This window comes from Anabrus simplex, chromosome 2 (assembly GCF_040414725.1).
Source record: "Anabrus simplex isolate iqAnaSimp1 chromosome 2, ASM4041472v1, whole genome shotgun sequence".
NCBI classification, from domain to species: Eukaryota; Metazoa; Arthropoda; class Insecta; order Orthoptera; family Tettigoniidae; genus Anabrus; species Anabrus simplex.
In genome coordinates, this window is record NC_090266.1 from 830,410,365 (window position 1) to 830,554,543 (window position 144,179).

The window sequence follows — 144,179 nt, forward strand, 5'->3', positions numbered from 1 at the left end:
ATGGATTTCAATTAAAGTCAGGAAAGACTAGATTCATTAGATAATGAGATTTCAAAGTGTGCGAGAACATCCAGTCACGGTTTTCCGATTTATTGCATGAAGTGTGAATGAGAATGTGCGTGTTTGTGGAGCATGGATCCACGGTTTTCGTTAAAGTCATCTTCATGGTTATTTGAATGTAAATATGAGTGTACTTTGTTGCGCCAATAGCTCGTTTTCATTATGGATGTGAATTTGTGATTGGTTCACGATTTCATCGATCGCAGTTTCGTATTAAATTTGGAATATTAGAATGAGATTTCTTTAAGTCTTGTGATTATTAATATTATTTTGTGATTTTTCTCGAGTCGAACGTCTAAGATATTTCAGTAACATTCAGATTTTCAAACACGAATAATGTGTATTTCTAGTTATTGTATTATAGCAGAGTAGGTCATTTTATTTAAAATTTAACTTAAAAAGCGCGAGTGCCCTTGTATGTGACCAGCGTGGTATTGCTTTCTTGGAGAGTGAAAGTAAGACGACGTCAATTTTATTTGTATCAGATTTGGCAACATGTGATATATTGTATGATGATGAGTAAGGGGACGCGTTCCTCATTCTTAAATGCCTGCATTTTCATGTTTGAGTAACTTGCCTCAGATAGACATATGAGCAGCGTGTGTTAAGGATTGGACCCCGGATAGTTTTGGTATTTTGTTGATTTAATTGGTATGTCACTACGGTTGATGTTGTTGACGAGACTTTATAGCGCGACGCCTAGATTTTGACTAGTACTTTATGATATGACCACTCTACGGATTTTTGTGTCTTGGAATCTTTTTCTCTGAGGCCAACGTTGTGTTATATGATGAAGGTCAAAACCCACTCTGTTTACTTTCTTGAGTTTTGTGCCATGTTTTTATTTCAGGAACCCACGTTGATTTATGCTTGACGTTTTAAGGTCCGCATGGTGATTGGCTTGTGTCATATGATCTATTTCAGGAACCTACGTTGAATGGAAGTGGTTGCTTAAGGTGTGGAATTTATTTCATTAATATCTTCTATCGAGTCTATGTGATTGAGAGCGGCCTGAATTCGGAATTATTTTCTTGGTGATGCCAGGGAAAATAAGACAATATGTTTTTGTTTTTTGATATATGTATATTTTGCCATTTATGTGAATTTTATTGTGTGTGGATCCGATCCACAGCTGTTTTTGTGCTCATGTGGATACTCGTTATCGAGATGTGTAGGCCTATATTGGTAGGATGTTTTACCACTCAGCGTGTATTTTATATGTACAGTTAGATTAGTTATTTTCACCTCGAAGCGCATTAAAACACGTTCTTCTTTTAAGGTTAGGGACTCCCACTGCAATGTAAAGTGTGCAGGAAAGGGAAAATTCTAATCTAAAGTGGAAAGAAATAACAAACCAGAAAGAAGCGTGGTGCGTGCACGCAGGTCACAGTGTTAAAGTGCAAAAGTTCAGAAATTTTCTTGCTAAATATTAAGAATGTGTGTCGGCATACTCTTGATTAATTGTAATATTATATTTTCATACTCAAGATGAACTCCATAACCATTGAGAATGATCTGAGTCGTGTATTTCTTTTCACATTTGATCCTTTTTGCTATATCTTTCGTATTTTTTGTTTATTCTTAATAAACATGTTTTCCTCAAACCTGACGTCATGCCTTGACTTGTATTATTTGTAGCTATTAGTTGACCTCGCCTCGTCCATATATGTTCCATATATGTTCCATATATGTTGGATATATGTTCCCCATAGAATCCAGGATGTGATTTTTAGTTATCTTCGTAGTTTGATTGTGCGAACTGAGCGCGCCTGGGAGCGACCGACTAGTCCGGGGCAGATTACCTTGATGGTAGAGAAAGGGGAAAGTGTGTACTGATTCTATTTGCTCAGTTTTGTTTATTGTACCTGATCATGATAGAGTGGGGAAGGGGTCAATGGACCATCTGTGCTTCGAGTCTGTTAGTAAGTTATAGTGATGGAAGAAATCTGCTCCAATAGTGAAATTCCATGGGATGGTACGGCGTAGTGCGAGGTTAGTTTGAAGAAGTTGCTCGCCATTGTCCCATTTGTAGCATAAAGTTTAAGACTACCGGGAGAGTTGTTCGTGCTGTTAGGAGAGCGCAGCTGTGAGATAGTGGGTTCGGACCCCACTGTCGGCAGCCCTGAAGATGGTTTTCCGTGGTTTCCCATTTTCACACCAGGCAAATGCTGGGGCTGTACCACAATGAAAGCCACGGCCGCTTCCTCCCACTCCTCGGCCTTTCCTGTCGTAAGACCTATCTGTGTTGGTGCGACGTAAAGTTTACGACTAGATGACGTAGGCCTTCGATAGATTTTATTTGTAGGTGGTATTACAGAATTGACTAGCGCCTGAATCGACTAGAATTTGTAACCACTGGTGTTATCATAAACAATAGGTGGGGTGATATAGAGTCCCCATCACTTCTGTCGGGAGCGTGGGATGTTTTCAATTGAAGCAGCATCGTGGTTTTGAGACTTAGGTGGCCGGTATGAGCATGGGCTTGTACACGTCTTTGCCCTGTGACTGTTTTTAAAATGATGCCAGAAAAGAGATCCACAAGGGTTTAGCTTTTAGCTAAGGGCTTTACGTCGCACCGACACAGATAGGTCCACAAGGGTTTGAACGCTGAGCCATACTTGCACGATATTCATATCTTGGTATGATTGAGGTCATCTGTAAAGAGCGAGAAGAAGATCGAGATCTTGATTTCATCTCATTAATTGTTGTGATTATTTCTAATCGTGAAAGGCGATCGATACTCGATCCTGATGGGTTATCTACTTCTCTGGGTGTTGATGGTTGTTGGCTTTGTGTACAAATGCCAAGGCCTAAAGGTGAAAAGTCGGCAATTTTATCAGCCATAGCCCATGACAGCCAATATTTCGAAATCATTCCTGCTACTAGCTAAGATCGAACGTATTGTGACCGGCAGTCGTTGGATGAAAATTGTTTTAATGAAGCCATCGTTAACCTGTGAACCCACCAGTGTGCGAGTTTTCCATAATAACTGTGACGGCTTTTTATCACAAAGTACCAGTTCAGACAGTAATTTTATTACAGTTTGGCCTTCTGATTCTTCGAACTCCTCAGTCAATCGCTCTTTCCTGTAAACGGGTCTGTAAACGGGTAAGTTACGTTACGGTAACTAAATAAATAAATAATGCAGCATACAGTTTTATACATTGGTACCTGAATTCAGTTATGAGTATGACAATGATTGATTACTAGTCTAAGAAATACGAGTATTATGTTCAAGATCTCCTTTCCTACTAACAAATGACCACACTTCTCATGCCAAAAACTACCTTGGCTGAAGCGATGAACCATTTACAATATGGCTGCTGCCTTAAACTGCAAGGTCTCGAAATCGAAAACGGAATCTAGCAATGTGACAACTCAATAGGCTCTACGTTGTGCTTCAAATGGAGTGGAACGCGGAGTTCGAATGCACTGCGCACGAAGACCCGACGCGGCATACCATACTCTGTCTCATTACGCGATAAAAAAAACGAAAGTGTCTAATGTTAATTGAATGATGTGAACACCTTGAGCACTACAAAACGTATAAACAATTTATTGTCATTCTGTCCTTCAGATTGTTTTTCCGTTTATTTCCAGGAATCGAGACGTATGACACAATTGTCTCCAGAGAAAGGAAGAAGGCTTCTGTAAACCATTGCTTCAACTCCCCTTTTCCCCAGTTTTTCTGTTTCTTGTGGCAGTGACAACAATGCTATTAGCTTTAGATAATCTTTAAAACTTGTGGTTCAAACGTTTCTGTCGGTTCCTGAAACACAAATAGTTTGTGAAATATAGATCCGTCCGTGCTGGCTGTGGGCATTATAGCATGTGAATGCGTCAAACTGATTGGGCTACTCCGTAAGTGTTTTTTTCTCCCCAAAAGAGGACAGTCTGTTCTGACCGCAGTTTGCGCTCAAATCCACATTGGTCTGTTATAAAAATGAGGGAGGGTGTCAGGTAGATAAACTACTTCCTGAAATATTCAAGAAACTCCTCTGCAGCCTCTCCTGCACATCGTGAGCATGGAATCAGGATGCACATTGCATTATTTTCCTGCTTTTCATTTTACGTGCTTTCTTGACTCGGCTGTTCCAGGCATATGATGTACGGAAATATATATTTTCGGTATTGAGTTCTCGTGTAATTGCCAAGGTCACCACTCATCATCGTTTTGCTGTTCTTGCTTCCTCAGATCGAGAGTACAGTTTTTCATATATTACTTGTTAGGTCTACATGAATGAGCGGCATAATAGAAACTTGTTTCATCCAAAAATAAAGTTGTCACTCTGATGACACTATACGAAATTTTCTGCAGAAATGTGATAATTAACGTCACTTCTAGCCACCTTCATTCAGACAGAAATCCAACATCCTTCCTCTTGTCAGTCGTCTGTGAGACAGTGAGCTGAGCGGATGTGCTGAGTGGAGCGCGGAGCAATGGGTATCACGTTGACACAATATAGGATAGCGATCGGCAGATGGAACTGTAAAAAGGGAAGCAGAATGGAAACAAGAATGGAGTTAAAGGGTGAAAAAAGGAAGATGGTGGCTACGTTACTGGTGGCGGCGGTGGTGATGGTGTTGCTGATAATAGGAGGAGTAGATATTAATCCCGGCCCAGGTCCAGTAGGTTCCATTGGATGGGAAGAGTACAAGGCGATTAGAGAGATGATAAGAGAGGCTTGTCAGACGGAGCAAATAAAAGAAATGTTCCGAGAGTTATCCAGGGAATTTATGGACCTAAAATTGAGTGTCAAAGAAGATGTAAAGAAGATTTTGGAAGAGGAAGGGTGTAATAAAGATGAATTAGACCTATTGAAGCAGAAGGTAAGAAGCCTGGAGTGGGACCTGAGAGAAACGAAGAGAGCAGTCGAGAAGAGTTTACAAGACAACGTAAGAAAAAATATCTTCATATACGGTGTCCAAGAAGAAGAAAGAGAGTCTAAAGTTGAACTAGTGTACAAAGTGGTAGAAGTTATCCAGAACAGGATGAAGATCAACTTCAGTGAAGTTGATATTGACGATGTACAGCGTGTGGGGAGAGTGAAAGGTAAGAGACCAATTAGAGTGAAATTACTATCGACACTGATGGCGGACATTGTAATAAGAAATTCGAGTAATCTGAAAGGAGAGAAAGTGTGGATAAAACGGGAGATGGACAGGTAAGCCGTAGAGAAGAACAGAATTCTGAATAAACATTTAAGAGAGGCAAGAAAACAAGGTCTTAAGGCATATATTAGAGGGCAGCAGCTGGTGGTTGGAAACGGAAGGTGGAATCGAATGTGGGGGGCGGGAAGGCTGAAAAAACTTGATGAAGAACACCAACAGCAGCAGAACGTGTCCTTGGCAACAGTGGAAGTAGTAAGTTAGGTCAGTGACGTAGAAAGGAGTGATATTACGGAAGTGAGCGAAGTCCACATCACATCAGGTGCGGGAAGTAGGGATGTGCTGAACAGCAGTGCCAGCAACCAGGTGGGCGGAAATGGAGAGTCCTTGAAGAGTCATCACAACACAGAGATGGAGGAAGCAAGTAATGTGCCACAACTGGTGAGGAGTACAGTGAAGATTGTGAATGAAGGTAACAGTAGGCAGGGTAAGAATGCATCCTCTCCGAGTAAAAGGAACACAGAAAATAAAATGGAAAAAAGACAGGCGCTAAATAAGGAAAGATCATTAAGTTTGAAAGATCTGTGGGGAAAGAAAAAAGGCGTAGGTATGGAGAAAGGGAAGGATGACGGGAGAAAAGAGAACGAGGAGAGATCTGGAGAGGACTCACAGGGAAGAGTGACAAGGAGTAGAGGTGGAAATGGAGAAGCACAGGTGCAAAGAGTGGGAGGGAATAAATAACTAGAGATGGCGATAGGGTTGTGGAATATTGAGGGGTTGATGGGGAAGATAGGGAATAAAGAATTGGAGAAAACAGTAAAGGAGTATGAGATTATTGCCCTAGTAGAGACGTGGTTAGGAAAAGGGATAGAAATTGAATGGGATGGGTATAGAGTAGTCAACGTGATAAAAGAAAAAAGGGGGAGAATGGGAAGAAATCCGGTTGGGATAACAGTTTTAATAAAAAATGAGTTAGTAGAGAAAGTAGAGAGAATACAGAATGAGGTAGAAGGGGTGGTATGGCTGAGAATTAAAATGGGAAATGATGCGAAGGAGGCAATTTGCCTGGCTCTATTATACAACCATCCTAAAGACTCAACTTATGCTAATAAAACATTTTTTGAAGAACTGATTGAAGAAATAAACAAAATGAAAGGATTATATGTGGAAGATGGAATGATATTGTTAGGGGATTGGAATGCAAGAGTGAGTAATAGGGTACCCGATTATGGGAGAGAGGATAAGGAAGTGAGTGAGTACAGAAGAAATAGTAAAGACAGAGATATAAATAGCTATGGGGTAAGATTATTAGAGTTATGTGCTATAGAAAAATTATATATTTTAAATGGATGGATGAAGGGAGATAGTAATGGTGAACTGACATTCATCTCATCGAAGGGCGGGAGTGTAGTAGATATAGGAGTTAGCACGGAAATAGCTCTAAAGAAGATAATAAGTTTTGAGGTGACAGAATGTGTGATAACAGAATATATGCCTATCAAGATAAAATTAAGGGGGGAGTATGATGGAGTGAAGAGACGGGTAGGAAAAAGAGATAGGTATAAGGAGGGATGGAAGTACATTTGGAATGATACCACGATCGAGAGATTGAGAACAGAGTTAAAAGAGAGTGAAGAAAGTATAAGGGTTGAAAGTGAAAGGATGTTGGTAGGAGGGGATGTGGATGAAGTTTTAAAACTAACAGAACGCCCAGTATGGAAGGTGGGTAAGAAAGTGAGAATAAGGGAAGAGATAGACAGAAACATAGGTGCGGGGTGGTTTGATGAAGAGTGTAAGAGGAAACGAATGGTTGTAATGACAGCTCTAGCGGACTTCAAGAAAGGAGGGGGACAAGGGAAAAGAGAGGATTATTGTAAATTAAGAAGAGATTACAAGAAGTTACTAAATGAGAAAAAAGTGCTGGAAAGAGGCGGAAGCTGAGAGAGTGAACAGGTATTGCAAAGAGAAAAGATTTGATAGGGTTTGGGAAACTATAAATAAGATAAAGAGAACTAGATCGACAGGGGGAGGAACAATGATAACAGAAAATGAGTGGATAGGATATTTTGCAGAGCTTTTGGGTGGGAGGGGAGAAGGTCAGGGGGGTATGGAAAAGACGTATATTGTAAAGGAAGTACAAACAGGAGTACAGTTACTAGATGAGGAGATAACAAGTCAGGAAATAGTTAGGGTGTTAAGTAAAGTAAAAACCAAAACAGCGGGTGGGGCAAATGGTATTACTAACAGGATATGGAAGGAAGTAGGAGCAAATGAAGTAATGTTGAAAGTGATGGTGAAATTTTTAAATTCCCTAGCGAGTGGAGAAAAGGAGTACTTTGTCCTATATATAAGAACAAAGGAAGTCGAAGTGATCCAAACAACTATAGAGGAATAACACTCCTGGACTCGCTGTCGAAGGTATATACAGGAATTTTAGCTAATAGGATTATAAATTGGGCAGAGAAATATGGAAGGATTTCGGACTATCAAAATGGATTTCGTAAAGAGAAAAATACTGTGGATAATATATGGATTTTGGATACTTTAATTACGAAGTATGTGAAAATAGCAGGGAAGAGATTATATGTAGCAGCAGTAGATTTAGAGAAAGCCTTCGATGCAGTGAATAGAGAGGCGTTATTTACTAGATTAAGAGAGGTTGGGTTATCGGAAAAAATGAGGATGGCAATAGAAGGAATATATGAGAAAGTATTGGTGATGATTAAACTAAAAGGGGGTGGGTTGAGTAAGTGTATGGAATCGAAAAGGGGTGTGAGGCAGGGTTGTAAGCTATCACCCATATTATTTCTACTGTTTATAAATAATATATTGGATAGACATGGAGGCGAGAGATGGCAATGCCCTTGGATTGGGAAGAGGGAGATACCGGGGCTGCTATTTGCAGGCGATTTATTGATCTTGGCATTAACAGCAAAGGGGTTGCAGGAAGGACTAAATGAGGTAGTGGAATATACTAGAAGATGGGCACTCAAGATAAATGTACGGAAGACGCAGATAATGATATGTAGGAAGAGGAAAGCCAAAAAAGAAAATAAATTCTGGACAGTCGAGCAGCAAGAAATCAGACCAGAAAAAAATGGAGTATTTAGGAGTTATAATTAGTAGTAACGGCACGTGGGAAAATCAGATTGGAAGAGCCAGATATAAAGGGAGGGGAGCACTGGCAGTAGTGGGGATATTAGAAAATAAATTTCCGGATATAAAGTACAAAATACAGAGATTGGTGTTCCAATCAATGGTCAAAGGAAAAATGTTATATGGGTAGAAATATGGGGATTAGAGGAAAATAGAAAAGAACTAAACCAGGTGGTGGCGAAATTTAGTAAGATTATTATGGGAGTCCCAAACTGTACTGCAAATGTGGGGGCTAGATTAGTATGTAAAGAATCGATAGACACTACTATAGCCAAGAGGGTGATGAAGTATTGGATGAGATTGGAAGAAGGGAAGGGAGGGGATTTAGTACAAGACACATATAGGTTCCAGAAAAATATGGAGAACGAGAGGTATTGGGTAAATAAGTGCAAAAATAAATTACGAAAACTGGGGTTAGGAGATATAGGATATGAGAGGTGGAGAGAGAAGAAAGAATGGGTATGGAGAAGGGTTATAAGGAGAGTTGCCGATATAGAGAGACAGAGTTTAATAATGGAATGTAGAGAAAGAGCCTCACTATCAGTATTTAATAAATTGTTAGAAATCATGAACCCGAAAATCGAAGCGGAGGACCGGAAGGGCAAGAGAGGTATATACTGGTGGATTTTTGGAACTCCTACAAACAGAGGGTGGATAGGTACAGAAAATGCAGGTAGATGTATTCTGTGTGGAGAAAAATGGTCGGACCTACATATATTCATCGAATGTAGGGAGTTAGAAGAGTTGAAAAAGAAAGCGTTGAGTAAAAAAGAGATAGAAAAAGTAGAAAAAATTGAAAAGATGACGGTTTGGTTGGCCAGAGAATGGGGAAGAGGAACAAATATTTCGAAATATTTAAATATGGTTAGAATGAGATTTATAAAGAAATTAAGAGAATAAGGGGTAAAATAGGGTTACAGAGGAAGGAGAGGAAGGAGGTAGACGAAACTGCTAGGTTATATAAAAATTGAAGACAATAAGAGGAGTTTGAAGTACAATCTGATTGTATGATGAAAAGAAGATTTGTATATATTTGGAGAGGATTGCATGTGTGAGAGAACGGAGGTGGTAGTTAATGTTAGAAAAAAAAAGAATAATAAAGCAACGAGGAATGTGAGTAAGAGGAACTGTTGGACTGTTTAGAAACGGAAATAAGCGGAAGAAAGAGAAGGAATAAGGGAAAGCCAGGTTTGATTGTTGGCAATTCGATGGTTTAAGATGTAAGTACAAAAAAAAGTTAGAGAGTAGTTTTTAGTTTTAGTCTAAGACTCGTAGGAGCTATAGAATTGTCAACAATTACATTTGTAAACTGTGTTAGAATATGAATGATAGGGTTAGTGGACAAGAAAAGGTGTTTGGATAACATAATAGTAGATAATTTTAAACTCTGGCTTAAAAATTTTAATAAGTAATGAGTGGTCGTGAGGAAGAGGAACTGTTGGACTGTTTAGAGATGGAAAGGATTGATAAGTGATGTGAGGAAACAAGGAAAAGACAGATTTGATTTGTGGCAATTCCGTGGTTTAATATGTAAGTTAAATTATTAAAAAAATGCAATTAGGAAGTAGCTTTAGTCTAAGAGACGCAAGAATGAGAAAGAAAAGCGATGAGCAAGGAACTGGAAATTGTCAACAAGTGCGTTTGTATATAGTGTATAAATATTAACTATACGGTATAGTGGAAACTAGATAGTAGTTAGCGAATAAGTATTATAAGAGAGATGGACAGAGGCAAGGAAGAGTAAGAGGGGAAGATTGGGGATGGAAGGGGGGAGGGGTATAAGAGACAGACGGGTGGGATGCTACAGTCCCATCCCTAGGTGAAAGAGGAAACATGTCCGCTCACAGAATAACAAGTGAATCAAGATGGTGGCAGGAAAGTAAGACGACACGATTATAGGCGGAGCAGTAGATAAATGCGTGACGGATCGTATGATGGACCGGAAACCGCCTCTACGATTCGCCACGTAAAATGAGGAGAGAAGTACGAGTTATAGGTGGGGGTAATATCTAACCCGGGAGGAGTGGCTGATAGCGGCCAGGGTGGGATGGCTCTCTCCTCACAGGGAATGCCGCATGCAGCCAAGTTTTTTTTAAATGTTTAGTTAGCTGTAGAAAGTAGATAGGGGATGCCCTTACATGCGGAGGAGTTCCTCGCATACCAGAGGCATCTCAATAGTTTTAGACAAGTTGGTGCAGTGTTAGGCTGGATTCCGCCGACATTGACACCACTAAATAAGTAGAGTAGATAGTAATTGTTTTGTTTGGTTTATATTATTTTGTGCGTTTTTTTTGGGTTCTTAGTTAATAGTTTTAGTGTAGATAGTTAGAGCTTTATATTATATATAATATAATATAATATAATATAATATAATATAATATAATATAATATAATATAATATAATATAATATTATTGTTTTGTTTGGTTTTTTGGGTTCATGTGTATTTTATGCTCTTTATTGTCTGTAACCGATGGTGCAAACTAGGGTGGCAATAAAGAGTTATCTATCTATCTATCTATCCTTCCTCTTGTGTTCATTACTGACTCGCAGCCAGAGGCATGCACTGCGCTCTTGCAGCTCGAGCAAGCTCACTTCCGTAAAGATGACTCTTATCAGGCGACCTGGTGGATTTTCTGATCGTCAGAGCTAATTCAACCTGCCACGTGGAGCGCAGATTGCTGCCCTTGAATAGAGCGGTGAGCTGGCGTGCTAGCTTTGACTAGCCTTAAGTCTGAACCACGTATTTTGGTATGACCAGTATGCTAATACTTCGTGCTACACATTCAATTTCAAACGTAATATAACGGAACCGCTCATTAGATATCGATAAGGAGAAATTATTTCTTTTTGAATATTTGATAATAACGTTCATGTTATGACTGGTCAACATTTCACATAAAGATATGATCTTGCTGTAGCATAACACAACTGGGGTGAGTTGGATGGAGGTTATCGGTCACTTACTGGACCCAGCTTTTCTCTTAATATAATCATTTTTCTCTTAATATAATCAATGTATAACATTTTATAATATAAAAGCACATGAACATGTCAATTATTCAGCACAATTGAGTACAAATGCGAAGTGCAATAGCCGTACAAAACAAACGTTGTGCCCTGGTAAGCTACTCACATTCTAATGGCTAAATGTACTACATTTTTCCATTATGATTGTTCTTGCCTTGTTGATGATTCGTTCGACAGAAGCACTCGTTGCATGGATTGCTAAAATTTGACAATATTGACAACATGTCCGTTGTCTTGCCACTACTGAACTGGACTGACACTGGTAGTACTGCTACCGCACGGTCCAACGAAGACGTGGTGCACTGATATCGTGCATGCGAGTTAGTCCAGCGCGGCGAACTACAACTCAGCTTGCCGCGACATGTGCACCGTACATAATGATGTATCAGCACCAGGCGTACGCTTTTTCCAGGACGCTGGTGGGGCAGCAGATCAAAAAGGAGTGGGCGGAGAAGCGAACACAAAGAATACCGAGCAACAAATTATAGTAAAAGAAATACAGCACATCACCAAACAATGCATGAGATTTACCTTAAATACCACTTCTCCCAAACAGCCACGGTAGCATTACAGAGCAAATAACCACCAAGAAAGAGGTTAGAGCAAGGGATTTCTTTCACAAGAATAATAACAGTATCAATCTACATAAATAAAACCCAAATTAAACCTTGAAAAATACAATTAATTTAAATAAAAACGCAAATGTAAAAGAAATGCCACTCACACTAAATTACAACACTTGACAATCTTGTCAAACCACCAAAAGAGATCTTACCGTACATTAAAAACTATTAAATTCATTTGGAAATAAATATTGAAAATCAAATTTATTTTAAATTACAACCTGGACGAGTTATTTATTCAACCTTGGGATCCTATGTTAAATTTTATAATCAAAGTTGATTACCACAACCTTCTAAATATACTAAAATCAAATCGGGTTTAATCTATTTAGTTCTTTAGCCGCTCTGAAGCAAAAAATCAATACTACACCGATCCATATCCCAACATAATCACAAATCACATAAATAAATTAATAAAACTTCACAGTAGTGCGGTGACGCAAGGCACGTCGTGCCGAAGTCATTTGCTGTAGTGTTGCAGATTGGTATCAAGTGGGGTGCAAAAGTCAATACATACCACGTTTGAAGAACGCCAGCTCGTGATATTCCAAGATGCTCGAGGTAATTCGCTAGCATAAGCAGAACAACAGTCGGAGGTACAATGAGGCGATTCAGATACGAAGACAGAATTCGTTCAGTTCCCCAGACAGGCAGACAAAGAAGGCTGACAGAACGAGAGTAGTGGTTTGTGCTTCGGAATGTGAGTGAAATCCGACGATAAGTGCCCAGAAACAGGCAGGAGCTGTTCAGAGGAGTGTGGAAAGGAAGTGGGTACTGAAACCATGTGAAGAGCACTGCGAAGGAATGAGTTCTTTGGGAGAAGAGCTAGGAGGAAAGCATACATTAGTGCGGTAAATAAAAAGATGCGGCTAGAGTTCGCAAAAACCTACGTAATCAAACCCAGCGCTTGGTGGGAGGATGTGTTATTTGTTGATGAGTCAAAGTTCAACGTCATTGGGTCCAATGGAAAGCAATTGGCGTGGCGGAAAGGTAACGAGAACTGAGAACAAGCAATTTGCAAGCAACGGTAAAACATGGTGGAGGATGTGCGATAGTGTGGGTATGTGTTGCATCGAACGGGTATGGTGCACTGAGTTTCACTGAACATACTTTGACAAAAGAGGACTATTTGGCTACCCTCAAAAACAAATTTGCGACAATTTGAGGAACAATTTGATATACAGCGTACATTCAAGTTCTACCAAGATAACGACCCCAAGCACAAGTCATACTCTGCTAGAAAGTGGCTGCTGCACAACTGCCCGAAGGTTTTGGAGACTCCACCACAATCACCCGACCTGAACCCCATCGAGAATGTGTGAAGTCAAATGAAAGCAGCTCTGCAATTGCGGTCGCTAAGTTCCCTCACCGACTTGAAGAGAAGACTGCTACAAGAATGGGCGGCATTAAGTCCTGATTATATCAAGAACATTATTGCCAGAATGTTGAATCGACTGGAAGGGGTCAAAAACATCAAGGTGACCTAAAAAGTACTGAATGTGTAATAGGGCTGTGAATTATGCGAGTTTATGTTGATTTTTGTATAGTGGCCAAATATTTTTGAGGCGGCACTGGAATTATTGCTTTTATTTAACGTACGACAGGTGGCGTACTAATGACTGTCAGAGGAGTTTGACTTTCATCACAACGTTTGTAGAACGTGTTATTATGTTTTTCTACATGTTTCGTTGTATTACACATTATCATTATAGTGTAAGAATAACTAACCAATAAAAGTGTGTCAAAAATCAGAGTGACCGAATATTTATGGACGTATCTGTAGATAAGAAAGGATAAGATCATAAAGTGACGCAATCATGTTTAAGAAAGCAGGACAATTTTTGCTGCACCATGGACTTTAATACCCGAATCCTACTTATTCTGAATATAATTAAACCTATTTCAAATCACTAACGTTGAAATATATTTTTACTAATAATAATGATACATTTATAAATTAAAACAAATTTAACAAAATGTGGGCGACCAGCTCAATTAACAAAATAAAAAATGGTAAATAAACGAATTAAACATCAGCTATTCCGTTGGAGGATAGAATTACAAACATACGCACTTCAAGTTAAATAACGTAATGTAAATAACACATAACTTAGTTACCGGCGTAGCTTTAGAGTGTAATTTTCCACGAAACAGATTACCGGCTATTACACATATTTCTTTCCAAGATACTTATTTTTTTTAAATGAATGAAATTCGACATTCTTAAGAACACCGTGCCAAAAGAATCACATGGTTTTATGTTTCAACCATTTTTAAGAATTCTCCAGTTTATACGAGGATTCAACTCTCGATGTAGTATAATTCCACATGAAAATGATGTTGGATCGCGATCACGTCAAATCTTTTTGATATTTTAAAAGTCTAGTAGGTAATCAAACACTTACCAAGAGACATAAACTGGTGATACAAACATGTCTTACAGCATGGCCAGACTACACCAAGGCCGTGACACTGAAACTTGGCAACACTGTACTGCTACTCCTTGGAGTCTTACTTGTAACATATGGAAAATTAACCTTCAATTATATTTTCTCAAATAAAACGTTGATGGAAGAGCAGTTTTCATTGGATACATATAAAACAAGGTGAAAATAAAAGTAAATACGTCAATGTAAATATGAGATAAACAAGCATATGGCTACAACTAGGAAAACAATACAATCCTATGTCCATCAAAATACAATTTTAACACTGGGAATCAACTTACAACATAATCACTCCAGGGTCATCAGTTTTCTTCTCTTTCCAGAACTTTTAACTATAGCATCAGCATCATTAATATGTTTTGTGTAGTTGTTGATTAAAATATTTGCAAAATAGGGCAAAGATAGGCTGAGAAGTTCATATAGAGGTTTTTCACAATATTAGCAGCACACTCTTGTATCAATTACACTTTGCCTTGTAAGCTGAATCAGTACTCACTTCTGATTCATAGTCCGAAAGTATGCTACTTCATATTCGTCAGAGATTAAAATCTGTATGATCTTGTACACACTTGTACACACATTTAAGAGCAATTCTGATGGGACCGATAACACACCTCTGTTTAAGCCATTAGCATGTCATTTTCCACAGTTTCATTTGATATGTTTGAGATACAGTATCTGCAATTAAGTTTACTGGCTAGTTCAAAAGATACATCACCTGAAATGTAAATGACAGGAAACATGTTATCGAAGTCTACTGCTATTTCATTTTCTTTAACTAGCACACAGGAAAATTAACTGCATGCCGGTAGGTATATCTGTTTCGTCAGTTATGTTCAATAAATCGTAATCAATTTCAAACATGTCCTTGCTTAAATATATTTCTTTATATTTTTCAGACCTTGATCCTAGCAATCACTGCACTCTTATCTTATTCTCAGGTTCAATAAATTGTAAAACAGCAATGCCTTGCATCTGAAATTAAGCCTAGCTTTAGTTGTGGTTGTCATACTTCTGCAACGTAAAATAAAATAACACAATCATTCTGTACTTTAAAACGAATGCAATTTGAAAAATACCAACACAGAATGGCTTTAAAAACGATGTGAATTGCCACTATTATACATACTGAAACATGAGAAAGCTCACATTTGCCGTAAATTTATGTCGTTCCAGGATACCAAATAGCGTGTAGGATAATTTTTAAAACTATAACACCGACCTGGGTAGCTGCAGTCGCTTAAGTGCGGCCATTATCCAGTATTCTGGAGATAGTTGGTTCGAATCCCACTGTCGGCAGCCATGAAGATGGTTTTCCGTGGTTTTCCATTTTCACACTTGGCAAATGCTAGGGCTGTACCTTAATTAAGGCCTCGGCCGCTTCCTTCCCATTCCTAGCCCTGTCTCATCGTCGCCATAGGACCTATCTGTGTCGGTGCGACGTAAAGCAACTTGCAAAAAAATCCCACATAAAATATCTTCGGTATACTCTGAATTTAAAATAATGCCATCAAGTTAATTCACACACAACACAAAATATAATGATACACCACGTTAGACTTATTTACAAATTACGAACACAGAAGTCACAGGCTTGACTTCAAGCGACGGTGTCGGATCCCCACTGTCACGGCCTTATAGTGTAGTCCGGCCATGCTTACAGTCAACCACTGGCAATCTACACAAAGCGTCACATGATGTTACAGTTAGTGAAATATGATATCTCGTAATAATGTAGCGTCCTCTTTTGTTAGTGAAAATGTGGAATTCGGGACTCATCCCGTGTCAAAAACTATCGCCGTGCATATGGCAGTTAATATCGTAGCCGACATTTTGACGTGCGAGCAAGTGTCGTTCTACTTAGAGCCGGGAGCGGAGCGAGCAATATCGATGAGTAATCCGTTTGTAACGGTAGAGCGCACCAACGATCCCCTCCGCTTACAAGTGCAAGTACTCGCGGAAGACCAGATCACTAGTGATGGGTTGCGACTGGAATCGCGAAGAGTCGATTCCGCGTGCCTGGGGAATCGCGTACCCGATACCGGAATCGATTCCGAGGAAATAGTAGCACCATCTGTGATGCAGATACGTAAACAGGTGCAGCACGAATGTGTTCTGTAAAATGACTTCGTATTGGTTTATAACCAGGTCACTTTACAAGCCATGCCTGCTCTCATTGTACTGTCCTGGAGTTATACACACTACTGCGACTGTAATTTTATCAGAATATAATATGATTCTCTGTTTGAAACTAATCAAATTGTATGGATTGTAAACAAATCAAAACTTGTATGGGGATTATGACATAAAATAACACTACTATTTCAACAAAGTACAATTGTACTAAAGAGACAACCTTACCTAATGTTAAACTGTGATGAAAACAAAAATAGTAATTCTGACAGTTTCTCATAATAATATTTAGCAGTAGCATGAAAGTTCTTCTCAGTCGAGTATGAACAAGCGACAAGCATAGATGTGCTGGGACGAGCGTGCTGGTAGTGTAAGAGAGTAGTGCTGGCGGGGAGTGCAAGAGTGAAGTGAAGAGTGTCGGAAAATGATCGGTATTGAACAATACAGGGCAGCTACAGGAAGAAGGCAGGGGAGAATAAAGAGAGAAGAAGTTAACAGTGGAGGAAGCGTTATGGAAATAGGAACGAAGTTGGAGGCGATGCTGACAGCAGTGGTGATTTTAGTATTGTTATGTATTGGGGGTGTGGAATTGAACCCCGGGCCGAGTTCTAATGGCAGCATGGGATGGGAAGATATGGAAGCAATAAGAAAGATAGTAAAGGAGGTGTCAGAATAATTTTCCCAGGTCGAGCAGATGAAGAATATGACGCGGGAGCAATCGAAGGAACGCGAGGACATGAAGAAATTGTTTCAGGAATTAGTAGACGAAACAAGAGCAAAAGTGAAAAACAACGAGGAAGAAAATGCAGTTCGAAGAGAGAGAATCAGAAGTTTAGAAAAAGAGGTGGATAGCTTGAAATGAGAGACAGTAGCATACGGTCAGGAGAGGAGGAAGACATGTTTATTCTTATACGGGGTGCAGGAGGAAGTGGTAGAAATGAAGATAGAGACTATTTATAAAGTTGTAGAAGTCATATACAATGAGATGAAGATTAATTTTAGTGAGGTAGACATTGACGACGTGGAAAGAGTAGGCAGAGTAAAGGGTAATAGGCCAATAAAAGTGCAACTGTTATCTACCCTAATAGCGGAGATAATATTAAGAAATTCAAGCAACCTTAAAGGAAACAAAATGTGGATTAGGAGAGACGTGGGAAGAAAAAGCAACGAGAACCTGAGGATACTAAGGAAACATCAAAGGAGAGCAAGAGCATAGGGGCTCAAGGTGCATCTAAGCGAGCAGCAGCTGGTGGTTTCCAATGGAAAATGGAAAAGGTTTTGGACTATAGCAGATCTGAGAACTTTGGATAAAGAGCTCAAGAAGGAAGAGGACCTGGGTTCAAAAGAAGATGGGAGGCAGGTTACGGATCAAGAGGTGCAAAGAATGGAGGTAAGCAGGGGAAAAACGAAGAAGCAAAGGAGAGAAGTAGTATGAGGCTAGGCCAAACGGATCAGGAGGGGGAGTTGGTGACCGAGGGCCAAGATAAGCCTGCTGCAGAATCAAGGGCAGAAGAGCATAATAAAGAGGGATGTGAAGCGAGGGAGTTTAAGGAGGGAAAGGGCAGTCTGATGAAAGGGAGAAGCAGAAGATTAAAGGATTTGTGGGGGAAGAAAAACTAGGGTACAGTGGAAAAAGATAGGAATGATCGCCAGAAAATGTCAAACCAGGAAGGGAAGGTGATTGAAAAGGAGAGGGTGGTGCTGACAAGGAGTAAATACAAGGAAGGTAATGGAGAAACTAGAGATAGTAATTTATAACTAGACTTGAAGGTAGGATTTGTGAATATCGAAGGGTTACTAAATAAAATGAGTAACGCTGAGGTGATAAAGTTGATGAAAAGTTTCGGTATCATTGCTCTATTGGAGACTTGGTTACCAAACGGAAGAGAGACATCCTGGGGTGGACGTATTGTCAAATGTAAAGCCATAAAGAAAAAGTAACAAAGGGAGATCGGCAGGGGGAATAATTGTTCTGATATAGGAAGAGATTGAAGAACTATTAGAAGAACTTGGGGATGGTATGGATGAAGTTGTCTGGTTGAGATTGAAATTAGGGTGAGGAAAGGGTAGAGAAAGGACGTATGTATAGCATATGCGTACTGTCAGCCTAGGGGATCTCCATATGCTAACGATAAGTTTTTCGAGGAGCTACTTTTAGAGATCAGTAGTATAATGGTAAAGTACGAAGAGTATGGAGTGATATTACTAGGTGACTAGAATGCTAGAATAGGGGAACGAAGCCTAATGTCTAGCAAAGAGATAATCAGAAGTGTAGAAGGGAAAAGTAAAGACAAGGAAGTAAACAGTTATGGAAGAAGGCTCTTGGAGTTTTGTGAGGCAGGAAAATTCTATATCCTAAATGGTTTATGGGAGGGGGACCGAGAAGTTAAATTGACGTACATTGCGGAACAAGGGGGAAGTACGATTGACTTATTGATGGGTTCAGAAGATATGCTAGAAAACATAGCAAGGATGGAGATTGAAGATTGGATTGAATCACACCACGCGCTGGTAGGGGTGTGGATTGAAAGAAATGGAAAGGAGGTAAGGGAGGGAGTCAAAATGGGGGTACAAGAGAAGGGTAAGAGATAAAACAGATACAGATGGACTGATAACTCACAAAGAGAAATTGAGGACCTCATGAAGGAGGAGAGAGAATTAATTAGATGCGGTTGGGAAGTAGCCCTGATTGAAAATAATATAGAGAGAGCCTTGGACCTAATTGAATGCCCTATAAGGAAGGTGGCAAGAAAAGAGCGAGAAAGTAACAGAAGTAGATGTAGAGAGTGCGTATGGTACGATAAGGAATGCAAGGTATTAAGGTGCGCAGTAATGGTGGCATTGAAAAAAATATAGATTAACTGAAGGTAACGAGCAAAGAGAAACCTTTTGTAGATTAAGAAAGGAGTACAAAAGAAAAATCGCCGAGAAGAAAAAGGCATGGGCAATGGAACAAGTAGAGTTGATTAATAAATAATGTAGCTTAAACCAGGGGGAGAGAGTTTGGGAAAGAATAAATAAAATTAACAAAGGAGGGAATAGGGGGTCCAAGCCAGGATTGATTATGACCAATGGGTGATATACTGTACTTCATTGGTTTATTAGCGGGAAAGGACAGCTGTGAGCTAAAAGAGGGGACAAGGAGACCAGGGAGACACCTAGAGGTTGGTATTTATGAACTCGACAAAGAGATTGACATAGAGGACGTCCAGGATGTACTGAACAAACTGAATAAATCTGCGGGGGGTTTGAACGGTATAAATAACAAGGAACGGAAGGGACTTGGTAAATACAGCCAAATAAGGGAGGGAATTACAAAACTGCTGAATAGGACATTTAATGGTGATAAAATACCCAAAGGGTGCGAAGGTGGATCATCTCCCCGATATATAAGAAAAAAGGAAACAAAAATCTGCTGGGCAACTATCGAGGGATAACGTTACTGGACTCACTGAGCAAGATATATACTGGGGTTTTTACAAAGAGGTTAACGACTTGGACAGAAGAACACGAAATAATATCTATACTACAGGGAGGGTTCCGAAAAGGAAGACGGCCTACAGACAAAATTATGACGGTCAAGACGATTATTGTTAATACTTAAGAAGGGAAAAAGGCTGTGTGTACCTGGCCGCCATAGACTTCGAGGAACCATTCGATACGGTCAGTAGGGAGGCATTGTTTGAGAAATTAGGCAGACTGGAAGTCTCCAGGAAGATGATAGGGTGATTCAGGCGATTTACCACAAGGTATACTGTTGTATTAAGACAGGAAAAAATGTAATCAGTGAGCCGATATATTGTAAAATTGGTCTGAAACAAGGATGCAAACTTTCGCCGTTATTATTTCTGTTATTTATAAATGATGTCTTCAAGGACACGGAGGAACAAAGTGGGCAGTGCCGGTAGTACAGAAGTTAGAGATCCCAGGAATGATTTTCGCGGATTATGTCATTCTTCTGGCCTTAACAGGAGGGGGTCTTCAAAAAAGTCTGAATGAGTTGTCGGAGTTCGCGGAGAAATGTGCCTTAAAATTAACAGCAAAAAGTCGAAAGTGATAACTATACAAAATGAAAGACGGAGAAATAAAGAGAGGTACTGGGTGATCCAGGGGGAAAGAATAGAAGAAGTAGATAAAATACAGTATTTAGGAGTCCTGTTAAATAGAAGAGGAGGGTGGGAAGACCATATCAAGAGGGCAAAATGGAGAGGTGTCGTAGCACTAGCTGCGGTCAAAACATTAGTAGCTAAATTCCCGGGGATAGATTATACAATTCTGAGGATGGTACTAAGATCACTAGTCTTAAGCAGAACATTATATGGGGCCGAATTATGGGGACTCGATCGTAAAAATGACACATTAAACGAAATCATCCATAAGTTTAGCAATATTATTATGGGTTTACCTCTATGCACAGCCAATATGGGGGCGTCGCTATTATGTGGAGAATTCATAGAAGTAGAATGTGTCAGAAGAGTGATGAAATACTGATCCAGATTGAAACGGGGGGAAGGAGGAAGAGTAGTTCAGAAGACATTTAAACAGTAAGAAAAACACATGTAAAAAGAAAGTTGGCTAGCAGAAATAAAAAACTATCTTGAAAATATAGGTATGGGTTATATCTGCTTCGAAACTTGGAAAGGGAAAGGGAGCAGAACCCAGAGAGCGCTGATGACTAGAATAAAAGATATTCAAAGGCAACGATGGATGAAGGAATGTAGGAAAAAACATCTTTGAGTCTATTTTATGAGGTAGTCCAGGTCTCCAATATTAGCATAAGATTCGGAGAGAGAAGGTGGAGAAGAGGTTTAACATGGTGTACCTTGGGGTTACATAAGAACAAGGGATGGACAAGAAGAAATGACAAAACGCTGTGTATTCTATGTGGGAACAAGGCGGATGAATTACACCTAGTTGGTGAATGTTTGGAGACAGAAAAGCTAAGGAATAAGTTCCTAAGTGTTAAACAGCAAGAAATGTGTAGAATTAGTGATAAACCAAAAATTATTGCATGGATCTCCAAAGAATGGAACAGCAAGGGAAATCTCAACTCATTCTTATCTGCCGTGATGAAACTTTGTGAAAGAAAAGTGAAGTCAGCATGTGAGAGTCAGTTAAGAACTGGGCATGTAAACACTCAAGGGGAAATGAATTTAAACTGTATTGATGGCGGACCTGAGACAGCAGAAAAATTAATACACCCAGCAGAAAGTATGAGGTTGTCAAGGTTCGCTGGTAGTGGTATTGAAATGCCAGACTAGCTAACGGAGGCAACGTTACTCTGGGTCAGGGCCAGGTATGGCAGGCAGTGGCAGTTTTCATTAGTGTAGTTAGGTGCCCTGTCATACTCCGGCACTAACCTCTCGTTAATGGCACTTGCATTGAGGCACATAATAAGTGATCCATTTGGCTTAGCCACAATAACTAATGTATTTAAGAATGGTGTTGGAGCTCTGGCAATAATGCCATGATCTTCCATTTCTTTGATGATCGTGCGCACCTTCGCGTGATGTTTCTCCGGAATGGGATATGGGTTTTCTTTGAATGGTTCCCAGCTACTTACTACCATATTGTACTTGATATTTTAGAATATTTCCAGGTTGAGATCCAAAAACGTCCTGATGTGTCTCCAGGATTTCCTTCAATTTGTTCTTGTCTTTTTCATAATATTCGCTTCGCTCAGTTTAGCCTGTACCACATCTTCAAATCTAGGCTCTTCTCCTTCTTCCCCTTTCTCCAGATAACAACCATCATCCCGAATTTCTCTTTAATTTCTTCCATCTTCTGCTCATTCCAATTTGGGAATTCATTAGGGTCATTTTCTTCATCATGAAGTAAGATCCTTTCTTTATCTACGTTTTCTGGCCTGTCATTTAACTGTATATTTTCTTGGCTCATATTGACGTAGAACTTCACATGGTTCTGATCCATGTCAATGACTGCTTTATACTCTCGCAGAAGATCGGCGCCTAAGATAATATTGTACTCCATTTTGTCCATGACCAGGAATAGATGTGCTAGTGTGGCACTACCTATCTGCAGGTCTAGATACACCTGTGTATCACATACTGCTGCACGGTTGGGAATAATTCCTCGCGCCTTCACTTTTGACACCGGTACAGTGGAAATTTTGAATTTGGATTGAATTTCTCGTACGAAAATCCTCGATACTACGCTGACGCTGGTGCCTGTGTCTATTAAACAGCGTACGCGTAATCCTTGGACTCGTATGTAAATTACAGGGAGCTCTGGAATAATTTTCTTGTAACTTGTATTTGGATCTTCTAATATATCTTCTGGTTGTATTACCCGTGTGTCTATTGTAACGATAGTCCATTCTGGTTCATCTTGATGGTTGTTAGAATGGGGAAAACTACCCCTTCGATGCCTGGTTGTTCTTTTTTATAGCTCCACCCACTGCAAAGTATTCAGCTGCATGAGGGTTGAGTCGATTTATTACACATTGAATATAGCAGGCCTTCGCCCAAATACATGTCCACAATACCCATAAAACCAAATGTGCTATTCCTCCTAACCGCCTCCTACCAAATATAATTACTAATTTACATCTAACTCAAGACATACAAAACTAATAAAACAGAGAAACGTTTAGCTCCTATTCGGAGACCTTGACAGTACAACACTGAATAAAGAAAATAAATGCCTTTCGGCGATATAACACAATAAAATAAATAAAGCACAACGGCACTCTGTGGGGATACATGACCTGTCCCCATCCTTTGTGTCAGCAACACTTGCCCATTCGCTTCCTCCTCACACGCACATATCTTAGCAAGCAGCCAGTGTCCTTGAACCTTGTTTTTCCATATGTTTGAACCTGTCTACTTGCTCTAAATCATGACGTCCTCTATTACTCCATTTCGCTGCGCACACATATTGTTCCTTCAGCCTGCTGAGTTATGAGTTATGCATTAACTACTTTAACTCTAAGTATCCTAAACCTCTGACTCGCTATTGAAGAGCAGTAATTAAATCACACTCGCCAAGCCTTCTTTTTACAGTTTATTTTAAGATACCTGGCCATTTCCTTCTTCTATTTTGACCACACATACATTTTTAACCGCACATTAGTATTTATTTAAATTACCGGCCCTGGTCACTTCATTCGCCACCCATTTTATAATTTTCCGTTCATCCCCCTGCATGAGTATGGCTTGTTCCTTTGGATTCAATAACTTACTTCTCACTTTTTCTAATGCTACACATTCTTTCACCAAGTGAAAATCATTGGACACTTTCTCGCACAATAAACACAGTGACTTGCCTGTCCTAGTCCAACCTTTGTTCTTATACAGCCCCATAAACCACCACAACAAACCTCTTCTCTCTACTCTGTTTACATTGAAAAGGCTTATTCTTGCAACTTCAGTGACTTTATTGTACAGGCCAAGAGAACACTTCTCCCTACATTCTTATATCAGGCGCTGCCTTTGGATGTCTTTAACTCTCCCTACTATCTCTCTCAGTCTGCTGTTCTCTTTCCCGTACCAAACTATCTTCCAAATATACCCATACCGATCCTATCCAAATACGCTTTAATTTTTGCAAGCCAACACCCCGTATACATATGCTACAACTGTTGCAGATACGCTGCTTGCAAAACCACACCCCTTTCTCCCATTTTAATTCTCATCCAGTAGTTTAGTACTCTTTAACACAATCTGTTTCGATAAACTCCCCACACATTAGTAATACACCGGCATTTGCCGTGCAATGTGGTAACTGCATTATTGTTTTGCTAAATCTGGATGTAATCTGCTCCAACATGTCTTTTTTGTCCTCTAAACCCCATAGTTACACCCCGTACCGTACTCTACCCAGCACCAAAGTCTTTAAAACCAATCTCTGCAAACTGTAATTTATACCAGGGAATTTTGATTCTAGGATGTTTTTCACCGAGAGAGATGCGGCCCCCTTCCACTTCGCCCTCTTAATTTAGTCCTCTCATCCTGCTCTCCTGTTTATAATTACTCCCAAATATTCCAGTTTGCTTATTTCTTAAATCTTCACTCCCTGTACCACCCATATCCTTTCATTCTTCCTTCTCTTAGTCTTACTACCATCACCTTCGACTTACCTCCATTAATTTTCAGGGACCATTTCCTTGCGAATTCCTCAACCATGTCGAGACATTTCTGGAAGCCTCCCCCTGTCAGGGCTAGAAGGATCACACCATCGGCAAATATTATACCTGGTATCTCCAACCCATTTACCGCTGGCACTGCCCAGTTATTTCCACCGTGTTTCTGGAGGATGACGTTAATGAACAGAAGAAATAATATGAGCGCTAACTTACAACCCTGATTCAGCTCCACGTTACATTCTATTTGGCTGCTCGTCAGATTTTCCTCCAATCTAACACGACAATAGACCTTCCCATATAACGCTTGAACCGCTTTGATCATTTTCCTAGATAATCCCCACCTTCTCTAATTCTTCTATTAATGCACCTCTACTAAACGTGTCAAATGCTTTCTCAAAATCTATTGTCGCTAAGTATACTTTACCCCCTTTCCTATCCAGATATTTTTCTATGTTCATATTGAAGGTCATTATACTATCTATTTTTGTAAGTCCTCTTCTAAACGCCCCTTGATATATTGACAATTTCGACTGTCTCTCGGCCCAGACACTTAACCTGTTCGCCAATACCCCTGTGTAGACTTTACTCAGTGAGTCCAATAATGTTATTCCTCTATAGTTCTTTGGTAGATTTCTGCAACCTTTCTTTTTATAAATAGGGTATTTTATTCTAACTTCGCACTCTTTTTAGTAGTTCTCCCCTTTGAATATCCTGTTAAAATAACTATACCGTCTACTATCTGCTCGTGTTTGCCTATTTCCTTCCAAAAACGTTGCTAATACCATTACATCCTCCCGCTGATTTGCTCTTAAGATTTCTCAGCACCCTTATCACTTCATCCGTTGAAATCTCTTTATCAAGCTCCTGAATTTGAACCTCTAAATTTCTTCCTCCTGTCATTTCCCTTTCTACCTGGTTCCATTTGTCTCCACCCGCTAACAGCTCCCGCAAATAGTCAAACCATTGGTCGTCCGCTATATTCGGTTTGCCAACCCTCTTCTCTCCCTTATTAATTTTATTTATTCTGTCCCATTATTGTTTCAGCTTGCACTCCTTATTTATTAGCTCTACTTGCTCTTTCATCCAAATTCTCTTTCTCTCTGCGATTTTTAATTTGTATTCTTTTCTTAGGTTACATAACGCGATTCTTTCTTTGCACCCTTCCTTCTCCCTAAACTCTATTAGCGCCACCATCACTAACTTTCTCTTTTCTTTACATTCATTGTTGTACCAGCCCTCTTCGTTCTTCTTCCATCTCCTAGGGACTCTATTCGCCACTGCTACCCTTTTTGATTGGGTATTCAACTTTTTTTGCTAGTTGCTTTACGTCGCATCGACACGGATAGGTCTTATGGCGACGATGGGACAGGGAAGAGCTAGGAGTTGGAAGGAAGCGGCCGTGGCCTTAATTAAGGTACAGCCCCAGCATTTGCCTGGTATGAAAATGGGAAACCACGGAAAACCCTTTTCAGGGCTGCCGACCGTGGGGTTCGAACCTACTATCTCCCGAATACTGGATACTGGCCGCACTTAAGCGACTGCAGCTATCGAGCTCGGTGGGTATTCAATTAGCTCTAACGCTCTATCAGTATTACCTTCTCTTAAGGCCTCTTCCCATCCACACCTAATTACATCCAGCTCCTTCTCTAAAAGGGCATTTAGCTCCTGTTTTGTCTTTTCCATCCACCTGTATGTAGTATAGGTAATGCCCTTCCCCATGCATACCTTTAGCTATCCCCTCTATTTTACCTCGCTTCTTTCTATCGTCACCCGTACTGTTGCATGATGGGACTGAGCCCAGTCTCCAACCTGCATCTTTTTGATATACTCTAGCATGTCCTCTAAACACAATACTAAATCAATCACACCCCCTGTCCCGTAATGAATGTCAGCTTGCCCCCCCCTAACTCCTTCCCACCATCCATTCAAAATATAAAAATTTGCCTGTGGCATATAGCTCTAACAGTTTTGATCCATACCCATTCCTTTCTTTATCTGCACATCGCCTTCTTACCCTCATCATCATCTCGTCTTCTTTACTGTTTCTAGTAATAATCCCTCGTAAAACTTTTCGTTCGCGTAAGCAGAGTTCTGTGGGTGGCAGTATGCAAAGGCCAGACATATCTTCTTTTCCCTCCCTTGTCTCTTCCCCCTACTGAGCCTCACCCAAATTACTTCCTCCATCTGATTTTCAATATCTTCTACTAGCTCACTAATCTCTTCTTTTATCAATCACGCTATTCCTCCCGGACATCTCCCCTTTCTGCTCTTTTCCTTCTGGATTTATACTTTATCTCATACCCTTTCCATTTTTTCTCTTTCCCGAATTCAAGACACGTCTCTAGTAGCGCCACAATGTCACAGCTTTCTATCCTCATCTAACTGCCTCATTACCTAGTTTATTTACTAACCCTTCAATATTTATAAACCCTATGACTATGACTTCCCTTCCCATCCCTCACCATTACCTCCCTTATTTTTGCTTCATGTTCATATAGCCCTACCCTCATCTATTCTCATTTCTTCTTTCTTTTGTCCTTTGGAGCGCAGGTTGTCCTCCTTTTCTTCCACACTTTTGCTTTTCTTGCCCTATAAGTCTTTTAGGCTTAAACTTATCCCTCTATTCAAGGCGCCTTGACCTTTTATTTCCTCGCGTACTCCTTGTTCTGTATTGAACACTTGCCTACTTACGTTTGAACTTCCCGGATCGTGTGCGTCAACTTCTGTCAGCACTTGCTGACTCCCCACTTCAGCTTCTGCACTGCTCGCTGGACTGCTCGGTACACTGACCCCTGACGTGCGTTCCTTACTTGCTTAGTTGTCCCGCACTGTTTCCTCTTCTGCCTTCCTATCGACTAGTCTTGATTCCACGTTTTCTTCTCGTTTTAGGTTTTCGTCGATCATCTGCAACTTCTCCACCGGCCAACGTCCTACCCACTTTCCATTTGATACTATCAACTGCTGGCCCCTGATATGCGCTCTGAGTCCTTGACTTCTTGCCCTAAATAGATGACCTTTTAAAGTATTTAAGCACTTACTGCCTCTTCTCACCCATGATTTCTCGCCTTGAAGATTGTTCGCATTACTCACGATAATTTCCGCCATCAGAGTTGATATCAACTTCTCTCTGATAGGCCTGTTACTTCTCACTTTTCCAACCCTTTCAACATCGTCGATATCCACTTTGCTAAATTTGATCTTCATCTTAGCCTGGATTACTTCGACCACCTGGTATATGACTTCAGGTTTAGCTTCTTTTACCTCTTCCTTCACTACGCATATAAAAATAAATTTCTTCACACGTTCCTGATCACAGTTCGCCTCTACTTTCTTCAGTTTCGTCACCTCTTCTTCCAGATTTTTGACTTTCTCTTTCAGTTTCCTGATTTCTTCTTCATTATTTCCCGTCTTTGCTGCTACCTCTTCTGTTTTGTCCTTTATCCATCTCTCCAGTTCTTCAAATTTCTTTGACTGGTTCTGGAACACCTGCTTTAGTTGGTCTGTTGTGCAAACATCCTTCACCTCCTCTCTGACTATTCCTTTTATAGCCTCCATGTCGTTCCAGCTCATATTGGCGTTAGCATTCGGGCCGGGATTAAATTCCACGCCCCCCAATAACTAACAACGTCGTTACCACCACAGCCACCAGCACCATCTCTCCTATCTTCCATAAATCACTCTGGTGCTCTCTATTCTCAGTTTTTTCCATTTCATTCTCCATGACCACCTCCCTATTGCTGCTCGGTACTGCTCCACACCAACCATTGTTCTGCACACTCCATCAGGCACATCCGCTTCCTTTGCTAGCTTGAGTTACACTGATGGGGGTTGAGTCGATTTTCTCGGTCCTGTTCTCGTTGGGCTTGAAGTTGGAGACTTTTTGCCCCTCTAACTTCTTCTGATGAGGCCATCTTTTGTATTGGCCTCTGCCACTTCTCGTTTCCATCGAGTTGATTTCGCAGTTGTTCTATATATCTTCTGGATTCGGCTTGTCGATCCTGTAACTGCCTGTCTGTTCCTCGGTGTCTTCGCCATGACCGTCCACCCTCGCTTCTCCATCTGGTATAAGGTCTACGGAAACGGTCAACGTGATTGTATCCAGTGTCGTTTCTTCTTTCTGGACGTCTTCTATATTCGTAATTTCTGGAATTCCAGTCACCACGATACCTCTCTCCCGGTCTGTTCCACCGTGAAGGGTCCCTGTCGTCTGTCCTTGGTGTCGGGTACATCTCTCTATTCTCTTCCGAACTTGTACCTTGGTTCCCATGTTTCGGAGATCCTCCTTCCGGCTTTACGTGATCAGTGTGTACACTTTCGTGATGTCTCTGCCTGGCATGTCCCCCGTTAGTGGTTTGGCCAAGCTGACGCAGAATGTGTTCAGCTTCTATGGCTGTTCGTACATTAGCGGAGATTAATATCTTCTGGACTTCGGGTGGCAGTTGCTTGCCTATCGCCGAAATTAACTCTAGTTCGGATGGTGGACTGTTGAGCTCTTTCATCCGTAACAGCTGATGGACGAAGTATTCGCAGAATAGCGTTTGACCTGTCGCAGAACATCGCCTTGAATACAGCTCCAAGCGCAGCCCCTGCTGTGTCTCGAGACACCAATATTTTTCAGGAATCGACGCCTGAACTATTCATAGCCATCGAAACAATATTTAAAAGCTTTAAACCATATGAGTGGTTGTTCCGCGAGGTACCGCTCGACTACCCTTAAGCGTTTGTCCGCTGGGATATTGTTATCTATGAAGTATTGGTCCATCTCCGATAAGAACCCTTTCGGCGTGATATACATTTGACCCAAAATTCCTCGGTTCGTCATGATTGAGACGAATGAAATTGTACAGTGGTATCGAACTGAAGTCCTTCGGCGTTGAGCTACGCCCTGGCGGAAGATGATTTGGTTGTGTCTCATTTATTTGGATGACTAACCCATCACATCTGATTCAAGACGATTTCCCAATGTCTCTTCGCCACCTTTCTCGGGTTTCTTCAATATTGATTTGAGACCCTCGTCTCCTTGAGACTCTTGAAGTTTGAGGTTTTCGAACTCTTCTTGTAACTCCGGAATCTACTTTTCATGTACGTCTATCTTAATAGCTGCCTTGTGAGCCTTCAGCTCGAATTTCTCCAATTTTTCTTTCAACTCTTGGACTTTGCCTTGGGTTTCCCGTTGCTGTCCCTCGGCGGCAATACTCAACTCGACCTTTGCTTGGTCCATCTGTTGATTTATATATTCTTTACACTTTGTTAGCTGGCCCCGTGGTGTAGGGGTAGCGTGCCTGCCTCTTACCTGGAAGCCCCGGGTTCGATTCCCGGCCAGGTCAGGGATTTTTACCTGACCTGAGGGCTGGTTCGAGGTCCACTCAGCCTACGTGATTAGAATTGAGGAGCTATCTGATGGTGAGATAGCGGGTCCGGTCTCGAAAGCCAAGAATAACGGCCGAGGGGATTCGTCGTGCTGACCACACGACACCTCGTAATCTGCAGGCCTTCGGGGTGAGCAGCGGTCGCTTGGTAGGCCAAGGCCCTTCAAGGGCTGTGGTGCCATGGGGTTTGGTTTTTTACATTTTGTTTCTGTGTGGTCCGCAACCTCTATTAACTGCCCCTCGTTCTCCTCGACTTTAGTGTGTATATTTATCACGTTCTCTGCTCCAGTATTCATCTTTAATCTGAGCTCTTCAATCTTCGTCTCTTGAGCGGTCATTTTCGTGTTTACTTCATTTATTCTTTCATCTAGTTCGCTACTTGTCTGATCTAACTTTAACGTTAGGGAGTCTATGCGATTGGTGACGTCACTAATACTAGACGTAAAATGCTCTTTGAGCTCTGCGGCCTGGTTATTGCATGATGCCTCGTACCAATCTAAACGTGTAGCAATCTGCCCCATGTGAATAGTGTGCGATCTAAACTTTCATTAACCTGCGTGCTTGCCTGTTTCTGTTCATCGAAACGTTCATTAAGCTGTGCATATGCCTGCTTCTGTTCATTAAATTGTTCCTTCGAATGTCCTGCTTTTTCGGCCTTCATGTAGGCGAACATCGCACTCATGGCCTCTCTATCCATACTTAATGATATTCTTGAGAATTCTGTACCTCCCGGATTAAGCTGTCCGTAATGCCTCAGTTAAATTGACTTCTTTCCTAAATTTAGAAATGTGTGTTCTTTTCAAAAATAACAAATCATCTTAAGCAGGAATCAGCTACACAACAGCTGCGTCACACCTCCTAATAATTGTTTTTGCTTTCTTAGTGTGCCCGTACATAACACATAAATACAGTATTATCCCGAAATACAACTGAAATATATTTAGCCCTTCGCGAAATAATAATAACCGAATTCGCGACCTACAATGGGTTCGAGAATTTACGTATACCTGACACATAGTATACTCCATAAACACTGGATGCTCTCAGCTTCGAGATTTGCGAGATGCACGAGCAGACAATCGCCTGTCTACGAGCTGACAATAAATCACTGTTTATTTTGAAATATAAAGAAGTGGGATGAGGCTCCCCCTGTTATCCACGATATCTAATTCATGACATGGGACGTATCCCCTAAAGTACCAAGGCTTGTTACAAACGCACCGGATTTAGCCTAGACTCGTGACCAGTAGAATTTGAAGAACTCCATCCAATCATTTTATCCTGAAAACTGGGAAAGCCATTTCACTGTTTCCCTGAAGTTTCACAACTCCATAAATTTATCGGGTCTGCTACAATTTGAGTGATCATCGTGCACGTTTCCACTTAATCTGGACGCACGATTCTTCAATCTTCTCCCTATATTTGTTATTTAAATTTAATTTACCTTTATCACTCATTTGAGTATCATTACGCGTGATACACTGTCTATGGTAGTGACTTAAGCACTCCATCCGACCTATTATTCATCGTAACTACTGTGTTCACACGCTCTGTTTCTATCTCGTATTCCGCTTTCGTGATAAATCAAATATACGAATAAACTAGATATTTCCATTGATTTAGTTCTAACCATACCAATTTGGTAATACTAGCTTGTTGGGCACACCTTCTATAGTAGCGGTATTCGAACTGAGCCGCACATTTAGAAGCGAAATTCTATCCCGAAACATGGGTATAGGATCTTGCCCCTAAAACACTACGCCACACGTATGTTGGGCGCCAAGTTATAGCGCCACACATACGATATAAAGCTTGCCCAAACAGCAGTATCAAGCCCCACGTACGGAAGCCAAGTTATGCACCTATCCAGGGCTCCAGTGCATAAACAAATTAGCGTAGATATCAAATGCTGTGGCTAAGTATAATATCTTTTATGAGACCTCCGAACGAGCCCAGCGTCGAAGTCCCACCTCCCTTTCTAGAGTGAGTCCGCGGCTGGGCTCAGGAGAGCTATTCGGGTCAACGAACCGTCCGGAAAGGGGCAATAAACTAATTATCTCTATAGTAGGGGAACCTTCATTATAAGAGGAATACAGCTACACTAAAAATGAGAAGAACGGATCTATCTTTCATAACATTATTGTAATAAATAAGGAAGCACAGGTATACTATTTGCACAGATATACCATATCATTTAAAATACATGAAATTATATACACTTAAAATTTTCTTGATTGGTTCAATGTCTCTATAATCTCTTTCTAGATTTACATTACACTCCATAGCTTTAGAAATTCGAGAAGGCGTCTCCTCTCTGACCATTAAACTATTCAAAGCACTTGTCACACTTTACACTTGCATCACTGTACACGAAGATATATAAATAAAACAAATCTTGCGATGTTTCGTATCGTGACTTAACATTTTTAAATGACAAGTTACGAAACATGTCGTCAAATTAACTGGATTTATGATAGACGTTATGAGTACACTTCAGGACACATGACAGTCGTATCTCAGCATTCTCTTGGAAAACCTATCTGAATATCTAATCAATCGTCAATCTTATATGTCGCATGTTTAATCGGGATATCACTTAAATACTAATTCACACACAAGACATTTGCAACGCTGTTTCCTGAAACAATACATATAGTGAAACAAAACCAGCACACTAACATATTAAATATCACTTCCTGGAAAGTAAAGACAAACATCAATAGTGCATTTCATATTCGTTTAATGAATTATTGATGGTATAATCCATCAACAGTTGACAACAGTGGGCGTGTCCACCGCTGCTGCCTGGGAATGAACAAAGCTCCACTGACTACGTTTAGTGTGTAGTTCACCTGTAATCCCTATACGCCTTGATTTAAATGTAAATTAAATGGAGGGGCATTCTCTCATCTCAAGAACTGAAAATCTATCCGATGGCGGTAGTCTCTAAATGATAGCATGTGGTTTGTCATATCGTGAATGAGAGCGAGCCGGCCTGCTAAGTGTCCCCTAGTGCGGTAAGGTAAGCATTTCGCTGCAGCTGTCATTCTGCCATAAATCAAACATGCCAACAGACTGCTTCCCTTTCTACTCTCCTTTTCAATATACAACGGTACAGTGCCGTCTCTAATGGCAATTCTCTCGCAACTCATTATTTAATTCCCTTAATTTCCCCTGGATGCTGTCGGTATCAATATCGCATATTGGCTCTAATCTGGCCTTAATCATATTCCTGGTGCGGCATCCCGCTCGCAATTATCAACCACTCATTTGGGGAAAATTCATATTCTCACATAACATCCCACCTAGACACTAATCTGCATAAAAGCTCCGCCCCTCTTCCCGGTATACCAATCACATGCAAACTTAAAGAAGAAAATCCTATCCCTTCCGGACAAATAAACATTAACACTCGCGAGCTAAATAAGTATAGTTACACCCCACTATCACTTCTTCATTTCTGGTTCAGCAATCTTACGCTACATGGGAGGAACTGCCTAACACTTGTGTGAAGAGTAAAATAATTAATCTCAGAATCCTTTGATGACTCATGCTGATTTATAAAATGATGTTAAGTGGGGTCATCTTACTTTATATTAAAAATCCCTTTAAATATTAAATCACTTCACACATGATTTAATCTAGGGCCTTAAATATAACATGCACTACATTTCCCTTGTTAAAAATAAAAACGGTCATCCGACCAAGAAGAAAAATCTTTATAAACCCTAATTGAATAACTATATCCATCCCTTTGAAACAGCTAAACGCTAAACTATATTCTGAAGTATTTACAAACAAGTTAATTATTTACATTTAATTTAAACGACACGACTTCACGCCAATAGACTTGAAATGATGCTCAACACTTTCTGCAATCACGGAGAGCTACCCCGGGAAAGCACATCATGGATCTACTCGAACATCACGGCGTCGGTAGCGGTGCAGAGTCCAGGTTTCAGCAGCTGATGAGGTCCTCGCATGTTGGCTGGGCTCTCGCTCAGTTGTTGAAATTTCTGGAAGTTCCACGACGTGTAGAATGAATACAGGCAATCTGCTCATAGTCTCCTTCCTCGGATGGCGATTTCTCTGGTTCTAGTACACAATTGAGGATATTTACTGATCATAACTTTGCTAGATTTGTGACACAGATTATAATTATTACGATTAGAGATACTCAGGGACTCGAGCTCTCGTAATCTAGTATTGGTATTGTTCATGTCGCCAGATACTATTTCCTCATTCACGTATTTAGTTCAATCTCAGCATTTAGGCACTGAGTTAACACACGTTTGGCTGGTCACTTTCACTGGTTAAAAACTGTTAATTTAAATTGATGTGGTTTTAAGTTGGCCTAACTCACAGCACTAGTCATGAGTAAACAGATCATCTACTGCATCTGGGGTTGCCTAGCGGATACTGCCCTTTCAATGACAAGCCGTTCATTCCTTCTCCCAGCTTGCTCTATAAACAAGACACAGTTGCAGATCTCCTACACTGATCCCTCAGTATTATTACGTCCGTACACTTACTTATACGGCAGCATAGCTCGCTGCATTTAAGCTGCATTTATTTTGCTCAGGTATGGTTTAACATGTCTCTACACACGCCCTACAGACAACTATACTCAGGGCTACGTGCCACCCCTTGTGAATTCTCTAGCAGTGAATCTTATATACACATTGTCTTTAAATCACTTCACTGGAAAGTGCTATTCTCTCGTAGCCACTCGCGAATAATTACTGAGTCACCACTAAATCTGACAAAACTATTGTCCACTGCACAATTTATCACGGCAAGTATGTATGAGAATAAGCACGGTATAGCACGGTGTAGAACGTAGACTGTAGAAATTAGAGTGTCTTACTGTTTCAAATACATCCCGTATATAACTAGAGCGGTCTGGCGTGCCTGGAAGGGATGAACCACTCCTCTTTGCTAGACATCGCTCCGATAATCCGTAGTTCACAACATTGAGTGTAGTATCAAATTAAATCTCATTCTCTCATTTTCTCACTGATCGATTTTCATTACGATCGCATCGTGGATCTGTCTATAATCTCGAAAGCGTCACATGGTAGGTGGAGTCTCAGCTCGGGGAATGATTGAGTTTCGTCCCGTAGCCCGCTGTCAACATCTGAAAGCCATGTGGCTACAGCCTTGTTTACTGCGTACTCATTACTATTTCAATTATGTAAAAAATAGCATAAAATCCACTGATTCTTACGAGTCGTAACTCATAAAGATCCGTCACGTAGGTACTTCACAATTATTATTATTTCCAGAGTCCGACTCGTTGGCTGAACGGTCAGCGTACTGGCCTTCGGTTCAGAGGGTCCGGGTTCGATTCCCGGCCGGGTCGGGGATTTTAACCTTAATTGGTTAATTCCAATTGCATGGGGGCTGGTGTATGTGTTGTCTTCATCATCATTTCATCCTCATCACGGGTGTCAAATAGAAAGACCTGCACCTGGCGAGCCGAACCCTTCCTGGGATATCCCGGCACTAAAAGCCATACGACATTTCATTTCATTATTTCCAGAAACAGTTGACGATTATGGATTGGAACGAGTGAATATGCAGGGAATTCTGCAGAGATATAATATTTCCAGGGTTTGAGGCAATGCTCCGTGACCTACATCTACTGCTTCGCTTGGCGTGCCTCGTTCTCTCTTCATTCATCAGAGAAGGAGCGCTTTTCAATTGCTCGCTAGCGCAAGACCCGTTTTAGCTACTTGCGCGTAACGAGAGCTCGGCCTCTCGGGTTGGCGGCGAGCAACTCGCATCCCGGGACGGGTAAAATACGCTGGTATGGGAACTATTTGTCGTAAACTCGTACGGAAAACGGCATATTCAAACTGTAGGGTACCATAACATGCTCAGGACGATGTGATGAACGGTCACAATAGGTATCAAAATGCTATTTTCTGCCGCTATGCTAGTCATAAACTTAACCTCGTAATAAACGACCACAATGAACTCTCTGTTGTGAATAATGCGGCAGGTACCATCAAATGATATAGATGTTGATTCCATAGGGAATCTGAAATATTTGTCCCGAATGAGTAGATTTATAATACCAATATAAATAATCCGTTATTGGACATTGTACCATCAAGGACATAATTAACTTTTTTCCGTGAAAGTCTACTCCGAAGAAAGCAGATCTGGAACTTACCTCTTTCCTGTGAAAAAAGATGGCCCTCAAAGTACAAAATCATTAGTCTCTTTTCAGAAAAGGCCCCTTAAAACAACAAGCATCAAGCAAGCAAATGCTGGGGCTGTACCTTAATTAAGGCCACGGTCGCTTCCTTCCCACTCCTAGACCTTTCCTGTCCCATCGTCGTCATAAGACCCATCTGTGCCAGCGCTATTTCTTGTTTTGTTTTTTCATTTTGGCTTTCGGTCTTAACGACCATTTAGCAAACTACAATTTTGTATGTCTTTGATTATTAATTAATCAATTGACAATTTTGTTGTATGTTTCTGATTATTAACTATTATGAATCGAGTTTGGTGAATTTAAGTTAGGACGAACACAACCCCCAGCCCCCGAGCCGGTGAAATTAACCATACGAAGATAAAATACCAGATCCGGCCGGGAATCGTACCCGGGACCAGAGTGAACGAAGGCCAGCACACTAACCATTTAACTATGGAGCCGGACAACCAGCGCTCTGCAGTAGTTATAATTGGAGCTGTGGAAAACTCACGGAACGTAAGCCGAAACACCAGAAGTAAAAGGCGAGATTATATCGTACTGCCTGTAGAGTATGTTAAATATGAAGATTCGTCCAGTGACCATACGTACTAATGGAGTTTTTCGTGTGGAGCTTCTGAAAAGTCTATCAGAGTTTGGCCAATCGAAGAACGTCTACATTGAAATAAAAATAGTTAGGGTTGGGATTCTTTCTGCCTACAGGACATTTCCATCAGTTTGGTCGATTGAACGAAGTATAAGTTACCCACTCTTTGCCTTGGGGACCTGGTTCTGTGAATGTGATGTATATCCAGAGTGTTTGCCTTGAAAAATGTGTGGTTATTATTATTATTATTATTATTATTATTATTATTATTATTATTATTATTATTATTATTATTATTATTATTATTATTATTATTATTATTGTTACCGTATTTTAGTGGTAGGTAGGGGTGAAAGAAGGTGCGGGCGTGAACGGGTCTCAAACTACGGAATCAAAGTTAATGTAAAATTTAACAAGGTTATATTTTCTTTTCAAAAACAAAGAAATAACAAGCATGGCAGGTACAAAGTAGCAAGTCCAAAGGGTAGTTACAATATTTACAGGATTTGGGCTTCGCGCCCTGACTTCACAATGCTTGGGCAATCAGCTCAGTTTTACCCCAGACACAAGTTTCAACAGAGGGGCAGAAAACCCCATTCATGCCTAGGAGTCCTTGCTCCAAATTACACTGAAAAGCCTCCACGAGGCATACAACACTCAATTTTCAAAAGAGCCACTCGCTCTCAACTTTAAGCCTCTCAAAGGCCACACCAAACTCCACCTTCGAGTTGTCCTCACTGGACATAGACACAGGGGTAAAATACCCAACCTACTGAGGTCTATTAAATGAAAAGGGGCAATTACATGACCTCTAAAATAACAATTTGAGAGGAGGCGATCTGCACTCCTAATACACTTGTTTTTAAAACCTAATCTGGCTCTAGGCCACTAATGCAAGGGCTAATCCCATACTACAGAGGTGACTTTAGAAGAGAGCAATTTCTTTTACGTTAACGAAGAATAGGTTGAGAAAATAAGTTCACCTCAAAACAATGTGAGTGGGAGCTCGAGAGGGTTAGCACTCTCTATCCCAATATGCAGCTTTAAAAGAGAATAGATGAAAAGATTGGTTACATTTTAGGAAAAGGTTACATGGTGGAAACGCTTCGAACCCGCCCCGAGTGTTAAACTGCCGACCTAGCAAGAAAAGAAGTTATTAAGAGGCCATTACCTGGTGTTGAACAGCTGGAGAAGAAAGAGGCGCTCCCCGCCCCCTGCTATGTACTTTACACACTGAAAGATGGAACAGAAGTGGCCCGGAGACCCAAAAATCAGCAGTTTAAATACTCTCGCGGAAGGTTCTAGGCGTTTTAGGGAAGAGAACACCCGCCCACAATCACTTTATTGGCTAGGGTACAGAAACATATCCAAGTTGGGGGAAGATACATCGGATTGGTCGGAAATTACTCAAAGAAATTCGGGATTGGATAAATCTAAAACAAGGGGAAAAAGAGGGGTATACAGCCAACTTAAACAATAACAGAAAGAAATTTAACCAGAAACCAACTTTTGAAATAAAATTTTCTCCAAAGAACAGTTCTTTTTCTTCGCACTAGGGTGCACTATTGTAGTTCTTCAGTAGTGTCCTCTAGAAGAGAAAGTTCACACTTCTTACTTCAAGCAAAACAAAAACACATCAAAAATGACACAGTTCCAAAACTCCAAAATTTACAGGTAGTGACATCTTCTGAGAAAGTAGAAAATTAATACTGTCCATAAAGTTCAGACTTCCTCCAGCAGAGGAGTTTCGACAGGCGCACATTTTAAATTAGCGGCGTGGAGGTGTACCGCCCAGTACAGACCTCCCCCCCAAAAGTTCCTCCAGGGGTGACACATGAAATCTGTTTGAAACAAGGTCCAAGTTAATATGAAGATTGATTGCAGAAACATTTTATAAGATTTCCTTAATTTGGTTTGATTCAGTTTCAAAATTTTGTTGTTGCAGGTGAAGTACAGTCTTTATGTTTGTAGAAGTTGAATTCTGAAGATAAACTTTTAATACTTAAAAGTGATGAAAAATTTTGCAATGTCCACCAAATATTGCTGTTGAATTTCCAAGTGTAGTCATTGCTTATAGTAACTGTCCATGTAGTTGATGTTGATTAAGTTGGATGGCCAGACCGGCCGTTGCAGCTTGCGTCCAAAGGAGGCCGCTCGGACCCCTCAAGTACCCTGAGATACCGCTCGCCCGCACTATGAGGGGAGCAGAGGTGTTGCAACACGCCGCGACCGCGGTGAAGATATACAGGCTGCGGGCAGGTAGCAGGTCGTGCGCCGCACATCAGCCTAGGCCGGGAGGAGAGCTCCGGCTCGCCGTGCACATGTCGTCCTCGCTGGGGCCGAGGGGGCCCATCCTCAAACCCAGTCGCGGCACGGCGCCGCGCGGCTGCGGGGGCACTGAAACATTAAAGCTAGGCGGCAGAATATTGTTGGACCATCATCATTTTTGAGGGCACAGGCTTGGTGGAGAGGTTGAGGGGCCAGCGGCGTGCAGATATCCATGGCATTTAATATACGCAAGCCACAGTGTGTATAGCAGGAGACGGGAGCGTGGTAATGGCCATGGTAAGGACAAAATGGCAGTTTAACGGATCGGGGAAGGTTTTACAAAAAATGCTTACATATAAAACAAAAAATTATAGAAGGAGCAGAATGCCTTAAGAGTGGAAACTCAAAAAAAAATATAACCTTCATATTCCTATCAAATTATATGAAGCAAGTTGACACAAAATTTACACCGGTTTCACCTGGGACAGGTGAACCCTAAATATCCTCTCGGTGGCTGGATTGCTTACTAACAATGTAACCGGCGTAAGAAAATCGAGAATGACACACGGCCCCTGGAATCTGGGGGCAAGCTTGCCCGCGGGAACAAAGTTCTTGACCATAACTTGGTCACCTACCTTCAAAGGGGTGGGTCTCCGTCCACGATCATACCTTTCCCTAACCTTTTCATGAGTCACTTTAAGATTGGCTTTAGCCTTCTTTCAAAGATCTTTAATGTTGTCCGGATCTATTGTCTCGGGTAGAATGTCACTCAGAGACCAGAGGTTAGAGAGCGGCGTGCTGGGAACAAACTTGAACATCAACGAGGCTGGAGTAAATTTATGTGATTCATGAACCGCCGAATTCAAAGCAAAAGCTAACCAATGCAGGGACGTGTCCCACCTGGAATGATCTTCATGATGATAGGCAATAAGTGCGGACCTGAGATTACGGTTAACCCGTTCAGCCAGAGATGGTTGAGGGTAATAAGCAGACGTAGTTACATGAGAGATGGACAAGTCAAAACAGAATTTACGAAATAAATTAGATGTAAAAGCCTTAGCATTATCAGATACAATATATTGGCACGGACCAAAAGAAGCAAAAATAGAATTTAAGCAAGTAATGGTAGACTGAGCGGTAGCCAGCTTAGTCGGAAATAACCAGGAAAATCTAGTAAAGCCATCTACGCATACAAAGATGAACTTGTTAGCATTTCCCTTTGACTGGGGGAAGGGTCCTACATAATCAATATACAGGCGTTCCATGGGGCGCGATGCTTGATGCGAAGACAAAAGGCCTACCTTGGTGGACATGGTGGGTTTACTGAGCAAACAAGATTTACAAGCTTTTACAAGTTCACGGATTTCACCGTCCATACCTTTCCAGATGAACATTTCACGAATCTTTTCACGAGTTTTAAATATTCCCAGATGCCCCCCCAATGGGATCTCATGATAGTATTTGAAGATCATAGGCACAAGAACAGCTGGAACGACAACCTTCATCATCTTGTCATGCCTCGAAGGGCAACATAAAACACCATTTCTCAGAACATAAGGGACGACATGTTCCCCAGAAGAAAGGGTTTCCATTATCGGAGCCAGCGTCGGATCTTCACGTTGGTATTTCTCAATATCCCTAAAAAGCATGGGAGCATCTGTTAAGATGGCATTAACACCAGATAGTATGGACTCGGGAGGTGATGAACTGTCGACCGGTTCATGGGTCTCGACGTCGTTAGAAAACATACGACTGAGTCCATCAGCAACAACATTTTCGGTACCTCTGATATGCCTGACATCGAATTGGAAGGCAGAAATACGGATGGCCCAACGGGCTATACGACCAGTACGACGCGGCCTACCTAAGACCCAGCTTAAGGCTTGATTATCTGTCTCCAGGTCGAATTTGACGTGTTCCAGATAGAGACGGAACTTTTCTAAGGCGAATAAAACTGCCAAACCTTCGAGCTCATAGATGGAATACTTGGCTTCTTGAGCCGACAAGGTCCTAGATGCATAGGCGATGGGTCGCCTCCCTAGTTCAGTCTCTTGAAGAAGGACTGCAGCTACTGCTGACGACGACGCGTCAGTTTGGACGATGAATTTTTTCGAGAAATCAGGCATAGCAAGTACAGGGGCATTACAGAGAGCTAATTTAAGATCTTCAAAAGCGGCTTGTTGAGAAGGTCCCCACTCGAATTTGATGCCTTTCCTACGAAGAAGGTTTAAGGGCGCCGCTCTATTAGCAAAGTTAGGAATGAACTTTCGGAAGAAATTCACCATACCAATAAACCTGGCGATACCTTTAATGTCCTTGGGAGGCTTAAAATCACGGATGGCCTGTGTTCTCGAATGATCGACTGCAACACCATCAGGTGACACAATATGCCCTAGGAATGACATAGAGGGCTTAGCAAAGGCAACCTTGGACAACTTGACAGTTAACCCAGCCTTACGAAGGCGATTGAGAACTTCTCGCAGATGATCTAGATGTTCTTCGAAGGTTTCCGAAAATACGACGACATCATCCAAGTAGTGGTACAAGTATTCAAATTTGATGTCGGAGAAGACCCTATCTAGCAGCCTAGTGAGTACAGCTGCTCCCGGTACAATTATTATTATTATTATTATTATTATTATTATTATTATTATTATTATTATTATTATTATTATTATGTTCCCATTACAGTAATAACACTTCTTCTGTTCTGTTCCTTTTGTATTTCATTATGTTCCGTTGTATTCTTGAAGAAGGAAGAAGGAAGAAAAGGAGGAAGGGAGAGAAGAACAAAAGTAAGAAAAAAAATAAAAATAAGGAAAGGACCGCACGCTATCAGTTTGTTGGAAAACTGTGCATTAGAAGAAACAATCTTAAATTGGAGTCATGACATTTATGGAAATGTCATCAGCCCTAACGCTAGTTTTTCCCTCGAGGTGCACATTACACTAGATATTTATACCATCATCATCATCATCTGTTTACCCTCCAGTTTCGGTTTTTCCCTCGGACTTAGCGAGGGATCCCACCTCTACCGCCTCAAGGGCAGTGTCCTGGAGCTTCAGACTCTTGGTCGGGGGATACAACTGGGGAGTATGACCAGTACCTCGCCCAGGCGGCCTCACCTGCTATGCTGAACAGGGGCCTTGTGGAGGGATGGGAAGATTGGAAGGGATAGGCAAGGAAGAGGGAAGGAAGCGGCCGTGGCCTTATGTTAGGTACCTTCCCGGCATTCGCCTGGAGGAGAAGTGGGAAACCACGGAAAACTACTTCCAGGATGGCTGAGGTGGGAATCGAACCCACCTCTACTCAGTTGACCTCCCGAGGCTGAGTGGACCCCGTTCCAGCCCTCGTACCACTTTTCAAATTTCGTGGCAGAGCCGGGAATCGAACCCGGGCCTCCGGGGGTGGCAGCTAATCACGCTAACCACTACACCACAGAGGCGGACGATATTTATATGAAAACTCTAAAAACCCACGGTAGCGCTAAAGCAGCATAATAAGCCCTTAAGTAAACATCGTAGGGTGATCGGTTATTTTTTATTTTCGTTGTACAGCATTACTGGTGATGATAGTGCACACTGACCACCATGAAATGTACATATGTGTCACACAAGGCTCAAGGTCAGCATTTGTAAGATCCTCAAATGCAGTGACAGGTTAACGACCGCGATGATATGAATGTACGGAATTGTTTTGACAATTCATATCCTGCTGTGGTCATTGCGGTGATGTCAGTGATGTCAGAAACGCGTTGAACCTGCAGGGAAGTTACTACTACTACTACTACTACTACTACTACTACTACTACTACTACTACTATTACTAAAACGTTTTCGTTCCTCCCATGAAGGGGGAGGCGGGCCTCTTAGACGGTAACGCCGTCTCTCAGGCCGGGAGATTTGTGACGGTGAAGGAAATGCTCGGAGAAGGTGAAGGGGTTGGCGGTCGTGGCCTATACTAGGAACTGTCCCGGCATTCGCTTTAGTGCAGGGGAATGGAAAACCACGGAAAATTATTCCCAGGACAGCCGGTGGTGGGGACCAGTCGTGAGGTCCAGCCCTTTCCCGCCTCCCGAATACGGAGGCGTAGAGCCACGGCCACCCCTCCGCTGCTCGGTTGGCCGGTCGGAGTGCAGAACTGTTGGACCATGGACCAGCCGTGGCCACTTGTGGGCCGAGACCCTCTCTGCATCTACCGACGAGGGAAGTTACGATTCTTAAACCTTTTGTTTTTCCGCGCCGGCCCCGCGGTGTAAGAGTAGCGTGCCTGCCTCTTACCCGGAGTCCCCGGGTTTGATTCCCGGCCAGGTCAGGGATTTTTATCTGTATCTGAGGGCTCGTTGGACGTTCACTCCGCCTGCGTGATTACAATTGAGGAGATGTCTGACGGTGAGATGGCGGCACCAGTCTTAGAAAGCCAAGAATAACGGCCTAGAGGATTTGTCGTTCTGACTACACGACACCTCGTAATCTGCAGGGCAAGGCTGAGTGGCTCAGACGATTGAGGCACTGCCTCTCTGACCCCAACTTGGCAGGTTCGATTCCGGCTCAGTCCGGTGGTATTTGAAGGTGCTCAGATACGTCAGCCTCGTGTCGGTAGATTTACTTGAACGTAAAAGAAGTGCAGGGATAAATTCCGGCTCCTCGGCGTCTCCCAAAACCGTTAAAATTTAGTTAGTGGGACACTATAACATTACTATTGTAATCTGCAGGTCTTCGGGCTGAGCAGCGGTCGCCTGGTAGGTCGCGGCCTTCGGGGCTGTTGCGCCGTTGTTTTTTTCGTAACATGTGGCGCTATAGACTGTTATGAAATATTTCGTGCCACATGTATTCTTTCATCTTTCTTTCTTTCTTTCTTTCTTTCTTTCTTTCTTTCTTTACCGGACGAGTTGGCCGTGCGGTTAGGAGCGCGCAGCTGTGAGCTCGCATCCGGGAGATAGTGGGTTCGAACCCCACTGTCGGCAGCCCTGAAGATGGTTTTCCGTGGTTTACTCATTTTCACACCAGGCAAATGCTGGGGCTGTATCTTAATTAAGGCTACGGCCGCTTCCTTCCCATTCCTAGGCCTCTCCTTTCCCATCTATCTGTGTCGGTGCGACGTAAAGCAAATAGTAAAAAAAAACCTTTCTTTCTTAATCTGTTTACCCTCCAGGCTTGATTTTTCCCCTCGGACTCATCGAGGGATCCCACCTCTACAGCCTTAAGGTCAGTGACCTGGAACGTTAGACTTTGGGTCGGGTAGGGTACAACTGGAGAGGAGGACCGGTACCTATCCCAGGCGGCCTCATCTGCTAAGCTGAACATGGGCCTTGTTGGAGGATAGGAGGATCGGAGGGGAGAGACAAGGAACAGGGAAGGAAGCGGCCGTGGCCTTAAGTTAGGCAGAATTGGGAAACTACGGGAAACCACTTCGAGAATGGCTGAGGTGGGAATCAACCCCCCCACCCCCTTCTACTCAGTTGACCTCCCAAGGATAAGGGGATCCCGTTCCAGCCCTCGTACTAGTTTTCAAATTTCGTGGTAGAGTCGGGAATCGAACCCGAGCCTCCGGGGGTGGTAGCTAATGAAACTAACCACTACACCACAGAGGCAGTATGCATTCTCTTTTTATGTGCCGGTAAATCTCCCCACACGAGGCTGTCATATTTGGGCACCGCCACACGCCAACTTGGGCTCTACCGTCTGAACACTGAGCCGGTACCACCCCTATTTCGATATATAACAAACGTGTGAATAAGTCGTACTGGCCGTACTGCTCAGAGTGTTCACGGCTTAATAATCAATCTTCTTTCACGAAGTACACAATGCCCAGACTGTATAAACATAGGAGCCCTTAGACGCTATTTACAAACATGCCAACTCACGAGATCGACACTGTCTGGGATAGTCTGTTTTTCTTATTGATGTGTCACTCAGATGATTTCCAAGCGGATTTCCTTGGGCAATTAACATACCTACATCCTTTTGCTCTTTGTTTCTATTGAGCCATACAGTTACATGTCTTTTGTTTGGCGCGTGAGCTGGAGGAAATACCATCGATGTGTGGAATCTAAGAATAGATGATTCATGCAAAAGAGGTTTCTCCACCCACAACTGAGAGCCCAGCTGTTGGCGTGCTATAAACACCAAGGCGCGCATGGTTATGTATCAGATATCACTGGTTCCCAGCCTTGATACAGCAGCGTGCATCACAGTTACAGAATGATCGCGCTCTGCAACGTTGTTCTGACAGTGTTCGTAGTCGCCGTGAGACCTGCTCCCGTACCTACTACGACCACAGCCGCTCCAGTGACGCCGGACATTCCTTCTGTGGAGGCGGTGAGTTACCTAATGTCACAGCTAGCGGCTAGGTTCAGGCAGCAATCCACTGTATCTGTGAGGTGATTTTCTAAACGGGACAGGGGCGAGTGAGTTCTATCGAGAGAGTAGAGATAAAAAAAGGAAAACAGATGACAGTTTGGTGCATATTTTACTCGTAAGAGAATATTGTTTGAATTGTCACTTAAGAAGACGTCGCTGAGTTCGAGAAATCACTCTAGTATTTCTCACATTTCGCCATGGTGAGACGACACAATTTCATTTTACATGCAACTTATAAATGTACTTAAATCGACAATTTCTTTGAGTAAGAGGTCGGTGGGTGGAATTATTATTATTATTATTATTATTATTATTATTATTATTATTATTATTATTATTATTATTATTATTATTATTATTATTGGTCTAATATTTCTGAGTAAGGCGATTTTGTGATATTTCTCCTATGACATTTTTACAGTGCAGCGTTTCATTTTTGTAGCTTCTTGTTTTCGGTTGTAAATTTAGCTCCATTGCGTGTTGCGTGATGAGACTGGAAGCCGAAGATTTAAAGTTCGGATCTCGATACTGTCAACGGGTATCCTGAGTTGGCCCTATGTTTTCCTCGTTGTTAAAAAAATGTTCAATCTGATAAGAGTGTGTTGTATCAACGGTTTGACGGCTGGCTGAATCCTCAACACCTACCGTCATAGGTAATATGGTTGTAGAAATACACCATACTGTAAATACTTGATTTGGTTAATCTGTAGTTCGAAGTCAGGAAACAAATGCTGTAGGGTAGCTTGTTCGTTTTCCCTCGACTGTGTGAACTACTTGTTCACAAATATGTAGGGCCTACCTAATAAATATCTATATAGGCATACTCCTTTTCTGATACACACACTGCCTTGCGAAACAATCTGTTTAACAACAGATGTATAGCACAGGACCTCAGTCATAGGTCAGATATATTTAGTAGGTATTCAAATATGTTAGAGCCTCCGTGGCTCAGGCGGCAGCGCACCGGTCTCTCACCGCTGGGTTCCGTGGTTCAAATCCTGGTCACTCCCTGTGAGATTTGTGCTGGACAAAGTGGAGGCGGGACAGGTTTTTCTCCGGGTACTCCGGTTTTCCTCGTCATATTTCATTCCAGCAACACTCTCCAATATCATTTCATTTCATCTTTCATTCATTAAACATTGCCCCAGAGGAGTGCGACAGACTTCGGCAGCCGGCACAATTCCTATCCTCGCCGCTAGATAAGGACTTCATTAATTCCATTCCTGACCTGGTCGAATGACTGGAAACAGGTTGTGGATTTTTTCAAATCTGTTAGTATCTGAAATGAAATTACAAACAATTCAGGAGTGATCCAGTTTCATAATTTGCACGAAAAGAAAATCAGACTCCTGTTTAAAATTCTTTTGATTAAGTGCAAAGTTATTTTTAGTACGAAATACTCTTCACAAAGAATATTACAACAACATTTTCATAAAACAGTGTTTGAGGACCAACCAAATGGCACATAAAGGTCAACACATTTTCGAGGTAATGTTTATTTTAATGTTTATTTATAATTTGCAATTTCAATATGAGAGTGTTGAGTGCATTTCGAGGTCAGTTGGTGTACGGAAGGAAAGCCGTGTAAGTTAAGATGGCTTGTTCAAAGTCCCACAAAAAGCTCCAGTCATTATGTAATTTTAAATTAAAATTTAAAGTGATTTAAATTATTTCCCGTAAATGAATATAATGAGAATGCACGCGCGCTTTCAAACACATAGTCTTTCATCCTGAAGATATATTCCCTAAACTCTTATTTTTGCTACTGGTTTTTTTTCCAAGTTGCTTTACGTCGCACCGACACAGATAGGTCTTATGGCGACGATGGGACAAGAAAGGGCTAGGAGTGGGAAGGTAGCGGCCGTGGCCTTAATTAAGGTACAGCCCCAGCATTTGCCTGGTGTGAAAATGGGTAAACACGGAAAACCATCTTCAGGGCTGCTGACAGTGGGGTTCGAACCCACTATCTCCCGAATACTGGATACTGACCACACTTAAGCGACTGCAGCTATCGAGCTCGGTGCTACTGGTTTAACGTCGCACTAACACAAAGAAGGTTTTCGGCGACTGAAGGATGGGAGTATTGGGAAGGTAGCGACTGTCGCCTTAATTAAGGTGTGCCTGGTGTGGAAAATGGGAAACCGGGTGACCTACCGTGGGATTCGAACCCACCATCTCCCGAATTAAAGTCACAGCTGCGCGACCCTAGCCGCACGGCCAACACGCTCGGTCTTTTTATTTAGCATGCCAAAGACAGTTCCTTCTGGTTTCTCTTAAGGCTATAGGCTACTTATTTTAACAATGTCATAGAATTTAATTTTATGGCCCTTCAACTGCGATGGTTTGAAGTGCCGATGGAATCCTGAAATTTACCTGAAATGCCTGCCTCTTACCCGGAGGCCCCGGGTTCGATTCCCGGCCAGGTCAGGGATTTTTACCTGGACCTGAGGGCTGGTTCGAGGTCCACTCAGCCTACGTGATTAGAATTGAGGAGCTATCTGACGGTGAGATGGCGGCCCCGGTCTAAAAAGCCAAGAATAACGGCCGAGAGGATTCGTCGTGTTGACCACACGACACCTCGTAATCTGCAGGCCCTCGGGCTGAGCAGCGGTCGCTTGGTAGGCCAAGGCCCTTCAAGGGCTGTAGTGCCATGGGGTTTGGTTTGGTTTGGTTACTAGTCTCTCTCATTTAAGCATACTCAACTGTCTATTTGCTGTGCTGGGTTCAAAATTCAGTTGAGTGACAAGGATGCATAATGTACTGGATCTATAATCTGTCAAAGTCCCAGCTTGTATGTAATGTTTTGTGCTGTTAAAACTATTCGTATTCTATTTCACTTTTCCCTGAGAGGCCTGATGCCAATAAGCGACCTGCTTGTTTGTACGAATGGGGCTCACCGATGAATTCTAATCTCGAAGATGGCACAAAGACCCAGTCCCCGTGCCACAGAAATGAACCAATTAACGTAAAAATCGCCGACCCTATCGGGAATCAAACTCGGGTCCTTTGGGCTAAAAGCCAGTATGCTAACAATTTAGCCATGGAGCCGGGCCACTTTTGAGATAAAACCAGATAAACGCTGTGAACAACTCCGACAGCTGTTTGAGTGGAGTTTCCTCCACGTGTTCTAGCTTTAATTCTGAAACCCAACTTCATTGCTTTTGTGTGATAAGATTGGGTCGTCAGAGATTCAAGTTCGAATCTCTATACTCTCAACTTGTATCTTCAGTACGACCGGGCGAGTTGGCCGTGCGCGTAGAGGCGCGCGGCTGTGAGCTTGCATCCGGGAGATAGTAGGTTCGAATCCCACTATCGGCAGCCCTGAAAATGGTTTTCCGTGGTTTCCCATTTTCACACTAGGCAAATGCTGGGGCTGTACCTTAATTAGGGCCACGGCCGCTTCCTTCCAACTCCCAGGCCTTTCCTATCCCATCGTCGCCATAAGACCTATCTGTGTCGGTGCGACGTAAAGCCCATAGGAAAAAAAAAATCTTCAGTACGTTTTACCTTGTGTTTTTTTTTGTTTACTCCAGAAAAATGCTACGAATTTGTACGAATGCCCGGTTCGGCTGTCCTAAGCATAGGCCCAGCAGTTGCCATTAATAAAAGCACATAGCATCTAGACAAATACTGTGATATATGTGCAGTTGCGGGCCAGTTATCTCATCTGTTTCACAACTGTCAATTTAATCCCCACTCTAGCACCTTCAGATCACATTCACTTCAGTGCTGTTACACATGGAATGGATGTCATTCAATCAGGTTCCCATCGCCCACACCAGATACCAGACCACTCCGTTGTAAATTTGAGTCACGCTCCTATTTTTTGTACAGTACCATTACAGGAGGGATGAATTAGATGGCACCGCTCAGGATAGGTATCACTCTGACTCGAAATAATCAGCTGAACTTCTGATCTTTTACGGTTGCTCTGCAAGCTAAGCTTCATAGGTTGGCATTTAAACTGTGTCTTTGTACAGTATTTCTAACAGTCAACGGACGAAGTTGTCTAAAAAAGTGAACACTGCTATTCCAGTTGACACGTTATGAAGAACACAAATTCGATCCACGTGGGTTAAAAAAGAACTCCAGCAAATTACTTCCTTAGTTTTAGAAAATAACTTCTCCTTTAGCCGTCGTTTCTAACGAGGAATTTGAAATAAGCCCTAACTTTAGGACTAGAACTCAAATCAACTGGAAGTGCGAAACCATTTAACCAGGTTGGACACCACTCAAGAACCTCACTTTCCCAACTCACGGTGGAACGGATGAGGTAGAGGTACTTAACCAGACGGAGAGGAAATCATATTAGTATCTTTCTGCTCTCTTAATGTTAACGCTCAGTTTAGTCACAGCAAAATTTATTTCACGCACCAGTATAAAGGCCAGTTCCTCACTGAATTTTAAAAAGGATGTATAGTCCCTAAAAAAAATGAGAGCGTGGTATTTTACGAAGGGCGTACTATATTGTTTGGCACTTTATTTTTTGTACGTCCGGATATGATTCACATTTCTCTTTTGAAGGTGGTGTGTAACTAATGTCTTGTTCCACCGTTTGGTAGCAGCACACGAACAGGGGCCAACGAATGTACTCGTCATAGGCATTTCATAACAACACTGTCAGCGTAGGAGCAGACAATATGGAAAGCAACCGTCAGAGGCAAGCGCTATACGACTTGGTTCCTATGGAAAGAAGGCGTGACCACTGCAGAAATTCATCGGCGCTTGGTGGCAGTCTGTGGAGAACATGCACCGTCACGGAAAACAGTTTACAACTGGGTGGAAGGTTGGAAAACAGGACGCACTCGGTGGACAAAGGAACCAGTTCAGGAAGGAATGTGACAGTGTCAACACCAGCCAACATTGCCCGGGTCGAACAGGCCATCCATTGAAACAAATGCATTACATTTACGGAAATGGGGACAGCCAAGGGAATTAGCCGAAATACCCTGCAGCGGATCGTACACGGCCAATTACAGTTTGGGAAGATGTCATGCACGTGGGTGCCTAGACTCTTATCTGCAGACGAAAAGAAGAGGTGTATGGACGTGTGTAGATAACTTTTGCAACGGCATGATCAAGATCCAGCCGACTTCATGGCTAGGCTTGTGACTGGTGATGAGACATGGCTCCACCGATGTGCGCCTTGTTTTCCAGCCTTCCATCCAGTTGTAAACTGTTTTCCGTGACGGCGCATGTTCTCCAAGCGCCGATGAATTTCTGCAGTGGTCACGCCTTCTTTCCATAGGAGCCAAGTCGTATATCGCTGTCCCTGACGGTTGCTTTCCATGTTGTCTGCTCCTACGCTGACAGTGTTGTAGGCTATGACGAGTGGATTCATTGGCCCCTGTGCGTGTGCTGCTACCAAACGGTGGAACAAGACACTAGTTACACGTCACCACCTTCAAAAGTGAGATGTGAACCATACCCGGACGTACAAAAAATAAAGTGTAAAACAGTATAGTACGGCCCTCGTATGTTCTCGCATTTAATACCTTATCATTATTATTTTAATTATTATCAAGATATAACTGACCTCCCATGTAGATACAAATCTTTTGGATATTCACAGCAATCATTATATGTATTGATTCAATTGTTTCGAGAAAAGTGAACCACCGAGGAACTTATACAATACTATGCGCTCATTCTATCTGAGCGACTGCACACGGATCTGTCCAATGCCATTCCTCATAGTAAAAGTGAGAGCATCATATGGCTTGTATTTGAGTAGAATATGCGGTATGTATGTAGCCTTACTTGGTCAATGTTTGTTGTAGTCTCTTAAGGGAAGTCATAATTGAAATTTTGCCATTTCTTCTCCTTCTTCTTTTTCTTCTTTATCTGTTTACCCTCCAGGGTCGGTTTCTCCCTCGGACTCAGCGAGGGATCCCACCTCTACCGCCTCAAGAGCAGTGTCCTGGAGCTTCAGACTCTGGGTCGGGGGATACAACTGGGGAGGATGACCAGTACCTCGCCCAAGAGGCCTCACCTGCTATGCTGAACAGGGGCCTTGCGGGGGGATGGGAAGATTGAAATGGATAAACAAGGGAGAGGGAAGGAAGCGGCCGTGGCCTGAAGTTATGTACCATCCCGGCATTCGCCTGGAGGAGAAGTGGGAAACCACGGAAAACCACTTCCAGGATGGTTGAGGTGGGAATCGAACCCACCTCTACTCAGTTGACCAGCCGAGGCTGAGTGGACCCCGTTCCAGCCCCTCGTACCACTTTTCAAATTTCGTGGCAGAGCGGGGAATCGAACCCGGGCCTCTGGGGGTAGCAGCTAATCACACTAACCACTACATCACAGAGCGTGTAAATTTTGCCATTTTTGACCAAAAAAATGAATTTTAAGTTTCAACCTAAAAATCCCTCAATTCTTTCTCTTTCAAATCCCGTTATCAGTTGTCCTCTACCGTCATATTATAGCTCAAAATGTCGGGCAGCGGTTCGGCTTGTACAGATCAAGTCCACGCCCCATTCTCTCACGCTGCCAGACAAAATTAGCTTAAAATTTCTTTCGAACTACCATTTCAATAATACCGCTGGAATATATTTACCTTGTAGTAGGCCTACACCGTGCGTAGAGGGGGCCCCATGCACGCCCAGAGTTAGTCGGAGGCAAGTCTGCGCAAACCAGTCTCTCCAACATGTCTCTGTGTGTATGGCCGATAAGTCTGCAGGCAGGTCTCTGATATTCTGGCGCTGCTTGAATTCAGCCGGAGAGTTTGCGACGAAAGCGCTATCTCAAAGTTGCAGCAGAAAATGTAAACGTGGAAACCTACAAATATGAAACTGAGGTTATTTCTTCGCGTCCTCTTCGTGCAGAGCGCTACATTATGTCCAAGTAACAACTCATCTTCGATACTGACTATCCGATTAATTTCAATCCGTATGTATTTTTCAGTCCGCCTCTGTGGTGTAGTGGTTAGTGTGATTAGCTGCCACCCGCGGAGGCCCGGGTTCGGTTCCCGGCTCTGCTACGAAATTTGAAAATTGGTACGAGGGCTGGAACGTGGTCCACTCAGCCTCAGGAGGTCAACTGAGTAGAGGTTGGTTCGATTCCTACCTCAGCCATCCTGGAAGTAGTTTTCCGTGGTTTCCCACTTCTCCTCCAGGCAAATGCCGGTGTGGTACCTAAGTTAAGGCCACGACCGCTTCCTTCCCTCTTCCTTGCCTGTCCCTTCCAATCTTCCAATCCCCCCATAAGGCCCCTGTTCAGCATAGCAGGTGAGGCCGCCTGGGCAAGTCTCCCCAGTTACATCCCTGACCCAAAATCTCGCGCTCCGGGACACTGCCCTTGAGGCGGTAGAGGTGGGATCCCTCGCTATGTCCGAGGGAAAAGCCAACCCTTGAGTGTAAACAGATTGCATACTTGCATTCTTAATTCATCAATATGGACAATGAAGCTGATAGATTATAGTGTAAACAGATTAACAAGAAGAAGAAGAAGATACATTTTTCAACCATCCGAAGTGCATAATCTTAAACAGCTGAGCGCGTCGTATTCAAATCCCTCGGTAAATAATAATTTAGTCTGAGTGTGTGTGGGCAACTGCATATTTCAAAATCTGAGCAGGAAAGTATTCCAGCAGTCTGGTCGTGTATGGGGCCCTTACGAGGAGAAATACATCTCAGGGAGTAATTTATATTCCAGGGAGTTTTTAAATCAATCATGCTTCTTAAAACTTTCAATTGCTTTTATCTACCTTACAACTTTTTCAGCTCTTTGCCATGCATAAAATGCTCGTTGCGATTGTGTTCGTATCGGATTCACCTGAAATTTTCAGAGAATCCTTGAATATCTACAGGAATTAAAAGTAGTTCTGCATTGTATTATCAGCTGAATATTATCTTTCTATTTTTACTCATGAAATAGTACGAAATTCGATTTTTGTCTATTTAATGAATTATGAATAATAATAAAAATATCTCGAATAATTTATACCTGACTGCAAAACCCGAAGTTGTTCTTAAATATATGAGTATATTTGACAAGTCGTATAGCTCAAAAAGAAGAAAGAAAGAAAACTGTGCTGCAAGGAGCATTCTCCACGCAACATATTAAAACATATTAGCAACCAATTAACTAATCCAGTCCAAGTTTTGTGTGGGACTATATCTTATTAATATGTACTTGCACTTTTTAAATTTGGTTATGATAACTGGTAAATTGCAGAAGTTCAAAATTTCAGCCGTGACTCTCCATAAAGTGGGCAGGACGCTACAAGTTAGTTGTGGATAAGGACAGATCATCACTAGTCAAGTGTGGACAAGGGTACTGGGCGCTGCTAGAATTGATAAAGATCAACAACCATTAAGATTATTGTACTACAGAGAGCTGGTTTCTATCTTCGACAGCCGGACTGAGTGGCTCAGACGGTTGAGGTGCTGGCTTTCTGACCCCAACTTGGCAGGTTCGAGCCTGGCTCAGTCCGGTGGTATTTGAAGGTGCTCATATACGTCAGCCTCGTGTCGGTAGATTTACTGGCACGTAAAGAACTCCTGCGGGACTAAATTTCGGAGCTTCGGTGCCTCCGAAAGCCGTAAAAGTAGTTAGTGGGACGTAAAGCAAATAACATTATTATTATTTTATCCTATCTTTGACATGTTTACAATGTTTTCTCTAATACTGTGATGTCCACTCTGTATAAATATGTATGTGAGCTACGTATAATGGAGACGCGGTTCTGTATGTAGCTTGCTAGTGCATTCTCTTGCTGAGAAATAAATGCAATGTTATATCTACAGGTGTTTGAGAGATAAATACAAATAATCCCACGGAAGGTAAAGATAAATATCCGAAGCTCGTAAAATATGATTTTCTTAAATTTAGCGAATGGTTCGTCCGATGGAGGAGCTTAAAATGGAGTGCGATTCTTGTGAGTTAGGTAGTAGCTTCGTTTACCCCTCGGATTATGCCACCCTCTGTACAATGTTTCAGCCAGTATGCATGTGTAAAATTCTACACTTCACTTAACTGCGGCTTCAGGATGTATCCAGCGTAATGTGCAAGGAACACTTCTAAGTACATCATTACACTGCAGCTTTAGGTAGTATGCACACATAAGTTGTATGAAAACGTTCTACGTACAAGAAGCGAACGTTTTCAGACTGGAAAATATTGTTATGTTTGTCAACAAAGCCCTAAGTCGTTCATCACTAAATACTACCTAAGCTACTTCTTCTTCTTATTTATATGTTTACCCTCCAGGGTCGGTTTCTCCCTCGGTCTCACCTATACCGCCTTAAGGGCAGTATCCTGGAGCTTCAGACTCTGGGTCGGGGATACAACTGGAGAGGATGACCAGTACCTCCGCCAGGCGGCCTCACCTGCTATGCTGAACAGGGGCCTTGCGGGGGGGATGGGAAGATAGGAAGGGATAGACAAGGAAGAGGGAAGGAAGCGGCCGTGGCGTTAAGTTAGGTACCATCCCGGCATTTTCCTGGAGGAGAAGTGGGAAACCACGGAAAACCACTTCCAGGATGGCTGAGGTGGGAATCGAACCCATCTCTACTCAGTTGACCTCCCGAGGCTGAGCGGACCCGGTTCCAGCCCTCGTACCACTTTTCAAATTTCGTGGCAGAGCCGGGAATCGAACCCGGGACTCCGGGGGTGGCAGCTAATCACACTAACCACTACACCACAGAGGCTACAGACTTCAAATTTCCATTTTTTTTCATTTTTGAAATAGGACGTTTTGACGTCATATCTATTCAGTGTCCTACCAATAAGAGTCAGGAAAAAAATGTATTTATCTTCCAAACAGAGCCTCCGTGGCACAGGTGGCAGTGCGCCGGTCTCTTACCGGTGGGGTCCGTGGTTTAAATCCTGGTCACATCATGTGTGATTTGTTCTGGACAAAGGGGAAGCGGGACAGGTTTTTTGCCGGGTACTTCGGTTTTCCCTGTCATCTTTCATTCGACTAACACTCTCCAATATCATTTCATTTCATCTGTCAGTCCTTAATCATTGCCGCAGAGGAGTGCGACAGGTTTCGGCAGCCGACACAATTCCTATCCTCGCCGCTAGATGGGGCTTCATTCATTCCATTCCATTCCTGACTGGAAACAGGCTGAGGATGTTCATCTGTCAAACACTCTGTATATTAATTATATCTCTTAAGCTGTTACTCCATGTAAGGGGGCTTGGGACATAGTTATCAACAGCCCCCGTGAACCCCGAGGGCGTGATTGTGTTCTGTATGTTAGATACCGCATGTTCGGATATGAAATATAATTTCTGAAGATGCTCAAGTGTGGTATTTATGCCGCTGTGTTACCTAAAGTTGAGCGTATCCGGTTTCAGGACTCTAGCCAGTATTAATTTCACAGCAGAGCCAGAAACTGAACCCAGGTTAAGTAGACTGTAATGCTAACCCCTAGAACATGACGTCAGACTAAGATAGGAATGTGTGATTGTGATGCGGTGTAGACTACCAAGCACTTGCACCTCATGTAGTAAATAACGTGGCAGTCCTGTGACGTGTGACTATGGTCTTAAGCCACATTCAGATTTAGCAACACTACCTCACAGACACCATTCGAATTCGCCCGTGAAGCGATCTGATTAGCTAACTTCAGCAGCTGATAAAATGACATCGGTGTGAGATATCGGCTTTATTCCAAATTATTTATCAGTATGACCAACCATCTAACGCTCATATGCCCAGTTCACATTGTTTTCGGCCACTCTCTTCCGGGCTAGCATGGCCAAAAATATGGCCGAGAACTAAATCAAATTCAGGAAAGTCAATCGTAATTTATCAGTGTTTTGCCCCAGTGGGGCTTGGGCTCAACAGTTGAATACCGCACCTTCCCAAGACACTGAACGGCTAGCACGCAGGTAGCGACACCACTATCTATCTATTAAATGTTTTCATTCCCCACCCTGAAGGGGTGGGGCGGGCCACCTAGAGGGTAACGCCTTCTCTCTGAGGCCAAGATATGTGGGCGGGTTGGGGAGATGTGACGGAAGAAGTAGGTGATAAAGTATTATACTGTAGTTCGTAGTTCGTTGAGTGAGTTTATTAGCATAGATGGCTACAAAGATGGTTACAAAGTAGTACAAATCATATTACACAGATTTAGAAGTATGTAGAAGGATTATATAACGGCTATGGAACGAAGGATGGGTTAGTGCTAGAGATAAGGGAAAGGGTTCAGATGTGAAAGATACAGGAGAAGTTATGCGGGGAAGTGAGTAAGGTTTGGAGGGGGTTTGTTGGGGGTGGTATTGGAGGAGAAAAACCGGGTGGAGGAGGGTAAAAACGGATTTGTGCACTCGGTGGAAGGAAAGGAGGAACTGGCCGGGGACGGTGACGAGGTGTATGAGATCCGTTAGCAGGTCGGGGAGGAGAGCGAGAGGGTTCAGTGTGATGATGACGGCCTTGAAGATGGATTCCGTTGTTGATGAAATGTTGGGCGATTTCCGGAGGCAGTAGATGAAGGCGAACGAGGTGGGTAGGTCCTGTAGCGTTGGAAATCCGGGCTGCTCTGGGAACTGGTGTTCCTGTATGGCGGAGGTCTTGAACTATGGCGTCGTTGGATAAGAGCGGGTCCACTCCTCAATGACGGTGGTAGTGTCAGTTGCAGTTGCTGGTTGTTGACTTGATGAGGTAGGGGTGGGAGGCGTGGTGATAGTAGTGGTCATGATAGGGATAGGATGGGTTGTTACCGTAGTCGTGAGCGAAGTTGTGAGGGAGGTGCGAACTGGGGAGGTTGTGAGGGTGGTAGTAGTGGTTGTGTAAGGAAAGGACAAGGGTCGTTGTGGGGGTGTGTAAGGAAGTGGATCAGGGGAATAGTCTGGGAGTTGCTCTAAAATATTGCTGAAAGTATCTTCCATGCGATGGAGGCGTTGGCAGATTTGTGCACCAGTGGCGAGAAGATGGTCGCGTTCGGTGGATGTGTTGAAATGAAGAAGGACGTCGGTTGATGGTACGGAACCTTCATGAAGCCTTGTTGCGCAGTATACTCCAGACTTGCGGAGTTCGGTTAGGATGGTTTCTTCAGTGATGGATTATAGGACGTCCAGGACAACACAGGTGAACATGTTGGGAGGCCGACTACCAACTTGGTGTCTAGCCTTTATGCTTTGTTGGGTTGGCTGGGTGCGAAGATATAGTTGAGCCGACACCCGGCCGAAGCAAAAATAAGTGAGGTGATGATGTCTGTTGCTTGCTGATATGTTGAGATTGATAATGACCCGACACCACTGTAAGCTGTCATATGACAAGCACAATGCAGTGCGGCCGTACAAGGGGAGACATACACAGTCAGACCACGATATCTCGAACCTCCATTACTTGAAGTAACTTACATTTCCCTGCCGTTTGTCCTATACTACACGTGTATTTATTTCTCTATTACACGAAATTCGTTTACTCGAATAAAATATTTCCTTCCTTGAAGCAAAAAATGCTCTGTAAATCGAATTTTGTGCAACATTAACTGTGCAATACGGCATTTGTGGTTTGAGAGGAAGAAATAAGAAGTAAAGAGAGGTTTACAGTGATGTTGGGAGCTAATATGACGGGAACCGAAGAACTGAAACTTCTAATGATCGGAAAATCGGCGAACTCTCGCTGTTTTTCGGGTGTGAATTAATTACCGGTCACGTACGAAAGCAACCCCCGAAGTCGCGGATGACAAGCTCCATTTACGAATCTCCTCTCCGTGGTATTGACGAGAAGTTTCAACGTGAAGGGAGGAAAGGTTAACAGTAACAAACAGAAGCGACTAACGGGGTTTTTCCAAAGGTGTTAACTGAGGTATGTATCTTGTTTCACTAATGTATGTGCTGTATCCTGTCTTATAAAAAGTTATAATTAAAGTGATGCCGTAAAATAGAGTTTGTACATTTTCAAATATTGTTAAAAATAATGTATTCATTATAGACTATGGATACATACGATCCAAGTATGTGCTGTACAAGCTCAGAAACGGTATTCTCCATATCTCGAAATTTCGATAACTCGAAATAAAATTAAGCTCCCGAAGTGATTCGAGACATCGAGGTTCCACTGTATCTCCACTTACTACGAGGGCTGTAAATAAAGATACGTAATACAGTAACAAGTACAACTGCGTTACATTCCTTTAATGTAGTCATATGCAAAGTCTGTTACCTTCTGTTAAATGTCGGGACCGCTGGGGACCGTTAGCAAGGCGTTCTCTGCTGATGACAGTGACGGAGCGCCCTACTACGTGGAGTACTACGGATAATTGCCGGATGGCCTTTGGAAATGAGACCACTCACGATGTCAATCTGATCTTTAGGAATGGACGGCCAACCGTGCGGTGCAAATCCCCAGTCTCATTCCGATCTGTACAAAACGCCTTGACTTATCGTGCAACCGTCCTATACGGCAATGTTTTCTCGCCACAGGCTTCACGTAATCCTCGATAGCATTCTGATGCAGTTTTGCCACGTGCAATCTCGATTTTAATCCACCAACACTGATCACCTTTTGAAACCATGCTTTAGAGCGGTTATATAGACACTCTTCACTTCAATGCCACACAGCAACAACACTCCTAACTGGATGCCCGTCAAATGCACACTACACATTGACAACAGCGCCACCTGACCGCCCTCATATCCAATTTCGTCATGCCCGATCTCCTGCGCGAGTGTCTGGACTATGTTGCTACTACTTTATTTACTGCCCTCGTATGTAATATGCCCTTCCGGGCTAGCCTAAATCGGAAGCCATACTTTTGGTCAGTTAGGTATATCGTTTGTGCATACCCATTTCATATATAGTGCATTAATTTTTCTCCGTCTTACGAAGTTATTTTCCTTCTTATACTCTTAGAAGTCCGGTTCTCGAACAAGGGGGTAAAGGATAAGTTAGGGATGAAGTCGATGAATGAAACTATGCGTATAAAGAAATTTTTGTGCTGGAGTCATGTGAGGCAAGTGGAGGAGAATAGCTTACGCAGGAGAATAATGACTCGGCCTTCAGGAGTAAAGAAGTAGAGAACGGCAAAGGATACACGGTGTTCAAGTCAGTTTTAATGAATTATAGATAAGATGCGTGGAATAAGGGAGATCACGGAGCTAGTTGCAAACTGACGATTGTGGAGTCTGTTCTTTTACAGAGGCTTTGAGATCGAATGCTGAATGGCATAACGATCCATAATGAAGATGTATATATGTACGTATTGTGCCCTTTTTTATAGGCATGTGTGGCGGTGATCCTCTTGTAGACTCTTGCCTCGGCTGCTGATGAGGGGAGTGGAAATAAATAAGTACGGGTCAAGCTAGCTACAAAATAACGTTACCCAAGACTGATTTAAATCAGATGAATAAAATTTATTAACAGAAAAATGAATTTATTTAAAAATAAAAAATCTCTACTGAAATTAAAATGGACTAACTTACTATCGTTCAAAAGACGGAATATCAATAGAATGAAATAACCATCTAGCAATCCATGCAAGATTTAAATACCACAAGATCAAGTCTCCTGACTGAATTTACCACTGATCAAAGAATCACAACACAATTAATGAATTGATTTACATAAGAAAAGAGTGTTGCTAAAACAATTCAAATAGTAAATAGACTTCACAGTTAAAAATCTGACATCAACATGGTCAGATAGCTGAAATGTTACATTGTAAAGTTATTTTAAACCAAAATATACCATGAACAACAGTGATGGAAGTTTTCGCATTCCTGAACTATATTTTGCGGCATTAATTTCACTGGCTTATTTATTAAGGTCGGTTCATTGACCTGACTTGTGCTTAAATTCCGCTATTTATTGTTGTGATATTTATTTGTCTATATTTTGCGGTGCCTTTCCTTATTGTAAAGTTAATGTTGTCATTTATTTACGGTGACCACCGGCTGTCCTTTCTAATCACCATTAACATATGCGAAATCGAAATCCCCTTGAAATTTATATGTTCATATATCTACAAAACACTGTCAACTTAGTGTTCATCAAAACAAAACATACCAAAACACCATAAAAAGAAATACACCTCCATTGAATTAAATAAGACGATTTATATCCACGTACCTCGCTACACGAAATTATGTTAATAAGGGTCAATTAATTAAAACATTACTTTTAATAATACAAGCCACCACGATAAATTAAATACTACTTATAAACCAAACCCCATGGCAAAACAGCCCTTGAAGGGCCTTGACCTACCACGCAACCGCTGCTTAGCCCGAAGGCCGCAGATTACGAGGTGTCGTGTGGTCAGCACGACGAATCCCCTCGGCAGTTATTCTTGGCTTTCTAGACTGGGGTCGCTATCTCACCGTCAGATAGCTCTTCAATTCTAATCACGTAGGCTGAGTGGACCTAGAACCAGCCCTCAGGTCCAGGTAAAAATCCCTGACTTGGCCGGGAATCGAACCCGGGGCCTCCGGGAAAAATTCAGGCATGCTACCCCTACACTACGGGGCCGGCTAAACACTACTTAAGTCACAGTTTATATATTCTCACACGGTTATACTTTCATTGTTATATCCTTATAGATGCTGAGGTTCCATTGTCGTCAATCAATACAATAATTTATTTTACTTTTATTACATTACAAAATTCAATCTCGGAAATTCAATCATTTCATCAGCAACCAATAACTCCTACCTCGTTGCCATTTTGCTCGGCGGCTTCGCCTCATTATCGGTCCCTTCTCTTTTCATTAGCACATTCTTTCGTCTAGTATCTCATCATCCCTGCTATTTATTAGCGTACTCAAAGCCTCCGTTTCTCTCATATTTATCAGCGTAGACTTGAGCTCTAATTCATATGAGCTAATAACAGCATTTACTGGCATTTTAACCTCTGTTTCTCTCACATTTCTCAACGTAGACTTGAACTCGAATTCCTTTAGCTAATGACATTATTTACTCATATGTCGTCTCCTATACCTTAAAGACGAATTTCCTTCTAGACTCTATCCTTCATTTCACTTATTAATTATACTCAGGGATAGCATTACGTGCTCGTTATCATCTTTTCTAGCTTTCGTTCGGACCTCTTGATCATTATTCATTTCAATATTTATTATCTCCTGCAAATTAGCAACTCATTTCCGCTTAAACAATGTAGCATTATTCTCTATACTCAAATCATGGTTGCCTACACAATCGATTTTCGGCTTTCCAACTCACATTTGCATCAAACTAACGAATCTATCCATTTTACCTCGTGGCCTCGGTTAATATTATTATGATTATATTATTCAAAGGTAATGGATTATTACTATGTTATTCACAGATACCTTATTATTATTACCATTATTATTCAAATATACCGCAAACAAACATTATACGCTACCTCAGTTGAATTCATTATGCATTCCAAACAAATACATTATTATTATTATTATTATTATTATTATTATTATTATTATTATTATTATTATTATTATTATTATTGACACAAGTTGATTATTGATTATTATGGGTTTAAATTATCACTGTGACCAATCATTCACCAAGCACACGCTGATTACACAAATTTGTAGGATTTACCAATTTTTAAACTGACGGTTATTCCTTCTCATTATTATTATTAGTACAATTAGTACAATGATAATAATGATTATTATTATTATCATATCCTTCGAACACAAGACAATTATTATTATTCAAAGTATGTCAGACATCGCAAATCGCAAATCGCAAATACACACTGAAAACTTACATGACGCACACAAATTTTATTATTATCTTCCATGATACGAGCTCAAAATATTCACATTCCGATCGTTAAATCTGATTGCTCCAATCTCTACAGTGAGATATGATTATTATTCCAAACTGTTATCCTGATTATTATTGTTCTTAGGTACGTGAATTTAATGCTATAATTAAACTATCATTTTAACGTACAACGGACAATGCGTTGTTCAACGTCATATTAATTTACAAGATAATAAATGCAACATTTCCTTTACCTTTTGTTGGCTGCTACCTGCATTCCGCTGGCTCCCGCTTCCGTAGTGGTTTACTCCATAATGGACTTCATGGTTACCTTATAAAACACGTAGCACACGCGAATTGGACACATTATAATTTGACGGAGCACACGCGTTAATTATTTCACACGAGTTGTTCAAGCTTATACCAATGATACAGCTTTTACACACAAAACAAATTTTATACACTTAAATTTTAGATCCCAGTTTGTATTTTGAATAACCTAATTCCGCTAACCGACGTTTGTCTCTCAAAATCAGCTGGTGAAACACCTGCTTCCTGTTTCAATTCTTAGCCTTCTTGCATTGTTTGTATACAAGATTCCTGGTCAGTTAATTGTCTTTGCAGAATCTATGGAATGTGGCCTTGGCTGACTGCCTCCAGTTATCTGAAACTGGCTGTCAAGACTACCCTTCTGATCTCGTACAATTTGTTAACCAAGATTAGTTCCTCTCTCTCCAAAACTGCTACTGTCTTTATGAAATATTAGCAGTCGCTAGATTGTTGTGGCAGCTTTACTGATCGTGAACTCCCTGCACAGTTCAGCATTATGAGTTCGTGAATTTCCACCTGACTTCTCAGAAAAATTTTAGCCTTGCTGCGAAGCGACTACTATTAAAAGAGCTGTAACTCCCGTTGATAAATATATCATATCTGAGTCCTCATTTACGGCACTTTAACACTGCGAAGTTCAACTAAATGTCGTAGACTGTTCAAAAGACTGAATGTAGACTGGTGACAAATCAATACCGATTGTTCAGAAACATACTAAAAGTTCGAAATATTCTTACATGGACAGTTCAAACATATAGACATTTCGTAACATTCTGACAGTTCCAAACCCTTAGGCTCTTTCACGACTCACCGACTGCTCACGACGACTGAATACATCCCGACGATTTCAAAATCTACAGACGATTCAAAATATACTCTGACGATTTGTGACACTCAGACAGTTCCCTACACGTTACACACATTGACACATTAGAAATAGCCATTCGTCAGCTTCCACAGCTCATTTTGTATGATTCTGACACCATGCCTCCGAACTAATTCTTGGAGAGGGGATGGCGGACTGATACTGTGAACTTCTGTTGATTTATTTAGTGTCCATGCGGCTTCTTCATCCGGACGAATCCATTCCCCACGAACTTACGACGTAGTTGCCGATAATTAATTAATTATGGTATAATTTAACACTTAAATCGGCACAAAATTTCTTCTTAATTGTATAAAGACGAGAGCACAGTATTTCTTCTGTAACTCACTTTTCAATCTCGACAACGACTGATTAATATTTTCACTTCGGTAGGGCGGTTGAATTTTCCAATTTTATGATTGACCGAAAACTGCCTGCGGCTCTACATGACGTTTTGCAACAAGGACCCAACCACTTTCTCAAGGGGTGTAAGGTGGCATTCTCCCTCTTACAGATATAGTGGTTTCCTCGTCTCTCTTTAAGGTGCGGCTGCTTTTGTTCCGACATACGCTTTCACATAGGAAAATTTTGCTGGGTTGTCTCCCTTCGGCTTGTAGAATTTTATTTGAGGTGTTTATGACTCTTGGGTCTTCCGGGACGTGACGTAAAGCAAGTTCTGGGGATATATCTTGTCTCTGGTAAGTCTCTTTGTTGCAAACTTGGGAAATACCTTCACTGAATTTGTTGTCTGTAGTTCTCACATATTAAAACTGATAATTTAATTAATTCATCCATTTGGTATTCGCCTTATGGGTGCAGTATGCATGTATGTATGTACGTATGTAATTTAATAACAATAAAGCTAATTTGCGTTCCACCTTTTCCAGATAAAATTTATGAAACGTTTTGGCTACTTGGACCCAGGCATTCCTGATTCCGATGCACTGTACAGTGAAGATGCAATAGTGGAAGCAATTAAAACGGTCCAAAAATTTGGAGCCATACCTGAAACTGGAAAGTTGGACAACAAGACGATTGAGGTTAGTATGAAAGGTCATTCGTGTCTAATCATCTGTAGAATAATATGGTTTATGTCAGTATATGCATCCCACATTAACTGTTGGTATTTTATTTTACTGCTTTACAAAGCGAAAAAATGAAACTCCAGGAACTTTAGTCTGTCTGAAATTTAATTGTGTCACATAAGATGATAGTAGCCCCAGTATACAAAGGAAAGGGCGATGAACGTAAAACGGATAATTACAGGTCAGTCAGCTTGACATGTGTTGAATGTGAGCTCCGGGAAAACAGTCTTTCTTATTATATTACACACGTTTGCGAAATTACTGACTGGTTTGATAGAAGGCAGTTTAGGTTTGAGAAATGTTATTCCAGTGAGTCCCAAATTTCAGGATTCCTGCCAGATATAGGAGATACAGTATTTTAGATTCAGGAGGTCAAAAGGACTGTATCCCTATTTATCTATACAAGGCTTTCGAAAAGGTAGATCATGAGGGACTGCTGACGCAAATGGGGGCTGTTGGACAAGGCAAAATAGTAGTTGGATGGGTGGCTAAATTTCTAGAAAGCAATTACATTAACAAGGTTGTGAATAAAAATTACAGATCTCTTCTTATGGTTATGAGGGTATTTAGGGGTTGTATTAAGGATGTACCTTCTAATTTCACCTCGAATGCTCTTCTGTATGAGCTACGGTGGCCTCGTCATACTTCTTCCACCGAGGAGATCTGAGCTACTGTAAAACTGCAGAATGCGCGCTGGTCACGCACTGTGGGCAACTCAGCAAAATAGTCAGCTTTCACGGGAGCATTGCACTCGAAGTAGATTTTCAGCTTGGGGCCTATTGGATCGTGCCGAGTACATGTGAGAAGACTGACTCCGATTTGTATGTATCTGACCTTACTTGGTTTTGGTTGAGAATATTCCCCATTACTTCTTCTTCTTCTTCTTAATCTGTTTATCCGCCAGGGTCGGTTTTTCCCTCGGACTAAGCGAGGGATCCCACCTTTACCGCCTCAAGGACAGTGTCCTGGAGTTTCAGACTTTGGGTCGGGGGATACAACTGGGGAGAATGACCAGTTTCTCGCCCAGGCGGCCTCACCTGCTATGTTGAACAGGGGCCTTGTGGAGGGATGGGGCGATTGGATGGGACAGGCAAGGAAGAGGGAAGGAAGCGGCCGTGGCCTTAAGTTAGGAGAAGTGGGAAACCACGGAAAACCACTTCCAGGATGGCTGAGGTGGGAATCGAACCCACCTCTACTCAGTTGACCTCCCGAGGCTGAGTGGACCCCGTTCCAGCCCTCGTACCACTTTTCAAATTTCGTGGCAGAGCCGGGAATCGAACCCGAACCTGCGGGGGTGGCAGCTAATCACGCTAACCACTACACCACAGAGGCGGACTCCCCATTACTTCCAGCTCGAAATTATAGATCTGCAGTGCAACGCCAGGCTGAAAGACATATTTCTGCAATCCCGAGTCGTGCACAGTTTCTATAAAACACTTCATCAACAACAATATCATTGACTGCACGAGCAAACTGTTAATTTCATTTCATGTTTTATTCCGTCTATGCGTACGGACGTTTGTTTTGTTATTATGAAATTGGTTCCTTGTTATGCTGAAAGAATGAATACATGTGCCTGTATGCAAGGCATTGATGTTATAAAATGCATAGAATTATTTTTGTCATCATGTTTGGTTTGAATACAAAGGCTGCGAACTCTGATTTTGCTTCAGTAGTCTGATCTAACCATGAAGACACCTTCTGCGACTCAGCCTACGTCCTTTTCTCTAGTGGAGCTGGGAGCGGAGCGAGTAATACCGATGAGTAATCCGGTTCTAGCGGTAGAATGCACCACCGATCTCCTCCGCTTACAACTGCAAGTACTCGCGGAGGACCACAGCACAGTGTAGCGTACGACACATGTTAGAGTACTGTACTTGTATTTAATGTGTGCTTATAAAATTTGCGTCTATATTTTCTCCGCTTGTTGTGTTTTGTAGATACTGCAAAGTATATTAGGTAATAATACTTGTAGTGTTAGTTTGATATTTAATCCCATTTTTAGATGGTATTTATGTTTTTAGAATATTTAAAGGAATTTAAAGAAATTTTTACAGAAATTTGTACCACAAATGCCACGTAAATCATCTGATGCATTGCAGTTCTTTGAAAATACTGAAAATGAAAACCTACAACCTGTTCTCCAGTCATTGACCGGGTCAGGAATGAAAAGAATGAATCCTATATAGGCTATTAGTACGATGGGGTCGCCACTCCCAAAGTGATTTATTAATGAATGATAGATGCTATGAAATGAGAATGGAGAGTGTTGCTGGAATGAAAGATGACAGGGAAAACAGGAGTACCCGGAGAAAAAACTGTCCCGCCTCCGCTTTGTCCAGCACAAATCTCACATGGAGTGACCGGGATTTGAACCACGGTATCCAGCGGTGAGAGGCCGACCCGCTGTCGTCTGAGCCACGGAGGCTCTTGAAAATACTGATGATAAAAAAAGAATCAAAATGCAAATTTTGCGGCCGCATTTACGCAACTGGTGGTGGCATATCAGTTTGTGGGATTATATCAAGAGGCATCACAAGGATGAAATGAGCAGGTGGGCTTCTCGAAATACCTTTACATTGTCATACCAATAACGTGTTTAAACGTGCCGCTAGAGTATATTCACTTGGTAAAGCCGGGTGATGATGTCACAACAACTGCTCCGCTCCGCACTGCTATTCTCTAGTACACTTGCACCAATTTATCGCAGTGGTGGGACAAGTCTTAAAGCCACCTCTGGTATAGTGCATACCGAAGAGGTGGCCAACCGGACAGTTAACATTTCCTCGGCATGTATTATATGTACTCGACATGACCTACTAAGCTGAAGATCTACAGCAGGGCCTCTCAAACGCCCACAATCTCACGCGTGCAAACCGAGGTGCAGAGAGTCTGTGCACCGTGCATCGGTCCGACTCGGCTCACTTTGGACCACCGTTTTATCTCGGGGCGACTCGGCTAAATTCGGTTCAACTCGGCTCGGTTGGTGGAGCGCTGCAGAGCAAGTGAGGAAGGGGAATACAGGGGGAGCAAGGGAGACAGGCGTAGGGAAGGGGAGGAGCGAAACAGAACTATTGCTTAAAAATCGAGGAGTGGGGTTCTGCACTCTGATCAACCTAGAGGAGTAGTGTCATGCAATGCACCGGTGCATGCACCCTGAGAGGCCCCGGTCTACAATATTTCAAGTATAGTGCGGTCGTGAAAGCTGAATATTCATTACATACTGTATTTCCAGACTGTGGTGATTGAAGCAATTAACGATCACGTAAACCTGCTCTTTATAAGATCAAACATTGAACGCTCAGTCAAAGTGACGTCTTAAATATTTCTAATGGTCGAATTCTTACAGATCATTTTCAACATGGCACTATAATCCTTTACATTTCATTTACAGCTAATGAACTCAAAACGGTGTGGAGTACCGGACGTGAAGCGTGAAGCAAAAAGAAGAGCCAAAAGATACATCGTTGGTTCCCAAGGATGGAAGAAACGTAAAATAACATATTTGTAAGTTCATATTTACACTTATTAATACAAAATACGAGAGTGCATTTACATTTTTAAGTACTTTTCGCTCAACATGCGACAAGCCTTTCGTCATTTACAAGGTATTTTATAATATCTGATGTTATTGTTATTTATTATCTACAGTAGCCTGCCTATAATGATCTGTTTGTGGTTGCCTTTCAAGGAAGATGTACAATAGTTACTATAACGCAAACCCGTGGCATATCAGCCCATTATAGCCTTGGCTTGCCAAGACGACTGCTGCCTAGTCAGATGGTCTGCAGATATTGGTGTGCACGTGGTCAGCGTGAAGACATCCTCACTCACAATTTTTGACTGGATCCCGTGCCTCTCATATCAGACAGCTCCTCAGTTTGATTCACGAGGCTGAAAGAACTCCGTCCCAGATATCAGTTCACAATTAAAATTCTGAAATATCAGAAATAGAACCAGGGACCTTCGGGTAAGAGTGATCCCGCTAATAATAATAATAATAATAATAATAATAATAATAATAATAATAATAATAATAATAATAATAATAATAAAAGGTTAACAACATAAGCTGTGTTACATGTTTAAATATCCAATAGGACACGAGTAAAAGGAATATAATATGAATGTTCTTACGGACATGGTCTACCAAGCCCGATGGTTTGCATATTATGAGGTGTCGCGTGGTCGGTACGACGAATCTTTTCGGCTCCTCAATTTTAATCACGTAGGCTGAGTGGACCTCGAAATAGCCCTCAGATCCAGGTAAAAATCCCTGACCTCGCCGGGAATTGAACCCAGAGCCCCTAAGTTAGAGGCAAATGCTAGGGCTGTACCTTCATTAAGGCCACGGCCGCTTGTTTCCCACTCCAAGGCCATTCCTATCCCATCGTCGCCATAAGACCTGTCTGTGTCGGTGTGACGTAAAGCAAATAAATAAATAAATAAATAAATAAATAAATAAATAAATAAATAAATAAATAAATAAATAAACCCAGTGAAGAATACATTTAGGTAAACATTTGTTTCATTCTAGGGGGATTGGAGCTGGTGTAAATACTGAACACACAAATATATGTCAGCAATTATGTTCATATTGTTTTTATATCTACCGACGACTCCCTTTCTTTTGAAAAGAAATACCTCTTAAAGTTTTTAGAACATAGCAAAAAATCAAGGGCCTTTACAATGAATTGTTTTGCAAATACACACGTGATAGGTATGCTTTTCAAAATTCTCTTTTATTGTAAACTTTCAAAGAATTAGTAGAGGAGTCCCCTATGAATAAATACGAATTCCCTTCACTGGGTCATGGTAAATATTGACTAGTGAAAACATCCGCAGTGGTTTTCAAAATGTTAAAATAGACTTTGATTCAAAGCAATAATTCTAATATAATTCTCTTACTAAGTGTGAGGTGTTTGGTGATAATAGCAAATATGTCCAGGGTCTACATTCAAGTAAGGAGTAACATGTGTTCTGTCGAATTAACAACTCGAAGGGAGGCCAAAAGCAACACGTAAACAAGATGTGAGTGCAAATTAGAAACTGTGTTTTTGAGGTAACATTTCCCCCCGAATTAATTTAGTAACTAAACCGATTATTGACTTAAAATAGTTGAAATTTTCTCTGTCCGGTTTTAACCACATTGACAAATCATTAACTTATTATAGGCTGACCAATTACGCTGTGAAATTAAATACCCCCATTCTAGAAAAGCTTATCTTGGTGGACTTACTACTTTTTGCATGATGCATGACAACAAATAGATTTTACTTTTTAAGTGATTATATGGTTGGTTGAATGTCAGATTTCTATCCTCTTTTCTTTGCCTTATCGTACATTACTTGTTATTTTCAGCTTAGCTAACTGGTCACCAAAAATTGGCGAAGAAGCTGTCTTTCAAGAACTCCAGAGAGCCTTTGATTCATGGAGCGGCTATGCGCGGTTGACTTTTGAACATGTGCGTGACCCTAGCGCTGACATTTTGATTGCCTTTGGGCGAGGTCCTCATGGAGATGGGTAAGTATAATAGAGATTTTAACAGTTTGCTCCTTACTTTTCTTAATGAGTTTGGTATGTATGACGCATCTAACGAATGGGACATTTAATTTGACTGCTATTTTGACAATACCAGTGTTCGTAGTTAGAATCCTAGCCCTCACAGCTACCAACCGAGCATCCCAGTCATTTTTTTTCCACATCCACTCGGGAACGTGTCAAGGTAGCACCTTGTATGATGTCATTTGCAGTCCTTCTTAACTACTTGCAAAAGAAAGCTGCTGAGTTGTCGACAAGAATGTCGATTATACCCGTAGCGTAGAAGGATGATGGGTCCAAAGCAATATGTACAAAAATATTGTGTTTTGTAACCATCGAACAAGAGGAAAACTTGTGAGAGCACGTTCCTACAGATCACGGCTGATCCACCCTTTAGGAACGCTGTGGTACTTGTTGCTTTAGTATTTGATAATCAACTTGGATGTTGTGTGTTACCAGCGAGATACTTATGAACAGAGGTGTGTGCAACCTCGAGAAGAGGTTTAAAAGCAGGAAAGGTCATAATATGAATACAAAGTTGGAATTGAAGGGGACAAATTGAGACGAATATATATGTGTAGGACGAGGAGTAAAGGGCTGGAAAAATGTATCAAGGGAAATGTTCGATAAATTTGCAAGTTCTTTGAAAACATTTACGAAATGTAAGGTAAACAGTTATAGGGAATCTGCCACCTCGGCGATAACCCTAAATGCAGATCATTGATGATTCATTTGATTCATTTTGAGTGTCATCTTGAGTTTATTTTATTATTGTTTACGTTAGCGTATGTCATATACAGAGATGCACGTTAACTGGCAAGTTTTTAAACGCTATTTTCGTGAAATATTATTTTCTTAACTTCAGTTTCGTCTGTTCTGGTTTTGTGTTTTGTTCATGTGAACTTCCATTCTGTACTGTCTTGGATTTATGTTAGTTGTTTATGTACAAAGTAAAGGGTATATCGGGAGTGGAAAGCTCTATGATTTACAATGCGATTGGTTCATATTATGCTGTCTCTCTAACCACATCATGCGCTACCTGACACGTAAGCATTATACAATTTCAGAGTGAGACAAATCAATAGTCATATACTGCATGCGTTTCTTTAGTAAACGTGTCACTTTTGAGTTCCCAAATATATATTGGTACCGTATTGTTAATAGTATATCCGATAGTTGTTGCATACATTATACAGAAGGTCGTTCGGGATCTCTGGCTACGATGTTACCTTATGAAAGCCATGTCTCCACCAACAATCATGCTCAGTCGGAAAGCCAGCATTTCTAGCTATAGCCCGACAACGTAATTTCCATTGCAGCAGACGTTTCGCAGAGCTAGCATCTCTATCTTACAAAGGGCACTAGGAAAGTTTTGCAATGTGAGTGAACGCTTTAGACTTCTTCAAAATAATATCCACCACACTCAATACACTTCTCCATACGTCGAAACCAGTCACTGAACCAACTCTGCCAGTTTTCTTCGGTTACATTTTCTCACTCTTGCTCCCATGCTGCCAGAAGCTCCTCGTCGGTTACAAAACGCCAACCTTTCAGCTTCATCTTCACTTATGGGAAGAGTGCGAAGTCACATAGGGCAAGATCAGGACTGTATGGAGGGTGATCAAGCACAGTCAACCCTGATCTGGCAAGAAAATCCATTGTTACATTAGCACGATGTGCTGGAGCTTTGTCGTGATGCAGGAGCCAAGTATAGAGCCGTGACCTTGGACGGAGCTGCTTGGGAGCCTGGATGACCTGAGAAGAGAAGTCTCACTGCACTTCGCAGTAATTGTCCTTTGTGTTTCTAGCACAACCCGAGTCAGGATGCCCCGTTTAGTGGAGAATACTGCAATCATCCTTTTCTTCTACTGACCTTGACTTTCGCACAGTCACAGGAGTACCCTCATCTTCAAACAGCCACACCTTGTTCTCGAATTTTGTTGGGACATCGTAATAATAAAGCCAAGTTTCGTCACGCGTAACGATGCTATTGACGTTACGCGAAGTCCCATTTTCAAACATTTTTAGCATTTTTCGGCACCATTTCACTCGATGTGCCCTTTGTTCCTCTGAAAGTGAATGGGACACCCAAAGGGAACAAACCTTTCTAACACGGAGATGGTCATGTAGAATTGAATGAATAGCTGATGCAGGGATATGGAGGGTCTCTTCTACCTGCCGATATGTCAACAGCCTCTCTTGCTGCAACATTTTCCTCACAGCTTCAATGTTTTCCTCAGTCACTGATTCAAACGGTCGCCCAGAACGAGGATCGTCTTCAACCCTAAAATTTCCCCTCTGGAACTCTTTGTACCAGCGGAAAATTGTTGTCCGATGTGGACAGTCTTTCCCCAGCACAGGAGTCATTTCTTCCAGGCACTGGTCAACAGTTAACCCACGAGCAAAATTGTAGCGGATAGTTGCGCAATATTCACCTTTAGACCACACTGGCATCTTAACTTGCTTTCAACCCCACTGCTTGGTAACAACTGGTGTGAAGGTCGCGTCTTGTTGTCTTCTAGACCGGTTTTCGCCCCGCCTTTCATCACTCACCATAACAGGGCTGTCCAGCTAACCGTTTTTGCGTATTGCAAAACTTTCCTAGTGCCCTTTGTATCCCACTCCTCCTGACAGGCTTTCCAGAGGCCATGGATAGTGCCTGGGCGTCAATTGCACGGATTCCAGTTTCCATCTCCATTCTCTCTAAGAACAGACTAGTCGAACGAGAGGTGTGGCTGGATGTTTTATCTTGATGTACCCATACCTGACTTTTCGCCCTCCCATACAGTACTGGGATACCTGTGTTGTAAATGGGTGTTAAATTCTCTTGCTGATAGTATGTAGATTTCACTTTTACATTATTAGAGGCACCGCGAATGGTTAATTTCCCATTGTAGTAGTATCCTGCGATGATCATGAAACGCTTTGGAAAACTTTACCGGCATTCTTTATACAATGTTTGATAACTTTTTTTTTGGTCTCGAGGGCGGTGGTAAATCGAGCGGGGTTTGTTACAGTCAGTAATGTACACATATTATTTGTCTAACGTCACCAAGTTTTTCCATCTTTCCCCTGCCAATAGCCCTCATGCAGCTTTCTTGCGTTAGTGCGACGTTCCGAAATGTGACGAAGCAACAGCTTGTGAACTCAGCCCTTATGCCGCTTTTCTGACTTCAGGTCCTCGTTGATTATGGTGTTAATTGTTGAAACAGGCATTCCCAACTTACGTCGATAATCCTTTGGGGGCAGGGTTACCATCTGGGACAAGGACCTTCACTTTTCTCACCAATTCTGGTGTATGGCTGGTGAATTTGCCTGTTTCTTCCGCTCTGGAATTAAGCCCATTCGGCCTTTGCCTTTTTTCAATTTAACACGGAACTGATCCCGTTCTTTGATATCAAGAAATCACGCTTCTTGCACATTCCTTGAGTTGCAGAATAGCTATATTTAGCATCGGAAAGGGCTGTTATGTAGCCCTCCTAGTAAGGGTCAATCCGCTTCGGCATCGTTGCAGCTAATGTCACGAAACCCTACTCACACGTTCCCAGTACTGACGTGAATCATCACTCCCCGTTTTGACGTGCTCAAGTTGATAACAGCGTCGCTAGCGGCCTTCAAACTCGTCACCAGTGATCTCGAACGTCCTTCTGCTGTAGGCTTCCCCCACCTCAACTTCCGATCGCTACAAAAGGAATTACGGGCATTTGCGAAACTTAATACCTTACACCAGCGTTCTGAAACTCAGACCCTATGAAGGGTCCTTTTTACATTTGTAGGATCTAGGTGACCTTCACGAATAATAAGTTAAAGGCAACAGTTCTTCACGAGGTACGAGCTTTTATTTCGTCTACTACAATAACACACAATTCTTCCTAAACACGGCAGATGCCGCCCACCCTCGCCGAAGGGTCTGCACCATGCTAGCAATAGCTACACGAAATTATTATTATTATTATTATTATTATTATTATTATTATTATTATTTGCTGGTTGATTCGTCTGGGAAGTAATGGATCGATCACAATTAGATGTTGCTGGCCGCGCGGTGTAGGGGTAACGTGCCTGCCTTTTACCCGGAAGCCCCGGATTCGGTTCTGGGCCAGGTCAGGGATTTTTACCTGGGTCTGAGGGCTAGTTCGACATCCACTGAGCCTACGTGATTACAATTGCGGAGCTATCTGACGGTGAGAAAGAGGCTCCGGGGTAGAAAGCCAAGAATATCGACCGAGAGGATTCGTCGTGCCGACCTCACGACACCTCGTAATCTACAGATCTCCGGGCTGAGCAGCGGTCACTTGGTAGGCCATAGCCTTTTCGGGGCTGTTGCGCCACGGGGAATGGACAATGATGTATTACAGTTCTATCTTGTACATACTATAGTGTGAATATAGAGTAGAATACTCTGTTCCTCTAGTGTCGGATCACCGGAAACCGAGGAGACCGAGCGAGTTGGACGTGCTGCTGTGAGTTTGCATTCGGGAGATGGTGGGTTCAAAACCCATTGTCGGCAGTTCTGAAGATGGTTTTCCGTGGTTTCCCATTTTCACACCAGGCAAGTGCTAGGCCAGTGCCGCTTCCTTCCCACTCGTGGCCCTTTCTCATACCATTGTCGCCATAAGATCTGTCTGTGTCGGTGCGACGTAAAGCCAGTTGTAAAAAAACTGAGGAGAGAGTATTACTTTATTGCTTTTTCCTGCTATTTGCTTTACGTCGCACCGACACAGATAGGTCTTATGGCGACGATGGGACAGGAAAGGCCTAGGAATGTGAAGGAAGCGGCCGTGGCCATAATTAAGGTACAGCCCCAGCATTTGCCTGGTGTGAAAATGGGGAACCACGGAAAACCATCTTCAGGGCTGCCGACAGTAGGATTCGAACCCACTCTCTCCCGGATGCGAGCTCACAGCTGCGTGCCCCTAACCGCACGGCCAACTCGCCCGGTTACTTTACTGAAGCCCAAAATATTCCCTCGATTAGTCCTAGAACAGCGAACCTTCTTACAAAGCTGTAAAGACCAATTTCTCTGTCAACATTGTGACTGGTGACACAAATGGTGTGCTTCAAATGTATTTTCTGAAATAATTTGAGGTTAGCTTTCAAATAATAGGTTCCAGAAAATAAAATGAAATATGTAATTCAGCCAATGGTCATATAAAATACAATATTTGATAGTTCACGAGGCATAATTTGGAAACTTGTGGCATACTTTTCACTCCACACTGCAACATTTGTTCTAAAGTGATTCGTGCCTCTGTCTGTGGTAGGGAAGATGAGGGGGAGAGGGATGGAAGATCAGGTTAAACGACCTGAAATCCCTATACTGGTGATAGGTGTGCATGTCTTTCTTTGTCCACGATTGTACCTCTCCGTTTCTTTTCCTAGTGGTTGAACGTCGCACTAACACATCGACGGACCGAGCGAGTCAACCGTGTGGTTAGGGTCGAGTAGCTGTGAACTTGCATTCGGGAAAGGGTGGGTTCGAGAATTCCACCGTCGGCAGCTCTGAAGATTGTTTTCCGTGGTTTCCGCTTTCCACACCGGGTAAATACTGGGGCTGTACCTTAAGCAAGTCCACGGCCGCTAGCTTCCCTCTCCTGGCGTCGCCGACAACTTTCGATGTGTGTCTTCACTAGGTCAGTGAGAAATGAGGAGAGGGAAGTAACAAAGAGAACATTTCACTGACAATTAGAGTCTTTGTTGTGTAATTGGCATTTAATTTCCAAAATATTAAACCTCGTGCAATGGTAAAGATGAAACTGATGAAACTACAAAGCAAGCCAATTATTTGATAACGTATTACTGGCACATAATCCAAAGAAAATAATTTTAAGTTTGAGTTATTTATGAATTTAAAAAAGTAAGGTTCTTTTCAATATGTACCAAGTTTTCGAGCTGCCATACCTCATTGTGGCAGAGCGACAACGTGGAGAGCTACAATTACTTCAGAGGTAGCCTACAACTTTTAAATGCTAACATCGAGAAAGGCCATACTGGGTGAGATTCATTCCAAGACTTTAGTCCAGATAAATTGTGAAATATAAGTATCAATCAATCAATCAATCAATCAATCAATCAATCAATCAATCAATCAATCAATCAATCAATCAATCAATCAATCAATCAATCAATCAATCAATCAATCAATCAATCAATCAATCAATCAATCAATCAATCAATCAATCAATCAATCAATCAATCAATCAATCAATCAATCAATCAATCAATCAATCAATCAATCAATCAATCAATCAATCAATCAATCAATCAATCAATCAATGAACATTGATCTGCATTCAGGGCAGTGGCCCAGAAGGCAGATTCTCTATCTGTGTTGTACCTAGCCTTATCTTAAATAATTGCGGAGAATTTGGAAATTTATTGAATGTCTCCGTTGGTAAATTATTCCAATCCCTATCTCCCCTTCCCATAAACGAATATTTGCCCCAGTTTGTCCTCTTGAATTTCAACTTTATCTTCATATTGTGATCTTTCCTACTATTAAAAACACCACTTAAGTGTATTCGTCTACTAATGTCATCCCACGCCATCTCTCTACTGACAGCTCGGAACGTACCACTTAGTCGAACAACTCGTCTCTTTTCTCCCAAGTCTTCCCAGCCCAAATTTTGCAACATTTTCGTAACGCTACTTTTTTTTGTCGGAAATCACTCAGAACAATTCAAGCTGCTTTTCTTTGGATTTTTTTCCAGTTTTTCGAATCAAGTAATCCTGGTGAGGGTCCCATACACTGGAACCATACTCTAGTTGGGGTCTTACCGGAGATTTATATGCCCTCTCCTTTACATCCTTCAGTCGCGATCGAGACAGTGGAATGAGCGGATGTGCTGAGTGAGAGTGCTGAATGTGGGTAGTTCACTAGATCAGTATAGAGCAGCTATAGGAAGATTGAATGAAGCAGTGAAATGCAAAAGAGTGATAGGAGAGAAGATAAATGGTCAGCAACTTGGAGTATTAGCAACCTTGATGGTAGCAGCAGTGATTTTGTCGGAAATTGGTGGCGTTGAATTAAATCCGGCGCCTGGTCCTGTGGGTGTAATTGGCTGGGAGGAATTCGAAATGATAAAGGAAGTGGTCAAAGAAGCATGCCAGGACGAGTAAACAAAGGACTTAATTAGGGAGCAATCTAAGGAAATAAATAAGGAAATAAAAGAGCTAAAAGAGTGTGTCAAGGAAGAGTTGGATGTGATAAAAGAGAAAGTGGCTCAAAACACCGATGAAGTGCCGGATGGTGTGCCGGAAGGAGAGAGCGGAAGTAAGATTGAAATAGTATACAAAGTGGTAGAAGTGATACAGAGCAAAATGAAGATACATTTTTAGTGAGGTGGACATAGACGATGTAAGGGTGAAGGGTATGAGGCCGATCAAGGTTAATCTAATATCAACCCTGATGGCGGAAATAGTGATAAGAAATACCAGGAACCTAAAAGGGGAGAAAATTTGGGTGAGAAGGGACACGGACAGTGGCGCCATCAAGGAACAAAATATTCTACGCAGACATCTAGGGAAAGCCAGATATAAAGGACTAAAGAACTACATGAAATGACAGCGCGTGATCGTGAGAGATGGTCGTTGGTGGCGGACTTGGTCAGCAGTGCAGCTACAGCATATGGACACAAAACAGCAACATCAATAGAGTGTGACGTACGAGGTAGGAGCAGAAGTGAGCAAGGTAACTTTGAGGAAGGTCAGTGATGACGTAGTTGGGAGTGAAACGGCAGAAGGAGGAGGAGCGAAGTCCACTAGGAGGCCGGATATAGGAGATGAGTGGTTAGCGGAACAGTCGGAAACCGAGGTCACAGCACTTCAAGACAGCCACACTGAGCAACGCTCAGGGGACAGCAAAGGGATAGAAGAAAGAAGACGAAAGATAATGGTAAAGGGGGAAAATTTTAAGTCCAAAAGGTCGATGGGCAAAGAGAAATAACTCACAGACTGATAAGGGGGGGGGGGGGGAGGAAGAGAATGGTAAAACGCCTAAAACTCCTGAAGAGTGTACATTAGATGCAGAAAAAGCTAGGATCACAAGGAATAAGACGTCAAACTGTCAGACAGTAATAAAAACAAAGTAGGAAATGGGGACGGTGTAAGTAAGAAGAAGTAACTAGAATGGAGGATAGGATTTGTCAATATAGAAGGGGTCTTAAGTAAATTGGGTAATGAGGTAGTGACAGAGATGGTTGAAATGTCTGTTTGACATATTCGCATTTTTAGAAACTTGGCTACCAAAAGAGAGAGAGATATAGTCTGGAAGGGAATCGTGGTTAGAAATGTAATGAAGAAGAGCGAGAGCAGGGATAGAAAACCTGCAGGAATATCATAAAAAAGGAAATTAATAACCAAATAGAAGAAATACCGAATGATATGGAAGACGTAATATGGATAAGGCTTAGACAGGAAGGGAGAGGACAGAAAGATATATGCTTGGCATTTTTGTATAATCCTTCATTAGGGTCAATATATGGGAACAGGGATATTTTTGAGGATCTAATAGGAGAAATACATGTAATTAAAGGTAAGTTTGGAGAGGCAGGATTTATAATGATGGGTGACTGGAATGCAAGAATAGGGGACTTAACCCCAGCTTACAGTAAGGAGGGGAGGGAGGTAATGGGGGGAAATAGAAGTAGTCAGGACAAAGAGAGGAATATGTACGGGAATAAACTCCTGGAATTATGTGCCGCTGTAAACCTGTTTATTTTAAATCGATGGTGGGGAGGGGATGAAAGATGAGAGTTGACATATATTACAACGCAGGGAGGGAGTACAATTGACCTGGCGATGAATTCAAGAGATATACTGGAGATGTTAATGAAGATAGGAGTATAGGATTGGGCAGTATCACACCATTTCCAAATTTATATTACGTTAAGAAGGCACAAGGTAGAAGAGAACGTTAGTGGAATGAAGGGAAAAAGTGAAGAGTATTATAGTTAAAAAATACAAGTGGTGTGATAACACCAAAAATAAAATAAATGCATATCTAAAAAGGGAAGAATTTCAAGTTAATAAGAGTGGTACCTAAGTAGCATTGGACAGTAAGAGTGTAGATTTAGCTGTAGAATTCTTACAGAAACCTTTTAAGAACGTTGCACGATTTGAAAGGAAAAACAAACAAAAGAGATGGGGAGAAGGTTGGTATAACAAGGAATGAAAAACCAGGAGACTGGAAGTGATTAGGAGCTTTAAGCCCGATATTGTTTATTGTATTTATCAATGATATTTTGGATAGATACGGCGGGATTAAATGGGCCGCACCGGTGCTTATGGGTTGGAGATACCGGGTTTGATTTTTGCAGACGATGCGATTTTGCTGAGAAGAACCGCAGGTCGGATGCAGCAAAGTTTAAATGCAGTGTCAGAATATGCAAAGGAATGGGCCTTGAAAATCAACGGGAACAAATTTAAAGTGTTAGTAACGCAGAAACATACAGGTAGAAAAAAAGAAATGATTTGGATGGTACAGGGAGAGAGGTTGGAACAAGTAAATAAGTTAGAATATCTAGGAGTGATTTGAAACAGAAAAGGGACCTAGGAGGATCAAATCAAAAGAGCGAGGAGTAAGGGGATGGAAGCCTTAGCCTCAGTCAAAATTTTAGTGGCCAAATTTCCGGGAATTAGCTATAAAACCTTGACGTTAGTCTTAAGAACGGTAGTATAAGGTGAGATAATGTCTGGGGCGGAAGTATGGTGGCTGGAGGAAAAGAGAGTATACTTAAGACAAATTATTAGTAAATTTGGTCGGACAGTGATGGGCTCCCTCAGTACGCAGCGAATGGTGGGGTGGAATTAATGTGCGGGGAAGAAATAGAGGTTGAGTGTGTGAAAAGAGTAGTCAAATATTGGATGGAGTTGAAAAGAGGGGAAGGTGGTATGGTGCTCCAGGCTGCGTACAAACAACAAAAGAAAAATGGATGGAGTTGAAAAGAGGGGAAGGTGGTATGGTGCTCCAGGCTGCGTACAAACAACAAAAGAAAAATGGATGGAGTTGAAAAGAGGGGAAGGTGGTATGGTGCTCCAGGCTGTGTACAAACAACAAAAGAAAAACATGTATAAGAGGTGCTGGCTAGAAAACAATCAACTATACTTGGAGAGGGTGGGATTGGGGTACATGTGGGAACAGGTTTGGAAGAAGAAAGAAGCTAGGGTCAGGGGGTACTTTCGAGGAGGATCAGAGATATACAAAAGCAGAAATTGTTAGAAGAGTGCAGAAACAGAGGATCGCTTAGTGTTTTTAATAAAGTAATGGGAGTGACTGTGTTAAATATTAGGAATGTAGATAGGTTAAACAGAGGAGGATTACTATGGTGGCTGATGGGGGAATATACAGGAATAAGGGATGGACAAAGGGTAAAGATAAGACATTATGCGTATTATGTGGTATATCAGGCAATGATCTACACTTAATAGGTAATTTTAGAAGTACGGAAAAGGTTACAAATAAACTTTTGAGTGCCATTAATCGGGAATTATTAGAAAAAAGGGATGAGCAAAATATCGTAGGGTGGATTGTCAAAGAATGGGAGAATGGAGGCGAATTAAACAGGTATTTATGTGCGGTAAGATGAGTTTGTGGGATAAAGTTAAAATAGGAAAGTTCATAGAAAGAAAGTTTAGAGAGTTAAGGGAGTAAAGTGAGAATGAATTTGAGGAGCATGTATGAGAGATGAAAAATATTTTTAGAGATAAGGATTTGTACGTGTAGAGTTGATTAGTGCGGTTAAGTAGGAAAAGTATGGTTACAAATGTATGTGAAGTGTGAGGGAAAGTTAGTTAAGTTAATGAAAAAAAGTTAGTAGGTTTTGTTATATTTGATTGTTAAACGTGGAGTTACATGGTGAATGTGAAAGGTGTGTGAAGTGTAAATTTGGGTAGGGAATTAGCAAGATATTGTAATTTAGAAGGTGCAAGTGAAAAAGATAGGTCATATTTATAATGATCTGGCAAGATATAGACCTTTTATTGAAATAGTAGTAGTAACAACATGACTCAACTCTTGACTCACAAGTGATCTGGAATGTACTTGGAAGTAGGTTAGTGCATAAGTAATATTAAGATTTGCTAAGTCAGTAGGTGAATACGGCGATTAGGTAACAAGAATGAAGGCACATGTGCTGCGGTTAATAGATTTCTAAATAAGCGGGGCTGGAAAGCAGTGTTATGCTGAGGATAAAATGTTGATTTTAAGAGATCTGAATAATATTGGGCAGGTCTGAAGGTCATGAGTGAATAAGTGTATGTAAGAATTAAGGTAGAGGAGTTTAGAATAAGTTAGTCATCGGGGGAGGGGGGGGGGCGCGCTCACGTGAGAATTGGTTTCAGCCCATGTGAGCGTCCACATAGTAGACTTTGTATAGGTGTAGACATTGTATTTTTTATTTAATATTTATTTTTTGGGAAGGGGTGTGGGAATGACACAAGAGGAGAGATACGGCAAGCATATCCCAAAAGTTGTTGACAAAGGTGAATAAATGGAAGTCGAGAGGGAGAGAGAGAGACTGTATCCCACTAACCACTCTATCCCACTTAGTGCAGAGGATACCAATGCTGGAGAGCTTTACTTTTCACTCCTCCAAGGGCCTATAAAGTCTGTATGAGATGACTTTTGTTTTTGTTTGGACACCGTACTTGTAGCCGTGAAGTGAGATAGGTTACTCGCCCCATCCTTATCTTCCTTCAGCACACTTTATACACAATATAGACTACTGCAGAATGTGTACAGAACTGATGAGCATTTAGTTTTAAACTAAAAAGGACCAGTAAGTATTCACTGTATTCACTCCACAGTATTAAGATGACATTTTCAGATTCTCTGATGGGATCTTCGCTAGTAATCAGTCGTTACTGATCTGCATGCAGGGCAGTCGCCCAGGTGGTAGATTCCCTATCTATTGTTTTCCTAGCCTTTTCTTAAATGATTGTGAAGACATTGGAAATTCATTGAACATTTCCCTTGGTAACCTATTCCAATCCCCGACTCCTCTTCCTACAAATGAATATTTGCCTCAATTTGTCCTCTTGAATTCCAACTGTATATTCATAGTGTGATCTTTCCTACTTTTGAATACACCACTAAAACTTATTCATCTACTAATATCATTCCACATTATCTCTCCACTGACAGCTCGAAACATATCACTTAGTCGAGCAGCTCGTCTCCTTTCTCCCAAGTCTTCCCAGCCTAAATTTTGCACATTTTTGTAATGCTACTCATTTGTCGGAAATCACTCAGAACATACTATGCAATGTCTCAAATTTCAGATATCCTTTCGACGGGCCAGGGAACATATTGGCTCACGCTTTCTTCCCGTATGAAATGGGACAATATGGCGGTGACGTCCACTTTGACGATGATGAACAATGGAAGATAAAACCACAGGATCCCGAAAATGGTACGTCTTTTATAATTATACTACTACTTCCTCTACCACACCCACAGATTTTGTAGTGCAAATTGTACATTAGCTATCAACATACCAGTTACAAAAAAGTTAACGATACCGTCAATGGAATGACTACGGGCAGAGGCAAGTTAAAAACAATAAGAGGTCTAATTCTACAAGATAATTTTGAAACCTGTATTTTTATTCAATTCCAAACAGATAAAATTTCTTCAGCCACCCAAACTCCCTTTGGTTTTTGCTATTTTGTTTTAGGTCGCACCGACACAGATAGGTCTTGTGGCGACGATGGGGCGGGAAAGGCCCAGGAGTGGGAAGGAAGCGAACGTGGCCTTAATTAAGGTACAGCCCCAGCATTTGACTGGTGTGAAAATGGGAAACCACGGAAAACCATCTTCAGGGCTGCCGACAGTGAGGCTCGAACCCACTATCTCCCGGATGCGAGCTCACAGCTGCGCGCTCCTAACTGCATGGCCAACTCGCCCGGTCCCTTTGGTTTTGGCCAGGGATTTAAGGCCAGATGCCCTTCCCGTCGCCACGTGATTCTTGAGATGAAAATCTCACCCCAGGTGACCAGGATTCGAATCTCAGCCCTTCGGGTGTGAAACCAACAGCTAAGCCACTGAGGTAATTTAGCTCCCCTGATAAACACGTGAACCTACTCCTAAATACAGCATTTACTAGTCTGTCACAGTCAATTGACGGTGGTTATAAGTCTCTCACTACTGTCAGTGTCACCTTTCCTTGAATGAGCACACTGGTCACTTTAGAGCCATGTATGGTTTTGCACTGGTACCAGCAGGGGCGGCCGTTCCTTTTGTGCTGAAGTGCTGCTGCACATTGTCTGTTTGAAAAATAAATTACTCTATAAAAATATTATCTACAATCAAATAGAGTCCACTAAAAAGACGTCAGGCAAAGAATCATTCAACTCCCCTAACAAGCAGGTAACTAACTGGGCGTGCGCTCAACGCCGGGTGCTGTACATATCACAGCTCTGCGAGAATTTCTAAGCTTTTTGCCAGAAAGCAGGAACTCTACCTTTTGCGCACTTTTCCGATGTGCTGTGGAAACAACAGCCAAGACCGCCCAGACATCACTTCACAGCGAGTCTTCGTTCGACGATAGAGAGGTAGCTCTGGTCACAGTTGCATTTCGACCGAAATGACAACGTGGCAAGTGGCACCCTCTTGACTCAGCGGTAGTATTTAAGAGGGGATCACTCAAAGCAAACGGGAAAACAAAATACTGTAGAGGAAGCCATTAGCTGTTCCCACCACGTCTTTGAACACTCCCAACTTGCCTATTACATAGCCACATTTGTAAATCGATGAACTATAAAAATTATACTTTTACGTTATCAAAATAAGGACATGACATTGTGTTTTTCTTTAATTACAAAATGTCTAGTTTATACATTTCACTGTAACAACGTAACATGTAATTTTGCATTAAGACGTTGCTGGTTTTATTTCAATGATTTTGGTAACATTGAGAAGTTCTGTTTTTGCGCGCTCACACCAAGTGTTCCTGAGTTCGTGAATGTTTTGTTATTGCAGGTGTTATTGTGTGTTTAATTAGTTTTGCTTGAGGAATGTGTATATGTGTTGGGGTTGTTGCGTGTTTGTTCAGTGTAGAAATTGCGTATGTTTCTAAATATATATATATATCGTTTTTGGACGGGGATGCGTTACAGCACACAACTGATTTTCTGCACCTGCCGCCACTGGATACCAGGTGTTCATGTGGCCCTTCCCTGCTAATATATGACCATGTTAGTGAAGTGGTGTGCATGTGTGTGCCAAGCAGCTGTATGGAAACAACGCATCAAGACGGGTCGAAGCTAAAACGTGACAAACTGACAAAATGGAGCTACCGTGTTTGGACGTGCCCATGGCCATGACTACACAGTAAATGAAGCCGTGTGTCTACCGGGAATGGTGTACCATTAGCGGCCAGGGAACCCGACGTAAGAACTGTGGTCGTAAAAAGATCCTAACTGACAGGAACCGGGGATGAACGTCACGCCTTGTCAAAGAAAACGGTTTCAAAGCCGACAGGAATTGATACTGCATGACGATACATCCCGACCAGTTTCCGAGCGAACATTACTAAGGGAACTGCATATCATGAACATTGGTGTCGGGTACCTCGCAAGAGACCATTGCTCATAGAGGCACATAAAGTTGAACGCCTTCGATGGCCCAAACAACACCGAACATGGACAGTAGCTGACTGGAGACGTGTAGTTTGGTCCGACAATTCACGATTTTACCCGTTTTCGAACGACTCAAAGTGCCGAGTGCACCGACGGCCCAGTCAGGCGTTTAACCCACAGTGTGTGTTTTATATTATGCAATTTGAAAGAAATGCAGTGAACATGATGTGAAAATTAGCGTTTCTAAGATTAATAATGTTGTTGGCTTTTACGTCCCACTAAATACTTTTACGATTTTCGGAGACGCCGAGGTGCCAGAATTTTGTCCGGCAGGAGTTCTTTTACAAGCCAGTAATGTTACCGACACAAGGTTGACGTATTTGAGAACCTTCAAATACCAACGGACTGAGCCAGGATAGAACCTGCCAAGTTGAGCTGAGAAAGCAAGCGCCCTACCGTCCAAGATTCTCAGCCCGGCATTTCCAGGACTGAAGCAAAGTCGGTTGGGAAGAGTATCAGATTGAGATTACCACAAAGTTCACACACACACACACACACACACACACACACACACACACACACACACACACACACACACACACACACACACACACACACACACACACACACACACACACACACACACACACACACACACACACACACACACACACACACACACACACAGGACTCATGGCTTCTCAAGCCCCAGAACTAAACCAATAAGGAGGATAAACAATTTAAATGTGTTACTTTTCTTTTCAAATGTTAGTTAATATTTTATTTAGAGTTTTCATACATCAATCATTTTCTTGACCTGATACTATAACCAATCTCTAGAGTTTCTACACTTTCGGAAGATATTCCGCCTTGAAAGCGGAAAGCATAAAAATATATTTCCACTTCTGATGAGGCACATGGGCCTGAGGTTCCCTCAGATTACACCGAGAGGAACTGAGTAGCTCAGGCTGTAGAGCGCTGGCCTTCTGAACTCAAGTTAGTGGATTCCATCCCGACTCAATCCGGTGGTATATGAAGGTGCTCAAATACTGTACGTCAGCCTTGCATCGATAAATTTACTGGCATGTGAAATAACTCCAGCGAGAAAAAAAGCCGGTACCTCTGCGTCTCTAAAAACCGTAATAAAGTAGTTAGTGGGCCGTAATTATTATTATTATTATTATTATTATTATTATTATTATTATTATTATTATTATTATTATTATTATCATGAGTCTACACCAAATAAACGAGTTGGCTGCGTGGCATGGGCTACATAGTTGCAAGCTTGAAGTCGAGAAATGGTAGGTTCGAATCCCATCATCGGCAGACCGGATGATGGCTTACCATTTTTACACTATATGCATGTTGAGGCTGTGCCTTAATTAAGGATACGGCTTCTTCCTAATCGTTTCCTATCCATTGTCTCCGAAAATCTACCTCAGTTACTGCGACATTAAGTCTCTAGCAGCAATGTGCACAAAAGACGAGTAACAGGTTAATTCCTTTGGCCAAACATGCTTCGCCATAGAGCTGACCACCTTATCCCAATTAGTGCCGAGGCTACGGGAAGGGGAAGTCTTCACCTTGCACTACTCCAGGCACTTCATGGCCTGTACGGAGACAGTTTTGCTTTTTTAGGTGGAACATACTTTACAAGCCCTTTCCTATCCCGTCGTCGCCATAAGTCGGTGAGACGTAAAGCCAATTGTAAAGAAATAATACTTTACGGAGACAACTGTAACTAATTTTCGTCATTTTTTATCGAACGTATGTGGAACTTCAACGCTGTGTTGTCCACCTCCGTAGCGAAACGGTTGGCTATTAGCTGCCGTCCTCGTACGCCTAGGTTCGATCTCCAGTGCTGCCAGAGATTTAAGAATGCCATGTGGTTAAAACGGTGCATGCAGCTCATCTCCATTCGGGGTGTGCCTGAAAAGAACTGCACCACCGCGGGACGAGGACATGATTTTATTTATTTTAGCATTCAGTTACTGACTGTTGCACAGAACAACCGAGTTAAACTTTGTATCGTTCACAGAAATGAAAATAGGAGAGGTTAGTTGATTGACATGGCTGATTTCGAATACGAAGTCTGTTTCTCTCTATTGCCTAAGTGTTTAGTGAGGACACGTTGAGATTTTCCAAAAAAGTCTAGTTTAGTTGTAATTCGTACTTAGTTATAAGTCGCAATAACCTTGCTAGAACCACTCCATGTATGGAAACCAAATCATATGTAATCCAAAACAATCAACCACACAACCAAAATAAGCTTAAAATATAGCAATATGTCCCGCTTCTTCCTGGATGACTTTCGCCGATAAGATGGCTCCGAAATGTCTGCGATAAGTTGCCAGCAGTAATCAAGAAGCATGCTGGGTGCTGATTTGCCTTTCTCTTTCTATTTTATCCTGATGAACTATTTTTCCATGCTCATCCCTCACGTCACCCAAGTCCAATGGAAAGAAATGCAACAGTGAATGGGGAAAGTTAATATTAGGGAAAATACGCCATCTTTCCTTTACAAGTCTTCCACCAAATCTCTGTAAATATCTGCTCTGTAGTTTCCCAGGAAAATCACACATGCCGATATAAAGGCAAGACATGCGGTGAGAGTCCCCATGAATCCAGCATCGTCTAGCAGGTCTCGTAATTATGGACCTATAAATACGCTTTCCCTTAGTTTTGCCTCGCTTAGCCTTTGCAATTTCTCCGTTAAATATAAGAATTACTCTCGTGATTTGTTTATTGCTTTCACCAAGTTCTTTATTAACATGCAACGATGATGTAATGATTTTACCTGCAGCACAAGTGGTAGTTTTTTGTCTTATTACTACATTTTCTCTTGATGGCCTCTCCCTAATTTTATAATGATTTCGTATTTCCAGACTGCCCAGACGGTGTTTTGGAAACGTTTTCCCAGCTTCTATTCTCACGTCATTTCTAGCTCATTCTTCCTCTTCTTAACCCTTTTCCAAATTTGTTGGGGTCGGCATTCGGTATGGATTTGGCCCGGTTTTACGACCAGATGCCTTTCCTGACACCAACCCAATGTGGAGGCATATGTTCCCTATTGCGTATTTCTATGGTGATTGGTAGTATGGTGTGTTTCATGTAGAAGAAAAGAAGCGTACTAAGACGAACACCAACATCCAGTCCCCGAGCCAGAGAAATTAACCGGCCCACCCACGGACCAAGCCCGGGGCCCTCTGAACCGAAGATCAGTAAGCTGGCTATTCATCCACCTCACTGTTGATAATATATTTTTCTATAGATGGGTGTACATTTGCTGCTGTCTTTGTGCTGTGGTTTGACGTCGCACTAACACATCAAACGTCTTCGGCGATGGAAGGATGGGAAAGGACTAGGATTGGGCAAGTCGTGGCCATGTCATTAATTAAGGTACAGCCCCAGCATTTTCCTGGCGTGAAAATGGAAAACCACGGAAAACCATCTTTAGGGCTGCCGACGATGGGATTTGAACCCACCATCTCCCGAATGATAGCTCAAAGCTACGTAACCCTAACCACACGATCTACTTACTCGGTTGTTAATGCTGTGAATGTACGTCTGAAACATCTGAAAACATCTACAATCTGAATCAAATGCATTTTTTAAAAACAAAAGGAAACTGTGAAGTAATATTTATTTATTTATTTATTTATTTATTTATTTATTTATTTTTCTTCTTGCAGGCATTGACTTTTTCACGGTTGCCGTCCACGAACTGGGACACAGTTTGGGGCTCTCCCACTCTCCTGTTCCGGGCTCGATAATGTTTCCATATTACAAAGGATATCAACCAAATTTCCAGCTGGACTACGACGATATTCTTGCCATGTATGAACTTTACAGTAAGTTATATATATTATATTTATTTTGTACTGTAATATTTCGTGAATTATTTCCCAACTTCTATTCCCACATCCCTTGTAGCTGACATATTTCTTCAGAAACCACCGGACTGAGCCAGGATCGAACTTGCCAAGTTGGGGTCAGAAGGCCAGCGCCTCAACCGTCTGAGTCACTCAGCCCGGAAAAGTGTGAATATTATAAAATGAAAAACAGTTTTATAGGTGTAAACTCCACTATAACTCCATGAAATCAAAAACAAAAGAAAAAAAAAAAAACAACAACTCAAAATTGCAAATGCCACGCGTAATGAGTGAGATAATATTCTTCTGTTTCCGCAAGACTCTGGTATGGTCTGACAGGATGAGTCAGTGGGAGGGAGCCGCGTCTATCGACGGGAACGGTAGGTTTTGGTTGCTGAGGGAGGAGAGGGGAAGAGAGGCTGGGTGACCGTGTGCTCTCTTGCCGCTGGGTATATGTGTCTGTGTGTGTTTGATACAGCTACCTTTTTTCAGAGTCTGAAATGTACATACACGACGGGTATATCGCTGAACCGATTTTTTTGATCAAACCTTCTTACTGCTCACAATGAGAGCCGCTTCATATAGCAATAACTTTGAAGTTAATATAAATATTTTTTCTCACTAAAAATGCTATTCAAATCTGAAAATTTTAACAAAATATTTGAATTTCAAAATAAGAATTATTGCTAATTGAAGGTACTCGTACAGGGGTTGTTGCACAGAAATTTCGATATCTTCCGATTATTAGTTTCGTCATGATGCATGCACCTTTAACCCTCAAAATAGCGCGCGGATGTTATTTTCTTCAAATGGCATAAACTATGTCACAAAGACCTATATTAGAGATTAAGGATAAAAATAATAATAAAAATTAAATTTCATTTTTCGACCGCACAGCCTTAATGTCTGTACATGCCCCCATAGGCCGCGCAGTCTGGCGGTATGCGCACAACGTTTATTTACGTTGGGAATTTCCTGGTCATAACCTCGCATGTACAAATAAGACTGTTGCATGCAAATAGGTCACTACACAACATTTTATCCTCACATTCTTTTACAATTATATACCGAGGCCTTTGGCCGCTAACATCCCGTTCTTAACACCTTGTGCAATGGCGTATCCACGTCTCGTGCGTTGTTTATGTGTATATAGACATTATACAGGCATTGTATACTGTATCTGCTACGCGGGGTGTACAAATATGAATGTTACGAACTATATTTTCAATTTTCTTTGTGTTAATACGCCAGTGTACGATGTTGTCTGTGTTATTCGTAACAGTCAGTTGCTACACATCCGAGCAGAAGATGAATGCTTGGTACCGAATCATCGAGACCATAGTGGGTTAAACCATACCGTACCAGTGAATGTTTTTGTCTGCGTTGTGTCTCCCTTGCTACTCCTAAATTATCAACACTTCGAGGTCAGCCGACAGTCAACTCTATGAATGTGACTCATTCCACTCAACCATCTCAGTCACGAGCAACTGCACGGCGCTCTCAGCCGTATTTGCACCACCTTCAACATTAATATTAACATCAAATATTAATTTGGATACGTGTTGGAACATTATTGGTCAGGGGTCAGATGCCACCTCATCTGGAAAACCTAAGAAACCTAACTGATGGGTGAGCAAATGCCTTATAGACCGTCCGAGAGTCGACCGTACACCCCTCCGTTCCATGGTTTTGATGACTAGCTTCCCAAGGCATGGTACGTTCGTGATTAAAATAAACTGCAGTGCTTCCAGAAAGTATTCATCGCCCTGATAGAACACAATGCAAGGTGATTTATTGAATTAGAACTGTAAGTCAGAAAATGAACTATACATTGCCTATATGTATAAAGCATAGTAGCCACAAGGAAAGAGAAAACACTGCACATTTGTCCCTGTTAATGGACAAAACAGACAAAAACAACACAACAGTTCGAAAAGTGGTCTCCAGGAAGTATTCGTCCGTGCCCTCGTCTGGCTATTTCGACGTTACTTTTGGAGTTCAATACTCCGTTGGGCCACCTTTTTGTTTAATAACCTCTGCCAGTCGTCGTGGTGTGGATTTCACCAAACTGTCAGTCGTGGTATTCTTGTAATAATCTTTCACTCGTCCAGCAATGCTGCCTGCAACTTATTCTTGTAGGAAATATGTCTTTTGCGTATGTTTCGTTCCAAAACATTCCACAAATGCTCAATGGGATTGAGGTCCGGTGACTGAGGTGGGTTCTGCATATAACGTGGTGTGTTATAAAGCAGCCATAGCTTGGTATTAAGAGCCGTGCATTTAGAGTCGTTGTCTTGGGTAAAAATGAAGGTCCCGGTCAGGCCCCTATCTTCTATACTTTTGACAAGGTGGTCTTTCAGAATCCGCATATATCCACGGTGGCCTTAAGTCCCCAACACTACTCGCACTCATGCACCGCCATACTTGTATGGAACACCCACCCTGTTTGACAGTAGCAATCAAGTTCCGTTCTTCCATCTCACTGTTCTTTTGTCTCCAAGCCGTCACTCACCCGTCCGACTTGAAAATATTAAATTTACTTTCGTCTGTGAAGATGACCCTTTTCCATAATTCCAAAAAGTCCTTATTTTTGTTGGTTTCTGAAAATGTACGTCTCTTCTTTCTATTCATTTTGTTAATGTACGGCTTTCTATGGGCTGTTCATCCATGAAAGCCAGCTGCGTAGAGAACATTCCTTACAGTATTCTCTGAAACACTCTTTCCTAATTCATTTGTGACCTGAACTTTTAATTTCAGGGCACTCAATTTTGTATCCCTTTTAACCTGACGGACCACTAGCCACTTTTTCTTCTCTGTCAAGATAGGTGAACGGCTTTTTCGGGGAGCATTTTGGTATTTTTGTGTTTTAGTAAACCTGTATATTATGGTTCCTACTGTTGTAATTGGTCTGCAGAGAAGTTCACTAATGTCTTTTTAAGATTTATTTGCTTTAAATTGACGTACGGCAATCCGGCGTTCCTCCTCTGACATTTCCTTGTTTTTCGGTCCCATTCTTCCCCACGCCTTGCACAAACTATAACACACACATGACGTCGGTGTCTGCCAAGGATGAGCTGCGGGCTAGCCTACGATATTTGAATAGTGCATGCGGTCGAATACATATTGGAGGATAGATGTCGCTTTTAATGGTAATAACTTACGATTATTGCTGTTCATTGGCTTCTTCTTAACGAATATGAAATCCGTACATTCTCAACCGTTAGATTACATTTACGTCGGTAAGGCATTATATTATGGACGTCATAACTAAACTCATAACTTTACGTAGGTTACCAGACGAATACTTCTTGGAGCCACTATAAGTCTAGCTTAGCAGAAGAAACAAAGAATGCGTATTCTACGAAAAAATAAAATCGGTATAAATGCTAATATAATTCTAATTACTCTCGGAAAATAAATAATGAACATAATACTGCACTGTAGATTTGGTCATATGGATCTAAATTCGGAGGCGAATCTCCGCTCAAATTTATTAAGAACTTCTATCGGGATGATTATTCATTTATTTAGATGAGTTCACCTCAATTCTTGAATATTAAATAGAATATGCTCTAACAAATGTAGCTATAGAGAATGCGACGATTGAAGTTATAGTCCCTCTCCGACACTAGGAGAATTCTTTTTACATAAACACACACACACAAAAAATGAAGCCAACTTTGAGTGATTATCTAAACTAACATTTAACCTCATAAGGACAAAATAAATGCAACACAAACGGAGACACCTAATTTTGGGCAACCTTCTGCTTGTCACAATTGGGCCTCTGAAAATTTCTCCTTAATCTATTTTATAGGAGAGGAAAAGACTTCTTATCAATCTGGCGTTCATTTATTTGCAAAATACCATTACTGATCCATGCATAAATAATTGGAGTAAAAGAAAGATCTCATTATGTTTGCTCGAAGAGTCCTTCGACTCGTTAGTGGTGAAGATTAGCTTCTTTTTACATTGCCGGACTTTTTCAAGCGAGGGCGGAATCCTTCCCCCTCGTTCAACCCAGTTGTGATCTGCCAACTGTCATATTGCAGGCTGGCCCCTTTCAATGGGCGGTCTATGAATTCTCGTAACCGCATTATTTCAAAGCCCCTTTTGAACTCGGTACAAAGACGGCGTTTTCTCGCCTCTCATTAAGACTTGGGGCATTCGCTCAACGGACCACATTTAATATAAATATCCGTACCTTTCTAGCACGATTACACTTTGTCAAGCCATTATTTCTTATTATCACTCGATCCACTATGCTTCCTCTCTCGATTCCTGGGTTCTAATCAGAGGAATGCATATATAAAAACAAGAAATCCCCCCTGACCTTATTATTGGATTCCTTTATGCCAATACTATCTTTACAGGGGTCGCAAAATAAATCGTCATCTCAACGAGAATTCTAGCTAATAGGAGGACTGGGTTCATGTCCATGGTGCGTCACACAACCCACAGCATTAGTACAGACAACTAAACTATGCGACAGACATGCGAAGTAAATTACGATAGAGTGCCCTCACTTCTACACGCCTGATTGCGTGCATTATCGAAGACACTATTCCTCATGCATTAGATATCTAAATAACTCACTCATGAAGCTCATTCGTAAGGCAATATTTACAAGGATAGCTCGTTTCCTCCCATCTGAAGCACTCTCAAACTTTAGGACGTTTCTAACTAAACTTCCCCCTCCTTAAAACACATTATTTACTCCGAAGGATTAATAAACCACAATAACAAAGATCCAAGGGAGCTCTTCGAAAAGAAACGAACTATAACGCACTCAAAATCCTATCCTAAGTGACCCTGGATATGGCCATTGCTAGGTCTACGTTACATTATACAAACGGAAAATAACCCCGCATCCACTAACTACTTAATAATTTAAAGTGTACTCATCGTGTTGTTGTGCTGAACTTCAGTCGAGCCTCGGGAGGCTTGCGTGATGATTTACAGCTCCATAACGGCTGCTGTGATCACTGTTTTGATGATCCTAGGTTCGGTCTCAATCCGCTGACCATGATGAAAGTCCACCTTCCAGCGGTAATGACTGCTGTAATGGAAACCTTGTTATAACACAACGTATCCTATTGGTGCTCACCACACAGACACACAATGATTAGGAAGTTAGCGTTCTGCCACACAATTACGGCACGGTTCAATATTATGAGACTCCCGCACTTGCTTGTAAAGTATGTGTTCTACTCCCAACCGGGCTACTGATTCTTGTATACTATTAACACGGCGTACGTTTTCTGACTTTGATCACATTTGATATTCCTAGTGCCAAGTCTCCAAGTGATGACAATAATAAGAATGATCTGTACACTCGCATAGGAATGTTCACAAAGTCTGCTCGCTAAAACACACACTATCATTTCTAGACGTTACGTGTTCTCGGATTTGCTCATAAACATATTTATACTGATTCATTTCCGTGCATATCACTATTTAACGTCCTTTCACAATCGCACAAAAATCCTCTTCTCACTCGAGATTAAATAATCACCCCCAAGACATAAGTTGGCGGGCTCGTCTATCCCCACCGACATGGGTGTAACTCTTATCTCGGAGTCGTATGACGCAGGCGATACAGTCAACGTGCAGCCGACGATTTCCAATGACAAGTAAAGCCTGGTGGAGTCGAATTCGATCGTTAATTAATTCATGAATCCATCGCACCCTTGGCTCTCCAAAGGTGGATTCCCCATCTTAGGATGGCTGGGCACGGGGCTAGCGTCTGTTTTGGGGAAACTTTCCTCCCGCAATTATGCTTAGTTTCACTGTGACTGAAATATTAGCACCTCATATGATTCTAACCTCCGTACAAATTTCATGTGTTGCAATTACGTGATTTTACAGTTATATTAGATCCAAGGTTGCCCTTCCTGATTTGGTAATACTGGGAGGCGTGGCTAAGTCGATTCCTACACACACACACACACACTCTCTCTCTCTCTCTCTCACTCTCTCTCTCTATCTATCTTTGCTCTGAAACTGGTAATGAAAATGAAAACCTACAACCTGTTTTCCAGTCATTGACCGGGTCAGGGATGTAATGAATGAAGCAGATATAGGCTATTATTACGATGGGGTCGCCACTCCCAAAGTGATTTATTAATTAATGAATGATAGATGCTATGAAATGAGAATGGAGAGTGTTGCTGGAATGAAAGATGACAGGGAAAACCGGAGTACCCGGAGAAAAACCTGTCCTGAAACTGGTAATATCTAGTTCAAAATGATTAAAGGGAATTCCCTTCTGGTTTCAACTCACTCGGCTTCACTAGACTTGCCTCAAGAACTGGCGTCTCTCTGTCACTGCTTCGAACCTGTTGCGCAATATTACGAAACACATATTGGGTTATTAATACAATTCCCGTAACGGTTTCCATAGGTCTATGGTTTCTAGTTTTTGAATGTACTATAGCTCACCTACCAGCAAGCAAACTGTGAACAAAATCGGAGTGTATTATCTCAAAGACTTCCTTTGTAAGTCACACTTCAAAGTAAATGTTGCTTGTAGTGACTTAGGTGTTCAAGGCTGGCATCTAAAAGAAAGGTATTTTCTTCGTTGTAGTGGCATTTTAATGAACGTCGATGTTTCACCAAATCTACGTCCGGCTCCATGGCTAAATGGTTAGCGTGCTGACCTTTGGTCACAGGGGTCCCGGGTTTGATTCCTGGCAGGCTAGGGAATTTTAATCATAATTTGTTAATTTCGCTGGCACGGGGCCTGGGTGTATGTGTCGTCTTCATCATAATTTCATCCTCATCACGACGCGCAGGTCAAATTAAAAGACCTGCATCTGGCGAGCCGAACTTGTCCTCGGACATTCCGGCACTAAAAGCCATGAGCCATTTCATTTTTACCAAATCTATAGCAGACGTCGTCAAGAAAGACTTGAAACGTCGGCATTCGTCAAAATATGACCATGGCACAAGACAGCACCTTCCTCTTATTATCTTATTTCTGTTTTAAGGAAAGGAACTCCTAAGATGGTTACAGAACTAGACGAGGTCAACCTGCAAAAAGTTATTTTCATTTCAAATTATTTTCGTGAACAAAAGTGTGCTTTTATATACCTATCACTATCTTTCTTTCTTTCTTTCTTTCTTTCTTGAATGTTAGATATAACTAAATTTTACTAACCAACCTGCCTACCTCGGATTAATAAGCTAAATCCTATAACAGTCTTAACATTTATTCTTAGTTTCTAGGAACCTTGAAGGTGATAAAGAAATACCGGCTGGAGGAAGCAACGAGGATGAAGAACGAGGTGAAGACGATGATCAAGATCATGACCATGATCGAGATGATGCGGACAATAATGACGATTACGACAATAATGATGGTAACAAAGATGTTGATGCTGACGATAAAGACGTCGATCCTGGGAATGAAGATGATACATCTGTGGAAGTTGAGGACGAGGATGGTAGTGAAGGCCGCAAAAGAAACACCACATCTTCGGATTCCAACGACGGCCATCCGACACTTCCACCATCGTCACCTTCTCCTACAGCAAAACCAAATGTTACGTTCGTGGGAGATGATGAGACAGTAGATGACCACCTTCGGCACACAACACCACGTCCGAGGCCTACAGTTCCGGCAGTACCTGATATATGCAGTGGCCATTTCGATGCCATTGCTCTCCTACGGAGCGAATTATTTGTCTTCAAAGAAGAGGTAAGGCGTGAAATTTAACGTGGCTTACAGTAAAAATTATGTTAAAGATTTATCTCTCCCTAATGTCTTCTTCTTATTCTTCGTTACCTGGGGTCGTCAGTTTGTTTGGATTTGGATCAGTTTTACGGCCGGATGCCTTTCCTGATGCCAACGCTATGTGGAGGCATGTGTTTCTATGAAGATTTGATGAGTTGTATTTAAACGAATATGAATAGTAATAGAACACAAATACCCAGTCCCTGAGCGCTCGAGGAATTAAATGTACAGTGTTAAAACACCCCGACCCGTCCGGGAATCCAACGAGGGACCCTCTGGACTGAAGGCTGGTACGGTGACCTTTCAGCCAATTGGAATGTATTAATTAATTAATTAATTAACAAGAAAGAATATCCTCAGGAGTTTCCAACCATTTCTGAATGACGGTACAGCCGTGTCGTGTCTATTAATTTGTAACGCATACATATATTTGAGTCAAAAGTGTTAAGAGTATTCTAAATTAACTTATATACAATTAAAATTACAAATGACCATACTGGAACTATGAATACAAGGAAAATAACACAGTTTCTACCCAATATCTAGCCACTGCAAGAGCGTTCGCGGTACCTAGCACCAAGTGCTTTATTGTACATCATATGTTGGTATTAATATTCTCTGACTAAAGATTTATTTCAATTTTGATTTTCTACAGTAATATTACGTTCGCAAGTAGCATTGGTGCGTTCACAGGAAATTTGTGCAATTGCGTTGCACCTTGTTCTTAGAGTAAAGCGAGATTTCATTCATTCTAAGGAAGAAGAAAGAGTTTGTCATTTTATTGTCGACAGTGGAAATAACATGGACTCAGACTCAGGTGATAAACGTACCTGAATGAGTGATGTTTGTGAGTCTAACTGAATCGACTTTTTTTTTTTAAAGAAGCACATGTCACAAAAACAGAGTTTCTACCCAATATCACGTTTAGAGCCAGTACAGTATATAAAGGAGTAAGAAACAAAGCCCCTAACGGTTAGAGAATATTAATGTTAGCGTTCTTTCATGAAGAAAAAAATACTGGTTTTCAATGTTTTGCCTTAGATTAAGGTTTTTCAGCCGTGACATGTTTTTTTTTCAAATATTCGGAAATTACTTTTGAATGTTCACACAGTCGTTTATTCTAGACCACTAATTTACATTATCTTATAAATAAAATTGTAGGGGGCTCCGCTGTTTGTAATTTCATTTATATTACCTTATTTTGGTATATTTATGCTTTTTAGGGCAACTCAAGACCGCATCATTGGTTTTTAGTTTTCGTGTCCGTTTGTTTGTTTGTTTGTTCGTTCGTTCGTTCGTTCCACCATCGCGGGTAAACGGCTGGACAGATCTCGACCAGACTTTATATTTAAAGCCAACTCATTTAGGAGCAGATTTTGATATGTATATACTGTCATTTAAAAATCACTGAATAAACTGGAGGGTTTATTGGAAGACCAAAAGAGATTTTTCTATTTCCTTTTATACTGTTCATTATATCTCCAAAAAATTTCATATTTATACTCATCCAGGAGCAGGTTTCGATATGCATATCATTTAAAAATCACCCAACAGACTGGGGGTTTATAGGAAAACCAGAAGACATTTTAAAAATTTTATTTTACACTCGATTATATCTCGACGAAACTTCATATTTAGAGTCTACTCATCCAGGAGTAGGTTTCAATATGCATATTATTTAAAAATCACTGGACCAGGAAATGTACCGTACAATAAATTCGGAGATCAAGCTCATTCTCCCTCCACCTTGTTCAGCTTCATCACATTTCACGTTACTGCCACGTGCTGTCGTAGGAAAATATCATTTTGACATGTTGCATTAGACGTGTGAATAGAGCCATGTTTTTTTGCCCATGGCACTACAACCCTTGAAGGGCCTTGGCCTACCAGGCGACCGCTGCTCAGCCCGAATGCCTGCCGATTACGAGGTGTCGTGTGATCAGCACGACGAATCATCTCGGCTGTTATTCTTGGCATTCTAGACCGGGGCCGCTGTCTCACGGTCAGATAGCTCCTCAATTCTAATCACGTAGGCTGAGTGGACTTCGAACCAGCCCTCAGGTCCTGGTAAAAATCCCTGACCTGGCCGGGAATCGAACCTGGGGCCTCCGGGTAAGAGGCGAATACAGCCATGTTACTTCGCATAAATTCCTGAAGGAAACATGTAATCCACTGCAGATTCCCGTGCGAAGAACGGGTACAAATGATAGTCTGACCCAAAATAATTTCATTTATCATTCTCTCCTGTAGTAGTAGGTCAGCTGAGAATCTGACTGTAAAACTCGCTATGTTGTGCTGGAATGTACTCCATTATTCCTTTATGCTTTGCAGTTTCTTTTGATCAATCAGTACTCGTCCTTCTGGGCATGCCAACTGTGTAGCAAGGCTTACGATATTTGAATTACCGGTTCCAAGTTTGAAAGTATGTACCACCATACCTTCTATGAAGGATCAAGCCGCATTCAGTGGGTATAGGCAGACATGTAAAAAATACATTGACATGTGCGGTTTCGTCTTGAAATGACAGCTCCACACTTAATACGTGGGTTCCTGACCATAACTCCATTTTGCAAAATAAGTGACATGTGCAGTTTTAGGAAAAAGGATTCAATTGTTTCAAGGGTGAAAGCGTTGAGAACGAGGCCGCTCCCTCCTTCCAGCATCGTTGACAACGATCGGTAAACTATCAACAGTAAAATACTTCAGTTCAGGTAAAAGCAAAGAAAGCCGCGCCATATCCGCACAGTCCACGGATGGTCTTGGAACAGTGGAAGGTAAAGGCTTCCACTATTCCTAATTTCGGTACTAAGTAGGATATAGCGGTTAGCTGTATGTCTAGATGCTTTTGTTCCCAGGAATTCACCTTGTACTCATTTTTGGTGTAGAATTAGTGAATCTCAGAGTCATGTACCTTTCCTTAGGTGCAAATCTTGTTTCTTAATATTGCGAATTCCTAACTGGGAAGCGAGCCCATGTCCTTCCGGGTGAACTGCATGTGCCTTCGCAGCCTCGGCTAGGCAACTCGTTCAGTTAAATGTAGGAATGTAACATGTAACTCGAAAGTTGCTGGTTGCAAGTTGTTCTTTAAATACTTTCTAGCGTTCATAATCTACAGTGTAAAATAATCGAACTTCTAGGTGCTTTTCTAAGCAAATTAATCACGTGTTAATGGGTTAAGTTACGACCATGCTGTATATACACTGATACATTTCTTGCTGGAGATATCATTACCTGATAACTATGATGTCATTTATTCTAAACGGCGTGTTGAAGTATAAATGGTTTTCTGTGGTTTCCCATTTTCACTTCCAGGAAAAATGCCGGGACAGATCTCGTTTCGGTTTCTTCCTTCCACCTCCTTACACAGTTACATTCACCATTATCTCCTCAACGGAGATTGGTGGCAGGAAGGGCATCGGCCGTAAAGACACGCTTTATATACCTTCATCCCAACTCATCCCTGACCCCATATAAAAAAACAGGACTGAGTAGTAGACAAACTTCAGTTTACACATTGTTAAGGAAAGTAAAATGAAAATTCAAAGACTCCCAAATCTTCCTTGTTTATTTTATAATATTATTTCTAAATCTATAAGCTACGTTGGAACAAGAATTCACATCATTTAATATTATATTTTTATTGTGGGTTTGGCTTCTCTTCTCAGTCACCACAGACCTGCATTTATGTTTTTCACCCAGGGGACAGATTCCCTATCAATTGCTTACCTCACTTTTTTTTAAACAATTTCAAAGAAGATGGAAATTTGTTGAACATCTCCAGTGGCAAGTTATTCCAATCCTTAATTCCTCTTCCTATAAACGAATATTTGCCCCGAGTTGTCCGCTTGAATTTCAACTTTGTCTTCATTCTTTGAAAATCTCCGCTCAAGTTTTTTCTTCTATAATATCATTCCATGCTATTTCTACCTTGATAGCTCGAAACATACCGCTTGGTCGAGCAGCTCGTCTCCTTACTCTCAAGTCTTCCCAGCCTGAAACATTTTCGTAACACTACTCTTTTGTGGTAACCTCTAGAAAAATCGTGCCACTTTCTTCTGGATCTTTCCCAGTTCTCGAATCAAGTAATTCTGGTGAGGGTCCCATACACTGGAACCATACTATTGATGGGTTCTTATCAATTATTTATACATCCTCTCCTTTACATCCCTGCTATAACCACTAAATACCTTCATAATCATATGAAGAAATCTGTAACTTTATTTAAAATCCGCTAATCCCAACAAAGTTCCTTCTTTATTATTAACACCTAAGTACTTACAGCGATCCCCATAAGGTACTTCCACCCCATCAAAACAGTAATTAAAACTGACAGGACTTTTCTCCTTAGTGATAATTACAACCCGACTTTTCACCCCGCTTACAGTCTTACCATTGTCTGCTATCATCTCACAACGTTATCGACGTCCTTTATCAATCGCTCACAATCCTGTAACTTATTTATTACTCTATGCGGCATAATATCATCCGAGAAATATTTATATGTGATTTCAGTTCTTTCCTCGTGTTATTTATATATATAACGTACAGCAAATATTAAATACATTGTCAATTTGCCCAGATATCTGTCTGGTGAGGTACTGTGTACAGAGTGTACTGTCTTTCCAGGTATGGGCTGGATCAAGATTGTTACTTTCATTTATCTGTCTCATTCTCATCCTTGTTTTGATAATATGAGTTCAGTAGAAGTATGAGCAATTCTAGTAACGAAGTTCTCTATGTAGCCAGTCCTAGTGATAAATAGTATGAAAGTGTCACTATTTCGAATTCTTAGAGTACATATTTCAGTTGACTTATCAGGTTGATCTGTATCAGCACCTTCTGGTTCAATGAGGGAATTACTTTAATCCCCATATCCCTGGTAAAACTCTTCCGTGACTCTTAGGGTACCTATGGCAGCTGATGATGGATCTATTGGAGGTCCAACTAGATTTTGGGCTGAGGATTCCACATAGATACGCACATTGCCCAGATGAGTGAAAGTTAAAACAGTGTTTAATAATTATTGGTTATATATCTATTAAGCCTGTCACTACTTCGATTTTATAAGTACACTCAACTCTCGATTAACCGGGATAATGTAGGGTTAAGGCTTCCCGGATGAGTAAAATTGAGGTTATGCGCAAAAAGTTAAAAAATTGAACAGGCGTACTAAAAGTACAGCTAAAATGATAATACATTATACTAGTGTATTGTTTTTTATTACCTTACCCAATACGTTGCAGTAAAAGTCGCACTTGCTCTTATTCTTCGAATATCTTCTGTTTACAGTTTGCGTGGCGCTTATCAGATAGAAATGAACTACAACCGGGATATCCAGTAAAGTTTCGCCATATTTTCTGGAAATTTCCGGAGACAATTAGAAAGATTGATTGTGCATATCAGAGAGAGACCGATCAGAATATTATCTTATTCACAGGTAAGAGAAACTGAATTATACTTTATGTAGCTCTTTCAGATAGTTTTAGACTAATGCTATTATTTGGAAATAGAATCCAAAAAGTACTACAGAAAAGAAACTAACCTTCATTACGCCTCGGAAACCCGGTATGTGATAATGCTGACCCACAACACATAACATTCTCTTGCTGTGTCTTACACTGCATGATACTGTATTCAACCTCAAGTGCCAAAGCTTTTCCGGCCAGAGTTTCAGCTTGTAATATTTCATATACTATATTTCCTGGCGTAACGACATTATGTGTTCAAAACGTCCCCTTATCTACTATCGATCTTAAATGACGTCGATATGCCAAAATTGTGTCAAGAAAGGATACACCTAAAGCGACCTTTGGCAAACGAGGAAAACGTTAAACCTACACATTTTATCTTAAGCATAATGTCACATCACTTTAGGTCAATTCTGTACTTGAGAGCTGATCCAACGTAAGTCCACTGTCATTTTATTTTTATGGCAATAAAATAATAATGAACCATTTTAAATGTAAATGTTATTAGTGAATATGTTCAGCGATCAGAATTACATAAACTATATCAAGAACAATGATGGACATTTATTGCCTAAATCATAATACAGCAAAAATGCTGTTCAATTGACTTTTTTCCTCTCTCCTGCAAAATGACTAAAACGTGACTTACGTTGGCTTAGCTCTCAGGTACAAATCTGTACATCTACTTAGTTTCTCTCTTCTTTAATAATAATAATAATAATAATAATAATAATAATAATAATAATAATAATAATAATAATAATAATAATAATAATAATAATAATAATAATAATATTTGGGTCACGTAGCTGTCAGCTTGCACTCGGGAGAGAGTGGGTTCGAACTCCACTGTCGGCATATCTGTACATTCTGTACTTGAGAGCTAAACCAACGTAAGTCACATTTTGGTAATTTTACAGGAGAGAGGACAGACTTCTGTTGTAGAATATTTTTGCTGCCTTGTGACAAAGACAATTAATGTTCAACGTTCTAGTTGATATATTTTTGTGTAATTTTGATCACTGAACACATTCACTAATATAATTCACATTTAGAATGCTTAATTATTATTTAATTGCCATAAAATAAAATGACAGTGGACTTACGTTTGTATGGCTCTAAGTTTCATAAAATGACTAAAATATGTCTTAGGTTGGCTTAGCTCTCAGGTACAGAATTAATAATTCAGTATAATTCCAGTTTTGAAACAAGAATTATTCATCTTCTATAAATAGAAAACCATTAATGTCACAGGATACATGCTTAAGGTACATTAACAAGATTTACATGCTGTATTCGATCTCACACGGTTGAACTAGGCAGATTTCAATGAAACTTGAATAAATTATTAATTAACATAACCTTACTTTAATGGAAAAATTCACTTCACCGTTAATTTATCGGTAGTGTTATAATAATGAATAGCCGGGCCGATCGGAACAGTTAGTTGATGATGATTTAGATTATGATGAGTATGCTCCATAGAAATATACCGATAGTTCTATGTTAATGTTACATAAAATTTATCCCGAACATAAGATTTTGACAACACTTTTCTTTTGCAGCAGGTTTAACATCGAACTAACACATCGAAGGTTTTCACCGATGCTAGGATGGGAAAGGGCTAGGAATGGAAAGGTAGTATTCGTTGCCACAATTAAGGCAGAGTCGCAGCATTTTCCTGGTGTGAAAATGGGAAACCACGGAAAACAACCTTCAGGGTTGTCGATGGTGGGATCTGAGCCGACCATCTTCCGAACGCAAGCTCACAGCAACGTGACCCTAAACGCACGGCTAACTAGTTTGGTTTTTGATAACACGAACAGAATTTTACACTCTATATAGGCCTACCTACTTTACTAACACGCACAGCATATGATTGTACCGAAATACAGGGTTGAAATACTTCTGTATCGTTTATATTGGAAGCTGAAATACCTGTATTATGCTGTATAGTATACAATTTTGATCATCTATTATAAAGACGTATATGCTCTTAATATAATATTTTTTGAGGACACTGCCGATTTCCTGTTCAGAATCACTCCTCTTGTTATGCTGTGGACAACTTCTGTTACAACGACAGGTGTGCAGCAGTTTTCTGATATCTTAATGGTCATCCTAACAAGTTTCATTGAAATCGATGATTTCGATTCACAACGTTGTATTTAAAACTACAGCAAAAAATTACTATTTTTTAAGTACGTAAATATTAATTTCCTAAAAAATGACTATTACCATTACATTTATTAACAGATCATTCTACGAAGATGAATCGCAATCGGTTTCCCCCAACACAAGCAGTTTCCTTGTTAGTGGTGTAGTCCGTTATTCGTTCATCTTTTGAACTTATGACAACGAATCGGTAGTGTGCATTTGAGTGTGCTTAATTGCGACAAACACTTGACGTTGACTTTCAGAACATTCAATAACTCCTGCATGACAAATTCGGACATTGACTTCTCTTAAAATCTATAGTGATTGAATGGAAGTTAAGAAATAGCATATTATTATTATTATTATTATTATTATTATTATTATTATTATTATTATTATTATTATTATTATTATTATTATTATTATTATTATTATTTCTTTCTTAATCCGTTTATCCTCCAGGGTTGGTTTTTCCCTTGGACTCAGCGAGGGATTCCACCTCTGCCACCTTAAGGGCAGTGTCCTTTGGGTCGGTGAATTGAACTGGGGAGGAGGACCAGTACCTCGCCCAGGTGGCCTTACCTGCTATGCTGAACAGTGGCCTTGTGGGGGGGGGGAGAGGTTCGGAAGGGATACAGAAGGGAGAGGGAAGGAAGCTAGTGGATTTAGGTCGCACCGACATAGATAGGTCTTATGGCGACGATGGGATAGGAAAGGCCTAGGAGTTGGAAGGATGTGGCCGTGGCCTTAATTAAGGTACAGCTCCAACATTTGCCTGATGTGAAAATGGGAAACCACGGAAAACCATATTCAAGGCTGCCGACAGTGGGATTCGAACCCACTATCTCCCGGGTGCAAACTCACAGCCGCGCGCCCCTAACCGCACGGCCAAGTCGCCCGGTGAGGCAAGGAAGCGGCTGTGGCTTTAAGTTAGGTACCATCCCGGCATTTGTCTAGAGGAGAAGTGGGAAACCACGAAAAACCACTACGAGGATGGCTGAGGAGGGAATCGAACCCACTCTACTGAGTTGGCCTCTCGAGGCTGAGTGGACCCCGTTCCAGTCCTCGTACCAGTTTTCAAATTTCATGTCAGAGCCTGGAATCGAACCTGAGCCTCCTGGGGTGGCAGCTAATCACTTGAGTATATTTAATTGCGACAAAAACTTGACGCTGGATTTCAGAACATTAATAACTTTAACTTTTGCGGGACAAATTCAGACATTGACTTCTTTCAGAATTTATAGCGATTGAATGGAAGTTAAGAAATAGCATGTTTTGATTATTATTATTATTATTATTATTATTATTATTATTATTATTATTATTATTATTATTATTATTACTTAACTTAGTAATTCCTTCGGAGACATAACTGTATCAAATTATGAAAAGTAAATGAATAAGTTATCTCTCATATCTTATGAATCCGTTTAAATGCCAACACCTGATTGCTCAGCGACTGCAATTTTATTACTTATCACAGGTAACATGTACTGGGTGTTCGATGGAGATAACTTTGTAGAAAGCCCGAGGTCCATTACGGAATACGGTCTACCCAGCGATCTGAGCCATGTCGACGCCTGCATGGTCTGGGGCAAGAATGGCAAAACGTTCCTGTACAGGTGAGACTCGACACTTACACATGTATAATATAAATTTGTGTTAGTCTTAATGTTGCAAATAAACACAATGAGGCTAAATCACCTTGCAGTGGTGAGCGGTATTGGAGATACAACGAGACAACTGGAGTGATGGATCCTGGATACCCACATAATATTACCCGATGGAGAGGAGTTCCAAGTCATCTTGACGCTGCGATGACCTGGACTGATGGTGAGTATTTGGAGCAACTCCTTGTCTATAACATAGGAAGATGGCTTTGACTACCTCTTACTAAGACTTCATCATGAAGGAAAATAATACTAATAATAATTGTTACGGGATTTCCCTGGCTCACAGAGGATTAGGAATAGCCTGGTTTTGAATGGGTGGACAAGGATTTAACTAAAGGATAACTTAATACCGGTACAACAAATTTAGAAATTTTATTTCTTTCCTTTTTTTCTAATTTAAAATAGAAAATCTGAATGAATAACAAAAATATTAATGAGCTCGTCCCTCTAGCAATAACAATGACTTAAAGTCCGAAAATAAGGTACAAAATTTACAATTGTTAATAGCTTGATTGATTTACATGGAAAAGAGCAGCATGGCTCTTGACAGGAACAGTATTTTACAAAGGACAGGTTTTGCTCTCATCATTTATACGACATAGGAGTCTGAGTTCCAAAAGGTACTATAGGCCAGCCTCGTAAAGGCATACATTTCTTATTGCGCACCAAGTCACACCTGACGAGTCCATCGATTGTCCTCAATTAAAGTATTTACACTAACAGGTTTTTTTTGCTAGTTGTTTTACGTCGCACCAACACAGATAGGTCTTATGGCGACGATAGGACAGGGAAGGGCGAGGACTGGGAAGGAAGCGGCCGTGGCCTTAATTAAGGTACAGCCCCAGCATTTGCCTGGTGTGAAAATAGGAAACCACGGAAAACCATTTTCAGGGCTGCCGACAGTGGGGTTCGAACCTACTATCTCCCGAATCACTAACAGTTTAGAACGTTCTGTTCCTCAAGGGAACTTCACACCAGAAACAATTCTACACACAACAATAAATTTACAGGAGCATAATTGCCCACACTAAGTGGCCTTAGGGTAAGAAGAAAAGGTTGAATATGACTGGCCATAAACAAAATGATAGGAGGCGAGACACTTGCCCTCCTTATAGAAATACATAAAACCCTAAGTGGGCTTATGGCCCAATGATACAGAGGCTAAACCTATTCTACAGCGGGGTGACCAAAAAAGGAAATATTAAAGCTAAATGTGATTAAAGGAATTTAGAGGTTTTAAAAACTGTAGTCACCTCATGCCAAGTTGAATGGCAACCAACAGAGGGTAATCAATCTTTGTTCCCTTACATTACATATTTCCCAGTAGGGAATAGAACAGAGTCCTCAGACTTGCCGAAAATTCTACATTTAAACCACCAAATTTAGAAATGTACATAAATAAAAGATTTTGAAACCTTCCCCTCAAGCAATCACATGTTTATAAAATTTCTGCCATTACCTTGAGTTGCTGGGCCTCCGAACGCCGCTAGCGCCCTTGCCTCCCTATGGACACGCCTCACTCACAATAACTGGATTAATTCAGACAATACGGTCCTAATGCGCCCAGTTTTTATTGTATTTTTGAGGGGGGACTTCCAGAACTTTTTAATGATAGGCTGGATTCCTGTACACACCCCCAATTTTAATTGGCTAGAGAAAATATTTACAAGTCTCCGATAGGTTGATTGCTATAGAAAAAGGAATCAGCAGAAGTTTGATAACTTTGATACATGAAAAGGAAAACAATACTAAGAACCAGGTTAAAAAGCGCAAAGAAATAATTATAGTTTACCCCGCTAGATGGAGCAGTTAAACCTATGGTAGAGACATCTAACAGTTGATGACCAAAGTATCTTGTAATACAACGGTTCAAGTTTGTTCACATAGACGGCCTTATAGAAGGCACGAAATTTAACAAGCTGGAATAGGTGTACCCCAATACGGTGCTTCCGTATCGTAACGGTTAGAACTATTAGCTACCATTCTTGGTGGCCAGGGTTCGATTCCCTGTACTGCCAGAAATTTAAGATTGACAGGAGGGCTGGTATGTGGGTGAAATGGTACACGCAGCTCGCCTCCATTGGGGTTGTGCCTGAAATTAGCTTCACCACCTCGGGATGAGGACATCAGGCAGTTACTGCTTTTTTTTTCTGGGCTGATACAACCACTGTTAAGCCGAAGTTAAACGATGTACAATGGTAGATATCAGAATGAAAACACATGAAATAATGAGGCTTTATGTGATCGCACAAAATGTAAAATATACCTGCCGGCTTGAGTGGTTCAGACGTTTAAGGCGCTGGCTTTCTGATCCCAGGTTGCTAGGTTCGATCCTGGCTAACTCCGATGGTATTTGAAGGTGCTGAAATACGTCAGATCCGTGTCAATAGACTTACTGGCAGGTAAAAGAACTCCTTCGGGACTATATTCCGGCACATCAGCGTCTTCAAAAACCGTAAAAGTAGTTATTGGGACGTAAAACCAATAGCATTATTATAATTATAAAATATACGTTGGGGGCAAGGAAAACTTCCAAATAAATAAAAAGACAAAATTAAATTAAATAAGTGACAATTGAAGTTGCGGGATCTCGATGTCCGTGTCCGGTGAATTGGAAACCCACTTTTACAATCTTCTTTAGGTTGCACCGACATAGATACGTATTATGATGACAGTGGGACAGGACTGCTTTTTTAAGTTGCTTTACGTCACACTGACACTGGTAGGTCTTATGGCGACAATGGGATAGGAAAGGGTTAAGAATGGAAAGGAAGCGGCCGTGGCCCTAATTAAGGTACAGCCCCAGAATTTGCTTATGTGAAAATGGGAAATCGCGGATCACCATCATCAGGGCTGCCGACAGTGGGATTCGAACCCACTACCTCCCGGATGCCAAATCACAGCTGCGCGTCCCTAAGTGCACGGCCAACTCGCCCGATTGGGATAGGAAAGGGATAGAAGTGGAAATGAAGCGTCAGTGGTCATAATTATGCTACATTTGCCTGGTGTGAAAATGGGAAACCACGGAAAACCATCTTCAGGGCTGCCAATAGTGGGGTTCGAACCTACTATCTCCCGAATACAAGCTCACAGCTGCGCGACTCTTATCGCACGGCCACTTGCTCGGTATTTGGAAATACATTTACGATGGTAGGTTTGACCTCACTCACACATGAACACGTGCTTTTGAGAATAGGTAAATGAAGTAGCAAATCTACAGTTTATACACACATAATGTTATTAGTATTTACTAGTGGCGTGCAATGTTCGAACTGGAGACGGGTAACCAAGACGGAGCAAGATGTGCCTTGCTGCATATTATGCAACCACCAATCCGCGTGAGTGGAGCGTGTAATCTAAAATGCCCGAGTTTGCTCCAATGCGTTCGACAGGGCATGTTCGAAGTGAAGTATGCTTACCAGCGAGGATGACCTTTCTTGCTTTACTGACGTTGCAAGCAATGTGGTTCATCCAGAGATGATTAAGTTCTTGTGTACAAGAAGCGAAGGCCGGGAATCTGGAGGTATAAAAGGTTGATAGAATGGTTGAGTTAACCATTACTTTTCAGCTGAAGTTTAATAGAAATATTATTTGCTTTACGTCCCACTAACTACTATCTTCCCGGTTTCTGGAGACGGCGAGGAGTCGGAATTTTGTCCCGCAGGAGTATTTTTACGTGCCAGTAAATCTACCGACAAGAGCCTGACGAATTTGAGCACCTTCAAATACTACCGGACTGAGCCAGGATCGAACCTGCCAAGTTGGGGTCGGAAGGCCAGCGCCTAAACCGTTTGAGTCACTCATCCCGGCGAGCTGAAGTTTACAATGCCCCGTGCATTGACGGACAGAGTTATGGCTAAACTTCAAAACAGTGAATACACACTAATCAAGAGGGATGGGCTCAGGTCTGATGTTTGGAAGAAGTTCCTGTTTGTGGTCACTGCAGAATATCGGCAGACAGGGTATGTTTCTTGTGACACAGACAGTGCATTGTTAGCATATAATGGTACAACTCATTAAAAATAACATGCTTGCAAATTTAATGCTAGCTGTTCTCGCCAAGCATTGCCCGACAATACGAAGCAAAACATAACTAGCGCGTTAGTTTTCGTTTGTGCCAAAGAATTTCCGATCAGGCGAGTTGGCCATGCGGTTATAGGCGCGCGGCTGTGAGCTTGCATCCGGGAGATAGTGGGTTCGAATCCCACTGTCGGCAGCCCTGAAGATGGTTTTCCGTGGTTTCCCATTTTCACACCAGGCAAATGCTGGGGCTGTACCTTAACTAAGGCCACGGCCTCTTCCTTCCAACTCCTGGACCTTTCCTATCCCATCGTCGCCACAAGATCTATCTGTGTCTGTGCGACGTAAAGTCACTAGCAAAAAAATATTTCCGACCGTTTAACGCTGTTGCTGAGGAAGACTTTAAAGAATTAGGGAGCGAACCTATTAATATCGGTGGAAATTTTTGCGAAGTAGATATTGTTGATGTGTTGTCACATCCTTCCACCATTAATCAAGACAAGGACGGACGGAGGAGAACACCTCTACCCGTCTCTAAGACAGCGCGTGAAGGAGCGAATACCAAGGGGAAAGTCGAAAGAACATAGCTCGCCTCGCCTTTGAGAAGCAAAGCACCGGGTGAGTTGGTGGTGTGGTTAGGGGCGCGCAGCTGTGAACTTGCATCCGGCAGATAGTGGGTTCGAACCCCTCTGTCGGCAGCCCTGAAGATGGTTTTCCGCCGTTTCCCATTTTCACACCAGGCAATTGCTGGAGCTGTACCTTAATTAAGGCTACGGTCACTTCGTTACCACTCCTAGCCCTATCCTTTGCTATCGTCGCCATAAGACCTGCCCTTGTCGGTGCGACGTAAAACAAACTTTTAAAAAATTGAAGCAGAACTCGGTCATGGTCATTCTCGACAAATATGAACCGAGCATGGAGCGTGTTTTGCATGACACTAGCATTTACGTCCCACTAACGACATTTTAGACGGTTTTTGGAGACTACGATGTGGCAGAATATTGTAACGCAGGAGTTCTTTCACGTGCCAGTAAATCTACTGACACGGGGCTGACGTATTTGAGCACCTTCAAATACCACCGGACTGAGCCAGGATCGAACCTACCAAGTCGGGATCAGAAGGCCAGAGTTTCAACCGTCTGAGCCACTCAGCTTGCCTTCGCTACAAAATATGTCCTAACAATAAAGTGAGTTCTTAGATTTAAAGTTATAGACTACATGTACTCATACGAAATATCTTTCCTAACAATGAGTTTATGATTTCCAACTAAATCTGGAACTTGAATTGCACCCTGATTACCATTCGTCCACTTAATTTCGTTGTTCTAAAATGTAGAATGCTACGTTCGACACGCCAACGGCCGTAGCCGTGTTGAAACACCGGATCCCGTGACATCTCTGAAGTTAAGCAACATTGGGCGTGGTCAGGAGTTGGATGGATTGCCACGCGCTGTTGGTGGGGGGTAAGGGAATGGAGGAGCGGAAAGAAACTGGCCACCCTACCGCACGTAAACTCCGGCTCAGGAACATCTCTGCGGAGGTTCGGACCTGCCTTCGGGCAGAATAACCCTTAAAAAAACGTTCGACACACGCATTTACTGTAATAGCACTCGTACAGGCTGAAAATGTGCGCACAGATTAATGTTAACATAGTATACGACCATTTTAGAAATATTTCCTCGTACTTCCAATGAGAACTAACTGCTTATTCCAGCTGATAAAGTTGTGATTGAACCCACTTACTTAGAATTTTCCAGATAAGACAAACTAGGTCACCGTCACTCGAGCCGGGCTGAGCGGTTCAGACTGTTAAGGCACTGACTTTCTGAGCCCAAGTTGGCAGGTTCGATCCTTGCTCATTTTAGTGACATTTCAATATGCTCAGATATGTCAGCCCCGTGTTTGTAGATTTACTGGCACGTAAAAGAACTCCCGCGGGACGAAATTCCGGCACTTCGGCGTCCCCGAAAACCGTAAAAGTAGTTAGTGGGACGTAAAAGCAATAACAGAAGACCTTCAATCGACACAATTCAAGTTCGTCAACAGTTCATCACGCGACCAGCTTACCGCTGCGACGAGATGATTCAGGCAGACTATTGTTGAGTGACTAACTCCTCGAATGAATGACAGCTTCTTATAAACTCACGCCGCTCCAGAACAGTTTCAGGAATCTCCACCCAAGCCAAGCTCCCACAGTTCCATGAACTGCTTACGAAAATTTCACGGGTAGTTATTCGTTAAGGCCACCCTGTCAATATTTATTATAAACCCGTTAGTGTACACAATTATTATTCTTACATATTTCGAGAGATGGCCCACTCTCTTCATCAGCGAATTCGACATCATACACCAAACTTCGTCACATTCTAAGATGCATCAGCCTAACTTACACTAAGAGCACGCAGTTAAAAAACGTAAGAAATAATTCATACACACACACTAAGAAGTTTCCTTCACATAAAGCTTGTCTAAATTCCATTAATGGCTGTTGTGTTTGTCCTTAATGATGAGGAAGCACTTTAAAATTTTATGTAAAAAGCTGTTGATCTCTTGAATGAAGTAAAAAATTAAAGTCAGTTTGACGTCTATGGTCTTGCTTGCTGTTAAAAATACTGCTAAGAAGCTCTTGTTTTCCACAAAGCTATGGGCTTTGTACCTCGTAAAACATATCTAGAATGAGCAACCCCATGACAATAATTTTATTGAACCAACTCGTCATATGAAGTTTCGTGTCCAAATGTTAACAGAGCGGATCAAGCAATCTCTCCGTTCCCTTCAAATGATTGCCTGGTAGATGCTCATCTTATTCTAAAATAAAACGAAAATCCTATTAGAGTAATAAATTCAAAACCTGATTCGAACTTATTAGCCTAATATGACTTTTTTAGACACACGTGTACACCTAGTTCAGCGACCTATCAGTTAACTAGACGAAAGCGGATGCCTATTTCATTTATCATTAGTGTTAGAAAAGAAATCTTTAGATCTTTAAACATTCGCCGCTAATATTATCTTCTTTCCTACACAACTCTCGAAACTAAGGAAGGATGAGTCCTAGACGGCAGTCATTTCAGTTTTAGTTATCTGGAACATAATGTGTTATAACAGGTTCTTTGGTTCCCAGCCGTGGTTATTTATTTAGGGTACGTTCCTTGATCTTTTTAATCTTTTTTTGCTAGTGGCTTGTCGTCGCACCGACACGGACAGGTCTCATGGCGACGATTGTATAGGAAAAGGCTAGGATTGGGAAGGAAGCGGCCGTGGCCTTAATTAAGGTACAGCCCCTGCATTTTCCTGGTGTGAAAATATAAAACCACGGAAAAACATCTTCAGGCCTGCCTACAGTGGGATTCGAACCGACTACCTCCCGGATGCAAGCTCACAGCTGCGCACGGCCAACTCGCCCGGTCGTATTTAATCTAATGTAGCGTATACGTATATTTTCTCCGATTGGCATCAAGGTCGCACCATGACAGAATAACCATCTGATTTCAAGAAGAACGCGTTTTAATGCAGACACTGATAGAAAGCTTCCTTCCTTTTATGTTCCGAAGTTATTTGTCTGGTAAATTTCCAATTAGTGATTTCTAGTGCTTGCAATTCGGTATTCATTTTACCCCTTAGATTCTACTCCTTGATTTGCGTTGTCCTCATAAAATTGAGATAATAATAATAATAATAATAATAATAATAATAATAATAATAATAATAATAATAATAATAATAATAATAATAGAATACGTCGATATTTGTCTTTGGTTCATTACATAATAATGTTTTTGTCAGGGTACAAATGTTGAACTGGTTAAATGTGTCTTCAGCCATAATTCTTGCTACTGTCTTTAGACCTTCTATGTTCCAGTTCAATAACTTTATGCACTCATCAGTGATCGCTGTTTCTCGTTCCTTTAAATGTCCAAGGTGCCCGAAAGGGGTGAAATTTAATGCCTATAGGCCAGAAATCTACCGAATAGGCCATTTCTTTGTAACATAGTGGGACCCCAATCTTGAAAGCTTTATCAAGTTGCCTTCTTCCAAGATCCTGACAGCTTATGTTGCCAACGGTACCATTTTTCCGTAGGCATGTTTCTGCTAGTTATTTATTTGCATCCGGTGTTAATCTGGGAATGTGTAGCCATACCTTACTCTCCACCGCACTTATTGCACTTTTGCCTTCTTTCCTCCCTCTTGACACAATCTCTGAAAAGTGCCCTTTTACGTTCTTTTGTTTCGATTCTGCTGTTTTTTTCCTCATTACAAACCAGGTCTGTCCTATAGTGCTCTGAGATTATTTGGATGTTCCCTTTACAACTGACGTAGGTGCTGTAATGGCTCTGTTCTCTGCTGTGTTACATTCTGTTTCTTGAACTCGCTCTTCCGCGAAAGCAATTAACGAAATTAGAAATCTACAGCTTGTCTCCCTGGAAACTGCCTTGAAGTTGTTCAATACCAGAACACTACCCAGGTTAACATAGGGAATAGAGATCATCTGGGAGCACCTGACTGGAAAACAACTGGAAGATATTGAGGCTCTTGAAAAGAACTATGGGTTTATCAAAATACACGCCGTATCGGCTAGTTTACGTTATGGTGAAGGAAACATTTTCGTTCGAAGGTCTAACTTTAAGCCACTTGTTACCAAAAACACCTGCAGTGAAGAATGCTCTGCGGAACAGACGGGAGAAGGAAAATCAAGCAGTGACTACCAAATGGCGACGAGCAAACCAGAAATTACGACATGCGGTGACCAGGATGGGTGTGCACGGCTTTCACACCAAATTGTGCGTAAATAAGAAGTATCACATACCCAGCAGTGATTGTGTGTGTGAACTATGTAATGAAGGCTGTAAACGCTACCACATTCTAAGTTGTATATTGCAATAAAAAATTATCTGTGAGTATTCGAGTTTGTAATGAAAATTTTTTGCGCACTTAAAATAATAATGATGTTAATAATTATAATCTAGATATTAAAAGAGTTTACTAAAAACAGTTTTGGCAAATCCGTCAGTCCGTTCTACCGAACCGATTCCCTTCATTTTTGTTTTATTCTCTCCGAAATTACCTGCCGGCGAATCATGAGACAATACGTGTCGAAGTTCAATCAACTTTGAATAATCATAAAATCAAATCATTAAATTGTTCACTCCAGGCGAAGGCTTACGCTAACCCGCAATACACTTTGTACTTAGCGGGTTTCTAAGCGACTAACATTTTCATTACTATTCTGATATGTGTGATTTTCATCCTTTAGTAATGTCATTGCATGCAGCCAAGTGAAGCCAGAGAGTATACACTTCCTCTGATGATGGAAGAATACTGTTATTTGCTAGATACTCTTTGAGTCTCTGACCTTCCCGAGCTTCTGAATATACTCAACAGATGGCAGAACGTTCCTAATACATACATTTATTGAACATAACAGGCGACTTCGCCCCTATACATGTTCACATGCAGAGTAAAATGAATAAGAAAGAATAATAATAATAATAATAATAATAATAATAATAATAATAATAATAATAATAATAATAATAAGAATAAGAATAAGAATAATTAGCAGTCATTAGCTGTAGCAGTCACTCACTCAATGTTCATCCAGTGTCCTTATTATGCTCTGTACTTGCGTCACATTATTGTTCCTGACCTACACCTAATCAATAAATCAAACAACAACACTCAGCATTTCAGCACTAGCATTCCAGCTAACTTTAAAACAAACAGACCATGCAATCCTGTCTTATTACCCAACTCCACATAACTAAGTACTCGGTCCCTATATTCCCTAATCCATTAGAATTTTATCATACTATCCCCTTCCCTTATACACATAACTATTCCACCCCCCTATTCCCCTGCCCACCTTCTAACTCACTCTCCTTCATTTTACTCTCGCAGGCCTTTTTTGTCGCACAAAAATACCTGTTCAATTCACCCCCTTTTTCCCATTGTTTAATAATCCATCTCAGGATTGCGTTCTCATCCCCTCTCCCCAATATTTCCCGATGCTCGGCACTCAATAATCCATGTCTTAACCCCCTCGTTACCTCACAGTCTCTTAGCAAGTGAAAATCATCATTCACATGAACGTTCCTAATAACATGCTGCTAAGAAAAAACAGTCTACGTACGTACAGACGGGAAGGTATCAAGTTCACTAGCATTCTGTATGACCGTTAATAAAGCGCAGGGACAAACTTTTGAAAAAGTGGGTGTCTAGTTACCCGAACCAGTATTCATCCACGGCCAATTGTATATTACACAATCGCTCGCAAGACCTTTTGAAGATACGCCCGAATAGTCGAAGCACAGTGAATGTTGTATGGAAAGAAGTGTTATAAACTACATTACCGGTTTTAAATGTTCACAAAACTATTGAAAAAGGCAGAAAAACAATATGACAGTGACAGGTATATCAAGACGAGTTATCTGACATTTTTATAAGGAATTCTGCGGAGCAGCACAGGGCCACATGTAATAATAATAATAATAATAATAATAATAATAATAATAATAATAATAATAATAATAATAATAATAATAATACGAGAGTTGGGGTATTTATTTTTGCACGAGTGCGGGGTCTACCACACAAATGGAAATGTAGAGGTGAGCATGGGGAGCGTAAGGTGCTGTGGAATGTATGAATAAAGTTGAGCAGTTTTACCAGGTGTAGGATAAAAAGCGAGGAAACTGTCGACAATGAAATCTTGTGCTACATCATGTTTATTCTCAGGCAGTCCAGTAACATTTACGATAAACTCTCAGAGTAGTTCCCTAGGTTATCCACAACATGTTTTCAACGATGAGGGAGGCGGCGGATACCAGTCGCCTCACAAAGTGTGAATTTTGCAATCTCATGTTTCACATCATTGGCAATGTCCTCTTGTGTCCCAAACCGTCTCCCACGCAATGGCTCTTTCACTTTGGGGATGAGGTTAAAATCGCACGGAGACAGGTCTGGCGAGCATGGCGGCTGTTCCAATACTTCACATCCCCAGTGCTGAAGTTGCCTCCATACAGTCTCTGCTGCATGGGGTCTGGCGTTGTCATGGAGAAGGATGACATTGTTGAGAAGATCCGGACGTTTGCCCCTAATGGCACGACGTAACTGTCCCTGCATGAAGGTTATGTAGTACGTTGCTGTCACCGTTGTACCACGTGGAACGAAGTGACACGCAATTACGCCCCTCATGTCGTAAGCCACAGTGACCGTCACCTTCGAGGGGAAGGGTTTTGCCGGAACTTCTGTCCTCGACAAATATATTTGAGGTCTGGTTCATTCACCCTGGCCCAAAATTCATTCGTTATATACATTCTGCACAGAGACTGACCCACTACTGTAGTCCCATCGCTCTGTGCGTGGTACCAGTCAAGCGCATTGTCATCTCGTATAGTGCCCATGTACTATGAGCGTCACGCTTTCCAGGCAATATGACCTCTGTATGGTAGCACCGTGGAAATGTAAGGAAAAAAGTAGTTGCCATGACTTATGCCCCAATCTTTGTGATAACTCCACGTGGCGATTGTAGCCCTTGTGTGGCAGATCCTTCGATGCGAGTGGGCGGCGTCTGCCTTGTGTAGGAAACTGCATGTTATTGTGTGTGGTGTATGAGTTACAGGAATGTTGGGGACAGCACAAACATCCAGTCCCCAGGTCAGGGGAATTGATCGTTCACGATTTGAATCCCTCGACACGGCTGTGGGTCAAGCCCAGGGTGCGGAGGACAGAAGGCCAAGACGCTGATCACTCAGCCAAGAATCCGGACATAAAATTGAGATAAACGCAGTACAATACTATATATATTTCTCAAAACCACGATTCTGTCTCACCATCGCTCTCATAATGAAATAATAATACCTTACCTATTGAGCTGTCAGACCGGGCACTGGTTGGATCCCCAAACAGAACCACAGAAGGTTACACCACAAAAAAACAATCGCGCACTATACTAGAGAAGATGAGGAGTGAGGTAGTTTTCTCACTGGCAGGGAGTGCTGTAGCAGTGCGACTAAGCCCTATAATCAACACCGTTTTTACCATCCGGATGTACACGTCGTGCTTTGAATGCCATTATTTAGCTCCACTCGTACTTCAGTAGCTTGCACACGGTCACAGCCACAAATAACGGACTGCTTTATACCGTGTCAAGCCACATAAAATCGCATTCGTCCAGAAATAACACCAGGCGTATAACATTACCACGATATGTTTATTATGGTTCTTTACTGTTAAATGTGCACATATTTATTTTCAGTCTCCTTATTTGATAGCTGTAAACAAAGATTGTGTTTTCTTTTTTGTTTCAGGCCTAACGTACTTCTTCAAAGGACCGCTATTTTGGCAGTTTAACAACAAGTTAATAAAAACTGAAGATACATCTCCTCAGGAGTCATCTAAGTACTGGTTGGGATGCTCGTAGGTCAAAACTGCACAGGAATATTTGACTGGGCAACGATGATACCAATGAACAAGTATAGAACGACGGCATATATTGCTCACTACACATTTACAATGTTCTATGGTATAAGTCAACTACGAAGATAACAGTACTGTGTATTAAATTCGCTCATATGTCAAATTTAAAAACATTCGGTACTTTAGAATACCATGCACATGCGTCTTTAAAGAAAACGAATATTTTTTTCCATTAGGTATTAAGCTGATTTGGAATAATTGTATTCCACTGTTATTATACATAAATTATAATGCTCTCTAAGATAATAGAGATGTACCAAGTCTTGATGAGACGTTGAGTTATATTATTGCATAATTACATGTTAAAATCGACCGTGCTTCTGTACCATGGTCCAAAACGAATTTATAACAAACACAAGAAGAAAGTCTGCGATTTGGTAATTCTTCTCTAAAGGAAGTGAAGGGTTCTATAATACAATAAGCAGTAAATTAGGCAGCTTGTTACGAGTACACTGAACAGAAACCTTTCACTTATTCCGAATATGAATTCCAACCCATCTAGTATAAGTCAGGCACACTTATCCTTAAATCGAACGTAGTACGATACATGCCACTCTAAGCCTGAATTAGAACCCCATCTTTGGAAGTAATGAAAATGTTTTTCCTTGATTTCCTATTTCACTTTAGGCATATGCCGGCACTATATCTAAATTAGGTTCACGGATAGTACTTTCCAGGTTCTAGCTCCTTCTTATCCTAACATTACTGGAAAGCTGTAGGCCATAGGCTCCCTATGTGTTACAGCGACGATAAGCACAAGGAAGAAAATTTTCCCTTGAGGTAACTAGGCTAACACAAGAGATGTTAGTCACCAGCATGGTCTACAGGTTAGCATACTAACTTCGCTTGATGTTGATATTGCTGTTTCTAAGGTCCTAACGTTAAGGGCATTGGCCCAGCGTATTAGACTTCCAACTGGTTAATCATGTTTCGATCTCGACATTGAGGACTGAACCCCAGCTTTATGAGGAAATCTGAGAAGAGAAATGTGTTCAGTTCTCGCTCTTGGTCATCCTAGGAGTTGTTCGTGTTCTTAAACTCGAGGTGAATACGTGATAATACTTGACAAATTGGCCATGGGCGCTTCTTCCTTCATCCTAGAACTCAAGAAAATTAAGCGAAAGTATCTCTATTCGGGACCTGAGTCACTGGAGCGGGGGAAAGTAAAGGCTTCCTTTATCCTTAACCGAGGTAATAACGGGGATATAGAGTGGTTACCCCTATGCCTTTGCCAAAAACAACTACCCAGGGACTCATTTCTATTGTATTTTGAGACACTCCAGGGCTATCTACCTTTCCACAAGTGGTAGACTCATTCTTCAAATATTCAGTTTTCAGATAGGGAATCGAACACATGGATTATCAGCCAGACTTTACGCACACACACTAAACTAACCCGTGTCGTTCGTTTCAGGCACGTTAAATCATTCATATGGGACAATATTCTGACATCTTGGCATTTCTTAAAATCTGTAACAATTGTTAATGCTATTTGTTTACATTCCATTAACTATCTTTACGATATTCGAATATACCGAAGTGACAGAACTTGGTCCAGCAGGAGATCCTGTAGGTCGAGTACTGTTCTTGGATTCAATTGGGATTAAATTAAGAAACCACTTCTAGGTATACCATGAATGAAACCGAACCCAGTTCCCTTTTAGCTGTAATAATTGAGGCAAAATGTACCCTGTTGCTGTTCCTCCTACCAGACATACATTTGCAGTAGAGACTGGAAACTAACCAGGGTACGCCTCCTACTACAGCAGTCAAAGGTAAACCATTAATTCGTCGTTGTACCTAGAAAAACAGCTATATGAAATATTTGAGCTTATAACTCTGTCCAGAAAGGATTTGTCATCTCAGGTTCAGTATTGTATGAATCGCATCAACGAGTTATTGGTTGCATTCGGATGGTGATGGGTTTTGATCACACAGTCGGCAGCTTCGGCGATGGTTTACCGTGGTTCCCCATTTTCACACCAAGGAAATGCTGTGGCTGTACCTTAATTAAGGCCACTGAAAACCTTCGATGAGTTCGTGCGACGTTAAACCAGTAGAAAGGAAAGGAGATCTCGCTCTTTAATATATGTACTGCGGGTCAGTATTTCGCAAACATGGTCAGGCGTAAGAATGATTCACTCTTCGCTCGTTTTCATCAAGTACCATACAACATCCTTACCGACATATTTCTCTCTCAAATGTAAGTGCCGAGTGCAACTGTCCTTGCCCAGTTTATCTTCTCACCGATGTTGTCGTATTAAAAGTAGTTCTTCCACTCATCCTCTAGCATAGCTTGACTGCTGAAATCTAGAATTCATGCGGATTGCAGTCTTAGCAGGCGTTATGTTAATTAAACCAGTCCACCTTCAATCACTGGTAGGATCGTTGGCAGTAAGACAAGTAATAAACAATAAGGTAAGCAGACTGAGGATTCTTTGCCTTTCATTATTCTTGATTTTATAATTAGCTAGCTGTCAAACCCGTTCTTCATGGGCTAGTTTGTTTTTGCTAGTGGCTTTACGTCGCACCGACACAGATAGGTCTTATGGCGACGATGGGATAGGAAAGGCCTAGGAGTTGGACGGATGCGGCCGTGGCCTTAATTAAGGTACAGCCCCAGTATTTGCCTGGTGTGAAAATGGAAAACCACAGAAAACCATCTTCAGGGCTGCCGACAGTGGGAGTCGAACCCTCTATCTCCCGGATGTAAACTCACAGCCGCGCGCCTCTAACCGCACGGCCAACTCGTCTGGTCATGGGCTAGTTGCTGTCCAATTGCAACAGTAATGCTGTCTAGCAGAAGGAGGCCACATCATTCCTTAACTGAAGGGGTCGGGGCAAAAGAGTGCCAAGCAACATTTCCTTAACTTTAAGGGAGAGCAGTTAGAAAAAGTGTTCAAATCGTGAAATCGTACCATTCACGGGAATAATGTAATAATAGCTTTGAAAGGTTCAGTAATATTCATTGTATGTGATTTGCAGGCATACTTTCTTTTGGGCTGCTATTTGTAGAGTAAAAGTCAATACATTTAATACCACGTCACAGAATGCTGTGGCTTGGCACTTTATTGCCCCAATGGGAGTGACACTTATCTTAGGAATAAAATTATATGATAATGAAACAATGTCTGATATTTCAACTATTTTAATCAGAAATGAAAACTAACACCAATCTTCAATTAAAATAACATTTCCACCAATAATATTTAAATTGGTATCAGAGGAAATCGGGGTAGAACTGGCAACTGAAAAGAAATTTAAATAAATCAACATAAACCCATCACGGAAAAAAGGTCTGTTTGTATCTTTTAACTATGCTATTCTTTTCAAAATATGGAATTTAGGGACTTATAACTGAACATGCATAACATTAAAACTAAAAGATCAGCTGCTCCTTTCCTACACTTCTTCAACTTCATTAGTGCCTTCAGAATCAGGAATCAAGCTGAGATAAAAGTGGTGATGGACAGGTGCGACGTAGTCCAGGAGTTTCAACACATCTTGCAGTTTATTTTTCTTTATTTTTCGCACAGTAGTGTACTTTCGTTTCAAGCTCAACGTTATGGTGTTGCCTCTTTTTCGCACCCTACAGTCTTCAAAATCCATATTCACTCTTGTCTTTTAGTTTGATAAACCATGGATTACTTGCTTCAAACTTGATCAAATTACGTCTGTGAATTTAAATTCCATGCCACTTACACATGTTTTTTTACTGGTGTTCAGGAGTCCAACTTTTAATGCTGCCAGGTCATAAAAGTCGTCTTGTTTCATGTCTGTTACACTGAACTTCTTCTTTCTCCCACATTCTTGAATGATATATTTCTATTCGGCAGCGTCGTACACAGGCGGTTGATTTCGTTGGTACTTCTCAATTTTAACAAAGTCTTTCTCTGATAGCAAGAATGTGTGGCCAGATGTTAAAAACCAGTGTTCGATCTCATTAAATCGTTTAGTGTGAATTAAATAAGGCCAGAGTGCCATTATATTCCAGTTTTTATTCTGGCCCCTGCAGTTATCAGAAAAAATCACGAGCTTTTTTAGCATCGACGGCGTTTGTTTTCAGATACTTCAAATCTGCACTACCTATTTCGTCACTGCCTCTCCTACAATACTCTCATCCCACAAAAATATGCACACTAAGTCTTTACCACAGTCATGAATGCCTACATTGTATGTTCACAATTTCCGTAGCTTGGCTATCCTTCAGGTGTCCTGTATCTCCGTTTTACAGGAATAGCTCCAATACATCCAAATAAATAAGCATTTTGCTTATCAAAATCAGCGAAATCCCAAAACCCAGTAAATATTGACAATATCTGTTGTTCTTCAAGTTCAAAGCATCTCAGGGGACAGCGACATAGCTCTCCAACTTTTTCTCCTGGAACAACTTTTCCGGTCTTACGCGCTACATATTCTCTTCCTTCGTTTCGCCTCTTCTTATTCATCTGTATCGTAATACGTCTATTTCTCTTCCTAGAATTCGGGCCTTTCTCAGGCGAATGTTACGGTATCCTTGAATGATCAAGGATATCCTAAACAGTGCAAAACACCAAGTCTTAGTACGAGAAATACCCATGTTGTATCCTATGTTATGTAACTAATAACGATACTTTAACAAGAGTCCTGCAAAATTATGCACTAGTTTTTCTGTTAACTAGTATAAACCCCTGGTCGCAAGTGACAATGTAACCTTTCTTGAGAAAAATGATGACTGACAGCAACATAGTGGAGCAATATAGTGCACAGCCACACAATAAATATTTGCGAATGTTGGTCAACAAAGGCCTCAAAATAACTTGAGTAAACTTTGAACTGAAAAAGCCACTTGCTATAGATCCAAGAGTGTGTTATAACGGTTCCTAAAACATAACCTAATGACTTAATAAGTTACATAACCCAAGCAACAATGGCGTAAACTTTAGTTATGGTCAAAATAATGCCAAGCAACACTTACCTCACTTCCACTTTGAGAGGAAATTTCACATGCTATGTGAGGAAGATAGTCAGCGTCTACATCAGGATCACTGAGATATTCTTCAGAATCACTCGAAAACACAAGCTTCCTCCTACAGTCCATGGTAATCTGCGTCTCTTGGTTGCTTGACACTGTTTTGTTCCGAGTGTTTCTAAGAACTGTTGAGGGCAACAAGATGAAAGTCACATGCAGTGCCACTTGAATGTGTTTCTATTCAAGTTTCTAGTGTTTGCCGATAGCTTATCACAATCCTCAACAAATGGCACCGACAGCTCAGTTTTGACAAAAATGTTGCTTGGCACTCTTTTGCCCCGAACCCTTCAATTAATAACAGTCAGTCAGTGTAATGTTATTTATTGCTGATAAATCAATGATGCTCGCCACTGATGGACCCGGCACAAAAGTCTAAATTCATTAATATCTGCATTGTTATATTTCGTTTTTTCTGTTTTTTTGTTTCTTTAAATTTTGCTTTAGGTCGTACCTACACAGATAGGTCTTATGGCGACAGTGGGATAGGAATGGGAAGGAAGCGGCCCGGCCCTTGATTAAAGTATAGCCCCAGAATTTGCCTGGCGTGAGAATGGGAAACCACGGAAAACCATCTTCAAAGTGGCCGACAGTGGAGTTCGAACCCACTACCTTCCGAATGCAAGCTCACAGCTACGCGCCCCTAGCCGCACGGCCAACTCGCTCGGTATTACAGTTCGTACGGTTTATTTATTTAGCGCATGGATTTTTGGAAACATTCTGAGAAACATAATTACACTAATCTCTATATTATAAACAAACATCTAGGTTTTGGATGTATCTGATGGAATTCGGGGTAGCAATTAGGAATTCCCTATACTCTCCTCCGTAAGCTCTATTTCTGCAGCAGTGCCGTGTCCTGGATTCCCCACGGAGGCATGCAACTAGCAACCATGCAGTAGCACAATGCATTTAGTAAATTCGGATTCTACTCACCCTAATTACATGTAGGTGAATTCGACCCTGCGATTTTTTTTCAGAATTCCTTGGTGACGTCACTATTCAATTCTTCACTTCTTTCAACGCAACAAGATTATCCTTCTCTATAGACATCATTAATGCAGAGAGATGACTCTGACTTTGAGAATTATGGACGAAGGATTTTATTCGCTTTACGGCAGAAAAAGTGCGTTCTACAGACGATTGAACGGGAATAGTTGTAAATAATGTTCACAGGAACCTCACGAAGACCACTATGGAGACCAGTGGTCAATAGGAACTTTTGGATTTAAACCACAGTCTTATCTTTGAAGTGCTCAGAAGTGAACCTTGCCCTCAATTTGGATTTAAATCGTACTATATCAAAATATTTTCCATAGACTTCGATCAATTTACCGAACTGCTCTTTAGGAAAGTCGCCAGAAGAAAATGAAAATTTCTTACAATCATTGTGTGGTGGCCAAAAATATCGTGTGAAATATTTCAGGCTAGAGTTCTGGCCAATAAAGTTCAGTTATCTAAGGTTCAATATTGTGGGAATTTCAATCAAAGAATTATCGTTCTTAATTATATATCTGCCGCGTGTCACTACTTCTTCGGCAACATTGTCTGCAATACTTTCAGACGCAACGGTGATATAGCCTGCTACTTGCATATATTTTCAAATTGATTTTTTTATTTGGCATGATTTAAGGAATATGAAAAAGTCCCTCTAATTGATGTAATGATATCCTGCGTTATAAACGTTTTTATTCCAGCTTATATGCCCTAACTGCTCTGTTAGATTAGTCTATACATTGTGTTCAGTCGAATGGAATATTTTTTCTCCATATTAACAAAGAGTAGAAATATTGATATTTGTGTATTTTTTATTTGTTTGTGCAAGAAGCCAATACTGCAGTAAATTGAATACACCTATTTGCTCAGTTTAAGTGTATGTTGGGTAGTCTTTTTTGAACTTGGGCAGATGCTAGATTCAGTGTTGCCAACCATCATGTAGTCACTGATTGGGTTAAAATGACACTACATGAAATTTTGTGAACTGGGTCTGGGGGAATGTTGAGTCATAAAATGGATGATTAACTACAACGTAGCAAGTTAAAATGAGAAGAATATGCAGTTGAGGTTCCTGTCTTACGCAAGGCATTTTCAGAGAATTCATAATTATGTATAACAGGTCTTCCTAACACTTTTAAGAGCGTTTTTGGCGTATGTTACGCATCTCTATTTTTACCAAGTTCAGCTGACTAAAAGGACCTTCTACCGTTGACTGGATTAATAGCAACAGCATCTAAATCCTAAAAACCACCACACAGCTTTGGGCTGGCTATCGTCGTTAAGGTCAGTCCTGGAAAATGGAGCAGCCGTGTGGGATCCGTTCCGAAGAGAGCTCATCTCGCCAGGGGTAATCCGTACTTCCCGCTGGACATCACTTTGGACATTCCAGCTTTCTCCAAAGCTGTTAACAGGTGGTGAGGGTAGCACGTGAATGGTGACAAAGATTCAAGTGCAGCGACATCACGCGGAGTGTTTCAGAACTACGTCTGCCACCGAATGCAATTTTAAGATTGAATGCTTTACGTCTGTAACTTCTCCATTTGCTCTCTATTTCTTTCTACAGTGGATTAGATGGCGAGACCACACCACCGCCACACGTAGTCAAACAATGGAACTAGTGCAGTTGTGCGGACCTTCTAAACTTCTGAGAGATGAAATTAATAATACTTGACTGAGATAACCTAAAATCGTACTTCAGAAAGTTCTTCTCGCTATCATAACGCATGCAATGATTGCCTTGCATGCAAGGAAGATACGCCCCTGTTCTGCAGTCTACCCTAATATGTTGAATGGTCTGCCATGGTGCGCCGCAGTCACATGCGGGTGAGGATTGCACTCCCCACTTGAAGATCGAGTCTCCCCATCTTCCATGCCCTGTTCTCAACCGATTGAGTGTTGTCCATACCTTACGAGGTCGATCGAACCTAGGAACCGTCTCAGAGATGCAAGGTAAAAGCTGACATGTTTCTGGAGCATTTTGAAATCATTCTTTTCTCCAGAAATAAACGATGTTAAATCTAGTGGGATTATTTCCAAGTGTGGGAGGAGGATCTCTTGAACGAAGTCTGTTGATTCTGAGGTCAGGAATATCAGAATGCAGTGGTAGTCCAGGATTTTCTAAGATTTTATTGTATCCCCTAATCAATGCCTTTTTCCTTCGAAGATTTGGGGGTGGTATGTGAATTAGGACAGGAAGCCAGATGGTGGGTGTAGACCTGATTGTTCCTAAAATAATACGCATAGTATTATTAAATTGGACGTCAATTTTGTTTACATGGGCACCGTTCAAGCATTCTGGTGCTCAGTATGCCACAGAGTATACCAGGCTCAATGCAGAAGTTCGCGGAGTTGTCGCAGATGATCCACACGTTGTTCCACGAAGTTACATTACAACATGTGTATATTGATAGTCACGAGCAATGCCTTCTTGAACGAATTATAATTTTATTATCCGAATTTAACTATGAACTATTCAGTGGTGTAACATTTTTTTAGGCCTACGTCCTATTATGACAAAATCTTGACTGTAACTCTCATAAAGTTCTATGGTAAATGAAGTACAACACTCCAGTCATATAATGGTTCGAGCGTTGTCATGACAGTGGTGTTGCCTTTAAGTAACACAAGCGGAAACTGTCGATAAAGTTAACTTTGAGCAGTGCTTATAAGGAATACTCACCACCTAGATCTGTCGGATTTCTAGGGAACGTAGTGAGCAACATCGTTTCAAGTTCAGGGGAAGACTGAACTTGGAACTTGATGCTGACTTCCTGTTTTAACACTGGTACGAAGCGTTTGATTCGTGATGCTCCTACACCTTAAGGGAGAGCAATATTGGTATGAGACGGCTTGAATCTTTCTTTAAAGACCAGTATAGGAATATTTCTCGACTCTCCTACACTATTTGGTACATAATGAAAAGCTAGGCTTTAAAAGGTGTAATGACCTTACAATTGGTTGATTACTTTAAGTTTTTGTCCCTTTTAAATAATAATAATAATAATAATAATAATAATAATAATAATAATAATAATAAGAAGAAGAAGAAGAAGAAGAAGAAGAACAAGAAGAAGATGAATGCCCCTCGTTGATAGTATTTTCTGCTATACGAATACGATTTTGTATGCAGTGGAATATCATAATATAACTTATGAATGAGAAACAAAATGGAAACAATAATAGTGTTATTCGAGCGTATTATTATTATTATTATTATTATTATTATTATTATTATTATTATTATTATTATTATTATTATTATTATTATTATTATTATTATTATTATTCCAACTGAACAACTTTCATTTCAAACACTTGTAATTTGTATAATAGAGTATTTACATTTTACAAACTCCTTAAATATTTGGCCACATTCACATTCTTAACTTACCTACTTTGGATGTACATTAAAAATTCATAACTGTCACCATTTAGTAAATAAATGTGTGGAAAACATAAATAATTCTGTATGGAAGTGAAAATGTTTATATTTGGTGCACGAAGTTCGAAATAATATTTTATCTGATATTAAAATATTCTTGCCTTTCGTAAATGTATCTACTTTTGTACCAAGCATATTGGAACACTTACGGAAAACTCAGGGCATGTAGAGTATTTGCCTAGGTTCAAGTGGTCATCATTTTAGCCCTTCTCTGCAGATGGGCATCATATCGCCAGCACCGTCTAGTGGAGAGTGAAAGAAGCAGATGACATGCGCCAACGTTCAAACGCTCCATAACCTAAATTAACCTAACGTGATGCTGCTGCTCATCCTGGCCAGTAAAAATCAGAGAGATCCATTTAGTAATGCTCCTTATTGGTAGAATATTTTGTTACACGAATACGACTTTGTAACCATTGGAATAACGTTATATATATTAGAAACATGCCTTTGCTGGCAGGACGTAGTGTTTACAGTGCACTATGTCTTCTGGTATGGGCTAGAGCAATATTGTTACTTTCATTGATCTGTCTCAGCTTTATCCTTGGCTTTGACAAAATGAAAGTGACTGAGGTATGAGTGATGCTAGTAATGCCATTTCTTATGCAGCCAGTCCCTGTTATGAATGGTGTGAAAATGTTGCTCATAGGGCCGGTTGTTGCATGCATTTCAGTGGGCTTGGCAGACTGATATGTAATAGCAGCTTCTGGCTCGGTGAGGAAAGCAACGGGAAACTACCTCGCTCCTCATTTCCCTAGTACGCCTCTTCAGTGATGCCTAGGCCATCTATGACAGCTGATGGCGGAGCTGTTGAGGATCCAACCAGCCTTTCGGCTGAGGACTAAACATACATACATATTAGAAACAATGGAAAAAATATTATTGTGTTACTGGTGTATATTGATATCCATGTTGTATATGTTAAGATTTCTTTAATAAATATTTGATACGCAACTACTACCTTTACTGAAATTCCTTGCAAGTTATAACGCGAGGGTGGATTCATATGCACTAGAAACGGCAAAATATGCATGCATCTATGCACTAAAAACAACACTATATAAATTCTTGCATACTCTTCAAAATACTTGTTATGCTTGTATAAGGATGGTTCTCCAATTATCAACTACTGAAGCAGAATACTTTTAGCTGTCTTTTCTTTTGGCATGCTTTCTAGTTGTTACTGATCTTCATACAACTAAGAAAATAAATTATAAGTTACAGGTCGAACATAGCGGCGGCTTCGGCGAGCTCGTAATGCACTGAACTGGTTTGCTCAAGTCGGCGTCTTATCCACAGATACTGAATAACACGAAAGATGAACGGTAAAGTTTAGAGCCCCCATGGCTCAGGCAGCAGCGTGCCGGCCTCTCAGCGCTGGGTTCCGTGGTTCAAAACCCGGTCACTCTATGTGAGATTTGTGCTGGACAAAGTGGAGGCGGGGCAGGTTTTCTCCGGATACTCCGGTTTTCTTTCATTCCAGCAACACTATCCAATATCATTTCATTAATCACTCATTAATCATCATCCCAGAGGAGTGCGACAGGCTTCGGCAGCCGGCACAATTCCCATCCTCGCCACTAGAAGGGGGCTTCATTCATTCCATTCCTGACCCGGCCAAATGACGGGAAACAGGTTGTGGATTTTCATGAACGGTAAAGATAGGTTAGAGCTACAAAATATTGGTTTGTGACAAGACAATTGGTCTGGACTGGTTAGGTCTAATAGTGACAAGACCAAGGGAACAAAGAAAATGGTGGCATTATTTACTTTCAGGCTGATTCTGTTTTAATTCTTGGTCCCTGCCAAGTATCGGGGCAGGATCCCTCCCTTCTGCTACTTCAGTTCTCATAAAACATTAATTTTCTATGATTCGAACATTTGAACCGAATACGAAAACGCCACCGGCAAAATACTTACACATTGTTAAGCTCTTGTTAATACTGTCGACTGTCAACAACAATGCATTGTAAAGGCAACGGAAGTTTTACATATTCATATCTTTTCATTGTTGTACCGATTTCAATATCATTATACAATATTATACGTTGCTTTAAACAAAATAATAGTAAAAACTTCAATTATGCATGTATGTGCACGTATGTCACGAATTTGCGCCTATTCCGTATACAATACATGCACTATTGTGCACTATAAAACTTAACCGATCGATTTAAAACGGTATGAATCACCTTTATTTATTATGAACGTACTATATCTTGAAACAAATAAAACATGCAAATATGCCGTAATCCGAACTCTAGTTAGAACAGTAGGCTTGAATGTCAAATATTCGCAACTTACTGTATGCATTAAGAAGTAAGAACATCAACACGTTACGAATGGCAACAAGGGGAGTTACATGAGTCCACTTTAGTAATATTGTTATTTGTTTTAGACGCACTAACTGCTTACACTATTCTTCGTGTCACCGAGGGGATGGAATCTTGTCCTCAGGACTTCTTTTACGTTCCACTAAATGTACCGACACGAAGCTGGCGTATTTGAGCACCTACAAAGACTAACGGGCTGAGCCAGTATCGAACCCGCCAACTTGAGCTCAGTAGGCTAGCGTTCTACCACCTGGGCCACTTTAGGAATCAAGAGTACAATATGTGAGATAAGTTATTATGAGGAGGTGCAACTTCTACTTGCACTTAGTAAAGACGGTAAATTCAGAGAGGCGATGCAACTTCTTTATAAACTGAATACTCACTAAAAGAGAGAAATAGGCGCTTAGAATGATGATTTAAATGTTAAAACGTGACCTTATGCCACTACTTCCGAATGATATCAGAAATAAAAATAATCCATTAACTAAACAACCTGGACCAATAACCTCGAAGTTGAGCCCCTTAAGTAACAATAATGGTAAATCCAAACGGTCTGTCAAAAGTTATTGAACATTACATTTTCTGCACACTGCCACTTAATACAAAGAAATATTGATGAACAATACCTCAGTTACACCCTTATGACCATTTTTTTTCAGAAAACGACTAGAGAACCCCCCATGGCACTACAGCCCTTGAAGGGCCTTAGCCTACCAAGCGACCGCTACTCAGCCCGAAGGCCTGCAGATTACGAGGTGTGGTGTGGTCAGCACGACGAACCTTCCCGGCCGTTATTCTTTTCTGTCTAGACCGGGGCCGCTATCTTACCGTCAGATAGCTTCTCAATTCTAATCACGTAGGCGGAGTGGAGCTCGAAACAGACCTCAGATCCAGGTAAAAATCCCTGACCTGGCCGGAAATCGAACCCAGGGCCTCCGGGTAAGGGGCAGGCACGCTACCCCCTCACCACGGGGCTAGCATCGCTACCCCTCCACCACAGGGCCGACATGTAGACAAAAACAGTAAATCAAAACAAGATATTATAGAAAATGAGCTGGCTCAATTCTTTTCTAAACTGCTCTCCGAAAACACAAGGAACGATAATTTTGCGTACCCCTTGAGACGATCCCGCGTACCCCTAGTGGTATGCATACCACACTTTGAATAACCCTGCTATACAATATAGAATATAAGTTTAAGTGGACAGCGAAGTAGAGAGATCATTCTCCCCCCTCGTTTACTATCCCAGATGTTTATGCATTGATAGGTTAGAATGCAAGCTTACTGAAGACAGCAGCAAATAATATAGTCTACCTTCACAACGACCGTGTTACGGTGTTTGCATAAACATTAGGGTTACGGCCCATCAGAACCCCTATAATTTATGTTACTCTTGCTACATTATGGAAGAGCGGGTGGTCGACACTTCCTACTAACCAAATTAGTTTGCATTCTAACCTGTTGCTGCATAAAAATCCGGGCTTTAGTTTTCGATATTGCTTATTTTTCTCTTATCCGGCTCCATGGCTGCCACTGGTATTTAGAATATTCTCTTGAAACGAACATTGTGTGACATAATGGTGCATTAAACGCGTTCTCCTACCTTTTACCTTTCTTTCTTTCTTTCTTTCTTTCTTTCTTTCTTTAGTCAAGATTATTTTACATCATAACGCCTGTTGGACATCTCATCGTGATTAGTCGCATCGAACTAATTCCTAGCAGTATTCTACCAATTCCGTTGCGATTCTCATTTTACTCATTAAATGATTTCATACACTAATAATAATAATAATAATAATAATAATAATAATAATAATAATAATAATAATAATAATAATAATAATAATAATAATAATAATAATAATAATAAAAACTAAGTTCCGTCTATTATTGTTGATTTTCAGATATTTCAGAGTAACAGAATTTTGCCCTAAAATAGGTTCTTTCACGTGACACTAAATCTGCAGACACAGGTCATTCGCATGACAGCACTCTTAAATGACAACCGATTCTATCGAGATTCAACCCCGCATTTCTGAACACGGAAGCAGAGTGCCTAACCAACTACGTATCGCAACAGGTGAGGTGATGTTAACATAAACTGGAAACAAAAAGGATGTTAATTTCGAAAGTGTTCTTGAAAGATATGAATATGGGCAGTGACCTAGCATGCCATAACTGATACATAGGTCGAGAGCGGCATTCTGCTGCAAAACAAATGTAGTGATTTCAAAATTTCAGTTGCAATAGTATACGCAAACGAATATTTAGAGGCACGCTATATGTCACTAGATTTTGGGGAAATTGGAAGAGAATATGATGTCTTCTTATTCTTCTTATCCTTCCTGGCTTTATCTCAAGCATGGGGTAGGCATTATGTGGCAAGCTCACTTTTACGGCCGGCTGTCTTTCCTGACACCAACCGTATGTTGAGGAATGAATTCACTATTGCGTGTTTCTGTCGTGGTTGGTAGTGCTTTCTTTTAAAGTTGTTTTACGTCTCACCGACACAGGTAGGTCTTATGGCGACGATGGGATAGGAAATGGCTAGAAGTGGGAAGGAAGCGGCCGTGGCCTTAATTAAGGTACAGCCCCACAATATGCCTGGTTATGAAAAGGGGAAACCACGGAAAACCATCTTCAGCGCTGTCGACAGTGATGTTCGAACTCAACATCTCCCGAATGCAAGCTCATAGCTGCGCGCCCCTAACCACACCGCAAGCTCGCTCGGTGGGTTAGTAGTGTGATGTGCTGTGTGTAAAATGATGATGTGTATTAAGATGAACATAAAACACCCAGTCCTCGAGCTAGAGGTAGGAATCATACCTGGCTAAAATCCCCGACCCAGCCAGGAATCTAAGCCCGGGCTCTATGCACCGAAAGCCACTACGCTGATCAATCAGCCAAAGAGCCGGAATTGGTTGTTACCGACTATATTTTAAAAAATATTCTGCCGCCCACGTGTTAAATAATAATAATAATAATAATAATAATAATAATAATAATAATAATAATAATAATAATAATAATAATAATAATAATGATAATTTCTTGAGGCTGCTTCTAGCCTGACTTTACGTCTGATCTTAGAGGATCGAATTAAGAAGGACAGCTCCACCTATATGGCGTTCGTAGATATTTTTTTTGCTAGGGGCTTTACGTCGCACTGACACAGATAGGTCTTATGGCGACGATGGGATAGGAAAGGCCTAGGAGTTGGAAGGAAGCGGCCGTGGCCTTAATTAAGGTACAGCCCCAGCATTTGCCTGATGTGAAAATGGGAAACCATGGAAAACCATCTTCAGAGCTGCCGATAGTGGGATTCGAACCTACTATCTCCCGGATGCAAGCACACAGCCGCGCGCCTCTACGCGCACGGCCAACTCGCCCGGTGTTCGTAGATCTAGAAAAGGCATTCGATAATGTTGATTGGACCAAGTTATTTAAGATTCTGAAGGTGGTTGGGATCAGATACCGAGAAAGAAGATTTATATACATTCTGTATAAAATCAGTACGCAGTGATAAGAATCGAGGGCATTGAAAAAGAAGCAGCAATCCAGAAAGGAGTGAGGAAAGGCTGCAGCTTGTCCCCCCTCCTTTTCAATGTTTATATAGAACAGGCAGTAAAGGAAATCAAAGAGGAATTTGGAAAGGGAATCACAGTCCAAGGAGAGGAAATCAAAACCTTGAGATTTGCCGATGATATTGTTATTTTAACTGAGTCTGCAGAAGATGTCGAGAATCTGCTGAATGGTATGGACGAAGTCTTGGGTAAGGAGTACAAGATGAAAGTAAATAAGTCCAAAACAAAAGTAATGGAGTGCAGTCGAACGAAAGCAGGTGATGCAGGTAATATTAGATTAGAATATGAAATCTTAAAGGAAGTAGATGAATATTGTTACTTGGGTAGTTACATAACTAATGATGGCAGAAGTAAGGAGGATATAAAATGCAGATTAGCACAAGGAAGGAAGAGTTTTCTTAAGAAAAGGAATTTGCTCACCTCAAACATTGGTAAAGGAACTAGAAAGACGTTTTTGAAGACTTTTGTCTGGAGAGTGGCATTGTATAGAAGTGATACATTATTATTTGTTTATTATTTTTCTCGAGATCTACAGTAAACAATGCCCTTTTGATCTGATAAATGAGAATAATAACATTGTACAACCTACAGCCCGATTTAAACTAAAATGATATAAACCACAAATGTTGATAAATGGCCATGCACACTCCTTTCCGGAGATCCAATGGCCATTGCATTACGGCAGTAACGGCACCCATATTTACAACGGCAAAATTAAATTGTTAGAGTATTATGGCAAAATTAAATAGAAACTAAAATGATGTGAAATGCGCCACTGATAGGAGCAAAATTAAATGACAATGAACGCCAGATGCTGATACCAGTTGACTTGAAAATGTTGCGCACCCACTGGGGTTACGCAACATTAACCATGTCCCAGATTGTCCGCCTAAGTCAGCTAGTCTGGCAGCATACTTCCACTCCTAGCAAACCCAGGCAAGATCGCATTTACTGCTGAGTGCTCATACTTTTCTGTTTACACAGGGCAGACCTCTATCATTTAAATTCTTTAATGACTTTCTTAGACTTACTCAATCTGTTGTACTGGACTACCTCTATTACCTCACAAGCATTGCACTATTTAGAGTTCCAGCTTGCCCTCAATTGAGCAATGAGAAGGCAGTCCAACGCTTCGACCTCTTCGACTATATACTCTGCCAGCTCTACTTCCAATAAACAAACAACACTATCAAATAACCACTAATTACGTTTCCACATTACCTTCAGACTTACAAGTAGCACCATACTTATGCATCTATCATTACACCAATTTTTCACTTTCCTCAACCTTATACCACCTTATTCCTACTCCAGATTGTTTACAGATTATCTTACTATATACCAATTGCATCTTATACTTCGTTATCTACCAAAACTCCCTCCTACTCCACAATCATTCGCTTACACTTAACACTCCGAATCAACTCCAGATCACCTTACTACACACCAAATAATGACCTTATTACTCTTACTCAATCTGCTGTACTGTACTATCTCACCATCACAGCACTATTTAGATTTCCAAGCTTTCATCGTCAATACACCAAATATTCACTTTTCTCAACCTGATACCACCATATTAATCAATTCACTATTCATACCAAACACATATTCACCTACAATTGCCATACTTCATTCCTAAATCCAATAAACAACACACCAATTACTTTACGAAATTTTCTTATACCTCCCATTCTCCTCTTACCAAATATTAGCTTTTCTCAGCCTTGTCCCACCATAAACAAACCTCCAACAAATAACACTCTCAAATACCCCACTAATTACTTTTCCATATTACCTTCAAACTTCCAATCTCTCCAATCTCATACCTCCCATTCGCTTCTTATTCATATATCAAACTCTCCACGCTCCTACCTCCCACTCACTTCTTATTCATCAATTCACTATTTCATACCAAGCACAGTTCACACAGAATTAGCATCCAGCATATACATCTATCATTACACCAATTATTCACATTTCTCAACCTTCATTTTGCCTTCAAGCATTCATCCTCATTACACCAAATATTCACTTTTCTCAACCTTATACCGACATATTCTTCAATTCACTATTCATACCAAACACATATTCACATAAAATTGCCGTACTTCACTCCTAAATCCAATACACAACACACTAATTACTTTACCAAATTTCCTTATCCAATTACCTTCAAGCTTTCATCATCAATACATCAAATATTCACCTTTATCAACCTTCACCACCATTTCCATCAATTCACTATTCATACCTCACACAGATTCACATAAAATTACCATACTTCACTCCTAAATCCAATAAACAACACATAATTTACTTTACCAAATTTTCTTGTACCTCCCATCCGCCTCTTATTCCTACATTATGCCAAACACAGATTCGCATACAATTAACATAAAATTACCCCAGCCCATTTCACAAAGATACCACGCTCACTCCTTTTGTTGTCACTCCGCCTTCTGTAACAATTCTCTTACTTCTTGCTAACTTTATTAGCGTTTTTATTTTTTAGCAGTACCCTCATCATTTCCTCCTGTTTCCCACATGTCTCTTAGGCTTCTACTTCTTAAACTTCTCCTCCACCCTTCGTTCCAGCCCTGCTCTACACTCTTCCAGGTTGCCTCCGAGCATTCCCTTTCCCTCTGAGCCGCCATTTCTTCACTGTTTCCACTCTGCTGACTTCCTTTGACTCTAGCTGTGACTGTGTCTGAGACCCTAGGCCTACCCTCTCTCGCCCCATTATCCTCTGCTCCTTCCTTATAGGTGTTTATGATCGCATTTTCAATTGGCACTTCTCCCTGTCTCTTTTCGCACAGCACATTGTTCCTTTTGGTATTAACATTACTACCTTCCCCCTCTTCTCTCGTATCACTATCTTTCACTTGCCTATCTTCCCCACTAATCGCTACAGTTCTCTGTGTTTCTTCGTCTTGTTTTGTCTACATTTCTTGGTCCATCAATCTATTTACAGACCAGATTCTACTCCAGTTGCTGCTTGACACCACTAGTACTTGTCCTCTGATAGTTGCTCTCAGCCCCTGATTTCTGGCTCGTATCATGTGTTTTCTAAGTATTTTTTTTCGTTCCTGATCGCCTCCATTCCCACGTCCCTCTTGATCCATACTTTTTCCCTCTGCATGTTACCCGCATTGCCAACCACAATGTCAGCCATCAACGTAGAAAGCAGTTGTACTTTGATAGGCCTGTTGCCTCTAATTCTTCCCACTCTCTGCACATCGTCTATGTCCACTTCACTAAAATTAACTTTCATTTTCCCCTGGATCAAGTCCACTACTTTATAGGTTGTAAGCACTTTGTCCTGTCCCATCTCCTCAGGCACACCATATATAAAGAGGCAATTCTTCCTGCGATTTAAGGTGTTGGCTTCCACTTCTCCTTTCAGTTTCAGCGTCTCCTCTTCTAATCGTCCTATTTTCTCCCTTAATGCTGCAACTTCTTCGGCATTTTTCCTCAGTTGTGATGTTGTGTCGTCTGCTCTTTCTCGGAGCCATCCCTTCATTTTTTCAAACTACCACTTTTGTTCTTGAATCATATTTTTTGGTTGCTCAAAGGGGCAGACTTCTACAACCACCTCTTTTACAACTCTTCTGATTGCTTCCATGTCTTCCCAGCTCATATTTCCACTAGATGTCAGACCTGGGTTCAGCTCGACCCCCCCCCAATCCATAGCAATATTATAATCACCGCCGCTGGTAGCATTAATTCCCCTTTAATTTCCATTTCCATTTTACACCCTCCTGATTTCACTTCTTCCTTCTTCTTTCTTCCCTGCCATCCTCCTATAATCGCCCTGTATTGTTCCACACCAATCATTGTCGGTAAACTCCTCAGTACCTTCTTGCACTCAGCACCTGCACTCCCTTCTCCCACTCAAGGGACCGTCCACTCAATACGTCTGCACTCGTCAGTGGCTTAAGCTGTACTGTAACACGGACGATAACTAGCTCAGAAAGAAAGAGAATAGAAGCTTTCGAAATGTGGCGTTACAGAAGAATGCTGAAGGTGATATGGATAGATCGAATCACGAATGAAGTGATACTGAATCGAATTGGTGAGAGGGGGTCGGCCTGGCTAAATTTGACCAGAAGAAGAGATAGAAAGATAGGACACATCTTATGACTCCCAGGACTGGTTCAGTTGGTTTTTGAAGGAAGTGTAGGTAGTAAGAATGGTAGGGGTAGACCAAGGTATGAATACGACAAGCAGATTCGAGCAGATGTTTGTTTGTATTTTTGGTTTTGGTCCAATTTTGACAACAATAATAATTATTAACTCCATTTTCTGTGAATAGGCAACTGCCTTCAAAAAACTTTCCATTTTTTGTCATTTTCGAAATTTTTCTGGATTTCCTCAATCCGTCCGTCTAGTTTGACATATTTTTGTCTTCTTTTTTCCCTTCCATGTTGAGCTCAGCCTTCAGGAATGCACAGTTTGTCTTCTCAGCTTCCGTCTTCAACACTTTGACAATCTCTCTTAATTTGCTATTTGCTTCACATCGCACTGACGCAGATAGTTCTTATGGCGACGATGGGATAGGAAAGGCCTAGGAGTTGGAAGGAAGCGGCCGTGGCCTTAATTATGGTACATCCCCGGCATTTGCATGGTGTGAAAATGGGAAACTACGGAAAACAATCTTCAAGGCTGCCGATAGTGGGACTCGAACCCACGATCTCCCGATTACTGGATACTGGCCGCACTTAAGCGACTGCAGCTATCGAGCTCGGTCTCTTAATTTGGGGCGAGGTTTCCCGACAAGATTGTTGAGTCGGTTGTTCCAGTCCTCAACAGTGTTCGTTGTCCTGTGCCGTGCCGGCTGTTCCAGAGTGGAGACCAGAAAATATAAATGTGGATTTTGAAACTCCTGTCATTTCTTCTCTCCAAGAGGTATTTCCAACAACAACAATACATGGCTGCCATTTTCACATGGCAAAATGCTTATGGAGGAAAGTACAGTATCTCAGATTGTCAGTGGAGTACCGAGAGAATAGCGAAATGAGCCTTCACGTCCATCCATATGTGCGCAGCACTTGCTTTTTAAAGCCTGAAGATGTGCTCGATGGGTGGGTGGTAATACACTCTCAAGCTCCAGAATGTTCCAAACTTAGACAGTTTTTTCACTACTTTGTTGAAAACTGGCTAGATAACCAAGACATTCCAGTCGAGATGTGGAATTGCCACCAAGTACCAAGCACCATCCACTTCCCGTACATTTATTATACATTATTTGATGCGTCTATTTAATAATTTAATAATCTTCAGCTATATAATATTATGTGTAATCGTACATTAAAAATGAGAAATTTCCAAGGGCTCCTCCCCATACTAGCCTTTGAAGTGCATAAGTTTCGCGCATTTTCCGCGCCACCACTTTATGCCACTCTGGTTATTCTACGCTCTGTGGGATTACCCCCTTGGGGCAGTGAGTGGCAGTGCCGGAAGTGGGTGGTAGGATTTGGAAGGGGGGGGGGGGGGAGGAGATGTGTGTGGAATTGTCAGTCGAGATTATTTCTGAGTCATTAATCAGGTAGCCGCGTCCAAGGGCTGTGAGGAAGTGTCAGTATTGTTGGCAGTGTGTGGAAGTGTCAGTGTGGGGAACTGTCCGGACACCGCGCTGTCCGCTTTGGAGTTGCCGTAGGAGTGCAAACCTCTTGAGTTGGATTCGATACCGGCAGTGTTTATTGGTCCATTACGATGTATTATTACCTCGAACGACCAAAGGTGGTTGATTTTAACAGATTTTAGAATATATGTTAAGTTTATTAAACTAAAAAATATAGAAGAAAAGACGACAAATGAAGTGTAAAATTATTGGGAATTGTGTAACGCTGCAACAATACCACGCACCGCCCCTGCTAAATACAGATGACGGTAAAGAACAAACGAATGGAATGGAACACAAAGTAATAATAATAAAAATAATAATATTAATAATTATTATTATTATTTTACGACCCACTTTTTACAGTTTTCTGAGGCGCCGAAGCGGCAGAATTTTGTACTGCAGGAATTTTTTTACGTGCTGGTAAATCTACTGACACAAGAATGAAGTATATGAGCACCTTCAAATACCACAGGACTTCGCCGGGTTTGAACCCGCCATCCTGAGCTCAGAAGGTCAGGACTCTACCACTCGAGCTACTCAGTCCGACAGCTAACGCAATAGTTCCTTTCTTTTGGTATTTTGAAGTCACTGATCATATGCTACCCAGGTAGGACGAGCGAAACTTAGTTTTTAAGTGACATAGACAATACGATAATTAACTTAATAATTTGATAATTTTCTTAATTTTCAGATTTATATAATTAAGCATGTATAGCCTACGTGCATTTTGTGTAATGTATCTTCACTGACCAATGTTGTAATTTCTATGGCTAAACGGTTATAATTATGCAGTCTGGGCTGACAACAATAAGGAAAGTAAAAAAATAGTGTTGGTAGAACTGCTGATCGACTGGACGCAGTTCCGACGTCAGTGACATCTCTCGGAACCAGAAAATCGAACCTTGGTAGGTGCTGCCCTCTCTTTAACTATTCAGAAGTAACAAGTACTTTGCGAACACAGCTCCCCACTCCTAAATCATATCCCTCCCATACTCCGCAAAATACGCAGCTTATTCGTTAAAAGGACATTTACGTACGACTAGAGTTCGATTCCCACCTCAGCCATCCTGGAAGTGGTTTTTCGTGGTTTCCCACTTCTCCTCCAGGCAAATGCCGGGATGGGACCTAACTTAAGGCTACGACCGCTTCCTTCCCTCTTCCTTATCTATCTCTTCCAATCTTCCCATCCCATAAAAGGCCCCTGTTCAGCATAGCAGATGAGGCCGCCTGGGCGAGGTACTGGTCCTTCTCACCACTCGGATGCCCCCGACCCAAGACCTCATGCTCCAGGACACTACCCTTGAGGCGGTAGAGGTGGGACCCGTCGCTGAGTCCGAGGGAAAAACCAACCCTGGAAGGTAAACGGATTAAGAAAGAAAGAAAGAAAGAAAGAAAGAAAGAAAGAAGAAAAGAAAATATTTCCGAGAGGATACAAAACCAGCAATATTCTTAAAGAATTTCCCTAAACTGTATTTACATTTTTGGTCCGTTTAAGTTCACCTTTATGTTTTCTTATATATATATATATATATATATATATATATATATATATATATAAATGATATGAGTAAAGAAGTGGAATCAGAGATAAGGCTTTTTGCAGATGATGTTATTGTGAATAGAGTAATAAATAAGTTACAAGGTTGTGAGCGACCTCGATAAGGTTGTGTGAGATGGACAGCAGGCAATGGTATGAATAAACGGGGTTAAAAGTCAGGTTGTGAGTTTCACAAATAGGAAAAGTCCTCTCAGGTTAAATGACTGTGTTGATGGGGTGAAAGTTCCTTATGAGGATCACTGTAAGTGCCTAGGTGTTAATATAAGGAAAGATCTTCATTGGGGTAACCACATAAATGGGATTGTAAATAAAGGGTATAGATCTCTGCATATGGTTATGAGGGTGTTTAGGGGTTGTAGTAAGGATGTAAAGGAGAGGGCATATAAGTCTCTGGTAAGACCCCAACTAGAGTATAGTTTCCTCACCAGGATTACTTGACTCAGGAACTGGAAAAAATCCAAAGAAAAAATCTCGATTTGTTCTGAGTGATTTCCGACAAAGAGTAGCGTTACAAAAATGATGCAAAGTTTGGGCTGGGATGATTTTGGAGAAAGAAGGACAGCTGCTCGACTAAGTGGTATGTTCCGATCTGTTAGCGGAGAAATGGCGTGGAATGGCATTAGTAGACGAATAAGTTTGAGTGGTTTCTTTAAAAGTATGAAAGATCACAATATGAACATAAAGTTGGAATTCAAGATAACAAATTGGTGTAATTATTCGTTTATAAGAAGGGGAGTTAGGGATTGGAATAACTTACAAGGGAGATGTTCAGTAAATTTCCAATTTCTTTGAAATCATTTAAAAAAGACTAGGAAGGCAACAGATAGGGAATCTGTCACCTGGGCGACGGCCCTAAAATGCAGATCAGTATAGACTGATTGATTCACGGGTATGGGGGAATAAAATTGTCACTTCCTCTTTGTAACCATTTATGACTATGTTTTTTTTGCTAGTTGCTTTACGTCGCACCGACACAGATAAGGTCTTATGGCGACGATGACTATGTTGTAAAGAATATGGATTGTATAAAATATGTGTATATATTTTATAAAATTAAGTAACGTTCATTTATCTATACAACCGAGAAAATTCGGATTCAAGCAGCTGTTCATTTATTATTTCATTATAACCAAATCCATATACAACATAATTTTGTCAACAGCAGATGGAGAGAATGTTAAGAATACCCATAAACCTTCAGATGATGTCTTAAAATGAGATTAAGCTTTAGACAATGTTACAAAAACGGTGTACATTATAATGGACACTTGATTTGAGAGGGTAAGATAAGGTAAAAGAACTCTAATGCGACAAAATTCTGACAGCCCTGTGTCTCTCAAAACGTATAGCAATTAAAGTAGCATTAAACAATGATTATTATTATTATTATTATTATTATTATTATTATTATTATTATTATTATTATTATTATTATTATTATTATTATTATTATTACCGTCTCCGTGGTGTACTGTAGTGGTTAGTGTGATTAGCTGCTACCTCCGGAGGCTCGGGTTCGATTCCCGGCTCTGCCACGAAATTTGAAAAGTGGTACGAGGGCTGGAACCGGGTCCACTAAGCCTCGGGATCTCACCTGGGTAGAGGTGGGTTCGATTCCCATCTCATCCATCCTCGAAGTGGTCAGTGTAAAGAGGTAAAGAAAGAAAGAAAATTATTATTATTGTTATTATTATTATTATTAAAGGATGCATTGGTGCGGGTGGCTGAGGCGTGGTATGATGTTATTTATTTGCTAGTTGCTTTACGTCGCACCGACACAGATAGGTCTTACGGAGACGATGGGACAGGAAAGGGCTAGGAGTGGGAAGGAAGCGGCCGTGGCCTTAATTAAGGTATAGCCCCAGCATTTGCCTGGTGTGAAAATGGGAAACCACGGAAAACCATTTTCAGGGCTGCCGACAGTGGGGTTCGAACCTACTATCTCCCGAATACTGGATACTGGCCGCACTTAAGCGACTGCAGCTATCGAGCTCGGTGGTATGATGTTAGAATCTCAGTATTCGAAAGTGATAGTGGAAATTATTCAGTCTAGATAAGCCCATAAATACTGCCGACGTTATAACAGCTTGTAACGATCCATACTCCTGCATTAACGAACACGCAGCCTAACAACATTTCTGCTTTTGAATCTATAAAACAAAAATTATGAATTGTTTGAATGGGGGCAATGAACTACAATTCATAGACGATGTTATTCCTGAAATTGTTAACTTATAACTTATAAAATGGCAGTGACAACTGAGATGACATACATGCTGTTAAGGCACACGCACAGCAACAATACAGTAGATGTCCACGACGTATGTTGTTATTGTGTTAAAACAGTAGCACAACAACACTTCGAGCAAGAAAGGCAATGGGCTCGAGTACACAGCAACCAAGCACATATTTTGTAAGTATGTTTTAGCTGACTGGCGCATTTGAATACCTTCAAGTACCACAGGGCCTAGCCGGTGCTGAACCAGTCAACTTTGGTTGAGAAAATCAGCGCTCTACCATAATTATGAGGCACTCAGCTAGGCTGATTGGTCTTCAATTACCAATCTGTGTTATACAATTGGTGAGTGATGTATTCATTCTGTTAACACTGCTGAAGGCTTAATCAAACAGCATCCTGCGGTTTATTATACTGGGTAGAACTGCTAGGATGCTCACCGCAAATAACTTGTGAAGCGTTAAAGATAACAGAAATATCTTTTCACTTTGAGTAACGTTACCAAAGTACTCATAATCGAACTTGCGGAGTGTCAATATCTGCCGAGATAACGGTACTAAGTTTGTTGTTTTCAATGGAACTATATTGTTTTCTACACCTAGCATTAAAGTCATGGACATTGTCAGTTCAGGGGTGTGGTTATTTTCGAAATCGGACAAGTAGTTCTCAAGATAATGAAATGTCTTCAAACATACTTTATCCCTCAATCGTGGGCCACCCAATTCGAGTGAATTACCAGCCAGGCGACCAAGACACGTGCTACGTAGAATTCTGAACCTATCAAAATACAGTATCCTCCACCTTCTTCTGACAGTTTGGTATTTTCTATGTGTACGTAAATACAATAATGTTACTGTTTTTACGCCACACTAACGGCTTTTTTAACGGTTTTCGGAGACGCCAAGGTGCCGGAATTTTGTTCCGCAGGAATTATTTTACGTGCCAGTAAATCTACCGACACGAGGCTGACTTATTTGAGCACCTTCAAATACCACCGGACTGAGCCAGAATCGAAGCTGTCAAGTTGGGGTCAGAGGCCAGCGCCTCAATCGCCTGAGCCACTCAGCCTGTCAGACAGCGTTATTATCCTGATGTGCAATGTTAACCATTGTCTCCCTTAATTGGTACTTCAGTCCTTTCTGTTTATCCTTGTTATGATTACATACATACATACATACATACATACATACATACATACATACATACATACATACATACATTATCATTATAGACTGTTATGCCTTTCAGCCTTCACTCTGCAAGCCTCTGTGAATTTACTAAACGTCGCCACAATCCTCTATTTGCAACTAGTGCTGTGGCCTCATTTAGTTCTATACGTCTTATCTTTAAATCGTTAGAAACTGAGTCTAACCATCGTCGTCTTGGTCTACCTCTACTTCTCCACAACAGAGTCCATTATTCTCCTAGGTAACCTATCCTCCTCCATTCGCC

At 41.2% G+C, this 144,179-nt stretch overlaps 1 protein-coding gene across 1 annotated transcript; it reads left to right on the forward strand.

Annotated features, from left to right (window-relative positions):
• The first annotated feature begins 45,307 nt into the window (after nt 1-45,307).
• LOC136863704 (matrix metalloproteinase-25) lies at nt 45,308-118,228 on the forward strand. Its single transcript, XM_067140061.2, has 11 exons — nt 45,308-45,424; nt 64,223-64,375; nt 67,815-67,927; nt 69,782-69,943; nt 82,241-82,371; nt 88,234-88,392; nt 95,634-96,112; nt 101,438-101,585; nt 105,257-105,395; nt 105,485-105,606; nt 117,776-118,228. The coding sequence occupies exons 1-11, from the start codon at nt 45,308-45,310 to the stop codon at nt 117,886-117,888; spliced, it is 1,836 nt and encodes a 611-aa protein (XP_066996162.2). The 3' UTR covers nt 117,889-118,228.
• The last annotated feature ends 25,951 nt before the right edge of the window (nt 118,229-144,179 follow it).

Coding starts and splice junctions, on each gene's coding strand:
- LOC136863704 (XM_067140061.2), top strand. CDS start 45,308: ATGATCGCGCTCTGCAACGTTGTTCTGACAGTGTTCGTAGTCGCCGTG. Junction 64,376..67,814: donor TGGACAACAAGACGATTGAG/GTTAGTATGAAA, acceptor TTTCATTTACAG/CTAATGAACTCAAAACGGTG. Junction 82,372..88,233: donor ACCACAGGATCCCGAAAATG/GTACGTCTTTTA, acceptor TTCTTCTTGCAG/GCATTGACTTTTTCACGGTT.